The sequence below is a fragment of the Mobula birostris genome, chromosome 18 (genome assembly GCF_030028105.1).
Source record: "Mobula birostris isolate sMobBir1 chromosome 18, sMobBir1.hap1, whole genome shotgun sequence".
Classification (NCBI taxonomy): Eukaryota; Metazoa; Chordata; class Chondrichthyes; order Myliobatiformes; family Myliobatidae; genus Mobula; species Mobula birostris.
This window is the reverse complement of record NC_092387.1, coordinates 20,113,739-20,235,033: the sequence shown is the minus strand read 5'-3', so window position 1 is coordinate 20,235,033 and position 121,295 is coordinate 20,113,739. Positions and strand designations below refer to the sequence as shown.

The 121,295-nt window shown below is 43.3% G+C and overlaps 1 protein-coding gene across 3 annotated transcripts; it reads right to left on the bottom strand.

Moving 5' to 3' along the window:
• Positions 1 to 41,037: 41,037 nt before the first annotated feature.
• On the bottom strand, positions 41,038 to 120,850 carry alpk3a (alpha-kinase 3a). Of its 3 annotated transcripts, none has more exons than XM_072282341.1 (14): positions 120,516 to 120,850; positions 119,932 to 120,212; positions 98,445 to 98,566; positions 85,883 to 86,000; positions 82,331 to 83,936; positions 60,758 to 62,891; positions 54,867 to 55,014; positions 54,482 to 54,609; positions 52,787 to 52,822; positions 52,411 to 52,685; positions 50,631 to 50,719; positions 50,318 to 50,535; positions 48,447 to 48,495; positions 41,038 to 44,758 (listed from the first exon to the last, which is right to left on the bottom strand). In XM_072282341.1, exons 2-14 carry the CDS (start codon positions 120,066 to 120,068, stop codon positions 44,293 to 44,295), a joined length of 5,526 nt encoding a protein of 1,841 aa, XP_072138442.1. In that variant the 5' UTR covers positions 120,069 to 120,212; positions 120,516 to 120,850; the 3' UTR covers positions 41,038 to 44,292. The 3 variants fall into 3 exon arrangements, with proteins under 3 accessions (XP_072138442.1, XP_072138444.1, XP_072138443.1); XM_072282343.1 differs by having other exon boundaries at positions 120,614 to 120,850; XM_072282342.1 differs by lacking the exon at positions 120,516 to 120,850 and adding an exon at positions 120,403 to 120,494.
• Between the last annotated feature and the right edge of the window lie 445 nt (positions 120,851 to 121,295).

Here is a 121,295-nt window from a genome sequence, read left to right as displayed (position 1 = left end):
TTGCCCACAGTACTGCCACTCACTGGATGTTTCTTCCTGTTTTTTGCACCATTCTCCATAAACTCTGGAGACTGTTGAGCGTGAAAATCTCAGCAGGTCAGCAGTTTCTGAGATACTCAAACCACCCTGTCTGGTACCAACAATCATTCCACAATCAAAGTCACTTAGATCGCATTTCCTTCCCATTGATATGTTTGGTCCAAACAACAACTGAACCTCTTGACCATGCCTGCATGCTTTTGTGAATTCAGTTGCTGCCACATGATTGGCTGATTAGATGTTTGCATTAACAAGCAGGTGTACAGGTGTACCTAATAAAGTGGCCACTGAGTGGATTTCTCAACTTTGGATTGGAACCGTCTACCTACAACTTCCTATTCTTCCACTCTGTAAGAATGTTTTATTATCCGGACGGTTGTTTGCCCTTATCATTATAAGTCTAATGAAAAGGCTTAAAGTACTGCACTTTTTGAACAGTGATCATTGTTTTGATGCAAAGAAATCGTGATGTGTTATGGTAAATATTCACAAAAATCTACAGGAGAAAATTGAAGTGCCTTATGCCAGCAAGGGATAGAGGAAGTAAATACTGTACAGGCTGTCGGCTGAACTGGTTAATTATTGTCCCATCTATTGAGAATAATTGTTTTGTATGCTACCTGTACAGATCGTTTCATTGTATCAGTGCAGATAGTAAATGGAAAATGATAACAGCATGCAAAATATAAAGTTACAGTCACAGGAGAAGTGCAGTGCAGGCAGACAATAATGTGCAAGACCATATCAAGGAAGCTTGTGAGGTCAGGAGACCATTTTATACTATGAGATTGTTCTTACAGCAGTCTTTTCACAGTGGGATTGAAACTGTCTTTCAGCCTCGTAGCATGTGTTTTCAGGCTTTTGTATCTTCTGCCTGATGGGGGGAGGGTGAGAAGACAGAATATTCAGAGCCGGGGGGGGGGGGTCTTGTTGGCGCTTTACTGAGGCAGTGGAGAAGTGTAGGCAGCATCCGTGGAGGGGAGAGGCTGGTTTCTGTGATGTGCCGAGCTACGTCCACAACTCTCTGCAGTTTCTTGTAGTCACAGACAGACTAAGCCGAGATGCATCCAGACAGGTCCCTCGATAAGAGTCAGTGAGGGTCAAACGAGAGATGTCAAGATTGTTTTCAGCCAGGGTGGAATGTCCCTGTGTCTTTTATTCAGGTTGAATATTCTACATTTATTATTCAGAGCAGCAGTAATACTTCTGGTTTTAACTCATCAGTTGGAAACTAGAGCTTTATTCCCTGTAACTGAGCTCATGCAGTGAACATGTAGAAGCTCAAAGCTGGTGGTTAGGATTCACACAACACTGGTTGTACCTTTGTCATTAATTTCCATGTCATCCTCTTTCAGGGCTCCATGGTTATCATTCCAATTTTAGTTCATGTGCTGATGAGCCTGCTCCTCAGAAAGCTCTAGAAGGCTCAGCAGGACTGAAAGCCTGACCAAGTATCAAGGTGTGATATCAGTTATTAAATACTGAGTCCATAAGAACATTTATAACTCATGCAAAGCAGGGATATCCCCATATCATTCAAAAAGTTGCATCCATTGTCATGTTAAGTTTATCCTGTTATGAACCAGCAGCAATGGATATGAAACTGTCAGGTTTTTATAAATAAACAACGAAATTTATTAACCTCTACTCAAAACATCGAAAAATAAACGAACGACTAACTTAAATGGAAGTTAACAGTTAGGCGGCTATATCAAACAAACAGTCAACCTTATAAACTGTTCTTAATGAGTTCTCATCCGAGCACAGACTTAGTGGTAAATTCAAAAGCCCAAGTGACTTATACAGTCATTAAGGAGAGACTTCCTCGGAACAACAATTCCTTCAAGGTAATGATGAATCTGCCGATCACAGCCAAGAGATGTCTTGTCCAAAGAAATCACGAAGAAATACAGTGTCCTAAAGGAACTGACCTTTTGGCTGGAGGGTGGTCACCACACAAACTTTCCTGACCTTGCAGGGGTTTAACTCAAATGTGCATGCCACAATTCCCCAATGAAAATTCAAAAAGGTCAATCATTCCCAAGACGCCGAACGACGTTAACTTTACCCAATCCTTTGGGTTCGGATAATGCTGGTGATGTCTTCACTCTCTGATACTGGACTGTAAGGGGAAAATAAACGTGCAACAAACAAATCCGGTGGCGTCCCCAAGACATCCGACCGGCAACAACAACACTGCACTAAAAATAAAAATGAGAACTGCGTCACAGTGGCGGGCTTTTCTTTTATGCTACACCATCACGTGACATCACATCACCCGTCATCATGAGACAATTACATCATGCCCATCACGAGATAATGACAATGCTCACAAGATAATTACATCATGCTCACGGGATATGTAACAATCCTTCCAAACGGTAGGTCACTGTGAGTCTTCGGAATTCTCCACCCAGATAGCTACTCATGCATTCAACATACTTAAGCTTGAGATGTGGAAAGTTTAAAAAACAGGATGTGTGAATAGGGAAGGAAAGCTGGTTGGTGTGAATATTCAGAATCAGGTGTATTATCACTGACAGATGTTGTGAAATATGGTGTCTTGTGCTTAAAAAACTACTATGTTATAATAAAAAAATAAATAACGTATAAATAAATAAGAGGAATTGTGAGGTAATGTTCATGGGTTCAAGGACTGTTCGGAAATCTGATGGCAGGGGTCAAGAACCTGTTCCTAAAACACTCAGCATGTGTCTCCATACCCTTGTATCTCCTCTCTGAAGGAGAGTCATGTCAATAAGGCAGGTCATGTTTGGTGAGGGTCTTTATTGATGGATGCTGTCTTGAGGCACCACTTTTTGAAGACCCCCTCCCCCCGAGGGTGGGGTATGTGCCCGTGATGGAGCTGTCTGAGTCTACAACGCTCTACTGTTCACACATTCAATGGTTGAAGTGTGTGGCCAACACCTACTCCTATTTTTTTACATCCTGCTTTCTGCCAATTTCTTTGTCCTTCCTTCAAAATCTAAACTTCAAGCCTCCAATAGCACTGATCCCAGCATTTTATCAATTCTTTTTCTCCCAGACAGCAGCCATGGTATTATACCTTTATAGGATTGTTCCTTAGGACTGTCTGCTGCTCAAACCCATCAATTAATCTGCATGTTGAGGTCTAACAGATTTAATTCTGGACAAATTCACTCATTATTCTAGCTATTGACTCTGCCGAATAATCTGACCATGGTTCAGGCTTAAATATTGTCTGAGAATCCTTGATTTGTGCAGGTGGGGTTTCAGAAGAACATAAACACAGGGTTTTGCAGGTGCTGGAAATCCAGAACAAAACACACAAAATGCTGGAGGAACTCAGTAGGCCAGGCGGCACCTATGGAGGGGAATAAACAGTCGATGTTTTGCGCCGAGACCCTTCATCAGGACAGGAAAGGAAGGAGGTACAAACCAGAATAAGATTGAGGGAAGGGAATAACAGCTTAGGGTGCTCTGTCAAGGGAGTGCTCTCTTACTAATATCCTGCAGTCAGTCTAGATTATGTGCTCAAAACCTAGGAGTGACACTTGAACCACAACATTCAGACTCTGAGTCAGATCTGTTATCCACTGAGCCACACCTAGCTATGTTTGTAAGTAATACAGCCCATGTGAAGTATGTTCAAAATAGTACAAGAAGCAGCCATAAAGTTTATGTGAACCAATAGAACTCTTCCAACTTTGGTGACAAGTTCTGCTTGCAAACAGAACAAATAATCAGAACTGAAATATCCTTCCATAAAAGAGGGATTATTTCTCCAGGCACAAGCAGTGAGGGGAAAGATGGTTCCATAATACAAATGATGAGCTCATAGTTAATTCCAATTACTTTATTCCGTCCAGTCTCCAAACCTGACTGGTGAGGGAACTTTCTGGCAGATGTCAGCCAAACCTAAATTAGAAAACATCTCCTATACAATGATGACATTCCGGTGTTATTCTCCGTCAGTCTGCCACTGATGCCTTACCTGCTGAAATCTGGGTGCATCTAATGTCCTCAGCAAAACTGTAAATGGGGGCAATTGGATATTGTTGTAGCAGTGATGACTGATGCATTCGAAGAGAAATGTGGAATTTTAGCTTCATTGTGACATTCACCAAAACAGCTGGTGTCCCATTGATCAAGAAGTATTTAAAAAGATTTGGAACAAACCATCTCCTGTGTGGCCAGACTCCAGCACCTGCAGTAGCTTGGGTCTCCATCTTAATGATTCGAGGTGTGTGTTCACTTGTGCCCCAGAAGTGTCAAGCTGTCATTTCAAGATGCATCAATTTCTGGATATTTTATTACATCACATGCCCCTCTACACCTATTTTTGCCTAAAAAGCTCACCGCGCCCAGGGGCAACTTTACCAACTGATCAGTTTCTCAACTTCAATTCAACCATCCTTTTCCCCATCAGAATTTGCTTATACAATAAGTGAAAAGCATTAAATGAACCGATTAACAAAGAATCCTTAAATCTGCTGGAGCGATTCTTTCTCACAAGAGACTCCAGAACAGTGAACACAAAATACTCTGCAGATGCTGGGGTCAAAGCAACACTCACAACACACTGGAGGAACTCAGCAGGTTGGGCAGCATCCGTGGAAACGATCAGTCAACATTTCGGGCCGGAACCCTTCGTCAGGACTGAAGCGGGAAGGGGCAGAGACCCTATAAAGAAGGTGGGGGGAGGGTGGGAAGGAGAAGGCTGGTAGGTTCCAGGTGAAGAACCAGTAAGGGGAAAGGTAAAGGAGTGGGGGAGGAGAAGCAGGGAGGTGATAGGCAGGAAAGGTGAAGAAGGAATAGGGGAAAACACAATGGGTAGTAGAAGGAGGCGGAACCATGAGGGAGGTGATAGACAGCTGGAGGAGGGGGCAGAGTGAAATAGGGATAGGGGAAGGGAGGGGGAGGGAATTACCGGAAGCTGGAGAATTCTATATTCATACTAAGGAGCTGGAACAAGGGACTTCAGAACAGTCCTGGAGGTCCAGCAACCCAGCAATGTGCATTACACAACCATCAGTTTCTCACAGAAACTGCTTTTAGTTTTTAACTGCAAAATAACCAACAAGGATTTTCCAGGAATGTGTTGCATGAAATCTTTGAACAGCTGTCAAAAGGGAGGAAAACTGATTGGGGAAGTTGGAGGCAGTACTCTCCAATGTTAGCACAACTCGCAAGTGATTCCAGTTCCTGGTTAACACTCCGCTACACAAATGTGAGCTGAAATAAGCCTCTTCAGCACTGAATGCTCCACCTGAGGTTTCACTGACCATTCTCCCTTGGCTGATGACTCAGTGTTCCAGCTATGAACAGGAGACGGGCAAGGTCCTCAATGTCTACTTCTCCTCTGCTTTTTCTGCTGGGAAACACATGAAGACTTCAGAACTTGAGGTAGTTAGTGGAGATGTCTTGGGTGCAGTCCATATTGCAGCAGGGAAAGTACTGGATGTCATGAAGATATAAAAAACTATAGGACCCAAGAAAATTGTGAGAAGCTGGAAAAGAAATTGTGGGAGACCTGGTTGAGATGTATCCATCATTGTTAGTGATGGGTGTGGTGCTGGAAAACTGGAGAATGGCTAATGTTGGGTCTTTACTTAAGGAGGGCTGTAAAGGTAAACCTGGGAACTCCAGACCAAAAGCCAAACATCTGTGGTGGGTAACCTACCAGAGGAAATTCTGACAGATAAGATATACATTAATTTGGAAAGGTAGGGATGGAATAGCAAAAGTCAGCATGGTTTTGTCCATGAAAGGCCATGTATCACAAATTCAACTGAGTTTATTGAATATGTAACCAAGAAGGTCGATGGGGGCAGAGTAGTAGATGTAGTCTATGCGGACTTCATTAAGAGCTTTGATAAGGATCCTCATAGCAGGCTGCTTTGGAAAGTTAGATCACATGGGATTCAGGGAGAACTAGTTGGATACACAATTGGCTTAATGTTAGGAAGCAGAAGGCAATGGTGGAAGGCTGAATTTGGACTGGAAGCCTGTGACTAGTTATGTGTTAAATTTGCACATTGCTATTTGGTACATCAATGATTTGGATGAGAATATAAAAGGCATAATTAATAAGCTTGCAGATGGTATTACAATAGGTGGTGATAAAGATGGTTATCATGAATAGCCATGGGATCTTGATCAGCAGGTAAGTGGGCCAAGGAATGGCAAATGGAGTTTAATTTAGATAAATGTGAGGTGTTGTATTTTGGGAATACTAATGAGGAAAAGACTTTCATTAATGGGGAGTGTTGTGTAACAGAAAGACCCAAGAGGATAAGTGCATGATTCCTCAAAAGTGGCATCTAGTTACACAGGATGGTGAAGAATGCTTTTGGCATGCAGGCCTACATCAGTCAGGATTCTGAATATAGAAGCTGGGGTGATGTGTTGCAGTTGTGCAAGATGATGGCGAGGTCACATTTGGAATGTAGTGTTCAGGTTGGGGTCACCCTGCTATAGGAAAGATGTCACTCAGTGGAAAGAGTGCACATGAGATTTACAAAGTTGTTGCCTGAACTCGAGGAACTGAGTTATGGGGAGAGGTGATCAGGTTGGAACTTCATTCACTGGAGGGTGATGGTTGATCGTATGGAGGTATGAAAAATCATGAAGTGAATAGATGGGGTGAATGCAGAGTCTTTTACCCAGGGTTGGGAATAAAGAATGCATGACGTGTGTTTAGGGTGATTTAATAAGAGCCTGAGGGGCAACTTTTTCACACAGAGGGTGGTATGTATATGGATACAGTTGTCAGAGGAAGTGGCTGAAGCAGACACATTAACAACATTTAAAAGGTACTTGGACAAGTGCATGGAGAGGAATGTTTTAGATCTGGACACGTGGGGCTTAGAAGGAATCGTAATTGGCATGGGCTAGTTGTGCCAAAGGTCCTGTTTCCATGCAGTAAGACTCTATAACTGAATCAAGCGAGCACAGAACCATTTATCAGGTTCTGCATACCTAGTGGTACCTGCTCAGGAATGATGGTAGACAATTACAAAGCTACCTGAAGTATCTCCAGGAACAATTCCGTTTCTCAATCATAGCAAAAATCCAGCCAAAGGCAGAGCAGGAGCATTTGCACAATTGCCAAGAGAACATGTCATCCCAGCTTCTTTCTGAGGTCCCTTTAACTTCAACTGATCTTCAACCTAGTTTGACTCACTCTAGGTGATACCAATGAAGAGCACTGAACCAGTCAGGATGCTATTTGTAGTGTTAAAGTTGTTATGGTCTGTAGTTTTTTAAGCCTCGAGCAGATAGAGATATAACATTAGCAGGCAAATAAACAATGTGGAAGATGCCACTTGTCAGCATCTCCAAGCTATAATAATAATAAGTACTTTATTGATCCCGAGTCAGCTACAACCACCATGATCAATGATTGTGAAAGCAATGAAACATATCATCAACACTGCCATAAACTAGTCCACACACCCAAGATCTATTCACCAATGTTCTGTTCAGTTTACCAGGAACCCTTAACTCCAGCTTCAATAGAACTGCCGTCCAAATGTGGAAAAAAGAATCCGAATCAGGTTTATTATCACTGGCATCTGACATGAAATTTGTTAACTTAGTAGCAGCAGTTCAATGCAATACCTAATCTAGCAGAGAAATAAAAATAATAATAAATAAAATTTTAAAAGATAATAAATAAACAAGTAAATCAATTACATATATTGAATAGATTTTTAAAAATGCAAAACCAGAAATCCTGTATATTAAAAAAAAAGTGAGGTAGTGTCCAAAGCTTCAATATCCATTTAGGAATCAGACGGCAGAGGGGAAGAAGCTGTTCCTGAATTGCCGAGTGTGTGCCTTCAGGCTTCTGTTCCTCCTACCTGATGGTAGCAGTGAGAAAAGGGCATGCCCTGGGTGCTGGAAGTCCTTAATAATGAATGATGCCTTTTTGAGACACTGCTCCCTAGCGATGTCCTGGGTACTTTGTAGACTAGTACCCAAGATGGAGCTGACTAGATTTACAACCTTCTGCAGCTTCTTTTGGTCCTGTGCAGTAGACCCTCCATACCAGACAGTGATGCAGCCTGTCAGAATGCTCTCCATGGTACATCTATAGAAGTTTTTGAGTGTATTTGTTGACATGCCAAATCTCCTCAAACTCCTAATAAAGTATAGCTGCTGTCTTGCCTTCTTTATAACTACATCGATATGTTGGGACCAGGTTAGATCCTCAGAGATTTTGACACCAAGGAACTTGAAGCTGCTCACTCTCTCCACTTCTGATCCAGCTATGAGGATTGGTATGTGTTCCTTCGTCTTACCCTTCCTGAAGTCCACAATCAGCTCTTTCGTCTTACTGACGTTGAGTGCCAGGTTGTTGCTGCAGCACCACTCCACTAGTTGGCATATCTCACTCCTGTACACCCTTTCGTCACCACCTGAGATTCTACGAAAAATGGTTGTATCATCAGCAAATTTATAGATGGCATTTGAGCTATGCCTAGCCACACAGTCATATGTATATAGAGAGTAGAGCAGTGGGTTTAGCACACACCCCTGAGGTGCGCCAGTGTTGATCATCAGCGAGGAGGATATGTTATCACCAATCTGCACAGACTGTGGTCTTCCGGTTAGGAAGCTGAGGATCTAATTGCAGAGGGAGGTACAGAGGCCCAGGTTCTGCAACTTCTCAATCAAGATTGTGAGAATGATGGTATTAAATGCTGAGCTACAGTCGATGAACAGCAGGTACCTAATGTAGGTATTTGTGTTGTCCAGGTGGTCTAAAGCCGTGTGGAGAGCCACTGAGATTATGTCTGCAGTTGACCTACTGTGACAAAAGGCAAATTGCAATGGGTCCAGGTCCTTGCTGAGGCAGGAGTTCAGTCTAGTCATGACCAACCTCTCAAAGCATTTCATCACTGTTGATGTGAGTGCTACCAGGTGACAGTTATTAAGGCAGCCCACATTATTCTTCTTAGGCACTGGTATAATTGTTGCCTTTTTGAAGCAAGTGGGAACTCCGCCCGTAGCAGTGAGAGGTTGAAAATGTCCTTGAACAATCCTGCTAGTTGGTTGGCACAGGTTTTCAGAGCCTTACCAGATACTCCATCAGCTTTGCGAGGTCCCGATGGAGTACCTGGAGTACTCGCTTTGAAATCAGTCTAACATCGGCCTCTGAGATGGAGATCACAGGGTTGTCAGATGCAGCAGGAATCTTCACAGCTGTAGTTGTGTTCTCCCTTTCAAAGCGTGCGTAGAAGGCGTTGAGTTCATCTGGTAGTGAAGCATCACTGTCATTCATGCTGTTGGGTTTCGCTTTGTAGGAAGTAATGTCTTGCAAACCCTGCCAGAGTTGCCGTGTATCCAATGTCGCCTCCAACCTCGTTCGAAATTGTCTCTTCACCCTTGAAATAGCCCTCCGCAAATCATACCTGGTTTTCTGGTACAGGCCTGGGTTGCCCAACTCGAACACCACAGATCTAGCCTTCAGCAGACGACATAGCTCCTGGTTCATCCACGGCTTTTGATTTGGGAATGTAGAGTAAGTCTTTGTAGGCACACACTCATCCACACAGGTTTTAATGAAGTTGGTAACAACTGTAGCATACTCATCCAGGTTCGAAGATGAATCCCTGAATACAGTCCAGTTCACCGATTCAAAGCAGTCCTGTAGGCGCTCTCGTGCGTCCCTTGTCCATACCTTCTTTGACCTCAACTGCTAGTGCTGCAGTCTTCAGTCTCTGCCTATACTCAGGGTGTAGAAGTACAGCCAGGTGATCAGGCTTCCTGAAGTGAGGGCGTGGAATAGCACAGTAGGCATTCTTGATAGTGGTGTAGCAATGGTCCAGTGTGTTGCTTCCTCTGGTGTTGCAAGTGATCTGTTGATGATAGTTGCTTAGTGATTTTTTTCAGACTGGCCTGGTTAAAATCTCCCAAAACGATGGTGAAGGCATTAGGGTGCACTGTTCTGTGCACGTCGATCCCATTACTCAGATCATCTAAAGCCTGACTGACGTTGGCCTGAGGTGGAATGTATACTGTTACCAAAATGACCCCGGAGAACTCCCATGGTAGGTTAAAAAAAAAAGACGGCACTTTACTGCTAGATATTCCAGGTCTGGTGAGCAGAATTGGGACAGCACTGATAAATTTGTGCACCAGGAAGGGTTGATCATGATAGCTCAATTTCCAGGAGTGAAGCAGGAGTAAAAGCACAGAAACATTTGATTGAGCTTTGCACCAGGGTGAGACTGATGCATTTGCAACTACCTTCAGCCACAACTGCCAAGAGAACATTCCATCTCAGCCTCTTTCTGAGGTCCCCTTGACATCAACCAGTCTTCAATGTAGTTTGACTCACTCCTTGTGATACCAATGAAGACTATGGGAAAAGCCCTCCAGCAGATAGATTCATTCCAACAGCAGTAGAAGGTGGCTGTGGTTATTGAAGTTAATCAGCTCAAGCTCCAGGATGCTCCTGCAGGAGCTTCTCAAGGCAATACCTTGGCTCCTGTGAGACAAGGGGCCAAGAGCAGAGTTACTCACTGATGACATCACAATATTTTACAACAGCTCCAACACATTATTATTTTTATTTATTGAGATACAGTACGGAATAGCTCTTTCTAGCCCTTGGAGCTATGCTGCTCAGCAATTCTGCCCCCCCCCCCATTTTAATCCTAGCCCAATCGCAGGACAATTTGCAATGACCAATTAACCTCCCAACCAGTATGCCTGTGGACTGTGGGAGGAAATTGGAGCACCCGGAGGAAACCCACACAGTCACCGGGAGAATGTACAAACTCATTACAGGCAGCAGTGAGAATATTTAACTCCAGTTCTGACACATCAGATAATGAAACACTCCGTGCGTCTAAGTCGGAAAACTTGGACAACACTCGGGCACAGACTGACAAGTGACCAGAAACATTTGCACTGTGAAATCTCCAGCTCCTACAAGACAGTCTTATTATCTGCCTTTGCTATTCAACACAATTATAGTCACTAATTATCCCAGGTTCAGGTGATGAGGAGGAAAAGGAAACGACCAGAAACTGAACCTGAACTTGACTGGACTTTTCACAAACACTGTGGCTACAAGAACAAGGCAAATACTGGGTCTACTTCGTCAAGTGGCTTGCCTCCTTGTTTTCCAAATCTTAGCCAAGTTCTACAAGTCACGAGATCAGAGCATGTTAGCTCATGCTACAATTTCTTGGACATGTACAGCACCAAAAAATATTCATCATCCAGGGCAAAGCTGGCTGCTTGAGGTACCAGAACATTTGCTCCCTCACCATTGGCCAATTACTTCTGCAATGTGTACCACTGCTCGCAGTTCCAGGTGGCACGGGATACCCCATTCAGTGGCAATTTTGGATATGCAATATACGCTTGCAGCTTTGGCCATATCCCCATAAATAATTCACAAAAACTCTTAATCCAAGGTACAAGCTATCAAATGAAATCAGACAAGATCCCCAGAGCTCTAGATTAGTGAAACCCAAAGCTATATTTCACTAGACTTTTCAGTCAATAAAAGATTATATTGACAATTAATTTTTTTTAAATTAATCACGATATGTAGTTAATCATTAATGGATTTTAAAGCAAGTTATTTTGGTTGCCTTGAACAATCAATAGAATAGTTAATGTTTCCTCAACTATGGCATACAGCTGATAAATATCTTTAATTATCTTAATTAAAGATATTTTAATTATCTTTAGCCTCAAGTGCAATGAAAGCTTCCATCTGTAGTCTTATTGATTGATTGAAATACAGCACAGTATAGTGTTACGTACTGTAACGTTTTAGAAATAAACCAGCAGCAAGAGATTTCACACTGAGTCAGGTTTTAATGTTAAAACCACTATCTTTATTCGTATCTACTTAGTAACTTAGCCAAGATAAACAAATGTTAACAGTGTTATGTGTATATATGTGTGTAATATAGCTCCCAAACTAAGTTAAGCTTGGGGAAACAAAGATTAGGGTCTTGAGATGGTAAAGTAGGAAAGTTCAGTTCATCCACGGAAGGACTGATGGGAGAGAGATACTTGTAATCCAGGGTGAAACGTAGAGAGAAGGCAATTACGTTGAATTCCACAGGTTCCACGATGGTAATTAATAAATATCAGTTGTTGAAGATCCTCTGTCGAGCCGGTCCAAATCCACATACGAATTACCACCAGCGTGATCTGTCACAGGGTTGTTGTCTTCAAGGGGTTACCACATAACATACCCAGGCGGGGGTTAACTTCAAGTTGTCACTGATTGATCCTTCTCTCTCTCTCTCTCTCTCCCTCCCTCTCCCTCTCCCTCTCCCTCCCTCTCCTTCTCTCTCCCTCTCTCCCACTTCCCCACTCCCTCTCCCTCCATCTCCCTCCCTCTCCCACTCCCTCTCCCTCTCTCTCCCTCCCCCCTCTCCCCTCCCCTCCCCCTGCCCCCCCCGACTTCTGACTGTGACTGTCTGTGTCCTTGTTTTAAAGATAAACAAGCTGCGAGTCAGTCAGTGAACAACATCATAGTCCTGCCTCACTGAAGCGCTCTTTTAAAGTGACAGTCCACAGTAAACGAAACCTGTGGGTTTGTAACAATGGCCCTTCCTGCCCGTTGAGCCACACCACATAGCAACCCACCAATTTCACACCAGCCTAATCATAGGGCAACTTACAATGATCAGTTAACCTACCAACAGGTACGTCTTTGGACTGTGGGAAGAAACCGGAGCACCAGAGAAAACCCCCACAGTCACAGAGAGAACGTACAAACTCCTTACAGTCAGTGTCAGGAAGTGAACACGGGTTGCTTACACAGTAAAGTATTGTGCCTGCCATGATGATACCATGCTGCCCCGTAGTCTCTCATTTCATAAGCTAAAATTTGATTCACTTCACAAATAGTTGAGAGGCTGCTGAAAGGACTGGATGCAACAAAGACTGTGGGACCAAACGACATCCCCGTTGTAATGCTGAAGGGTTGTGCTCAGAACTAACATCTCTCCCCAAGTGTTCCACCATGGTACAAAGTAGTCAACTGACTGGCATTACCTGCTGTGTGGAAGATTGTCCAGGTATGTGCTGCCAACAAGAAAAAGGGCAAATCCAATCCAACTAACAACAACCCTACAAGTCCATTCTCAACATCAGTCAAATAATAGGTTTGCATAATGCTCCCGATTTGAACATACTCGTTAATAACTTGCATGGGAATGTTCAGGTTAGTTTTTGCCATGACCACTTGGCTCCAGATCCTTTGACTTTAACTCCTTGGGTAAGGTTCATGTAGTTGCCTTTGGAATATTTGACCAAGAATGATGTCAAGAATTCCTTGAAGGAAACCTGGTCAATGGGAATCAAATTGTGCACTGTACCTCACAAAAGGAAAATTGTTGGACTTCATTTTTTTCCAAGGATGTTACTGGGACAGGAGGTCTTGAGTTACTGTATAAAGAATGACTGGATAGGCCCAAGGCTTTTTTCCTGGAGTGTTGGAGGCTGAGTGGTGACCTCTATATAACAAACACAAGGGGCATTAATAAGGAGGATGGCCACAGTCTTCCTCCCGGTGTAGAGGAGTTTAAAACGAAGGCATAGGTTTAAGGCAAGAGGGGAAAATGTTAAAGGGGACCCAAGAGGCAATTCTTTCCCCAAAGAGGAAAATGTGTATGTAGAGCGAACAGACAGATGAAGCAGTAGAGGCTGTTAAGGTTACAACATTGATGAGCCCAACCTATTGGTGCAGCTACAAAGAAGACAAGACAGTGGTCATATCCATTGGGAGTTTGAGGAGATTTGGCTTGTCACCTAAACAATCACGAATTTCTACAGTTGTACCACGGAGAGCATTCTGAGTGGCTGCATCACTGTCTGGTATGGGGAGGAGAGGGCTACTGCACAGGATCAAAGTAAGCTTCAGAGAGTTGTAAAATTAGTCATCTCCATCGTGGGTACCAGCCTCCGTAGAATCCAAGACATCTTCAAGGAGCAGTGCCTCAAGAAGGCGGCATCCGTGATTAAGGACCCCCACCACTCCGGATGTGTCCTCTTCTCATTGTTACCATCAGGATGGAGGAACAGAAGCCTGAAGGCACACACTCGATGATTCAGGAACAGCTTCTTCCCTCTGTCATCCGATTTCTAAACGGACATTGAACCCATGAACACTACCTACTTTTTTTGCACTATTTAATATATACGTATACATTATCATGCATTGCATTATACTGCTGCTGCTAAGTCAACAAATTTCACAACCAGTGCCAGTGATATTAGACTTGATTCTGAAATATGGACAGTAATTTGAATAGGAAAGGTTTAGAACAATATGGGACAAACATAGGCAGGAGAGACAACTCAGGTAAGATAATTGGTTGACATTGTCAAGCTGGGCCAAAAGACCTGTTTTATATATACATCAGACATCCCACCTCTTCCGGAAGTTCCGGGAGTCTCCCGCATATTAATAGTGGCTCCCTGATGCCCGCAAATTATATACAATATCACGGAAATCAACTTTTTTGAGAGCGAGCGAATGAGAGAGCACGAGAGTGACCACGAGAGAGAGCGAGAGCAAGCAAGCGAGAGAGAGAGAGAGAGAGAGCGAGCGAGAGAGAGAGAGAAAGCAAAAGAGAAAGCGTGAGAGTGACCACGAGAAAGAGCGAGAGAAAGCAAAACAGAAAGTGCGGGAGCGAGCAGGAGAGAGAGAGAGAGAAAGCAAGCGAGAGCAAGAGCGCGCCATGGCAGAGTGTTCCAAAAAAAAAGAAAATATAAAACGTACGTCACCCCAGACTACACTAAAGTGTACCCCTGCCTAATAGGGGTCAAAATAATGACAGTGTTGCTCGCTGCACTGTTTGCAACAGTGACTTTTCTATTGCCCATGGTGGGTTAAGACTGTAAAAGACATGTTGAGGTGAGTTTAACAGGTGTCATTCGTTCATTAGCGTAGCTAACGTTATTTAAACCAGCTGGCTAGCTGCTAAGGAGCTACTCTATTGCAGACATCCCACATCTCCCAGAAGTCTCCCACAAATTGATGCTGCTACCTCCCTGAAATGAGTTTTTGCAGGGTGGGATGTCTGATACATATATAAAATACTATGACACCAGATGCAGAAATAAATAAGGACCTTAAATATCAGATCAAATATTAAACATTAAACAAGGAGGTTTTCGTTAATTTATTTTCTTCTTTTCTTAGTTCCTGCAGGGCCTCGCTCACCTGCCCAACTCCTCGAATTGTCTCCACCAGGTAGGAGGTAGGGTTGTTGTGGAATGGTCGGCATTCGCCTGGAGGAGTACCCTTCAACAACATCAACAGGAAGGCAGCCGACCTGGTCAACACTCCCCCTGTCATCCTGAGCACCCACTCCCTCCTCTACCACCAGTGAAATGAGCCTGCAGTGTGCACTGTCTACAAAATGCTTTGCTGTCACTTAACTGCCCACTTCCCAAACCCATGATCTCTTGCAGCAGAATTAACAAGAGCAGCAGGTGGGTGGGAACACCACTGCCTATTGCTTCCCTTCTGAGTCGCGTGTCATCCTGACCTAGAAGTTTATCACTGGTCCTTTAGCATTACTGGGCTCAAATCCTGCGCCCCACTGGCCAAGAGCATTCTGGGATTGTATACGCAGAGGGATTGCCCCAAACCCCACTTCCAGCTGTGGCATGCAGCAACCCCTGATAACCTCAATTTAACCCTAACCTAATCACGGGACAATTTACAATCACCAATTTGCCTACTGGGTACACCTTTGGACTGTGAGAGGAAGCCAGTGCAGCTGGAGAAAACACATGCGTTCCATGGGGAGGGCATACAGAGGATGGTCCTTACAGCAGCCATACCTCTGGCACCGAGTCTGGCCCTGTGGCTCAGGAGGGTAGGGAACTGAAGAGGATGGCAGCAGTAATAGGGGGCTCTATCATCAGAGGGACAGATAGGTGGTTCTGTGGACACAAGAAAAAGAAACATGGATGGTAGCTTGCCTCCCAGGTGCCAGGGTCTGCGATGTTTCTGAACATGTCCTCAATATCCTGAAAAGGGAGGGTGAGCAGCCAGAAGTCATGGTACATATTGGTACCAACGACATGGGTAGAAAAGGGGAGGAGGTCCTGAAAGCGGAATGCAGGGAGTTAGGAAGGAAGTTTGGAAGGTCATGTTTGACAAATTTTATTGAATTTTTTGATGCGATTACTGGGAAAGCTGACAAGGCTAAAGCGGTGGATGTTGTCTATAAGGACTTCAGTAAGGCCTTTGACAAGGTTCCACACGGAAGGTTAGTTAGGAAGGTTCAATCTTTAGGCATTAATATCGAAGTAGTTAAATGGATTCAGCAGTGGCTGGATGGGAGATGCCAGAGAGTAGTGGTGGATAACTGTGTGTCAGATTGGAGGATGGTGTGTAGCGGTGTGCCTCAGGAATCTGTACTGGGTCCAATGCTGTTTGTCATATATATTAATGATCTGGATGATGGGGTGGTAAATTGGATTAGTAAGTATGCAGATGATACTAAGATAGGTGGCGTTGTGGATAATGAAGTAGGTTTTCAAAGCTTGCAGAAAGATTTAGGCCAGTTAGAAGAGTGGGCTGAAAGATGGCAGATGGAGGTTAATGCTGAAAAATGTGAGGTGCTACATTTTGGTAGGACTAATCAAAATAGGACATACATGGTAAATGGTAGGGCATTGAAGAATGCTGTAGAACAGAGGGACCTAGGAATAATGGTGCATAGTTCCCTGAAGGTGGAATCTCATGTGGATAGGGTGGTGAAGAAAGCTTTTGGTTTGCTGGCCTTTATTAATCACAGCATTGAGTATAGGAGTTGGGATGTAATGTCGAAATTGTACAAGGCATTGGTGAGACCAGATTTGGAGTATTGTGTACAGTTTTGGTCACCGAGTTATAGGAAAGATGTTAATAAAATTGAGAGAGTACAGATGAGATTTACTAAAATGTTGCCTGGGTTTCATCTCCTAAGTTACAGAGAAAGGTTGAACAAGTTAGGTCTTTATTCTTTGGAGCGTAGAAGGTTGTGGGGGGACTTGATAGAAGTATTTAAAATTATGAGGGGGATAGATAGAGTTGACATTGATAGGCTTTTTCCATTGAGAATGGGGGAGATTCAAACAAGAGGGCATGAGTTGAGAATTAAAGGGCTAAAGTTTAGGGGTAACATGAGGGGGAACTTCTTTGCTCAGAGAGTGGTAGCTGTGTGGAACGAGTTTCCAGCAGAAGTGGTTGAGGCAGGTTCAATGTTGTCATTTAAAGTTAAATTGGATAGATATATGGACAGGAAAGGAATGGAGGGTTATGGGCTGAGTGCAGGTTGGTGGGACTAGGTGAGAGTAAGACTCCGGCACGGAATAGAAAGGCCGAGATGGCCTGTTTCCGTGCTGTAATTGTTATATGGTTATATGTTTATAAACTGAGAAGTAGGAACTCAAGGGTAGTAATCTCAGGATTGCTGACTGTGCCATGCAACAGTGAGGATAGGAATAGAATGAAGTGGCAGATAAATGTGTGTCTGAAGAATTGGAGCAGGGGGCAGGGATTCAGATTTCTGGACAATTGTGACCTCTTCTGGGGCAGGTGTGACCTGCACAAAAGGGACGGTTTGCACTTGAATCTAAGCAGACCAATATTCTTAAGGGCCTGTTTGCTAGAGCTGTTGGGAGTGGTTTACATTAATACGGCAGGGGGATGGGATGGGAGCCAATATGATAGAGCTGAAGACAAGCCAGCAGGTTTACAAGTAGATGATGGATGGGTGTAAGATGAATGTAAGGAAGGGCAAGCCAATGACTGGGTACAAATGCAAACAGAGCTAAGAGTTAAATTGTACCACAAGGCAAAATTCAAAAGGGTGAAGAATGTAGGGCTGAAGGTGCCATATTTAAATACACGTAACATTCAGAATAAGATGGATGAACTCGTGGCGCAATTACAGATAGACCGGTATGATGTTATGAATATCACAGAGTCATGGCTGAAAGAAAGCCATTGTCAGGAGCTTAACATCAAAGGATATACTTTGTATCAAAAGGACAGGCAGGAAGCATAGGCAGTGGTGTGGCTCTGTTGGTAAGAGATGGAATTACATCTTTAGAAAGAGCTGACATAGGGTCAGAGAATGTTGAATCTTTGTGGGTGGAGTCAAGAAACAGAAAGGGTAAAAAAGAAATAATTATGGGAATCATATATAGGCCTCCAAATAGTAGCCAAAATGTGGGGTTGAGATTGCAAAGGGAGCTGAAAAAGACATGTAATAAGGGTAATGACACAATTGTAATGGAGGACTTCAACATGCAAGGGGATTGGAAAAATCAGGTTGGTGTTGGATTGCAAGTGAAGAAATTTGTTTAATGCCTATGAGATTTTTTTTAGAACAGCTTGTGCTTGAGCCTACTCAGGGAAAAGTTATCTTTGATTGGGTGTTGTGTAATAACACCCAAATCTTATTAGGAAGCTTAATGTAAAGGAATCCTTAGGAGGCAGTGATCATAACATGATTGAATTCATACTGCAATTTGAGAGGGAGAAGCATAAGTTACATGCATCAGTATTACAATGGAATAAAGGGAATTAGAGGCTTGAGAGAAGAATTAGAGGTTTAAGAGGCCTGCATGGGTGGATTGGAGGAGGATACTGGCAGGGATGATGACAGAGCAGAGATGGCTGAAGTTTCTGGGAATAGTTCACAAGGTGCAGTATAGATAACAAACCACAGAAGTTGTTCTCAAATGGCAGGGGTAGGCAATCATGGCTGACAAGGGAAGTTAAGGCCTATATAAAAGCCAAAGAAAAGGACATATAAGGTTGCAAAACTGAGTGGGAAGTTGAATGATTGGGAAGCTTTTAAAATCCAACAAAAGACAACTAAAAAAGCTATTAAAAAAAAGGATATGATGAATTACGAGGGCAAACTAGCCAATAACATAAAGCAGAATACTAAAAGTTTTTTTTCAGTTATATAAAGAGTGAAAGGGAGGTGAGAGTTGATATTGGACGACTGGAAAATGATGCTGGTGAGGTGGTAATGGGGGACAGAGAAATGACACATGAACTTAATTAAGTATTTTGCATCAGTCTTCACTGTGGAAGACACTGGCAGTGCGCTAGGTGTCCATGACTGTCAGGAAGCAGGAGTGATACCTTTAGTATTACAAAGTGTACAAAGGGAAAAGTACTAGGCAAACTCAAATGCTTAAGGTGATTAAGTCACTTAGACCAGATGGACTACATCCTAGTGTCCTGAGAGAGGATGATGAAGAGAAAACAGATGCATTGGTCATGATTCTTCAAGAATCACTTGATCCTGGCATAGTCCCAAATGACGGGAAGATTGAAAATGTCACTCCGCTCTTCAAGAAGGTGGGAAAGCAAAAGAAAGGAAATTATAGGCCAGCTAGCCTAACCTCAGTGGTTGGGAAAGTGTTGGAGTCCATTATTAAGGATGAGGTTTCGGGGTACTTGCAGACTAATAAAGTAAGTCAAAGTCACCATGGTTTCTGTGAAGGGAAATCTTACCTGACAAATCTGTTAGAATTCTTCTGGAAAGTAATAAGCATGGTGGACAAAGGAGAGGCAGTGGATGTCACTTACTTAGATTTTCAGAAGGCACTTGATAATGTGTCTCTCATTAGTCTACTTAACAAGATAAAGTCCTATAGAGTTACCAGAAAGATACTGGCATGGATAGTGGAATGGCTGACAGGCAGGAGGCAGCTAGTGGGAATAATGAAGGCCTATTCTGGTTGGTCCAGTGATTAGTGGTGTTCCTCAGGGGTCAGTATTGGGACCAATACTTTTCACATTGTTTGTCAATAATTTGGATAATGGAATTGATGGCCTTGTGGCAAAGTTTATGGATGATACATAGATAAGTGGAGGGGTAGGTAGTGCTGAGGAAGCAATGCGATTGCAGCAGGACTTAGACAAATTGGAAGAATTGGCAAAAAAGTGGCAGGTGGAATACAGAGTTGGGAAATGTATGATAATACAGTTCAGTAAGAGGAACAATAGTGCAGTCTATTATCTAAATGGGGAGAAGGTTCAAACATCAGAGGTGCAAAGGGACTTAGCAGTCCTCGTTCAAGACTCCAGAAGGTTAATATATAGTTAAGTCAGTGGCAAAGAAGGCAAATGCAATTTTGGCATTTATTTCAAGAGGAATAGAATATGAAAGCAAAGAGATAATGCTGAGACATTATAAGACACTAGTCAGGCTGAACTTGGAGTATTGTCAACACTTTTGGGCCCCATGTCTCAGAAAGGATGTGTTGTCATTGGAGACGGCCCAGAGGAGGTTCACGAGGATGATTCTGGGAATGAAGGGGTTAACATATGAGGAGCATTTGGCAGCTTTGGGCCTGTACTCACTGGAATTTAGAAGAATGCAGGGGATCTCATTGAAACTTACCGAATGTTGAAAGGACTAGAGTGGGTAGATGTGCCGAGCATGTATCCAGAACTAGAGGGCACAGCCTCAAAATTGCCGGGGGGGGAGCAGCCTTTTAGAACAGAGGCAAGGAGGAATTTTTCTAGCCAGAGAGTAGTAAATCTGTGGAATGTTCTGCCACAGACTGCAGTGAGGCCAGGTCCATGCGTATATTTAAAGTGGAAATTGATTGTTTCCTGATCGGTCAGGACATCAAAGGTATGTCGAGAAGGCAGGTGAATGGCGTTGAGTGGGATCCGGGATCAGCCATGATGGAATGTTCAGACTCAATGGGCTGAATGGCCTAATTCTGCTCCTATGTCTTAAGGTCTTCTGGACGCTGGGATTGAACTCCAAGCTCTGACGCCCTGAGCTATAATATCACGCTAACCACTACTTTACAGTGGCGCCTTGATTCAGAAATCTCAGAGCTCTGGCTCAGGAAGATTACTCACCACCAGCTTCCCAACGGCAATTAGGAATGGACGCTAAATGCTGGCCTTGCCTGCATCAGCCACAAGATCAATCAGAATCAGATCTTTCTATCTAGTGATTTATTGATTGATTGAGATACAGCGCAGTGTAGAGGCCCTTCTGATATTTCAAACCGCACTGCCCAGCAATCCCCTGATTTAACCTTAGCCTAATCATGGGACAATTTACTATGACCAATTAACCTACCAAATGGTGGCACTTTGGACTGTGGGAGGAAACCGGAGCACCCAGAGGAAACCCACATGGTCACAGGGCGAACGCACAAACTCCTTACACGCAGTGCCAAATAATTCGGGAAGACAAAGTTACTACAGCTTACAAAAATAAAAAAGATAGTGCAATATAAAAGAATAATATGGTAGTGTTCTTAGACCATTCAGAAATCCGATGACGCATGGGAAGTTATCAGTGATTTATTGAGTGTGGGTCTTCAGACTCCTGTATCTCCTTCTTGTAGGTGGTAATGAGAAGAGGGCATGTTCTGGATGTATGCCATCTTCTTGAGGCCCTGCCTTTTGAATGTGTCCTTAATGATAGGAAGAATTGCACGCATAGTGTCTACAATCCTCTGAAGCATCCTGTCATCCTTTGCATTGGAGGCTCCATACCGGGCTGTGATGCAATTAGTCAAAATGATCTCCATTGTCCTTATATGGAAATGTGTAAGTCTACAGTGATGCCATTTAAGTTACTTTCTTTCTGCCCTCTCCACACCTACAGCCTCTCACTATGAGTGACTTCTACTCAACAATTGGCTAATCTACCACATCTCCCCCACCCACCGATCAACAAAGTCCAGCTCCACCCTATCCCCACTTCAATTGGCGATTACCTCCCAAGTCTGGAACCCACCACTGTCAGTCACCACCCTGACTCACCAACAGAGCCCACCACCAATCACCGACCTATTGCTGACCTCAGACCACATCGCTGTGGCTCACTGGCTGGCAACCGTCCCTTTGGAAATGGCCAGTGGCACATTTCACTCCAGAGTAAATTCTCATTTGGTTATGTAAAGCTGAAAAATACAGCACTGTGCATTTTAACTTCTAGGAAAACGACTCATTATCACAAGCGGGCATTTCACTGGAGCTTGCTTCACCTGTAATGGTAAGTGTATTCAGCACAGTGAAACTACTTTACACTCCAAACTAATTTGTTAACTGCTCTCAGCCACTCCACTGTCCAATTGTTGACCTCTACCATCACAACAGGGCAATTACTGCAAATTGGCAGATTGCTGTTCACCTTTAAATTGTTATCACAATTATATCCATCTTGAGGGCTCTGAAGTCCAATGTTATACTCTTCACAGAGCTATCTGGATGTGCCATATGGAGCAAAGTATCTAACTGAAGGGCAAAGAGCATTGGGCATGCAATAAACAAGTGTTATTGGGAAATTAACTGGAGAAATCTGAAGCTTGAATCCCCACCCACACACAGTATAATGTCAAAGATTGCTGAACGAGGCAAGAATCATCCCATACCTGTGTATGTGTGATTAGTCAGGCTCACCTTATTATCTAAATAGGCCATTACTGAAAGATCAAGTTGCAATAAGGCAAGTGTGAGAACAAGGTATCAAGGTGAAGAATTCCTCTCCAGTGTGTCACTGCTATTGAATTATGGCTTTGGTGTAATAACTAGCATTAATACTGTGTTAGAGAATCGTACTGTTTAGAAGAACCTTCGTGTGCTGGATCAGCAGCAATCACTCACTGGTCCCACTCTCCTGCTCCTCCATCAGAGACTTACAAATATCACAATTGAAAGTTCCCATTCAATTTGCCTGCACAATCTTTTCAGAAAATGCCCTTCTGATCATATCTAAATTACTCCGCATCCTCAGAATCTATTGATTTATGATTCCTTCAAGCTACTTATTTTTCAAGTGCATCATAGTCAAGTTAAGCTGGCTTCAACTTGTTTCTATTTAACTGAAAGAAAAACCCAATTCCAGTTGGACAAAATTTTATTTCTTTCCTCTTGATGTGATACACAGTGATGTGATTTGAAAAGACTTGAGTTTGAGGGATGAGCATATTAACCTCAGTACCACAATTATTAACATAGCCAATACACTGAAAACCAAACTTTTTATAATGAAACCATAACAATGAAACACCCTTTATTATGAAGCGTGCTATATAATGAAATCTTACAATGAAATTCATTTTTGAGTGAAATTTGTTTCATAACAAAACTCCCCTTGATAATTAAACTCCCAAATAGTGAAGTGTTTCAAAAAACCCTTGTGGAATTTGTAAATTATTTAATTATTGAAATAATGAACAGTTCTCACAATGATATTACTGTTTTATGCTTGTATAAAGGGGGTTCCACTGTATATCAATTATATGAGCAGGAACAGTTTAAACAATATTAATATAACATACAATTCATTTGATCAGATGGCAGCCAATGCTTACGTTATACAAACGTGAAATGTTTTTTCTTCACCCCACATCATGTCTGGTTTTTAAATATTCCCAAACACCCTGAATGTACAGTTCTGTACTTCTTTGTCACTATTCTAAGTGCAACATTATGCACAGCTAGGTAGGACAGGAAGGAACTGAGTCCTTTTGGCGCTCTGAGCCTGGGATGGAATTTTCATGTGGAATCGGGCTAGTTTGGGATGAGTTTTATAGACTTTAAAACAACAATGGCCAAAGGTTTCTACAGGTAGGTCACTGCAACTAAAGGAAAAGGGTCAGTCCTCATCTACTTGAAGGAAGGCTGAAGTTCAAAATCTTCTAGAATTAGAGAGAAGCTGTTCAAGGACCAGAAGGACAGTTTGAACTTGAGTCAAAAGTAACCACGGGAAAGACTAGCCTTTGTCTGTCTTTGGCATGCCATAACAAGTTAGCAGTTGGTGCAACTGGGATCAATAAGGCTCTTAATGGTCTAAAAAGGAGACCACTGTTGAATCACAAAGCAAGACTTCAGATGAGATCAGGAAAATTGCTTTCCATGATAAAATGCAGCTGTTCGAATATGGTCACATTGATTTTATACTCAAGACCAGGACCTCCCAATCTTGTTTATGTCATGGACCAATACCGTTAAGCAAAAGGCCCATGGACACCAGGTTGGAAACACCCCACTCAAGACTGACCCAATTAGACTACAAAACATCAATAACTGGAGGCTGAAAACTATCAGTTCAATTTTACTCTGGCTGGTTACACAGACTTTACCTGGAAGACTGGCCAATGCAGTGATTGTGCAATGCTGCCGATTCTGAGATTTTGTACCTGTACATACCTGTGCATATGACAATAACCTCAACTTCGATGTTGAGTGGCCGACAGGCGGATACTTGGTACAAATCCTGATTATCGTTATGACAAATAATTTAAAACAGGGACCAGGAGAAATTGGAATGACATTGCCACTACTTTTACATTGGTCAAGACTATATATTTGCCATCCACCCCCTCCCCCCACCGCCAGCCCCAGCCCTGACCTATAAACTTATTAGGAAGGCACTACACGGGTGCAGACCGACAAGTTATTCACCTCACTGCCTACTTATATTTTAATCTGATCACGACTGAAGATTACCAAGTGAAACAGAGGGTACCACTGGAAAGAAGAGTGGAGCTGGTGTGCTACTTCCTCCAACTTTATTCATGATGAGCACTGTCATCAGGGAATTTTATTATTTTTATTAGATACAACGAGTTTGGTTTTTAACCAGGAAGAGCAACGTACAAGCTATCCCACCTGAGCTTTCAGTGATGGTATGGCTCCTTGTGGGTGATTCTCAATGGTATACTGTATCTAAAAGTCTTAAAATGTTGCTTTAATGTGGGTCTTGTGATTAACACTGGCATAACTTTGTGTGATGTTGAGGAATAAGATCTTTACTTTTAATACCGTCAAGAAATGAACAGTCAATAGTATTGAGATGGATGTTATTGCCTCTGGCCTCTATGTGTGGCAGTTCTGCAAAAAATGCACAATTCAGTTACACACCCCAGCCTCTGCCCTTTTCCAATTCAAGCCCTCCACATGCACTTACAACTGATTTATTTTGGAAATTCTCATAGAATCATCTACCGCTATATCCAGGTAACAATATTTTTTTCTTAACTTTTGCAAATAATTTTATCATGTTATCCCTGGTTACAAATCTACTCACTAGATATATCTCACACCTCACTGACATACAACCTTGAATACGATCCCTCTCCTTAATCTTCTCTGTAATAAGAATAATCCCAGCTACGAGTCTCTCCAAATGCAAGTACCATCTTGGTAAACCTCGCGTACATAAATGGTAAACACTTTGGGCTAAAGTTGGACTTCATGAACCTGGGCATCAGATTGGCTGGAGGCAGTGAACACTGTAAAGCTGGGACTTTGGGGTTCAACTCCAGGCGTGCAATTCTGACCACCAGATCTTCTCATTTAAATTGGGAAGATTGCTGGTACAGGTTCCTGCCAGTGCTGAGCAGATTACAGACCATCTATGACAACCAGCTTCCATTTTTACTTTATGCCCATCAGTGAATTTTGTCCATAAGTTGCAACATACACAAAAATCACTCACCATAGTAACCACACCTCCATACTACTGTGCTGAGTTGCATCAAAAGCACATGAGACTGATGTTCCCACTTGGGCCTCCATCTTGCCCTTCTATCCCTCAACCTTCTTCCTATAACCCTCAACCCACGAACTCTCCTCCACAGTTTCCCTTTCTCATTTACTCCTGTCACTCTCCTCCCACACCAAATACAATTTCTTACTGACCCCACACTCTCCTTTCCTCCTCTCTACTTACACACCCCCAAAGCTCGTCATTCTTTTCAACCAGTCAGGTCTAGTGTCTGAAATGGCCATGCAATATAATGGTCAACATACATCGCACTGAGACACAGATCACAGCACAGACCTGCCATCTTACGGAACTGAATTTTCTACCTACATCTTCACTGATCCAACAGTTACCACTCAGAAAATTCACTGCTTCCTACCTCTGCCTCACAGTTCCAATAACCCAATTTCGATCCTAGTCTCTGGTGCTACTTGTATGGTGTTTGTATACTCTCCTCAACTATATGGGTTTCCCTCTGTTCTGGTTACCTCCTATATCTCAACAATAGTACAACTGGTAGGTTAACTAGTCCCTACCTGTGTATTTAAATCCTTTTGCAATAATGGTCAAAATACCAAACATACGGCCAATCACCACCACAAATGCATTGTAACTTTCAGTGGTTTATATACAAGGACACCAAGGTTGTTCTAAGCACCTTTCCTGCCTTTCCATTTTTTTTTTGTGAAAATCAATTCCCTCACGTTTTATATTAACTTCCATCTGTCACTTCCTTGCCCATTCACTTAACCTGTCTCTAGCTCCCTGAAGCCTCTCTTGTATTGTTAGCAAACTTGGATGTATTGCACCTGATCCTCTTACCCAATCATTGGGATAGATTATGAAAAGCAAATTCCTCACCGTTGCAGTGTCCCTACACAAAAATGATCCCATTATTCCTGCTGTTTTCTGTTCATTAACCCATTCTCAGCCTATCTCAGAATAGCACTCCAATCCTATGTGCTATTATGTCTAATAATCTCTTGTGTGGCACCTTGTTAAAGGCCCACTAGAGGTCCAACTACATCATATCAAATACAGGTTGCAATTCTCTAGTGCAAGGGACGTGACCAGTGCTGAACCACAGGTTGCAGAAATTGCCTCCAATCATCTTTCTCTGAGCAAAAGAACTTCTTTTTAAATATAAGCACTCCCTAGGTCACGCAAGGGTTCCAAGGCTGTTCCTTACCCAGTTCCTGTACGTTAAAATCTGTTGGATGAGATCGAAAAAGCTGCACTAGTAGGTTAATTAGCTACAGATTAATACAAGTATACCACTTATACCACATAGAAGTGGTATGTTGGTAGTTAACTTTAAATCTTAGTTAAGAATAGTAAATTAATACAGATCTGTTCTACAGGCTGAGGATTGGTTAATGACCATGGGAATAGCTGGACCACATAATGCCACATTAGAGAGTTTCAACCTCTTTATTGCCCTTATCTATTCTGCTGCCTATAGCCTAAAACCTCGACAGATTTGTCAAACTTGATTTCCCCTTCATAAATCTACTGCGTTAATTCAGTCCATCTCTATTGTCAAACAGCAAGGAGAGTTACAGCACAGAATTAGGCCTTTTCCATTGTACTCCACTTTCCTCCCTCATCCCAAACAAGTGCTGATTGATCGATAGATGAAACATCCATTATAAATAACTCCCAGTGTGAGGTTGAAGAAATTAATGGGTCAGTGGGATTATTGTGAGTGCTGTAGGCTCAATAGGCTGAATAGCCTCATATGTTGTGGGAAGTACAAACAACGTTCACACTGATCCTTTTGCTCATCTATACCAATCCCGTTTGTCCATGCAAGGCTGGTATCCCTCCGTGCCCTGCCTATTTAAAACCCTTAGATATACTGGTTCTACCTGACTCAACCAATTTCTCTTTCAGCCACTCTGTAAAAAAAAATCATTCTTGCCAGATCCCCTTCAGGGCTCCACATTCTCACCTTAAACGTATCCCCTCTTGTTTTTCCAGAGTAATTTCTATATGCCCTTACTGATGTCCAGTTAAATGATCTATAATCATTTTCTCTCTCCCTCCTTAAGTATTGAGGGTTACATCTGCTACTTCTGGAATCTTTGGAATTTTGGAAGGTAGCAACTCAGGCCTCCACTATCACTACTACCACCTTTTTTCAAAGCCGAGGGTGCATGTCATCAGTCCCATTCATTTCTCCTATAGTAATACTTTACTGTGAACTCATTCACATTAGACTTGTTGTTCTCTACCATTTCTGGTATGTCTGAAAATAGATAAAATATTTCATCAGCTTCTCTGCTGGTATACATTTCCTTGTCCGTAGTAACAGCATAATTTGCTTTCACATTGTTTGTACTTCCCACAACATATGAGGCTATTCAGCCTACTGAGCCTACAGCACTCACAGTAGTCCCACTGACCCGCAAATTTCTTCAACCTCACACTGGGAGTTATTGATAATGGATGTTTCATCTATCGATCAATCAGCACATCTTTGGGATGAGGGAGGAAACTGGAGTACAATGGAAAAATTCATGTGGTCACAAGGGAAGCATTCAAAATCCACACAGGCAATGCCAAGTGCCAAAATGAACCCAGGCGTACACTAATACTGGAGAGGAGCAAGGAAGGATCCGAACCTGAATGCCAAAAGTGAAAGAGAGGTGACTTCAGTGGAACAACAGGAGATCCAGACATGGTACAGCAGAACCAGAGAGTGTTAAGTAAAGCTGTAAATGAAAAATGAAAAATATTTGCAACATTACTTAGTTACGGACTAGGAGAACTCCCTGAAGAGGGACCTAGTCTCATGTTACTTGGATTTCAAGGGATGTAAAGAATATGACGAATTGAAAAAAAAACTGTTCTACTTATGTCAGAGTGAATTCAGGCCAAATACGAGGCCAAGAAGAATAGGAGAATAAACCCAACTAAGAAAAAAGGGTTGGCAGTCACCCTAGAATCCACATCTAGAGGGTCAGGATAAAGTTAGAGGGTGTGAGCACATGTTTCAGTGGTTACTAGGATGGAAGATGCTGCTAAAATATCAACGGAAGTGAAATAATGGAGGGAATGAGTGGTTTGAAAATACGTGATGGAAAGGCGTGCCTAAGACCAGGTTGCTATGGGAACAGGTGGTAAAGACAGAAGAACAAGTTGCCGTAATATTCCAGTATTCCCAGAGGTGCTTTGAGATTGGAAAGTAACATACCTGCAAGGAAAGTTACAAGGGCATTTCAATTACTCTCTGATAATTTATACTTGTTCTAGAAGCAACAGTCAAGGTAAAGGTAAACAGGCGCTTTGTGGGGTTTCCTTTAGTAAAGGAGAGCCAGCACAAATGTGAAAAAGATCATGTTTAGTTGACATAATTGAGTTTATTGATAATGGAAGGAAGTTTGATAAAGGAAATTCTCTTAAAATTCCAAGTTAGCAAAATACCACCTACAGGGCATGTTTACAAAATTGAGGAACTCACAACAGGAAGATGACTGCCAGTCTAGAGATGCTCAATAGAGGTATGGGAAGCCACACCAATGGCATCATTCACTGTGGTGGGGAATAAAATTGGCAAACTATCGGTAGATGGAGATGTTGAAGAGTAGGAGGTGAGGTATTTTGGTGGGATGGATGGGAAGAGCCTGATGGAACAGTTCTGGAGCACATAGGGAAAATTGAATAAAAGGTTAATGAGATAATGGAAGCTTCAGGTAAAATAGACATGGAAAAAAACAGCTCACAGTACCAGATTGTGTAGGGACTGGGTGACCGAGATTTATAGTTTTAGACAAGAAATGCAATAAAATGCCAGGAAGATTTTTTTTCTATTCCAATCAATAAATCCTGGAACTGTCTGACAATAGGAAAGGTGGAGTAGAGAAGTAAATGATTTCAAAAAGATATTTTCAGTAATAAGAGTCTAGGACAAGATAGCACAGCCTCAGAACAGAAAGCCATCCTTTCAGACAGATGAGGAGGAAATTATTTAGCCAGAGGGTGGTGAATCTGTGAAAGTTATTGCCACAGACACCATGGAGGCCAAGTCATTGGGTATATTTAAAGCAGAGTTTGACCGGTTCTTAATTAGTAAGGGCATCAAAGATTAGAGAGAGAGAGCAGGAGAATGGGGTTGAGAAGGAAAATAAATCAGCCATGCTGGAATGGCAGAGCAGATATGATGGGCTGAATGGCCTAATTCTGCTCCTGTGCTTTTTAGTCTTATGGTATGAGGGAAATGTACTTTCAAATCTACAGAAAGAACAAGAGAACAGGCATGACTTCACTGCTCAGCAGAGAGCCAGCATTGATTTAATGACCATATCCTCTGAAATAATGAAATGTCATGAATTTGGACCACACGGTGCATGACACGATTCAATTTCATTGAAAAACTGTTCAAAAACAGGACGTTCATGAAATCTGTACGCATTCGAAACATGCAGCTGATTCATGGAGAACCCAGCACACAGAGTAATATCTGTTCATATCCAAGCCAAGACTGGAGGAGAGCTCCATCATTTTCAATGTGTGACCCATGCCACGCGAAGACCACTCATGCAACATCACCAACAATGTCTGCTTCTACGTGAATTAAGTTTAGATTATGAGAACACTCAGTCCTCTTTTATTGTCATTTAGAAATGCATACATGCATTAAGAAATGATACAATGTTTCTCCGGAGTGATATCACAGAAAACAGGACAGACCAAAGACACTGACAGAACCACATAATTATAACATATAGTTACAGCAGTGCAAAGCAATACCATAATTTGATAAAGAACAGACCATAGGCACAGTAAAAAAAGTTCTCAAAGTCCCGAGTCCCCGATAGCAGGCGGCAAAAGGGAGAAACTCCCTGCCATAAACCTCCAGGCACCGTCAATTTGCCGATACCTTGGAAGCAGCCGACCCCAGCTGACCCTGAGTCCATCCGTCCGAAAACTCCGAGCTTCCAAGCAGCCTCTCTGATACAGCCTCCCAAGCGCCATCCTCTGCCGAGCGCCTTCGACCTCACCCCGGATGCTGAAACATGCAAAGCCAAGGATTTTGAGGCCTTCAGCTCCGAAGATTCCGGTTACCACACAGTAACAGCGGTAGCAAAGCAGTCATTTCAGAAGTTTTCCAGATGTTCCGCTGTGCTCTCACGTCCGTCTCCATCAAATCAGGATTGTGCACGGTCCCCTACTTGACAAATAACAGATATTCATTACCGAAGTGGCCGTGCACACTGTCGTCGCGCCACCATCTTCTCTCCCCTCCCAGGAGTCCTTGAATTAGAAGGTAGGTTCTTGGCAATGTCAATGCTGGATCTGGTCTCAGCCAACTACATCTACAACAAAGACTGCATGGTTTCCTCCAGGGGAAATCTTGCCTGACAAATCGGTTGGAATACTTTGAGGAAATAACAAGCAGGATAGACAAATGAGAGTCAGAGCATGTTTTTTGGATTTTCAGAAGCCCTCTGACAAGGTGCAACACATGAGGCTGCTTAGCAAGAGTCCATGGTATCACAGGAAGGATACTAGTATGGATAGAAAATTGGCTGACTGGCGGGAGGCAAAGAGTGGGAATAAAGGGCCTTTTATAGTTGGCTACCAGTGACTAGTGCTGTTATAGCGGTGTTATAACTTTTTTTCCACATTATATGTCAATGATTTGGATGCTGGAATTGATGACTTTGTGGCCAAATTTGTGGACAATATGAAGATAGGTGGGGGAGCAAGTAGTATTGAGGAACCAGGGGATCTGCAGAAGGACTTAGACAGATTATGAGAATGGGGAAAGAAGTGACAGATGAATATAGTTCAGGGAAGTACAGGGTCATGCACTTTGGTAGAGGGAACAAAGGTGTAGACTATTTTCTCAAGAGGGAGAAAATAAAAAAATCAGAGGTGCAAAAGGACCCAATTTTCCTCATACAGAATTCCCAAAAGGTTAACTTGCAGGTTGAGTCAATGGTAAGGAAGGAATATTCAATGTTAGCATTTATATTGAAAAGACTAGAATATAAATGCAAAAATGTAATGCTGAGGCTTTGTAATACATTGGTGAGACAGCACTTGGAGAATTGCGAGTTTTGGGCCCCTTATCTTAGGAAAAAACGTGCTGGCATTAGAGAAGGTCCAGAGGAAGGTTGACAAGAATAATTCTGGAAAAGAATGTATGAGGAGAGTTTGATGGTTCTGGGCCTGTACTCGCTGAGTTTAGAAGGAGGGAGGATCTCATTGAAACCTATTGAATATTGAAAGGTCTAGATAGAGTGGATATAGAGAGGATGTTTCCTATAGTGAGTGAGTCTCAACCCAGACAGCACAGCCTCAGAATAGAAGGATGTCCCTTTAGAACAGATATAAGGAGGAATTTCAAAGCCAGAGGGTGGTGAATCTGTGGAATTCATTGCGACAAGCCACTGTGGAGGCCAAGTCATTAGGTATATTTAAAGTGGAAGTGAATAGGTTCTTGATTAGCCAGGGTGTCAAAGGTTATGGAGAGAAGGCAGGAGAATGGGTTTGAGGGGAATAATATATCAGCCATGATGGAATTGTGGAGCAGAATCAATGGGCTGTATGGCCTAATTCTGCTCCTACATCTTATGATCTTAAGATCTTACACCTTATCACAACACCCCACCCAACAGCAATCAACACCCCAACCCATCCACGTAATTTTCAGATCCTCCTGCTTCCACCAACTCGGAGATCTCCTAACCCAATATGTTCCTTCACAACTGTAATGTATTGTGTGAGTATTCGTAGTGTCAGAGTGCATATGACGTCAGGACGTAGAGAGATAAAAATGGAGGTCTGTTGAATAAACGTGGTTGTTCAATCTACAGCAGTGTCCGAGTCACATCAATACTACACGGTGTCAGAAGAAATCGCGAAGAAAAAAAAGGAAGAGAAGACAGGTAAAAGATGTCACAGTTACTGCCACCGTCAATTTTAAGCCTACAAGGTAATCTGTAATCTTGCTGAGAACTGGAAAACATGGATCCAGAAGTTTGAGCTGCTTTGCACCGTTAGCGGTGTAGCTGAAAAGACGGAGAAAGTGCAATGTGCTACGTTTCTGCATGTGGCGGGAGAAGAGGCAATAAAAGTTTGCAACGCGTTTGTCTTCCAAGATGATGAGCAAGATAAAATTGAAGTGTTGAAAAAAAAAGTTTCAAGATTACTGCGAACCGAGAAAAAACCTACCGTACATCCAACATATGTTTTCACGAGGGCTCAAGGACCAATAGAGACCATAGATGCCTATGTAACAGATTTGAAGAATAAGGCAAAAGACTGTGAGTTTGGACAACTGCATGACTCTGTAGTATGTGACAGGATTGTATGCGGCATACGAGATGATCAAGTGAGAGGCAGGCTATTGAGGGAGGCAGATTTTACATTAGAAAAGGCAACTGATGTTTGCTGTGCCAGCGAGATCACGTCAAGTCAGGTTAAAGTGCTCAATGAAGAGATTGAAGTGCACAAAATAAAAACTGTGAAAACTGACAAGAGTAGGACAAAGCCAGCTCCACAGGATGATCAATAGGAAGTTAACTGCAACAGATGTGGTTATAAACATGGATACAGAAATTGTCCAGCCTTTGGTCAGACATGCAAGTTATGCCAGAAAAGAAATCACTTTGCAAAGATGTGCAAATCGAAGGAGCACGCAAGGAAAATGCATGCTGTGGAACAGAGTGCGGGCAACAGTGACATGTTCATTGGCACAGTTGAAGTGGAACAGGAGGTATGCATCAAGAATATTGACAATGCAGAGATGGAGGATGAAGATGATTGGACATGATCTGATAATAAACAGGAAGAATGTGACATTTAAGCTTGACACTGGGGCAAAGTGCAATGTAATGTCGGCAGAAACATTCAACTCACTGGACATCAGAGGAAGACTGGAAAAATCCACCTGCAAGCCTGTTGCTTATTTCGGCCACAAGATGGCGCCATTGGGCAAAAAAAGCACTCACCTGTGTGTACAAAGGTCAAAAATACAAGATCGAGTTTGAAATAGTACAGCACCATGTTCCAGCAATACTGGGCAAAACAACATGCACAAAGCTAGGCCTGGTGAAGCGAATCTATGGTGTTGAAAAAGAAAATGACATTCTCAAAGACTTTGATGACTTGTTTTCTGCATTAGGATGTTTACCAGGGAAACACCATATCCAGATTGATCCAACTATTGCACCAGTCGTGCATGCCCCGAGAAAGATTCCAGTAGCTCTCAGGGATCGAGTAGTGGAGGAGCTACACAGAATGGAACAGATGGGAGTCATAACAAGACAAATAGAACCGACCGACTGGGTGAATAGTATGGTGACAGTGGTCACAGAAAAAAAACGAGGATTTGCATGGATCCACAAGATCTCAACCAAGCCATCAAAAGAGAGCACTATCCGCTGCTCACGGTTGAAGAGGTTGTCTCCCGCATGCCTAATGCGAAATACTTTTCAGTATTAGACGCAAATCAAGGTTTCTGGCAGATCAAGCTGGATGAATAAAGTTCCAAATTATGCACTTTCAATACGCCCACAGGGATATATTCTTTCCTGTGTCTACCCTTTGGGATTTCTTCTGCATCAGAGGTATTCCAGAGGTCCGTGGCACAAATGATTGAAGGCCTGGACGGGGTGGTCAGCATCATTGATGATTTGCTGATATGGGGTGATACAATTGAGGAACATGATCAGAGACTGAGGAAGCTCCTGGAGAGAGCACGTGAGTACAACCTAAAACCGAACAAAAGTAAATGTAAGATCAGAACTACAGAGATCACATACATAGGTCATGTGCTCAGTGCTGATGGGCTAAAATCAGATGATGAAAAGGTCAGAGCTGTGGTACAGCTACCACCACCCGAAGACAAGCAAGAACTATTGAGGTTCATGGGCATGATACAGTATCTTGCCAAATTCATTCCCAACTGATCAGAGGTCAGCGCTCCACTCCGAAAGCTACTGGAGAGCAACACTGAATGGCATTGGGAAGACGAACAAAAGAAAAGTTTTGACACATTGAAGCAGTTGGTTACCAATGCACCAGCACTCAAGCTCTATGATGTCAATAAACCAGTGGCGATGTCTGTGGATGCCAGTTCGGAGGGAATAGGAGCTGTTATACTGCAGGATGGGAGGCCTGTGGCGTATGGATCACGAGCACTTACGGACCTTCAACGCCGATATGCTCAAATCGAGAAGGAATTACTCGCCATAGTTTATAGGTGTGAGAAGTTCCACCAGTATGTATATGGCAAAGAAATCCAGGTTGAGAGTGATCACAAACCACTTGAGAGCATCTTCAAAAAACCACTCCAAGCTCCTATGAGGCTGCAAAGGATGCTTCTCAGGCTACAGAGGTACACTCTCACAGTCACCTATAAGCCAGGAAAAGAACTGCACATCGCTGATGCTTTGAGCCGTGCTTACCTCAAAGAGCAAAAGGAAGAGTTGCTAGGAAGAGAGCTGGAGGTCACCTGGGTTACACCTCAGCTACCCATCTCTGAGGAGAAGTTGAACATGTTCAGGAAAGCGACTGCAGATGATCCTGAAATGCAAATGCTAAGGGACATTACAATGAATGGATGGCTAACAGAAAGAAAAGATGTTCCAAAGGAAATGCAGAAATACTGGTCATTTAAAGAGGAAATCAGCTATGCATCAGGACTAATGTTCAAAACAGCAAAACTCATTGTAACAAACCAAGTGAGACAGAAAATGCTCAACAGAATTCATGAGTCACACCTGGGGATAGTGAAATGTAAAGAAAAAGCAAGGGACATTCTCTATTGGCCAGGCATGTCAACTCAGATAGAAGACATTGTGTCTCAGTGTGCTGTCTATAATGAAAACAAAAACAGCAATCCAAGAGAACTTCTGCTTCCCCACCCACTACCTGGAAGACCATGGAAGAAGATTGGCACAGATCTCTTTCACTACAATGGTGCAGCATATCTGCTTTGTAAGGACTACTATTCAAAATATCCGGAGATCACCAAGTTAAGTGACACGTCCAGTCGAGGTGTCATTACCGCAATGAAGTCGACATTCGCAAGACATGGTATTCCAGATTTTGTCATTAGTGACAATGGTCCACAATATGCCGGTGGTGAGTTCAGAGGGCTCTCGGAAAGCTGGGAATTTCAACATGTTACTTCCAGTCCAGGGCACACTCAGTCTAATGGACAAACAGAGAGAACTGTACAAACTGTCAAGAACATGCTCAAGAAGGCACATAGCAGCAACGGTGACCCTTACATTGCTCTGCTTGAATACCGCAACACACCGATTGAGGTTGTGGAGTTCTCTCCTGCGCAGCTGTTGATGGGACGTCGTCTGAAGTCCAAACTGCCAACATCCACAACTCTACTGACTCCTGAAGGTAATGCTCAAGTACATGACAAGCAAAATTACAAGCAAATAAAGCAAAAGAGTTACTATGACAGACATAAAAGACAGTTGCCAGATCTGCATACAGGTGAAAATGTCAGAATACAGAGAGGAGACACTTGGCAACCAGCTGTGGTTGTGAACAGACATCAGCAACCAAGATCCTTCATAGTTCGCATGCCGGATGGAAGAGTCTACAGGAGGAACAGGAAGCATCTGCTGAAGACAGGCGAGAGGGAGTTTCCACGGACAGATGCACAGGACATTTCCACAGATACAGACATGGAAACAAACGACACCAAGAGTGATGCAGACTGCAAAGACACAGAGGCCACTCGAGAGACTGACACTGATGAAGAACAAGCACAGTCAGTTGTATCACACACGGTCTGAGAGACAAGTCAAACTTCCAGCTAGATACAGAGACTGGACATACATACAGTCTCACACACAGTTTGAGGCAAAGTCACACAGGTTATAAGTTCCAAGGTGTGAAATAAAAGGTTTATTAGTCTATGTTAGTAAAAGAAAATACACTGAAGTTAGTATTGTAAGATACAATGCAGAATACAGTACAAGAAGCTAAGATGTTTTCTTTTAGCTTATGTTATGGTTGTTGCACTGTAAGAAGGCCATACCTAGAGGCATTCTTTTGGTAATTCACAGTGTTGTGAAAAAAAATCTTGAGAAGGGGGATGTAATGTATTGTGTGAGTATTCGTAGTATGACGTCAGGACGTAGAGAGGTAAAAAATGGGAGTCTGTTGTTCAATCTACAGCGGTGTCTGAGTCACATCAATATTACAACAACCACTAACTACAGCCTCTGACTACTCTTTACCCCCTCTTAGGATTAATTCCTCACCTACAACCAGAGACTCACTGTTACCACTGACTGCAAACCTGTCCAGCAAGCCTCCTCTCAACTTCCAATCCTGACCCCTGAAAAGCAATCCAACCCTCAGCTTTGACTGACTCTCCATCTGACTACTTCAATTGGTTATAGCTCTTCCTTCTGATCCCCCAATCTCTTCCCTCTGCTCCAGGTTCTCTTCCTATGGGACATAACAGGGATGGAATAAGCATCACACCACAAATGCCACTAATTATAATTCATGCAAATTCCTCAGTCATAATTGTACTTGACAGCACCTATCTATAAACACAATCACAATTACATAGTTCCAGAATTTTCCAATCAAGAGCAAGGAGGACTATCCATCAGTAGCCAGCAGACAGCATTATTGAGGATAAATTAACCTCTTCTAAATCCTTTCTGATTATTCCTTCAGCCAGAGTGATGGGCTCTCCTTAAGTTGAGAATAAAGTTTGTTAAGTAATATTACATATTATCAAACTGGATTTACTCTTACAAGGATCTGTTAGCTAATGTTTTCATCCAGAAGCTGAGAGTTCAGAGGTTTTATTCTGCCCAGATTTAAAAAAAGGCAGCCAGCTTCTAACAACTCTTCAAATTCATTTCAGAACTAACAAATTCACCACATACCTCCATTTTGGCACTACTAAAAAGTTTATCTGAGGCAGGGTATTAAAATTAAAGGCTTTACAATATTTTCAATACCCATTATTATTTTAAGGATTGAGCACATTAGGACAACCCGTCTACATCTGAACTCACAGATGACTTCATATGATTGACAGTAAGGTTGGCCAATAATATAGAAGTGCAGAGAACCAAAGGAAATTACTTTAAAGAGTAACAAAAGGCAGGAAAGTTGTTTCCTCTGGTAGGTGAGACTAGAACTAGGAGACATAGCTTCAAGATTAAGGGGAGTACATTTAGGACGGAGATGAGGAGGAACTGCTTTTCCCAGAGAGTGGTGAATCTGTGGAATTCTCTGCCCAATGAAGCAGTGGAGGCTACCTCAGTAAATATATTTAGGACAAGATTGGATAGATTTTTGCATAGTAGGGGAATTAAGGGTTATGGAGAAAAGGCAGGTAGGTGGAGATAAGTCCATGGCCAGATCAACCTTGATCTTATTGAATGGTGGAGCAGCCTTGACGGGCCAGATGGCCTACTCCTGCTCCTATTTTTTATGTTCTTATAATATTATCTGGAACTTATTCACATAGTAAAGGTCAAATAAATGTAAAGTATGACCTTTTGAAATTTACCCAAGATATCTTTAAAGGTAAAACAACTGAATAAAGCAAATTACTGTATTAAATGAATCGCATATTCTCTACTTCCCAGCCTAAAACCTGCCCCTTGAACCAACCATTTGCTCATTTGTCCTAATATCTCCTATTTTGACACTAACGATTATATTCTTGTGTTCTACAATCTTTGAAAGGTATAATCAAATTACAAGCGGAGATGTGGCAGGGACAGCCACATCTCTTTTACTTATGTGTATCTTTGAGTGAATAACGACTGACAGGAAATGTGACCACGACAAATAGCATTCTCTGCCAGCACTCTGTCAATAAACAAGCCTAAAAGGGAATTTGGAATAGAAGTTCTGCGCTCATTTAAATATAACCTTTTAATAAAAGAACCAACGCAGAAGGTACTTAGAACTGAAAAAGCAAGTTTTTCTCTTGCATTTTGTATTTCTTAATCTGCGTTATAAAGGCTAACACCTGAATTAGACTAATATGTTCAAAGTAAGAAAAGTTGGTACATTCAATCCTTCAGAAAGATGTTTAGTAGGAAATAAAATTTGTGCTTGGAGTGAGGCTGTGTGTGTGTGTGTGTGTGTGTGTGTGTGTGTGTGTGTGTCTGTGTGTTGGTACAATATGGCTGGGGTTCAAATCTCCAGGAGGTTTGTCAGTTGTTCACCATTACGTGAGAGGCTCAGTCTCATTTCAGATGAAGCACCAGATCTGAAGGGAGCAGAATGCCTGCACACAATCACAGCCTACACTGTCACCTTAAACACTTGCTTCATATATAATAGCTGACGTATGTGGTGTCCTAATTCTGCTGATTCTAAAGTCCGACTGAAATGGTCTTGATTCAACAACAAGGAACAACATGCATCGGGATTAACTGGCGACATCATTCTGAACTGTCAATTCTTTAGCAAAGCAGCAGAGGGCACTCTGATGACATGAAATGAAAGTGTATCATCCTTTTCAAGCGAATAAAAGTATCTCATGAAATTAAAGCAGAGCTAGCCTTCACCAGTCATTAATGTTAGGCCTGCATTGGCTATTAGGAAGCAATTCCTCTGTTGGATAACATCTTGATAAACAGAAACAAGACTAATTATGATCTATCTGTCAGTGAAATCAGAAGTATTTCTTCATCAAAAGGAGATAGGACCTTTGAAACAGCCAAAATCTATGATCAACAATATCTTGTTAGCAGATTATCAAGAAATATGGGCCGAATGCAGTTGAATGAGATAAGGTACGGTCAAACGGTAATCTAACTGGGCAGCAGAAATGGAACAGACTCAGTGGGGTCAGGTAAACTACCTGCAGCTATTCCTGCAAACTGTGCAAATATTTATTTTTCCAATGATTCCCTACATCTTTTCCAGTAAGATAGTGACACCTGCGAACACAGCAACCTCTCGGGGTCCAGCCAGAGGTACTTGTGCTTTGTAAAATCTGTTTTTTACGATCCAAAGACAATTCTACTCTAAGAACATCGGGTACTGCGGGGCTACTCCGTCAGTGAGCCACTCCTTGATCAGAGTAGATGGACTAGTGACAGCAGTGGAGCCCAACGAAGTGTAGAAGGGGTCGGCCAAAGGTTCAAAGGGGTCGGCCGAAAGTTCAAAGGACTGGTGTGTCAGAGCAGCAAGTCTGGGTTTGAAGGAGCTGACCTGGCTGCAAACCGTGTTGCTGCCTGCTAATTGGAAGCATCAGAGTTGGTGCAGTATAACCATGTCTTGGACATTTCACTTGTGATCGCAAGGCTCTGTTGGACACTGATAATGTAAGTTGCTGCAGGCCTGTTACCCTTGTCTGGTGCAGGGACAGTCAACATGGGAGCTGTGTAGACTCAGCTGTAGTAAGGACTAGGCCTCGAAGCCTCAGGCTTGCCTGCTGCTGCAGACCAGGTGGAAGACATGGAAGCACTACAACATGGTTGAGCTCGACTGAGGCCTGGCCTCTCCCAGCGGTGCTGCTCTCTGTGTTCCAGCAGTGGAATGACAGGCTGGATTGCATGCATCTGTAAACTGCCAGGAGACTGTACCATCAATTGATGTACATTATTGTTCAGGCTCTTGGACTACATATTTCTTTTCAGCCAAATATCCTTCTCTGCTCGATATTTTAAATTATGTTACTTGCTATTTTTGAATGTTTGCTTGCTATTTTGAACGTTTTGCACCTTGACCCCAGAGGAACTGTCTCATTCAGCTGTATCTACGTATAGTGTGAATGATAATTAAAAGTTGATTTGATCATCCTCAAATCCCTGCACTTACACCTTAAGATCAATACAAAAGTTTAAATATGAATATTTAAAGCTGTGACTAAAATTGACAGATGTAATCTCTGATTGTACCACAAGAAGCTGTGATGGAATACATTCACAACTGGTGTACTGCAAATATTTAATTCCAGGTTAGAAGCCACTTCATGCAATGTTTAGTGTGTGGGGGGAAGTTCCAAACTTTGCAATGGCACACCAAAAAAAAGGTAATCCAACAGAACCAATAATATCCAGAATGTGTTCCTTATTACACGGTAATGTTCTTGGTATGTTTGTCAGTGCAATCAAAGGGTGAGAGGAGGAAAGAAAAACATTACCAAGCTGACACGATTTTTTAAATGTAAACAGCATACCAGATTTCAAGAAAAATCGCATTGTTCTATTTTCTACTATTCCATTCTACTTTGGCACTGCTCAAACAATACAGAGCTGGCGCAATTCGAACCACAATTCACTACCCCAGCTGTATCAATCATCACTAGTCTGAAAGCTGAAGTGAAAGAGTCACTAGTGACTGTACCAAACATTTTTTGGCTGCATGAAAACAAATCTCAGTCAATCACCATTGGGGCAATTCTGGTCGGTGTTGCTATATAAATCAGAGGCAGTAAAATATGCAAATCACACCACCCCACATGCTACATCCCCCCTCCCCTACACCCCAAGTCTACTAGCCCCCTGTGGTCTGTGCCATGATCATTCCGTAACTTTAAAGGTCGTACTTTGTCTGTGATTATTTCCTTCTGTATAGCTCATCAGCACTGCCCATGGATTAGAGTCTTCAATGCTGATGGATGTGCCATGTCTTAGGAGACAGCAGCACCAAAATCCAATGCATGATCATCTATTCTCCCAGGTTCACCTACTTCTGAAATCCAACTGCAATTCCATAAAACCGTCAAGTCAGGCATTTCAACATCACTTCATAAAAAGCCAACAGCCCAATGGCAGCTGTCTACTTTGGGGGATTCCTATAACTGAGTCAAGAACCCAAATACCTGTGTGCATCTGGGAAGGGCTCCTCTTCCCTAAGATCACCTTCAAGCCGTGGGCTTGTACACTGTCTATGATCAGACACGCTGGTTAAATATACTGCTCCCGGAGAACGTCAGGGCAAATTGCCACGACACCATGGGGTTGCAATTCCAATTAGCACTTTTAATGTGTTCATATTAAATTTCTGTATGCGCAGTTTAGGTAACCTAAGAACTTCCACAGTCAGTCTTCCAACCCTCCTATGGTTCTACCAGATCTCAGCTCTGAGAGTAACGTAGACCTCAAAAGCTGGGAGTGTTGGTCTGAGAGAGAGCAATGACATTACTTCACTTACACTTCCAATGAACTTGGAGCATTTGAGATTGGTGGTATTCTCCTAGAGTCTTGAGATGTATGCTTCAGACAGTCCAGTCCTTGGAAGCATGGAAGAGGGCAGAGATTACTACTGTCCAGTAGACGCTAAGTTCTGTGCCAGATCTAAAGTCTTGATGTTCAAATGCCCGGTTCCTCAATCAACTAAAGACTGTGCAGAAGGATTGAAGCTGATCCTGAATTTCTACCTTCATGGTGAGATATGGGAAGTGGTCTATGTTCTTAGAGGTCTTTACTGCTTGAGAGCAGGGCGGCGCAGCCATGGGGAGGTGATCACAGTGTTCCTATGCACAACACTAGACTTTCAGAACAAACACATTTCTCTAAACTCTGGGATGGGAAGGGATTAGCAGAGGAAAAATTTCAAGGATGTTCTCAATACTCCCCTGAAGAAACCCAACAGCTCCTGGGAATCTCTGATCCATGGCTGCTCGAAGCAGAGAGGCAGCGCTCAGGGTGGTGCTGAGAACCTCAAGGCTCTGCACTGATTGCACACAGAGGGCCTAAACAAGGAACAGAAGGAGTACACCACCTCACAAATTACCCATCTTCCTGTCCCGTTGACTACCTCCTTGCTGTGCCATCTGTAGAAGTCTGCAGTTCCTAAATTGGCTTCATCAACCACCTCAAAACCCAAGTGGGAGTAAGCTAATCTGGAACCAGAGGGCGCACCTCAGAAGATGGCCCAATATGAGCGACGGTGTTTGCATTTTTGGTTTAGAGGATCCATTCTGGCTGAACACTTGCACTCCGTCAAGATCTGACAGTGGTGATGGATTTGCTACCCATTTTTTCTTCCCCTTGATGCTGGAAGACACCACTCCAAGGTCAATGAAGTTGGGAGATGCTAGAATCCAACTTTGTTGAACATTCCTAAAATTTGACGTAAGAGGGACATCCATAGCTGTGTCCTGGCACTGTGATATCTCCATATGCTACACCAGGAATTCCAGGAGGTTACAACTGGAATTTCACCTGCTCTCTGAAACAAGAGAGGCTGTAAAGACACATAGCAACAATATCTGTGGCATTTCCCCAACTTTATCCATGGGTCTGGCACTATTGTCTTACTGAATTGAGGTGAGGGGTAACATTGGGCTCTCACCAATGGAGGAATCATGTCGGTTACGCAACATACCCTCTGAGTGTCTTTACTTCCACAAAGCTTGTGCTTCAGCGATCAACAGCACTATTGACTGTGGAATGTAGGAATCTGTCTCTGGTTCTCTAAATCAGTGAGCGCTAAATGGTTTTCTCATTGGCGTCTATTTTGGGGCCTGTTGCATTTCAGTATAAAAGCATCTTATGACTGGGCCACCAGTTGTACCATAAGCACCTGGATTCAAACTATCCAGGGTAATCAGTTCATTAGCAGTTACAAACTAAATAAGTATTCAAGAAAGCTCAGCTAGTCTCAGGGAGAAGAACGCGATGGAGTAACCTTCCCCATTATTGTCCTTCCCTCGCATTGATCCGCTGACTATAGTGCAGAAGAGAAATCAGGATTACGTCCTGGTTAAGAATTCCACCAAATTTTCCATCCCACTTTAACAGGAGAGGAATATTAGGAGGGATCCATTATTTATTTGGCATTCTCCCAATCAAATGTAAGCAGATAGTGAAAGTCACAAGAATTTAAGAATGGTGCGTTTACATTGCAGGGCGAGTACAGAGTATGCCGACACTATGTGATCTAGAAAGAGAAGCACTCGGAGAAGAGGCAAGGCGATCCGTGCATGTGACGTCATTCTGCAACGGAGTTCCAGCTTTCGAGTGACCCTAATGTGAGGGCAAAGACAGACCTGTGGATGACTGTCAACAATGCAGGCCAACTGCACTTCACCGCCGGCTGAGAGACAGTCGCCAGCACAATCAAGTCCTCCAGTCATTGCAAAAACTCAAAACACAAACCAGGTCAGTAACGGCATTTAGAAATGTTGTCCTTAAAACAATACAAAATGTGTCAATCTCCCAATAATGGTCCCAGGTAATCCCCCATCCAACTAGTCATAATGTATATCAAATACTTCACTTACCCGTAATCTGTTACCAAAATAAACACTCGGAATACTAAAGTACTCATCAGTATGGAGTACTTTTAGGATCTTAGTCGCAGTCATTATTAACGCCCTTTCTTCTGTATCTTCCCACCTCAGCATGCCTGCAGCAGAGGTTTTATCCCTGCCATAAACTTAGAAGCCAATTAATAAAAAATAATAGAACTTACACTATAAATTATAAAGAACAGTTAATGCATTTGGATATTTCAATCTCAAGATTATACTGTTGCTCATAAAACATGTAAACTTTGTTCTCCTGATTTATGATTTCAGAACCTCCCAAATGGAACTAATTGTATTCAATGTCACCCACCAATGATCATACTTGTAAGTTTGAACTTATGGGACCTTTTATGGATGTTAAGTACCCAGGGACATTATTGTTGATGACACTTAACTTTCATTGGTTTCTTGTATCCCTCATTTGACTCAAATCTTTCCAGATTAAGCAACGGTTTGCCAAAAATAAAAGTGCTTGATATGCCCTTTCACCATCTGAAGGCTGCTCCAACATGTCTACCGAAGTCTGACAGACTTAGGGATCTCCACAGTTTCGTGCTTCACTGTCTCCTGAGAGTTGTCTGCATTGTCTGCTTTGCGAACAATGCTGGGGCTTGTTGCATTTTTTCGAGAAGCTTGTGGGCTCGTCAGGCCTTTCCGCGGAACCAGTGGACTGGTCTGCCCTTTCCGTTGGACCAGTGGGCTGGTCTGACCCTTTCTCTGGGTCTGTGGGCTTAACTGACCCTTTCTCTGGGTCTGTGGGCTTGACTGACCCTTTCTCTGTGTCTGAGGGCTGGACTGCGTTGACTGAGCCCTCCTTGTCATCGATGGACTTTTGGATCCCTTGGGTTTATGTGGCTGGAGGCTATCGACGCTCTTCAATGACTTCAACCCCAGCACCTCGCAAAAGTGGTTACAATGATGGGTGTCAGGAAATTCATCAATAACTGAGGAAGAGCAATTTCCTGTCAGTCCCTGATACCTGCAGAAAGAAATCGAATTATACTCTCAGCATTACGCGCAGGGCAAGACAGGGAAAAGAGGTTTTACAGAAGAAATTATTTGAAATGCCAGACACAAGACAGACTGCAGATGCTAGAAATCTGGAGCAACACACACATCAGGGAAATGAACAGCTGACATTTTGGGCAGAGATCCTTCATCAGGATTGGAACGAAAGAGGGCAGAAGAACCAGAATAAAAGGGTGGGTGCAGGGGAGGAGTACAAACTGGTAGGTGATAGATGAATCCTGGTGCGAAGGGAAGACAAGTGGGTGGGGAAGGGGAAAATTGGGTAGGACGTGAGAAGTTGGAAGGTGATAGGTAGAAGAGGAAAATGGCTGAAGAAGATGGAATCTGATAGTAGGGGACAATAGGCCATGGAATAAAGGGAAAGAGGTGGAGAACCAGAGGGAGATAGGATGGTTCGAGCTTCTAAAAGCAAGGAGCATAAAGAAGATAATGACTAATAACTCCAACAGGAATTCCGAGCGAACATACGTATCCAACATGCTACCATAAAGAGTAGTTGAAGTCAATAGTACAGATGCATTTAAGAGGATAAATATATGGGGGAAATGACTAAAGGTTATGCTAATCAAAGGTTAATAAAGGGCAAAAGGGAATTCATGTGGAACATAAATTCTAGCAGGGAGCAGTTGGACTGAATGGCTGGATTGTGTGCATCCTGCTACAGATATACGGTAGATCATTGCACTCTCTGGCCTAAGTTCATCTTCCTGCACTAGGTCTGTGGCTCTGAAGGTCACAACACTTTAATTACACATTGGAGTACTTTTCAGATGTGAGGAGGCTTTCTTTCTTCACTACATCTCCTGCAGAGAGTTCCAGACCCCTGTCACCCCCCTGCGGACTTTACTTTCCCCCATCTCCCCTCTGATCTTCCTACCAACAACTCAGGAGTGCATGTGAAATGCCTTCATACATCTCCTACACACCCTCTCCAATACAATCATGCATTTTCTCTGCAGCCAAGGTCTAATTCATGCTGTATCTTACTCTAAAATGAAATCCTTGCTCTCCTATTCTCTGGAAAGGAAAGTAGTCCATATGCCTTATTAACCACCCATCTGATCCACCCGACCACCTTTAGGGATTCCTGTAAATGCACTTCAAGGTCCCTCTTTTTCTATTTACCAAACATTTTTTCTTTGTTGCACCCAGCAGCCACCTTCCTCACACTTATATAGATTATAGACCATCTCTATCTTCCTGCATTCTAAAACTTTCCTCTTCAGTGGTTAGTTTTGGTGACCTTTAAGAACTTCTTCATTATTTACTTCTATGTATCAATATAATGAGATAAAGCGCGGAATAGGCTCTTCTGCCCCTTTGAGCCTTGCTTCCCACCAACCCGATTTAACTCTAGCCTAACCATAGAACAACTTACAATGACCAACTAACCTACCAACCGGTACATCTTTGGACCGCGAGAGGAAACCAGAACACCTGCAGGAAACGCACGCCGTCACGGGGAGAACGTACAAACTCCTTACAGGCAGCGGCGGGAGTTGAACCCGGGTCGCTGGTACTGTAAACCATTGCGCTAACCTCTTCGCCACTGTTAGCTTTTACATATGAATTTGTTAACAGCAAGGGACCAAGTACTGAGCTAGTGGAACCCACTGCTAACAGCCTTCAAATCAACAAAATGCTTAGCAACCATTAACCACTGCCTTCTGCCACTAAAACAATTCTGGATCCCTTTTGTCACTCTTCCAAGGGCTTTGAGTTTTTACCAAGCTGCAATGGAAGACACTGACTAAAATCAATGTATTACCACACCAAATGCAGCCCCTCAACAATACTTCAATCCTTTGTGTTACCTCCTCAAAGAAACCAAGTTGTTAGTCAGATATGATATCCCCTTAATCAATCCATGTTGACTATTCCTGAATAATCTATACAGTACTTTGCTAAATGAAAATTTACATTTAGAATTAATTCTGATTATTTTCTCACTGCAGAAATTAATCGCTTGTAATTATCCAGTTTATTTCCAAGCTCACTTTTTAAGCAAAAGTACATTAGCTGTAGTCCACTCCTCAAACACTCGTCCTTTATCTAGAGAATTGGAAAATTGTAGGCAGAGTGTTCACATTCATGTTTCTAATAACAACACAAAGATTTACTAGAGTCTACTTCACCCTTGCTTGCCTCACTATACTCTGATCATTTTTCTGTTTTATGTGTTAATAAAATCCATACTAATTATAATTTGTTTCCATTTTAAATGCTTTGAAAATTCAAGGCATGCATGGCAAAATGTTTTAATCCATCTGCCTTCAGTTCCAAAACCTGTTAAGTGTGGAACTGTCTCTCTAAACATCTCCACCACAGTACAAATTTTCCTCACCCAAACTAATATCAATGTGGTTCAGTGATAAATTTCATTTGAAGCCCCACACTGTGGTTTCCGGTAAATTAGACCATCGACTAATCGGGGCAGCCACTTATTTTGGACAATCTTAAAGAATGAAACCTAATCAAGAAAATAGCTGGCATTCACTTCGCTTACTTGGGACACTATGTGGCTTAAATGGGACAGGAGACTGTGCCAAACTGTTTCTAACTAGTGTCAGTCACGTGCACTTACATAGCTTTTAGACACTACACTGTGCTTAGAGCAAACAGTTTTTAAATAGTGTCAGTTGTGTGTGTTTGTATTATGTACAAACAAGAGAAAATCTGCAGGTGCTGGAAATCCAAAGCAACACACACAAAATGCTGGAGGAACTCAACAGTCAAGGCAGCATCTAGGGAAAGGGCCAAAACCTTTTGTATTATGTTATCCATTTGGGCAGACGGATGCTGATTCAAAAGCAGTGATTTACGATAATTCTGTTTATTTAAATTTCAGACCCGTGCCAAGATGCCACAAGAAGATATGACAGTAACTGAAAAAGATTACCCTACTGGACCAAATTAACAGCCATCCACCTAACACCACTTATAATCGGCTGGCAGGGATAACTGGAGTGCCGAGATCTACAACTGCAGGCTTGACACACCAGCAACCATCATCAGCTTGAGCTAGCGACCACACAGGATGGCAGGAAATTTACTGTTGGATTGCAGGAAGGCATTGGAAGCAGATAATTATCTGCACTAAGGGTCTGCACTGATTTTGTTCATTTACAGTCAATCAAAAGAAAACAGCAGCATACACTGGATGAATTCCTCTGTCGATAATTATTAAGAACTGGTACCTAGTACTATAGTACTATTGGTAGTGTTCTAATTTGTTCTGTATTTGATTTAAATACATGATTTGTTACTCAGTTAAATAGTAGTTTGCCTTTTTTTAATATACCTTTTAACTATTTCCATGAAACTTTGGCTAATTAGGACCTGCTTGTTTGGGCCAAAATGATGTGTCCCAATTAACCAGAAACTACAGTATCTGTTGCAATGCATCTTTGGTGCTGCAGATGGCTTACCAGTTCTACTCTCAAAATTGAAATTCCATCAACTTGATAATCAGAAGTGTTTGCAATGGAAGCAAATTATAATTAATATGCAAATTAATATAATTATAAGTGGAAGAATGCATGCATAAAGTCACACATGGACTGAACCAGATTGAACTTCTGGAAAAGAAGCCTTTTATGGTGTTTGTCTGTGCTGGATGAATTATAACCTGGACTTACCCTTTGGAATTAGTTGCAATCTGCACACCTGTAATCTTCAGTCCCACTCCTGTGTAGATAAGCAAACAGGTGGAAAAGTTCAATGAGAAAATAATAATAGCTTAATGCTATCAAAATGACTTGGGTCTCACTCGAGGCACGATGGGCCCTCGGACAGGACTGCTGCCTAGTGATGAGGCCTCACTCCAGATCTCCAGTGCTCCCTATGTGGAATTAACAGTCTCCCTGTGAATATATTTTCCATCCTTCAGGTGCTCCAGTTTCCTGCCACCCCCAAAGACCTGCAGTTTTGTACGTTAATTGGAGAATAGAATGTGATTGGTGTATGTCTAATGTCAATGGGGATTTGATGGATGGCAGGGTCTCAATGGGCCAAAGGGCACGTTACCAGAACATGCAACTCCTTGGCTTTGAGCAGAAGGAATACCCAGTCCCCAACTCTGCACTTCCCATCCACCATTTTACCTTCACAGTAATGAATCTTTACAAACTTTGGAGTTGAGCAACCTGTGAAGAATTCTGTCCCTTAAGGTGCCTCATTTCCAGGGCACAGACACTTAGGAATTAGTCAGGGTGTCACAGAGTAACACACCACAGGACCAGGTCCACTAGACACTCAAGTACGCTCATCCCACTCCAGCCCGTTTTATTCTCTCCTCCATTCCATCCTTTGCCTATATACAGTGGCAGTTTAGTGATCCTTTGCCCAACCAAGTGCAGAACTTCACTTAGCTCAATGTTACTGCTTTTCCTCGAGTACAAAGAGGGGTGTGCTTTATTAAGTAGATTTTCTAGCTGGTGGGATGACTTGGACTACTGAGGAATGGGCTAGCAAATGATGTTAAATCTAACAGGGATTTACACAGCCAGAATCTCACCAGGAACTGCATGGGCAGAGGAACCATTTCATCAGCTTCTCCTAACCACTGCAAGAGCTTCCGACTGCCAGTGACCTCAGACATGGTAATACAGCTACTTTATCACGAGGGTGCTCAGTTGCAGGAAAAGTCTCCAAGAAGGATCAAGCACACAAGAACGTATGCAGCACAATGTAAGAGAGCTCAGAAATACGTTGATACCCTGCATCCACAAAACTGAGGCACACCCACAGCCTTGCACCAACGCAGCAAGGTAACCTCCACAGCTACTTTTATCTCCTGGTAACAGTCACACAGCCCTTTATTTTATTTGGCGATTTATCATCATCTTCATTGAAAAGGGAAGGTTGCTGGTGAACCTCGGGTAGCAGTAATGTACAGTTCAGGCTGCATGATTGATTGCTGTGTGCTTTCAGTGCAGTGAAGGAGTGCAGTCTTAATATACAGATATACAAGACCATAAGACATTGGAGCAGATATTGGCCCATTGAGTCTGCTCCACCATTTGATCACGGCTGATATATTATTCCCTCTCAACCCCATTCTCCTACATTCGCCCCATAGCCTTTGACACCCTAATTAAGAACCTATCAACCCCTCATTAAATATACCCAATCACTTGGCCTCCACAGCCATCTATAGTAATGAATTCTATAGATCCAATACCCTCTCTCACTACTGGAAACATTTCTGTCACATCCATTTTATTCAACCCTATCCATATACCGTAGATGCATTAACAATGGGGCTTGACTCATGTTGGCAAATGGTACAAATTCCCAGCCGTGGGTACCTCCCTTTCTGGCTCTGCTTCACGGCCAATATTTTACCTTTATAAAGTAACTACAGAGGGGCAAAAATGGAGTGTAACACCCTCTGAGGAATTCCATCTCTGGAAGTACCTTCTTCATTACAGAGCTAGTCTTTCTCAAGTCTACAGAGGTACTTCATGCAAAATCCCTTCAGTCCTACAAGGTGTAACTGTTATCCTACCTTGCAAGTCAGTCACTAGCAAGTTGCTGTTTGTCCATTGGTAAATCCAGTGTTGAAAGGTGAGGCACTTCTGTTCAATTTCAGAGGCAGACTCATCTACCACGTTCTTACTCTTGTCTTCCATAGAATACTTCATGAATTGCCCAGCCAAGTCCCTCTCAATGGTTGCATAAGGTATGTTGTTGGCAGGCCGATAGAGCAAGTGCAATGGAATTACCCTAGGAACACAAATCCAGGTGAGGCATAAAGAACCATCTTCTGAAAAGACCAGACTATAGTAATGAGAGGATTAGATATGAGGCAAAACACTTACTCTGGCACTGAACCAAACCCATCGACTGCCCGAGTTTCAGCTGCAAATATTTTACTGTATTCTCTTGCTGTATTTTGAAGTTTACATTCCTGTAAATTAAAAAAAAGTTGCTTATAAATTCAGATGTTATCATAATCTCCTACATTGAGAGCCCCAGGAATATTGCCATTATTATTGGAATGACAACCAGAACTACTGGCATTACTCTCACCCAAACATCCTCAATCAGTAACACTCGTTCTTCTTCAGCAATCACTTAAGATCAAGGGTGAATGGCTTTCTCTGTCGTTCTCAGGTGGCTGAAGTGATAGATATGGGAACTGCAAACTCTTCTGTGGACGGGGCAGGAGGTGGTGGGTGGGAGGTTACCAGGTGGATGGGCCATTTGTGAGGAACATTCCTTCCTCAACTTGTGCAGAGCCTCTACATACTCCCAGTGGATGGCCCCCGAGTCCCTAACACAAAACCAAAGCTTTTCCTCTTCTCCACTGGTCAGAGGTTCCCTGGAGTCAGTGGAGGTACTGTAATTCATCAAGGAAACTTTGATCATATCCTTCAGTCTTTTCCTCTGTCTGCCAGGTAATCTTTTCCCATAACAGATCTCAGATAGAGGTTCTGGTTCAGGAGTTTGGTATCAAAATCTAACAGCATACTTTCACCAGGACAGCTCAGATACTGTGAGGAAGGTCACAAGATCCTACAATAACTTCCAAGGAGGAAGGCAAGACCTACAGTAATTGAGTTACTTTCACTCTGCATTATTTTGATTCACTAGGGCAAGGTGTACTCCTCAGGAAGTCACTGACGGAAGCAGTGATCCCCTTGAATAGTAACTACCAGTCTGAGACTACCATATCCTCCCGACATTTAAATATTATTAATTTGTTTATATTAGCCACTTCATTCACTCAAATGAGATTTCTACTTAGTGAGTGCAAATGTCACATGGAAAAGATGGTGGTGGGGAGTAGAACATGAAGGAGCTAATTAACTTGGGTTAGTAATTGCTATGAACATAGGACATTAGGAGCGAGGTTAGGGCACCAAGTCCTTCCGAATCTAACCAGCTTTTCACTATAACCATTTCCTTTTCAGTACCAATTTCCTGTAGCTCTCAATCCCCTGCTGTTTCAAAAGCGCAATCTTATGGGAGAACATGACCAACGACCTAGCCTCCACAGCCAAGCAGGGTAGAGAATTTCAGCATTTCACCATCCTGAGAAGAGGAATAGCTGGCCTTGCCAACCATCTCCCCAACTAGTCAATGAAGAATTTCTTGAATACTGCCCCACGAAACTCACAAATGCCACCAGATGAAGGCTTGGATAGAACGGATGTAGAGAAGATATTTCCATAAGTAGGAGAATCTAGGCACATCCTCAGAATAAAGAGATATCCTTTTAAAACAGCGATGAGGAGGAATTTATTCAGCCAGAGATGGTAAAGCTGAGGAATTTGCTGCTATAGAGGGCCATGCAGGCCAAGTCACTGAGTGTACTTAAGGCAGAGATTGATATATTCTTGACTGGTGAGTGTGGGTTAAGGGTTATGGTGGGAGAATTGAGTTGAAAAGAAATCAGCCACAATTGAATGGCAGGGCAGACTTAGTGGGTTTCTGCTTCTATATATTATTGTCCTTCAACTTCCTGACCCCTCAGTTTCCAGAAAGCCAATACCAACCCATCAAGGTTGATGAGGAAGTAAAGAAAACCATCCATAGACATTGCAACAGAATCATTTCTGATATAACTAACAAACTCAATCAAAGTGCATGACTTACTTGCATAGTGAGATTGTGGTTGCTTTCAATAAGGCCACTCTCATGCTTGGTCCCATAAGAAATGTAGTTTCGCACTTTGACAATACAAGTAGCACCAGATTCGAATATCGGCTCTAATCCATAGATAACCTTCACCCGGCTCGCTTTACGCCGAAATCCGTTGCCAACGTAAAGGTCCTTTGTCATAATTCTGCCAAAGAGTTTGTTGCCCCAGAAACCTGTGTCAGTTAAACCTTTGGTGATTGGCATGGGGGTCATCTCAATTTCCTCACCCACTGAAACACAGACCCAAGGCAACGCAGGCACATTAGATTATAAGCAACAGTGAGGAGGAGATAAAGAAACTCAGTGAGGTAAATCGAAGCATGAATCTTACCTTCAATTTCTTCTCTTGAAATAAATCCACTCAATGCTGCAGCAACGATAAGAGATTTTAATATGCATACAAAAACAAAACAAACAACAGCAGCATATCTTACCAGGGTAGTTTTGAGGATGGACATAAAGTCCTAGAACAATTTAAACTAGCTCAGAGGAAATCAAGATCTAATCAAGTTATTTTTTTTCATTAATTCTGCACTATTTTGATACAATAGGTTAAGGTGCAGTCCTCAGGAAGTCACTGATGGGAGCAAAGGTCTTCACTATTCACAGCAGCACTCTGAGGAAGAAGTGTCATTATCAAACACTCAGTGGCCACTTTATTAGGTTCACCTATACACTTGGCTGTTAATGCAAATATCTAACAGCCTATTACGTGGCAGCAGCTCAATGCATGAAAGCATGCAGACATGGTCAGGCGGTTCAGTTAAGCATACAAGGTTGAAAAAGGTCAAATGGAGGCTTCACTAATATTTTGGGGAGTTGATAGTTTTCATTTTAAAACTTTATTGAGTTATCGGAGTGACTTTTATTCACAGTAACACACACAAAATGCTGGAGGAACTCAGCAGGCCAGGCAACATCTGTGGAAAAGAGTAAACAGTTGACATTTCTGGCTGAGACCCTTCAACGGGACAGTACTCTTCTCCATAGATGCTGCCTGGCCTGCTGAGCTCCTCTAGCATTTTGTGTGTGTTACGTGGATTTCCAGCATCTGTTGATTTTCTCTTGTTTGTGATTTATGAGTTACAATCCGTAGTGCCTTTTGGGATAATCTAGTTTTCATTTAATAAAGAACCAGTAGGGGTTTTATTGCCCAACTCTCTACACCACACTCCAGTCCAGCTGGTGGCAGTAATGCACCTTCAAGTTGGGCTGCCAAACACCATTAAAAGTCAGAAGAAGAAGAAATTCATTTGTTGTTCAGACTAAACATCAGAAAGAGGGAGAAATGTGATCTACGTGACTGACCATGGAATGATTGTTGGTGCCAGATGGGATGGTGTAATTATCTCAGAAACTGCTGATCTCCTGGGATTTTTACATAGAATAGTCTCTAGAGAGTTTGCAGAGAATGGTGCGAAAAGCAAAACATCCAGTGAGCAGCAGTTCTAAGGGCCTGATAGAAGAGGGGAGAAGAGAGAATGACGGGAGTGGGAGGGGCCTTTGATTCTGTTGGCTGTTTTACCGAGGCAGTGAGAAGTACAGGCAGAGTCCACGAAGGGAAGGCTGGTTTCTGCGACGTGCTGAGCCTAGTCCGCAACTCTCTTGCAGTCTCAGCCATACCAAGCCATGATGCAGCAGGAAAGGTTGTTTTCTAAGATGCACCCAAAAAAATCAGTGAGGGTCAAAGGGAATGTGCCCAGTTTCATTAACCTTCTGAGGAAATAAAGGCCGGTGATCTTCATTAGTGTCATCAGTCTATCAGACTTTTGGTTCACCAATAATGGTGCTGTACCCTAATAACAGATTTTTATAAAATCGCTGTAATGTCCAAGACAGAGAAGATGATAAACATACTATCACAGGTCAAAAGAATCTTTTATCTGCCCCTTTGTGCCTTAATCCGCTCTCTGAAAGAATACAGCAATTCTTATTACATTTAGGTTCTTAACTATGACAAACCCATCCCCAGTCCCTCCAAAAAACCATTGGAAGCTTTACAAATCAATCTAACATCTCCACTTACTTTCATTGCTCAAGAGGAAATCGGTAGCATCCGAACCATATTCGTTTTCCATGACACACCTGTAAACACCACAGTCCTTCGCTGAAGCCTCAGCAATTGCCAATGACACCTGACTCTCATCACCAGCGCTGGAAAAAATCCACCAAGAAAGGAAAATAAATATTAGCCAAATCCAAGCAGTTCCAAGCATTACCACCAGTGGAACTAGGCTTTTTCACCGCACCTTGCAAGAGTCCACTGCCAAACACGAGACATTGCCCCAAAATCTTTAAAGAGTTGCCTACAGTATTTCCCAGATGAAACTACAATAAGGAACCAATCCACTTGAAACAAATAAATCTATCACTGGGTCCCAGTGCACAGGAGCAAAGCTGGTGATGGCTACCTTCGCTTCAGCTTGTTCAAGTGAAGTCCATCTTTGTCCCATCTGATGGTGGAGTCACTCAGCACATTAAAGAACTGGCACCAAAGCTTCAGGTTCCCAGAAGCATCTGAAAATTGCTCAGCTCTGATCTTTCGAATCACCTGTGGAGCTAAAGATGGTAAAATAAGAGAGTTGGTCACGGTGGTACAGAGAAGCACCAGTAAATGGTGGTCACTGATACAGTAGCAGCTCAAGCAGAATATGCTGTAAGTTACTTTTCAAGGATGGATATACTGTGCTGTACACTGGGAGTGAGAAAGAGAGAAAGCCATGATTTACAAGAAGTCCCTCTTTCTGACTGGATTGTCAAACCTTTCTTAGGTCACCACAGTGTACTTCTTTCACATAGTCCAGCTGGCTTCTTTAAAAATAAACCATAGCTTTAACATCAAGTTACTTTACAATTCATTAACAATGATTATTACAGAAATGGAATATGTCTTAAGGGACACAAGAATTAGTGGCTCAATTATTCACCTTAGCTTATCTATGTGCAAAAATAATACATTATCATCTTCATCCAAGTTACTGTACCCTCTGTGTGGGCTTTTATTCACTAAACATGACAATGATAGTTTACTTCCCTAGTACTGTGACCTACCTAATCCCCATAACATATAACCATATTAGATGCTACCTGACCAGCTGAGTATTTTCATCATTTTTGTTTCGATTTCAGCAACCTCAGTTTTAATTTTTTTTAATTTTCACTATTAATATCTTATTTTTCTAGAAATAGCTACCCACCATTCTGAATATTCTGTTTATTTCCATTTTTTTTATTGTATCTTCAACATAACAAAACATCTCAAGCAATTCTTTGGAGTGTCAAAGTGCAAGACAGAGTCATATGCATTCAGTAGCCACGTTATCAGGCAACTTCCACACCTAACAAAGTGGTCACTGAGTGTATGGTCGTGGAGTTCTGCTGCTGTAAACTCAACCACTTCAAGGTTCAATGTTTTGTGCATTCAGAAATGTCCTTCTGCACACGGCTGTTGTAAAGTGTGCTTATTTGAGTTACTGTCACCTTCCTGTCAGCTTGAACCAGTCTGGCCATTCTCCTCTGATCTGTCTCACTAACAAGACATTTTCACCCACAGAACTGCCACTCGCTGGGTGTTCTTTTGCTTATCGCATCATTCTCCGTAAACTCTACACACTGTTGCACATGAAAATCCCAGGATATCAGCAGTTTCTGAGGTACTCAAACTAATCTGTCTGACACCAACGACCATTTGGCAGTCAAAGTAATTAAATCACATTTCTTCCCCATTCTGATGGGTCAGTCTGAAAGTGCAACTGAACCGATGCATACTTTCCTACATTGTGTTGCTGCCGCATGATCGGCTGATTAGACATTTGTGATAACGAGTAGGTGTACGAGTGTTTGATAATGACACTTCCTCCTCAGAGTGCTGCTGTGAAGAATGAGCACCTCTGCTCCCATCAGGAACTTCCTGAGGAAGACAATGACCAAAAGCTTGATAAGTAACATCTTTGAAAGAGAATGGAGATGGTTATGAGTGACGTCCACACATTGTCACCCATCTGATTAGAGCTATTCCTACAAATATATTACAGGGAGTTAAGCCGGATATAATTCACTCAGTAGGTGATGCAGGAACCAGCATTATCTAGATTTTGAGAGACCTATCGGAGGTGTTATGAAGTGGGGACTCTGAACATGTTAGGTTAAGAGTCATTGAGAGCGACAGCACAGAAACAGGCCCTGCAGCACACAGAGTCCATGCGCACTGTCAACCATCCTTTACACTAACCCTACGTCAGTCCTGTTTTTAATCTCCCCTTCATTTTCAGCACCTCCCCCCCATCTCCCAGATTCTACCCCTTACCTCCATACTAGGAGAAATTTACAGCAGCAAATTAACCCTCCAACCTGCACGTCTTTAGGATATGGGGGGAAAGGGGAGCACCCGAGGGAACCACACATGGTCGATGGAAGAGAGAACAAAAGTGGCACACAAGGTCGAGACTGAACCACGTCTCTGGCCCTGTGAAGCAGCAGCTCTGATAACTGCACCACTGTTCTTTCTGAAATGAATACTGCGAGCCGACGTGGGTCAGGGAGCTACACAGCCAATAAACATCATTCTAGCTCAAAAGAGTGATGAGTTATTACTTGGGCACCAATATGGTTGGTGGATAACGAGTGGGCAGACGGTTGAACGTTGGCCCCAATACAAAAGGTTTCATTTTGTACTTCCCAGAAAAGCAGGAACATATTTCAAAGGGCAGGGATAAAATATCACTCCTTTACAGAATTAATGAAAGACCTACCTAGGTTCTATACCTCAACCCCAAACTTCACAGGGAATGTAGTTAAACAGATGTACAGTATGTATTATTTACAGAAATAAAAGCACATTGGATAAGCAGCTTTAGCCAATTCATTGGTCCACACAACCTTTTGGGTCTTTGAGTCATACAGCACTACAGCACAGAAGCAGGCTCTTCCGCCCATCGAGTCTATGCTGAACCATTAATCTACCTAGTCCTATCAATGTGCACACGCACCACAGCCCTTCATAACCTCCCATCCATGTACCTATCCAGGTTTTCTCTTAATGTTGAAATCGAGCTCTTGCGCTGGCTGCTTGTTCCACACTCTCACCACCCTCTAAGTGAAGAAGCTCCCCTTCATGTTCCCCCTAAACATTTCACCTTTCACTCTAAACCCATGAGCTCTAGTTCTAGTCGCACCCAACCTCAATGGAAAAAGCCTGTTTGCACCTATCCTATCTATACCCCTCATAATTTTGTACACCGCTCTCAAATCTCCCACCATTTTATTTTTATTTACTTATTTAGAGTAGGTCCTTCCAGCCCTTCAAATCGCACCACCTAGCAACATCCAACCACCTCAATTTAACCCCAATGTAATCACGGGACAATGACCAATTAACCTACCCGTAATGTGTTTGAACAGTGGGAACAAACCATAGGACCGGGGGAAAATCCACGCACTCCACAGGGAGGACATACAGAGACTCCTTATAGAGGACGCCAGAGTTGAACTCTGAACTCTGGTTCCCGAAGCTGTCATAGCGCCGTATGAACCACAATGCTGCCATGGTGCCCATTTTCCTGTGCTCCAAGGAATAAATTCCTAACCTATTCAACTTTTCCTTATCCTCAGATCCTCAAGTCCTGGCAACATCCTTATAAATTTTCTCTGCACTCTTTCAATCTTATTGATACCTTTCCTGTAGGTGGGCGACCACAACTGAACATAATACTCAAAACTAGGCCTCACTAACATCTTATACAACTTCAACAGAACATCCCAATTCCTGTACTCAGTACTTTATTTATGAAGGCTCGCTTTCCGAACTTATCTACCTATGACACCGCTTTTAAGGAATTTTATGGGTCTGTATTCTAGGATCAATCTATTCTACCACATTCCTCAGTGCCCTGCTGCTTACAATGTAAGCTCTACTCTGGTTTGTCTTCCTAAAGTGCAACACTTCACACTTGTCTACATTAAATTCCATCTGCTATTTTTCAGCTCATTTTTCCAGGCTGATCCAGATCCAGTTGCAATCTTTGATAACTTTCCTCATTGTCCATTATAGCCCCAATCTCGGTGTCATCCACAGATCTGCTGATCCACTTTACTACATTATCACCCATATAGCTGACAAACGCATTTTAAAATACCCATCTAAAATCCAACAATTTGAACAGAAAAATCCGTTAATTTCCTGTGATTAGTGTGGTCAAACATCACTGTGAGGCACAGTAAGTATTTTCCCGTCTCCCAGCCTCCAAATGACCCCAAATGATGCAAAAGGTCCAGACGATATTTTTAAATTGAGTCGAAGGATTGTACAGCACAAAATTGAGTCTTGTACATACCAACTGTGATTCCTACCTCCACTAGTCCTATTAGCCTGCAGTTTGCCTTTAAACCTTTCCAAGTACTTGTTCAAATACTTGTTGAACATTGTAATTATACCTGTTGCCACCATCTCCTCTGGCAACTTGTTCCAAATACCCACCATTCTCTGTATGTAAACTGTAACCTCTCAGATCTCACTTAAGCTTCTCCCTTCTCACTTCAGTTCTAGATCTCTTGTTTCAATAGGTTTCAATAGGTACATTTAATGTCAGAGAAATGTATACAATATACATCCCGAAATTCTTTTTCTTTTCAAACATCCACGAAAACAGAGGAATGCACCAAAGAATGAATGACAGTTAATGTTAGAACCACAAGTCCTTCCCAGCTCCCCCCTCCCACACATAAGCAGCAACAAGCGACAACACCCCCACCAGCAAAAAAGCATCTGCGCCCTCCACCGAGCACTCAAGCCTGCAGCAAAGCATCAATAAAGACACAGACTTGCAGTACCCCAAAGACTACTCGTTCACCCAATAATTCAACATACCACAGGCTCTCTCTCTCTCTCCCCCAATAAGAGAAAAAGGGATGTCCCCATTTCACAGCGAAAGGGGAGACAAAATAACTCACCAATTTATGTCTGTTGTGTCGCTTTTTCCAAGCTCTGTGCCCAAAGAACTCGGGTCTCTGAGCACACAGCCAGCTCGCTGCTTTCGATCTTCCAAGTATTCCGACACATCGGACGGCAACACCAACCTCCAGAGCCACGAAAATCTTGTGTCATGAGAAGGAATAGTCTGACTCTCTAACCTGCCTAACCACTCACAATTTTATAAATTCCTATTAGGCCATCCTCTCTGCCTCCTATATTGCAGTGAAAATAAATCCAGTTTATCTAATAATCTTCTTATAACTGCATTCCAGACAACATCTTGGTGAATCTCCTCTGCACACTTTTCTAACACATCCTTCATGTTGTGTGATGACTAGAATTATTCACAGTATCTCACGTGTAGTCAAACCAATGTTTTATACAACTACATCATGATGTCCTAACTCTGACATTCAATACTTCACTTTATGAAGACAAACATACCAAATGACTTCCTTACTACCTTATAACCTGTGTCACCATTTTCAGGGAGCTATGGACTTCCACCCCAAGGTCTCTCCGTACATCAGTACTTCCAAGGTCCTTACCACTTACTCCACACGTCCTACCAGAATTTTACTTCCAAAGTATACGACCTCACAGTTGTCTGGATTAAATTCCACCTGTTACATTTCCACCCAATTTTCCAGCTGACATATGACCTGTTAATCAGACCACATACATTCTCATCCAAGTCATTTCTATATCATGGAGCTAATCAATGAGGCACACCATTTCTTACAGACATTGGCAGAAAAACCCCAATCTGTCACTAATTTCTGCCTCTTATCCCAAAGCCACTTTTGGATCTGATTAGCCAGCGTTCCTCAAATCCCTCGTTCCTTAACCTTCTGGACCAGTTTACCATGTTGTACCCTATCAAAAGCCTTGCGAAAGCCCATGTAAACTACACCTACCATAGCCTTCACCAGTTTTCTTAGTTATGTGATCAAAAATAATCAGATTTGTGAAATATGATCTCCACCGTATAAAACCATACGGACTCCCCCTAATCAGTCTCTGTCTTTCCAAGTAACATAAATCCTGTCCGTTGGAAATTTCTCTATCAATTTCCCTACCACTAAGGTAAGGCTTGCTAGCCTATAGTTTCCTGTCTTATTTCTAATGTTCTATTTGAACAAGGCAGCAAAAGCAGCCACCCCCACCCCCCCAGTCTTCTGGTATCTCCACCAAGGCTAACAAAGATGCAAAAATGTCCATCAGAGCCCCTGCAATCTCGGCTCTTGTTTCCCTTAGCAACTTGGGCTGCCACGGGAATGGATCTTTGCAGCCCAGGCTAAATTTCCAGTAAAAGTTAGCTTGACCTCTTACCTTTCAAGAAGTTCTTTGTTGATTTGGTATCCTCTGTTTTCCCTCCACTTTTAGCAGAGTCCATGGCTGTCTCTGCTTTCTCTCCAGGGTCTTCGTAAAGCTTTGGTACCTCCAGTGTTGACATCTTCCGAGTTGTCGTTGGGGAATACCTCTCCAGCGGCGTGGTTTGCAGCACTGCTGGAGCCTGCAATAGCGCCACACTCCTTTTGGGAGTTAATGGGAACCGACTCTGTTCCTCCTCCTCCGAGTGGCTGATGCTCCCCTCAGCATGGACCTTCCGCCCTGCTGCTTCTTCTTTCTTTGGGTGCGTTGGCAAGCCCAGCACTTCTGAAGCGAGTCCTTCCAGTTCGTCCACTTGTTTGGACCTGGGCAGGAAGATCTTGCGGCGGGCTCCTGAGGCGAGCTCCTCTGGAGTGGCAGACGGGATGACAGGCAGCGCATCGCTGAGCTTCGCCTTGGCGCCCGAGCCTTGCACGATTTGTGCTGTGGGTGTGTCTTTCTTCACTGCCTTGTTATCCTCTATTCTCTCCTGCACTCCACTCTTCGCTGTTACACTGTCCACCACAATGGACGGCACTTGGCTTGGTTCTGCCACCGGCACAACTGGTATTATCTTTGCTGTCTGTAGAGCACTGCCGGGGGTTACATCTTCAGAACTTGGTGTTACAGTTTCCAGAGTGGGAACCGTTCCATTGCTGGGGGCAGATGACACTTCCAACAGCTTATTTCCATCTCCTACAATTTCCTCTACCCTGCTGCTTTCTTCTGCAGTGTCTACAGCACACTCGTGCGCAGTAACATCAGTTTTACTTTTTTCCAAAGCACCATGCTCTTCCTCTGGACTTGCAGGACTCTTAACTTCCAAGGTGACTGGAAGGGAAGATGAAGATGCCACCCCCAAGCTTGGATACTTTAATGCCTCAGTTTTACTTGGCTTGGTAGACTTTCCGGATGGTATCTCTGGGGCAGCTGGTTGAAGAGTTAACTTTGAATCACCAGCGTCGACCACAGTGACAGTGCTATCGTCTTCAGGGGCACGTGGGTGTACAACAGCAGAGACAGGGGCATCGACACTTAACTCTGACGGCGGTGTCACAATGATCACAGAGTCCATGTTAGGTTCTTCCGCGGTAGACAATAATGACCTAATGTTGAGTTCAACAGGATCAACGACTGTCTCTCCTGATGATGCATCCAATGCACTGTCTCCACCAGTAAGCTGGAGGTCTTCAGTGCTGGCCGGAAGCACACTTGCTGAAACGCGGGCAGCCTCTGTCTCCAACAGCAACTCCACACCAGTAGCTGGGGATTCAGAAACATCTGTACACTCTTTAATTGTGTCATCACTGCGCAAGTGCAAGGCAGGGATGGGTGGAATATCAGTACTTGCCTCTGGTTTCCCAGTGCTGGTGGCAGATATTTCACCCAATAGAAAACCAGGTATTTTCAAATAAGATAGGAATTTTTCCACCAAGTTAGAGCCAAAACCATCTGGCGATACTTCTCTTTGCCCCTCCTCCTTAGGTCCTGCATGCTCCACTTGATCGTCTTTCAACAATTTACCTTCAATCTCAGCAACCTCTTCCTCCTCAAACCCACAACTTGCATCGTCAGAAACCTCTTCAACAACGGGAACTGCCAAGCCAGTGGATGTGCTTTCAGGCTGCGAACCTGCAGCAACCTGTTGACCCACTGCCTCCTTTGATTTTGGGGGCACTTGATCTACAAGTACCGGCCCCTCTGGACAGGTTGGGGGGACAAGAATACTTTGGGAGTTATCAACAACAGGTGCAGCAGTGAGCTCCATTGCTTTAATATCAGTTGTGAGGTCCAAACTTTCCTGCTGGACAGTCTGTGTAGCAGCATCTATCCTCCGGACGGCTGGCTTTACCTCTTCATCACTCTGAGGTAGTGATATGTCTTCACCGTAACAGTCCCTTAGGTATGGCTCTGTCACCTTCAAGGTCAAGATCACTGGAGTAGGTTGCACGTCTGAGATGTCAGTTTGCTCAGGGCTGCTCGGGATATCCAATTTCTCCCACTCATCACTGAAGGCACCAACACTGGACTCACTGTCCACCCTCTCAGAGGCAGGCGAAGCATCGTGTTCTACCTGCTTCTCCAAGTCCAGCGTCTGAAAAACAGAGGAGATGAACCTTTAAATCAGCATCAAAAACTATGCCGCAAGATTTGTTAGGGAGTTCTGCTAGGGAAGAGTTGGTGAAGTTTTAACCAAGTTTTTTTAATTAAGAGTGGTTCAAATCTAACAAGGTTTTCTCTTCTGACTGTGGTCGGTACATTACAGCATCTGCAAAGCAAAAGCAATGGCATTGGGGTTGGTTTTACACTGAAGCAAAAGTGAGAAGGCTGAAAATTATAAATGTAAACTTGTGCACCCTCGCGTCAGTTAACTTCCAACAAATGACCCACCCGAGTGTCACTCACCTGCAGAATACAAAACTAACAGAATTTTAAGAAATTTAAGGAAGAAAGAAATCCTGCATTTCCTGCTTGTACCAAGCACAGTCCAAAACTCTTTACAGCTGATGAAGTATTTCTTTAGTCACAGCTGTAATACAGGCAACTAGAATATGTACAAGCAACTAGAAAATATGTTTTAATTATAGTGATTGATGGATTAACAAAGGCCAGGAGCTCGGGGATAGTCTTTCACAATTTGTGGATGTTTTAAGTCTACCTGAGGTGGGTCCATGTTAAGATGCTCAGTAAAAGACAGCGGTGCTGAGGAAATAAGGTTCTACACTAATCTTTGTGCCCAGTCCTCTGGCACAAAATGAAAGTCAACATATGCGTGTAATGTGCGTAATGAAAAACAGGAGTGGTGGGTTGAAAGAAGAGCGCTTACATTAGTTTTGGGATCGTGTGGTTGACTCAGAAGCCCGATGAAATGGCCTGCCAACTTCAGTGGTTCTTCCTTTACATTGAAAAAAAAGTGTTTAAAGCCCAGAGTCTAAGGCCTCAACTATGGTAACTATAGACACCCTGCTCTCACTTTCACAAAGCCCATCTCTGACAAATCTCCTCCATTTCCTGACCTCTGTATCTTCACCTGAGGGAACCATTAGGCCACTGACCCTTACAGGTTGACCAACCGCACCTTCTCCCATTCCACTTCCATTGAAGACTTCTTTCCTTGCTCCCAGAGTTTTCTCTCACATCTCTGTTGCTTAGTTTTTCATTGTGCCACTGGGGCTGCAACACACCTTCCCTCTGGTTCCCCCCCCCCCCTCCACCGCATCATTAACAGGACTCCCTGCATGGTAATTCCATTTCCTCACACCCACTCTAACCTCCTCTTCTCCCAACTAAACCAGGGATTGGGTCTCCCATGTCCCCACTTTTCATACCCACCAGGAACTTTGACATGTTTACCCAGTATTTTACTCCTTGTAATGGGAGCACAAAAATACTTGAAGCCTACAATAGGACCCTCCACTCCCAAGTGTTCGAATACATTTCCTACAAACATTTCTTGCATGTTCTAATAACACATCATAAGCCTAAAACACTAACTATCCACAGACCCTGCCTGATCAGCTGAGATTTTCCTAACAATGTTTTTTAATTACTTCCCTCTTCTAGGCTTACTGTTTTTTTTCCATTATGCAAACAAGTTATCCAAGAAACCTAACAAAATGTTCAAATTGCAGAAATACGTGGTGTCTGGCAAACAAATAAAACCAGATACCGGGATCTGAAAGCAAAACGGAAAATGCTGAAAGAACTCAGCTAGTCTGCCAGCATCTGTGGAAAGAGGGAACATTTAATGTTTCAGGTCATCAGAACCTGAAACCCAAGTTCAATTAAGTAGCAGAGGGGAATGGGGAGGGTGAAAGGGCAGAGCAAGGGGAATGCCTGTAATGAAATTAAATGACAGAGAGCTGTTGAAAGGGCAGTTGTCTGTCTGATGTGTTGCTAATATTATGAAGTTGAGGTGATATTGTATAGTCTGGCCCACTGAGACATGCTGAGCTGGCCAGTTCATACAAATGAAAGAACATGAAGAAAGGGAATAGAAACCAAAGTGCAAATGGCCAGTCCTGATAAAACAGGAACTCATTGCCGAGTCCTGAAGTGTGCAACGTGTCCACGTGGAAGTTGGTCTAATGATTCTCAAGCTTGTGTTAGAAACAAAGAAAACCTACAGCACAATACAGGCCCTTCAGCCCCAAAGCCGTGCCCAACATGTCCTTACCTTAGAACTACCTAGGCTTACCCATAGCCCTCTACTTGTGTTGTGTCGGTACAGGAGGCCGCATGCAACGGGGTCGCAGTGTGGTCAGTTAAAATGGCAGGCAACCGGAAGCTCGGGGTCACCCATGAACTGAACACTGGCTCTCCACAAAGCAAGCACCCAATCTGTGCTTGGTTTCCCTAATGTCGGGGATTCCACATGGTGAATGGCAAATACGGTGACTAGATTGGAACAAGAGCACGTGAATTGTTGCTTTGGCTGGTAAAATTGTTGTGTCAGGATGGTCAGAGGGAAAAGGTGAAAGGATTGATGTTTCATCTCCTCTACTTGCATGGGACAGGTGGGTGGGACAGAAGAGCAGACCAGAGAGTCACAAAATGAGCATCCCTGCAAAACGCAGGAGCTAAACATGTGACTAGTGGTGGGATCACGTTGGATGGAGTATCTGTCTCAATGTATCATCCATCTGAACTATCACACAGTGCTGTTAGCTGATTACACTTCATAATGACATATTAATTTACACAATAGTGAATCATAAGCCAAGTGTAAAAGAAAATGATCTATGGTAACAAACAAGACACAACCTTGGGCACATAAAATTGAGGAAGAATTTCCTTTATCTTACACTGGCTGTTATTAGCTGTTAATCCTTTACACAACACTTTCTTCCTTCGTGATGAATCCAGAAAGGTTAATCACATTTAACTTACCCCTGGAACAGGGGTCCCCAACCTTTTTTGCACTGCAGACCGGTTTAATATTGACAATATTCTTGCGGACCGGCCGACCGCTGGGGGTGGGGGTGTTCAAGTAGGGTTTCCAACTTTCTCACTCCCAAATAAGGGACAAAAGTAGCAGTCAAATACGGGACACTTGTGTTTACCCCGAGAAAGACTACCATGACCATGGAGCCTTGCACGGGCACCTGAGTGCGCATGCGTGTACGTGCCGATTTTTTTTCTACAAATCGGTTTGGGCTTAATCTTCCCGATTCTGTTAAGTGAAACTACACTGTACATACATTATTTCTACTTTATATAGGCTGTGCATTTATCATATCAGTCCTGATTTTACTTTATGTTAGCGTTATTTTAGGTTTCATGTGTTATTTGGTATAATTTGGTAGGTTATTTCAAGTTCAACAGTGTGTGACAGGGAATGAGGAAAGGTGCAGCTGACTCATATCGCCAAATCATATCGTTTCTTCACGGCCCAGTAGCACATGCTACGTGGCTCAGTACTGGTCCGCGGCCTGGTGGTTGGGGACCGCTGCCCTAGAAGGAAGGCATTTAGCCAACTATGTCAGACTCTCCAGTTAGTTACAATCTCCACTCTTTCCACAGAACTGGAAGGTTTTTAAGTATTTGCTCAGTGGTGAAGTATTTAGACTGTGAGAACACTCTACGTAACAAAATACGTTTCTTCGTGGCTGTTTTGGCAATTCCTTTACATCTGCTTCCTCACCCCCCACCATGAGAAACAGTTCCTTCCAATTTAATCTATTAAAAAGAGAGTGAGAATAAGTTGCAAGGCCAAAGAGAAATTCGGAGAATGGGAATGATGGGAGTTGGTACAGACTCTTTGGGCTGAATTGTTCCTTACTGAGTTACAGTAAGTAAGGACAAGCTTTTTAAGTTTCTCCAGCTCCATAACATCCTGTCAGTGAAATAGTCTCATTTTATCACAGAAGTCTCTTATTTGTCATATTTCCTTATAACATAGATAAAACCATTAATCTCCTCATCTATTATCATTTCCTAATGCAATCCGATCAACTTCCTTCATAACCCATAACCTAGTCTACCATGCTTATCAACTCTCCCCATTTACCCACCACCCATTTATTTACAGCAGCCAAATGATCTGCCAGCATCTCATGACGTGTGATGGAACTGGAGCATCCAAGAGGAATCCTCCGAGACACGGGGTAAACATACAAACTCCACACTGGCAGCATCGGAGGTCAGGGACAAACAAAGCTCAGCCCAGCTGTGTGGCAGTAGCTCCACCACTTGCTGTGTCTTCCTCATTTCTTGCACCATCCTGAAATCCTTTCCACTTTCACTCCAAGTCCATCATAACTTGGTTTAAAATTGTTGGACAGTGTAGATCACGATCGATATTAATCTGGCGGGTGGTTGCCATCTCAGAACTTCTCCCAAATTCCTTTCACTTAAAGATTAGGGAAAGCCCCACACTATCACACTACCCGGGAATCACAAATATTGGTTCATTAAGCCTCCATTTGCAGATTCTAATTATGTACACGGCAAACTCCCACAAAACAGAGTGATGTAGCAACTTTAAATGATGGATAAAGGCTGGTAAGTTCTAAAGGAAGCTCCCTTGTTCTTTTTACAGCAGCAGTAGTATGGGATCATTTATATCCCAATATCATTATGTGCTGGGATGTATGACGTGGGCAATCATGGTCTTTGACCACGTTTGTTCTTGGCAAGTTTTTCTACAGAACTGGTTTGCCATTACCTTCTTCTGGGCAGTGTCTTTACAAGATGGGTGATCCCAGCCCTCGCTGGTACTCTTCAGAGATTGACTGCCCAGTGTCAGTGGTTGCATAACCAGGACGTGATATGCACCAGCTGCTCATACAAGCGTCCACCACTTGCTCCCATGGCTTCATGTGACACTGATCGGGGGGGGGGGCGGGGGGGGGGTGCCAAGCAGGAGCTAAACCCTGCCCAAGGGTGACCTGCAGGCTAGCAGAGGGAAGGTGCACCTTACACCTCCTTTGGTAGAGGCATATCTCCATCCCAGTAGTAGGGCAGATAAATCCTCCAACCGAGAACAATGGTGTTTGACAAGACAGACTGAGAGTTTGAAGTCCAAAGTTTGTAGTTGCTTGATCAGGGTGTTGGGATTACATCTTGCCAAGAATTACGTCAGTTCTAATGTAGAGATCAGGGGTTTTGTGCCTCTTTGTTTAAAAGCGGGTTTGTGTCGCTTTCTTAAAAATCAACACATATCTGAGTAGGTCTCCCTTGACTGTTTAAGATGGGCCCATAGCACACTTGTCCCCAGCATGAGGAATAGCTATATACTGTCATGTACACTCAGTGGCAACTTTACTAGATACACCTATACACCTGCTCGTTAATACAAATATCTAATTAGCCAATCACGTGGGAGCAACTCAATGCATAAAATCATGCAGACGTGGTTTAGAGGTTCGGTTGTTGTTCAGACCAAACATCAAAATGGGGAAGAAATGTGATCTAAGTGACGACGACCATGGAATGATTGCTGGTGCCAGAAGGCGTGGTTTGAGTATCTCAGAAACCGCTGTTCACCTGGAATTTTCATGCACGACTGTCTCTAGAAGTTTACAGAGAATGGTGTGGGAAAACAAAAAAAAAATCCAGTGAGGGGCAGTTCTGTGGGCGAAAATGTCTTGTTAATGAGAGAGGTCAGAGGAGAATGCCCGCACTGGTTCAAACTGACAGGAGGCAACATATAACATCCCAATAGTCTGATAAATATACTAATACCACTCCATCAAAGTCACAAGCATGCTGGATTACTGGAGTTAAGTGAATCTTAACACTCGAGGATTAGAAGCCCATTCACAATCCGTCAATGTGACCACTGCATCATTCAACCTGAAGACAACGCAAGGTACAAAATATAAACAGCTTTGTAACAGGCAACTATGCTCTGAGCAACTTACAGTGCCCTTCCTTCCTTCCAGCAATAACCACTGATCTAATTTCATAAAATTACGAAGCATAAGATGAAATATTAATGCAAACTGGAAAAAAACTGCAGCTCAGATGCATACCTCATTTAAGTGCAAAAAGCCCATAAGTCAATACATTGTTGTTACAGCAAACGGATAAAATTCAGGTGTGTAAAATGGTTTGAAAATATTTCATAAAGACCAAGATGATCTCTTCCCATCCACTGCTCCATTTTTTGGGGGTCTTAACATGAGTCCTATCCTTTCATGCGTTAGATACGTCCTCTTCATTCCCTGCTCTCCCGAGCAATGGGATTGCAAGTTAACTTTTAACTTGGATACAGTACTTAGCACTTTTTTTTTAAATCACCAGTTGGCTCTCAAACTCTCAGCTGTGTTCAGAAAAATCTTTGCAGGAAATGGAAATCTAAATTTAAAAATGAACTTGTCTTTTACTGGTACATTTCATATCCTCAGTAAATTTGAGAGCACATTATTGCTATTGAAGTCATTTTCAAAGTACTGACACTGCTGTAGGGTAGAAAAGACAGTAAACAGTCTCACAAAGCAGACACTATTCCAGGCTTGATCACAGACAGAGATTACAGGTTCAAACCCTCTAGCCCAGCACAGTGCTAAACCACAGAAATTGCCCCCAATCATCTTCCTTTGAGCAGGAGAACTGTTCTTTTTAAGTACAGAAACTCACTGTGTTATGTAAGGCCTTCAAGAACTGTGACCAAAACTTTCCGTAAATTGCAAACACTGTGAGCTACCACTGAAAAAAGTTGCATTTGTCGATTAATTCGGCGGGGGGAGAAGATGGCGCGACGCAGCTCGCAGCAGCCATTCCGGTGGTGATGTCTGTCATCTGTCAAGTAGGGTGCCGTGCACAATCCTGATTTGATGGAGACAGATATGGGAGCACGGAGGCACATCTGGTGAAACTTCTGAAATGCCTGCTTCGCTGCTGCTGCTACTGTGTGATCCAGAATCTCCGGAGGGGAAGGCCCCGAGTCCTCGGCTCCGCTTGTTGCTCGGCAGCCGGGGCGGGGTCGAAGTGCTCGGCAGAGGATGGTGCCTGGTGCTCGGTGTTCAAGGGCTGGTCAGAGGGTCAAATTTTTCGGACGGACTCAGAGTCCGCTGCGGTCGGGTGCTTCCAATGGTGCTGCATCGGCAAGTTTGCGGCACTTGGAGGTTCATGGCAGGGAGAGTTTCTCCCTTCTACCGTCTGTGTGAGATGATGAGGCTATCGGAACTTTGAGAATTTTTTTACCGTGCCCATGGTCTGCTCTTTATCAAATTACGTTATTGCTTTGCACCGTTGTAACTATATGTTATAATTATGTGGTTTTTGTCAGTTTTAGTCTTGGTTTGTCCTGTGTTTCTTGTGATATCATTCTAGAGGAACAATGTATCATTTTTTAATGCATCCATTTCTAAATGACAATAAACGAGGACTGATGTCCTCAAAATCTAATTAAAGACAGATTAGTACAGATCTTAATTAGTTTTTGATCTTAGTTGGAATTAATTCTTTAGTATGGATCTGCAGTACAGATTCAAAACATACTGGGCAATGGAAACAGCTGGAAAACCAAATGCAGAGCTGAAGACTTTTGACCTGTATCAGGCAGACAGAAGAAACGATTCAACACTGTCTTCAACAAAGCCTCCTTGAAAAAATGCAGCAACCCCGCTGATTCCTGGGATTAACCTTCTCAAAGTAGAGAAGGAATGTTCAGAATAGAGTTGAGAACTTTTGAGTCCATGCATGAGGACACAGAGGTCCTGTGTAAGCAACAGAAGGAATTTAGCACCTCACAATCTACCCAGCTGCCTGTCCTGTCAGCCAGCGCCAGCCCCAGCCATGGAACAGTCTGTGGTTCCCCACTGGCCTTTTAGCCACCTCAAAACTAACCCAACTAGAGTGGAATTAAGCCATCCTGAATCCTGTGGGCCAGTCTAAGGAGAAGTCAGCAGAAACGAGACACTGGGGTCCCACAAACAACAATGGAATGAAAATCCAATCATCACTTTTGGTGATGTTCGTTACTGGCAATAACATCAGGGAGAATTGCAATGTGTTTCTTTCAAATGGAATTGGGTCTTATATCCCCTGCTTGCCAGCACAAAAGACCTCAGTTTCGCATTGCAGCTGTACCTGAACACTGTGGCACTCCTTCAATACTACACTTGATTGCTGAAAAACACACACAAGATGCTGGAGGAACACAGCTGGTCAGGCAGCATCTATGGAGGGGCATAAACAGTCAATATTTTGGCCCAAACCCTTCATCAGGACTTCAACAGGACCCCAGCCCTGGTGAACTATCTTGGCCCGAATTATCAACTGTATATTCTCCTCCTTAGATGCTGTCTTGCTTGCTGAGTTCCTCTGGCATTTTGTGTTTGTTACTAAAGATTGCCAGCATCTGCAGAAATTCTTGCAAAGGTCTTAGGCACATGTATAGAGCTGGATGCCTAAGGTTTTTGCACAGTACTGTACTTGCCAATGTGGAGCGGACAGCGAATTTGTAATCGGGTAAGAGCAAAGGATGTTGGGAAAGGCGAGAGTGGAGCGCTGTGGGAGGGGTGTGAGACAGGTGGCAGAGGAGTGCCGGGGGGTGGGGTGGTGGCATGGGTGCAGACGTGCACACACACCCAGCCCTGAGACACCAAGCAAGGTCATTTGATTCCAAACAACTGGTTTATTGATCAGCACAGAATGTCTCTCTGGTGCTTCCCACTTTCCCACTTTCTCCCCTCTCCCTTCCCCTTTTCCCAATCATGTCTCCCCTCTTCCTGCCCCCTTTCCCTCTCAGTCCACAATAGAGACTCATATGAAAATCATGTTTATCATAACTCACGTACATCATGAAATTTGTTTTTTGTGGCCGTTGTACAGTGCAATACATAAAATTACTACAGTACTGTGCAAGTGTCTTAGGCACCCTAGCTATATATACCGTAGTGCCTAAGACTTTTGCACAGGACTATATGTCTGTACTTCACTGCTGGCTTAGATCCGCTCTTTCATTGGGAACTTGAGCCCAGAACCTTCTGACTCAGAGTTGAGTGTTGAAGTTGACACTGTAAGTAATCAGCTCTTGTATGCTTTATTCACCTTTACAGACTTGCCAGAATGAAGCAGTTTGCTCTGAATCCCTGGCATTATATCAACTAGATATTCAGATTTCACCTTAGTCTAGCATCTAATTCAGTACATCCAGTATTGCAGCTTTCCCTCAGACCTGTATTATCCTGAGATATCTCAGCACTGAGAACGTTATATACTGACCCTGGCAGAACAAGCAGCACTCCACTCCATTTCCTTCTTTGCTGAGAAATAGTAAATCACTGTTTGCCTTTGCAGATTTAAATCCAGTTGTCAGTGTCAACTGAATGAAATTTTCTACTAGCAAACTGCCAATCTCAGTATGTTTATAATAAAATCACTGTGCATCCCCCCCCCCACCAGCTGATACAAATGGTCTGATACAAAGGGTACATTTCCTGAACGAGTGGGCTTCACTTAAATGGAAAGAATATTGGAAAATGGCTTGCTCAGTCACTAATCACTGTCCTGAAATGGACAAGTAATCATCACATTTGGAGTCCATCTGAAATCTTTCTCTGCCTAAAGTCTCGAAACTCTCATTAACGGAGCCAAAATTTCTGGTGCCCTTATGCACTGGATCACTAAGAAACTCCCAGCACGTCCTCTTGGCCCTGGGGAAGAGCAGGATCAGGAATGTTTATGCACCTGATCTATCTCCACTAACTTAACATTTCCAAAAGTGCATTGGAAATCTCAATGATGCACCAAAAGAGTGCCAAGGAAATTAACAACCATCATCTTTCTCTCATGGACCAATGACCAAGCTGGAATCAGGGCAGGTAACTCCTTAAAGGCTAGGGGTAATAGTTAAAACATCCCACTTTGAGACTAGTCTTTCCATATATAAACTGGTTCAAGTACTAATGAGACAACGAGTCTGTCCGCAGAGAGAGAAGAGAGGGTGGAGGTGGCAGAATTGGGTGGAGGTGGAAAGGGGGAGAGAAGGGAGGAGAGAGAGAGAGACATTGGTGATATCACAAAGATGTTCAAAACCAAAATTATTGATGATCAGAAGTAGGAACACACAAGGAATGGTTTTGAATTGACTCCTCAGGACGTGGTCAATGGAGAAATCAGCATTACTGACTAATCCAATACATGACAGGCAACTTCCTTGTGGGTAGAGTTAAGAAACTGCAAAGGTAAAAATATCCTTTTGGGAGTTATACACATGCTTCCGACCAGTAGCCAGGATGTGGGATATAAATTACAACAAGAGGTAGAAAAGGCATGTAATAAGGGCAATGTTACAATAGTCATGGGAGATTTCAAATGCAGGTAGATTTAGAAAATCAGGTTGGTGCTGAATCCCAAGAGGGAACTTGTGTAATACTTACAATATAGCTTTTTAGAGCAGCTTGTGGTTGAGCCTGCAAGGGGAAAGGCAATTCTGCCTTTCTTCTGTTCCCACCCCCGCTCTCTTCTCTCTGTTGTGCAATGAACCAGATTTGATTAGGGAGCTTAAGATAAAGGAACACTGAGAAAGCAGTGATCATAATATGATAGACTTCACCCTGCAGTTTGAGAGGGAAAGCAGAAAGTCAGATGCATCAGTTTTACAGCAGAGTAAAGGGAATTACAGAGGCATGAGAAAGGAACTGGCCAAAGTTGATTGGAAGGGAACACTAGCAGGGATCATGGGAAATCTGCACTGGCTGGAGTTTCTGGGGGCAATTCAAAAGATGTAGGATTGATACATCACAAAGATGAAGAGGTGCTGCCAGAGACAAACAACAACAACTGCACACTGAGGATGTCACCTTAACTGGTGATGAAATGTCTGCAAGCTCAGCGAACACTGCCAGAAGCCCACTAGTCCCCTATCAGCCAACCAGAAAAGGCATGGGTCTGTATTGGGACCATTCCTTTTCACGTTACACATCAGCAGTTTGGAAGACAGTGTTAATAGAAACATAGAAAACCTACAACACAATGCAGGTCCTTCAGCCCACAATGCTGTGCTGAACATGTATTTACTTTAGAAATTACATAGGGTTACCTATAGCCCTCTATTCTTCTGAGCTCCATGTACCTATCCAGAGTCTCTTAAAAGGCCCTAGCGTATCCGCCTCCACCACCGTCGCCGGCAGCCCATTCCACACACTCACCACTCTCTCTGTGTAAAAAACTTAGCCCTGACATCTCCTCTGTACTTACTTCCAAGCACCTTAAAACGGTGCCTTCTCGCGTTAGTCATTTCAGACATGGGAAAAACCCTCTGACTATCTGCATGATCAATGCCTCTCACCACCTTATACACCTCTATCAGGTCACCTCTCACCCTCTGCCGCTCCAAGGAGAAAAGGCCGGGTTCACTCAACCACTTCTCATAAGGCATGCTCCTCAATCCAGGCAACATCCTTGTAAATCTCCTCTGCACCCTTTGTCTGCTTTCCACATCCTTCCTGTAGTGAGGCAACCAGAACTGAACACAGTACTCCGCATGGGAACTGATCAGGGTCCTATACAGCTGTAACATTACCTCTCGGCTCTTAAGCTCAATCCCACTGTTGATGAAAGCCAATCACCATATGCCTTCTTAATCACAAAGTCAACCTGCGCAACAGCTTTGAGTGTCCTATGGACTTGGACCTCAAGATCTCTCTGATCCTCCACACGGCCAAGAGTCTTACCATTAATACTATATGCTGCCATCATATTTGACCTCACACTTATCTATGTTGAACTCCATCTGCCACTTCTCAGCCCAGTTATCAATGTCCTACTATAACCTCTGACAGCCCTCCACACTATCCACAACACCTCCAACCTTTGTGTCATCAGCAAATTTACTAACACATCCTTCCACTTCCTCATCCCGATCATTTATAAAATTCACGAAGAGAAGTGGTCCCAGAATAGATCCCTGAGGCACACCACTGGTCACCGGCCTCCATGCAGAATATAACCCTTATCTACATATATCTACAACCATTCTTTGCCTTCTGTGGGCAAGCCAGTTCTGGATCAACAAAGCAAGGTCCCGTTGGATCCCATGCCTCCTTACTTACTCAATAAGCCTTGCATGGGGTACCTTATCAAATGCCTTGCTGGCATCCATACGCCCTGCATCTACTGCTCTACCTTCATCAATATGTTTAGTTACATCCTCAAAAAAGTCAATCAGGCTCGTAAGGCATAACTTGACTTTGAGAAAGCCATGCTGACTATTCCTAATCATATTATGCCTCTCCAAATGTTCGTAAATCCTGCCTCTCAGGATCTTTTCCATCAACTTATCAACCACTGAAGTAAGACTCACTGGTCTGTAATTTCCTGGGATATCTCTGCTCCCTTTCTTGAATAAGGGAACAACATCTGCAACCCTCCAATCCTCAGGAACCTCTCCCATCCCCATTGATGATGCAAAGATCATTGCCAGAGGCTCAGCAATCTCCTCCCTTGCCTCCCACAGTAGCCTGGGGCACATCTCGTTCAAACCCAGAGATTTATCCAACTTGATGCTTTCCAAAAATTCCAGCGCATCCTCTTTCTTAATGTCTATATGCTAAAGCTTTTCAGTCTGCTGTTAAGTAATCCCTATAATCGCCAAGATCCTTTTCCGTTGTGAATTCTGAAGCAAAGTATTCATTAAGTGCCTCTGCTATCGCCTCCGGTTCCATACACACTTTTCCACTGTCACACTTGATTGGTCCTATTCTCTCATGTCTTATTCTCTTGCTCTTCACATACTTGTGGAATGCCTCGGGGTTTTACTTAATCCTGCTCACCAAGGCCTTCTCATGGCCCCTTCTGGCTCTCCTAATTTCCTTCTTAAGCTCCTTCCTGCTAGCCTTATAATCTTCTAGATCTCTATCATTAACTAGTTTTGAATCTATCATAAGCTATTTTTTTCTTCTTGACTAGATATTCAACAGCCTTTATACACCACGGTTCCTGTACCCTACCATCCTTTCCATCTCATTGGAACGTACCCATGCAGAACTTCACGCAAATATCCCCTGAACATTTACCACACTTCTGCTGTATGTTCCTCTGAGAACATCTGTTCCCGATCTATGCTTCCAAATTCCTGCCTGATAGCTTCATATTTCCCTTTACTCCAATTAAATGTTTCTCTAACTTGTCTGTTCCTATCCCTCTCCAATGCTACAGTAAAGGAGATAGAATTGCGATCACTATCTCCAAAATACTTTCCCACTGAGAGACCTAACACCTGACCAGGTTCATTTTCCAATACCAGATCAAGTACAGCTTCTCCTCTTGTAGGTTTATCTACATATTGTGTCAGGAAACCTTCCTGAACACACCTAACAAACTCCACCCCATCTAAACCCCTTGCCCTAGGAAGATGCCAATCAATGTTTGGGAAATTAAAATCTCCCACCAAGACAACCCTGTTATTATTAAACCTTTTCAGAATCTGTCTCCCTATCTGCTCCTCGGTCAGGGTTACTATTGGATGGTGTATAAAAAACACCCAGTAGAGTTATTGACCCCCTCCTGTTACTAACTTCCACCAACAGAGACTCACTAGACAATCCCTCCATGACTTCCTCCTTTTCTGCAGCCGTGACACTATCTCTGATCAGCAGTGCCATGCCCCCACCTCTTTTGCCTCCCTCCCTGTCCTTTCTGAAACATCTTAACCCTGGCACTCGAAGTAACCATTCCTGCACCTGAGTCATCTAAGTCTCCGTAATGGCCACAACATCATAGCTCCAAGTACTGAGCGCATCCCTTCTTTATCACCTGCCTATCCTCCCTCTCGCACTGTCTACAATCTTTCCCTATTTGTGAGCCAACCACCTCTTCCTCCATCTCTTCAGTTCGGTTCCCACCCCCCAGCAATTCTAGTTTAAACTCTCCCCAGTAGCCTTAGCAAACCTCCCTGCCAGAATATTGGTCCCCCTCGGATTCAAGTGCAACCCGTCCTTTTTGTACAGGTCACACCTGCCCAAAAAGAGGTCCCAATGATCCAGAAATCTGAATCCCTGCCCCCTGCTCCAATGCCTCAGCCACACACTTATCCTCCACCTCACTCTATTCCTATACTCACTGTCACGTGGCACAGGCAGTAATCCCGAGATTACTACCTTTGAGGTCCTGCTTCTCAACTTCCTTCCTAACTCCCTGTAGTCTGTTTGCAGGACATCCTCCCTTTTCCTACCTATGTCGTTGGTACCAATATGTACCACAACCTCTGGCTGTTCTCCCTCCCACTGCAGGATATCATGGACATGATCAGAAACATCCCAGACCCTGGCACCTGGGAGGCAAACTACCATCCGCATTTCTTTCCTGCATCCAGAGTCACCTATCTGACCCCCTAACTATAGAGTCCCCTATTACTGCTTCCTTCTTCCTTTCCTTACTCTTCTGAGTCACAGGGCCAGGTTAACGGCCAAGTTTACAGACAATACGAAGACAGGAGGAGGGTCAAGTAGTATTGAGAAAGCAGACAGACTGGGAGAATGGGCAAAAAGGTGACAGGCCGAATATAGTGTAGGGAGGTGGATGGTCATGCAATTTGGCGGAAGGAATAAAGGTGTAGAAACAGGGAGAAAATTCAAAAATCAGAGGTAGAAAAGGATTAACTTGAATTGGCGGTAAGGAAGGCAAATGCAATGTTAGCATTCATTTTGAGAAGACCGGACGATAAGAATAAGGATGTGATGCTGTGGGGCTAATAAGGAATTGGTCAAACCTCCTCGGACTATTATGAGTTGGTTTGGCCCCTAATCTAAGAAGGTGACATGTTGGCACTGGAAAGGATTCTAAGAAGGTTCATCCAAATTATTCCAGGAATGAAAGGGTTAACATATGAGGAGCATTTGATGGCTCTGGACCTGTACTCGCTGGAGTTTAGAAGCACAAGGGTGGGTCACATTTAAACCAATCAAATATTGAAAGACCCAGTTAGAATGCATGTGGAGAGGATATTTCTGATAGTGGAGGAATTTAGGATCAGCCATGATCGAATAGTGGCGCAGACTCGATGGACCAAACAGCCTAATTCTGCTCCTATGTCTTATGGCCTTCCACACTATCCACATGAGGCATAGCCTCGAGAAGGCAACATCTGTCAAAGATCTCCAGTAGTTGGGCCATGCCATCTTCTCACAGCTACCACCTAGTAGGAGGTACAGGGGCCAGAAGTCCCACAGCACTAGGTTCAAAAACTTTTAATTCCTTCAACCATTCATTTCTTGAACCAACATGCACAACCATGGTCGCTACCTTAGTGTAGCAGCATTATGACTACTTTCACCACTTTGCATTTTTGTGTGTTCTATTTATGTTTTCTTGTAAAAATTGTGTGTAACTGAAGCTTAATTTATATTTTTTCTTGCACACATGCACTTGTGCAAATGACAATAAACTCGACTTTAACAAATCCTATTTGTCTTCAAGGGGTGAAGGCAGAGCACGCTCTGAGCAGCAGGGGTGGTGGTCCATATGGTGAAGGTGATCCCATCGCAGTCAAGCAGCACATAAGACAAGGTCAAAGAAGCAGACCCTTTAGCCCACTGAGCCAGACTGACTACGAAGCAACATTTACGCTCATCCTATCCTGACCAATTTTTAAATCACCCATCTTCTCACACACTCGAGGCAGTTTACAGAAACTCATTAACCTACCAACCAGCATGTCTTTGGGATGTGGGAACAAACGGGAACACCCGGAGGAAACCCTTGTGGTAACAGGGAGAAGGTCGGCAGAGATCCGGATTGAGTTCATGGTTCCAGGATTCTGACATAGTGATGTGGGAGATGATGACATCCTTTGACCTCTCGGAGATGGCCATAAAGGAGTTAAAAACAGACTGCAACCACAAGAAACTGAGGACTGTTGACGCAGCTCAGCACATCACGGAAACCAAATTCTCTCCATAGACCCTGTACGTCTCACTACCTTGATAAAGCAAGCAGTACCATCAAAGACCCCATCCACTCTGGGTACTTCCTCTTCTCCCCCTCACATTGGCAGAAGATACAAAAGACTGAGAGCACATACCACCAAATTCATGGACAACTTCTACCCCACTGTTATCAAACTCTTGAACTGTTCCCTAGTATGATAAGACGGACTCCTGACCTCACAATCTACCTCGTTATGGCTTTGCTCCTTATTGAGTAACACACACAAAATGCAGGAGGAGTTCAGGTCAGGCAGCACCTATGAAGAGGAATGTAGTGATTTAATGTGATTTAATTTCACCAAGCACAAATAAGAGCAACAGAAATATGGAAAATAAATTTCTTTACCAAAATGCCTCCATTCATCTGTAGTTATAGTTTGACAGTAAAATATTGCTTGAAACAGAATAATATGAAATTGAAAATATTAGTTGATTTAATGCTAAAAAGTGAAGCAGTTTCAGAGAAACAAGTGGAGGGATGGGAATACCCTGAAAGTCAGCAACTCAATGGGCCAAATAGCCTCCTTCTCAGCCAAGAGAAAACAAATGTTAATTGGGGAATTTTTGGCCATCTGTCCTTAGATTTTTTTGGGCCCTGCCCCAGATATTTATGTCTGTAGACCAAGAAATACAGTACATTCCAAAGTGCTTACAAATACCTATTCATAGCTGCAGTTCGTTTGTGACCCTCTCTTACAGATATATTCTTGTTTGGATAATTGTTCATCAAAGATGCATGTCAGGTGGCTGGAAGTAGAACTATGTGTCAAATTGTAGATCTGCTTCAGAAACACTGAGATGCCGCTCATCAAAATCTATGATCCCATTTACCCCTGAGGCAGAATTATTTCTATCTGTGGGGCTGGCAGAGTTAGCTATCTCTGTAACACTGGATGAATGACTCACTATTTTATCTTGATGCTTGAAACCTCGGGATTTATAACTTCCAAAGAATTACCTTGGCGACAGGCAAAGATTAGGATTCCAACATTTTCCTGGCCAACTCTCCACCTACATTTTCCATAGGCGTGACATGATCCAAAACTCTTTCCCACTTGCATCACTTCATTCAGCCAAGTTTACTGACAACCGACACCCTGATGCAGCCAGTTAAAAAGTATCATCCTTTCAAATACCTTAGAGACTCCAACTCCATCTTTGGAATTTCCCTCAGGAATATTCCTTTCTTTCTTAGGCAGATGGGAAGAGGATAATTTGCCCACCTGCAACTGCGAGAGTTCCAAAGCAACACACACAAAATGCTTGAGGAACTCCGCAGATTGGGAGGCAGCCATGGAAATAAATGAAAGGTTGATGTTTCAGACTGAGACCCTTCTTCAGGACTGGAAAGGATTGGGGAAGACGCCAGAATAAAAAGGTGGGGGAGGAGGGGAAGGAGGACAGCTATAAGGTGATAGGTGAAACTTGCTGGGTAGGAAAGATAAAGGGCTGGAGAGGAAGGAATCTGATAGGAGAGGAGAGTGGATCATAGGAGAAATAGAAAGAGAAGGGGACCTAGGAGGTGAGAGGAGGTAAGAAGCCAGAATGGAGAACTGAATAAGAGGGGAGGGGGGAATTTTTTTTGGAAGAAGGAGGAATCGATTTTCACATCATCAGATTGGAGGCTACCCAGACGGAATACAAGGTGTTGCTCCTCCACCCTGAGGGTGGCCTCATCATGGCACGAGAGGAGACCATGGACTCACATGTTGGAATGGGAATGATAATTGGAATTAAAATGTTTGGCCACTGGGAAGTTCCGCTTTTGGCGGACGGAGTGGAGGTGCTCGACGAAGCGGCCCCACAATTTACGATGGCTCTCACCAATGTAGAGCACGCCACATCGGGAGCACCAGAAGTTAAACTTCCCAGCACTGAGGCAGAAGATCAATCATGGGCTAGACGAATGAATTACGCTTAAAGGACCAAGATGGTCCATCCATATCCTAGTTCTTATGTTCTCAGAAAGAACAATGTTGACTAGGAAACTGTATACACCTTGCTAACTAATTTTTCCTCACAACAAATTTTATTCCACACTTTGCATTTACAATAGAAAGTTAATGTTCGGACTTTACTATCTACCTACAGACACATAAAGTTGAAGCTTCTACTCTCTTGTTCAAATAAGTCTTACATTGTACATAAGCAAAGGCAGAAATGTGTTGAAAGTTATCTACTATAAATAATGATTGCCCAAGGATTAATGCATTAAAAAGGGTGTGAGCAGTGTTTCCCAGATTATTAAGGCAAGCTTCTCATGGAGCGCAGTTGCAGAGCTAGAAAGGCTGCGATCTGACACCTCTAATGCTGACCATGGTTGCTATCCATGCAGACTCTGCATGCTCTGCCTGTGACCACGTGGGTTTCTTCCAGTTGCTCTGGTCTCCTAGCACATCCCAAAGATGTGCAGGTTGGTAGATGAAATGGCCACTGTAAATTGCCCCTAGTTAGGAATGGGACTGCTCTGCGAGTCAGGTCAAAATCTCATAAGGAGAAATAGAGGTCACTACCTACTAACCTCAAAGTGGAAGGCACTGTACAGAGCGAAAATAAAAATGTGTAGCTGGATAAACTGAAAGGGTCAGGCAGCATCTGTGGACGGAAATGAACAGTCAACATTTTGAGCCGAGATCATTCATCTGGACAGTCTAGACTTTCTTGAGCAATTATTTTCCCTGTAGGTTAATCCGCAGGTTCTTGTATCCCCGGGTATTGTATGGCTCCTTACTGACAACCTGGACTTTCCTTGAGAAGGTAAGTCCACTTGAAGAATAAAAAGGAAACACACCTCTCTGTAACTGAGAAACTAAAAAAACTCATCCACTAGGCTACCCCCTCCGTAAATAACATCTTCTTGCATGGTTTCCAAAAGAAAGTGTTAAAGAGAAGCTCAACTTCATTTCTAATTAGATGGTATTTTCCTGGCACTAGAGCTCCTTTACATGTTGTGGTATCATATGCACCCTGTATAGATGACTGTGTGATTTTGCCTCCCATTCTGGAGGTCACCCATCATTGCTATCAAAAACACCAGCCAGAGCAGATGTCATTATATTCAACTCCTGTCAAACAGTGCATGTTTAATGCTTCTATAAATAGGCCTGAAGTGCCAGCTCATCCAGAATGCAATCTTGTATGAGGTCATCCAAGAACAGACAGCATTAGAGGCATAGATAGAGTGGATAGCTGGAGACTTCTTTTTCCTCCAGGGCATAAATGGCTAATTCAAGAGGGTGTAACTTTTAAGTTGTTTGGAGGGGGGGAATGTCAGAGGAAGTTACATTTAACAGAGTGATAGGTGCATGGAACATGTTGCCAGGGGTAGTGGTAGAGACAAATACATTAGGGACATTTAAGGGGTTCTTAGATAGTTACATAGATGAAAGCAATAGGAAGGCTATGTGAGTTGGAAGGGTTAGACCTAGTTAGGTGGTCATTCATTAATTCTGTTATGGTTATTATTCTATAGATTTATTGAGTATGACCACAAGAAAATGAATCACAGGGTTGTATATGGTGACATATATGTACTTTTATAATAAATTTCCCTCAGACTTTGAGATTGACCTTGAAGTAGGCTACAGGGTTGGCACAACGTCATGGGCCAAAGGGCCTGTAATGTACTGTGTTCTGCGTCCTATGTTCTGTTTACCTCAGGAACGATTTCATGAGCCTGCTGCTGTGCTGCCAAGGCTATACATGGATGTTCTGCAGGGTCATCTTGCCCATGAGGAGGTGAAGCTTTTGGTTCATTCTCGGCTTGAGCAGCTACCAACGAGCATGAGTTCTGGAAAGTGGGCTGCAGTATTGTATCCATGGGAACGAGAGGAAAACTAAAGTAGTCTTCGGCCTCTATCCCAGATCTATCCTCGGACCTGATGCTGTCCTTTACAGGTTCACTTGTGCCGGCATCCTCTTTTATTTCTAAAGACTGCTGCACATTGTCACCTGTGTTTTTTTCCTGCACTTCTACACTGACACAAGGCATTGTAACATTCAGTTCACTCCCCGATATTTCCATACTCTGTAGTTCCTCACTTGTCTTCATTGAGTTAGTGGCATTTTCCAACTTCACATCCGCCAGATCTGGCACATCAGGGTATTCACTTGCAGGTATCTTCTGGCCAACGGTGTGATCCTGGAGGTGGGAGTCAGCTTCATTACTCTTCTCCAGAACTTGAGGTAAGTGTTGCTTCCCATGTACCCCTGGTCCCAAAATCGTTTCAAAGTACATATCCTTCATAGAGAAGTACAGGTCTCTGGCAGGAGCCTGGGGACTGGATTCTGCTGGCTCTTGATTTGTAAACTTTGTCAGTCCAGACTCTGCGTCTTTGGGTGGCTGACAACTTAAGTCTTTTTCTTGCCCGGTTTGCTCACTTTTTGGACTAGAAGGCTCCGCAGTGTGCTGCCTCTGTCCTAACGTCACTGATGATACCTGATCATCAATCTCCATATAATCCCCAGATACAAAGGACTGGGGACCCCTGTGTGGCTTGCTTCTCTTCAAAGTGTCTCGGAGGTAACGTGATAAAATGCCAGAGCTCTTGCTTTGATCGGTGCCGTTTCGCGTAGCTTCGTCACGTGTGCTCTGAGGGACGCTCTCCGCTCTTCTCAGTGAGAATTTAACCTCTTCTCCTGAAAGCTTCCTTTTTTTCTTCCTCGCTGCAAACTCCTTATCTACAGGTTTAGCCAAAATGAGCGGCTCCATTTCACGGATGCCGCTGTTGAATAAGATGTCATTTTCCAAGTCCTCCAGCGAATTCTTCCCGCCTTTAACTGCAACAAGATCAGTCCCTTGAGGACCAGTCACGTAGCCATTCTGAACCTCGGGTGATGAAGCGGTGGGCTTCTCCGTCTTGTCAATACTCCAAGCGGCCTCTACATTCCTGTGCAAAGCAGCATCTGCATCAGCGATGTGAACTTTCAGCCAATCCTCTTTGCTCTTCAAAGAGTCAAGAGAACCTGCCCTGGCCTCAGCCTGTGACTTCCGCTTCCTCTGGGCTCTCTCTGGACTCAGTGTCCTCTGGAGATTGCTGTCTCCAACGTTGGCCATATGGGCGATGTTCTCCTTATCCTTGATCCTGGTCTCCTCCAGCTCACGCCTTCTGGCATCTGCTTTCTGCTTAAGCCTGGCGAACCATCGCTGATGGATCTTATACTCATTCATGGTGCCGACCTCCAGAACACCAGAACAGGACACGATCCCTTTGCTGTTTCTAGCTGAAGCTTGGTAAATGGCTGCATCATCTTCTGTACATCTGTTGACACAAACATTGCTTGATTATAACCAATGCTATTGTAGCTGAAGCTAGTCAACCCAGTCAACAGGTATGCTATGTGCAAAATTCAGTCCTGTTGACAACATGGTTGAAAAGGTAAGATGCTCTCAGCTGTACGGTAAGGAAATCAGACTGAATAACCCAATGTAACTGGCACTAGCTGAAATATTGAAACTATCATTAAGTCTCCAACTTAAAACACTAAATTTTCTCAAATACTGTTCAGATATTAACTAAGAACAGAAAAGGCAGGGAGGCTGTCAGCAGGTCAGTCAGCATCTGAGGAGAAAGAAACAGTGGTTCATGTTTCACATTAAAGACCCTTCAGCAAAGGGTTTGAAAGGTCTCACATGCAAAACATTAACTTTGTTTCCCTTTCCACAGATGCTGCATTTTCCTTCAGATTTCCAGCATAGGCAGCTTTTTTAAAACAGTTCTTTGGATATAACCATTCACATCAAAAAACACTGGAGAAAGAGCTATATACTGGTGAACTAGAAAACGGTCACACCGGTAGATAGTGGTAGAGAAGGCACCCCTTGTCTTCATGAACAGAAGCACAGGATACTAGTGCAGAGGATTATGGTACAGCTTACAGGGCCTCTGCTGCTGAACTATCTGCCATTCCAGTCACTGTGCTGTTGGAAGGACATAACTACACTGGAGGGGCTACATAGCAGATTCACGAGCATGTTGCCTGGGATGGAGTGCTTCAGTAATGAAGAGTGACTGGGTAGGATAGGTTTGATTTCCTTGGAGTGGAGGTGGCTGAAGGAGGTCCTGGTAGGAGTGCACATTGCAAGCACGGTAGTGTTGCAGCAACAGGCAATCTACAGGAGGAATTCAGCAGCTCAAGATGCATCAGTGGAAAGGAATTGTCGATGTTTCAGGATGAAACCTTGCATCAGGTCATTGCATGAATTCTGATGCAAGGCTTTGACCCAAAATATTAACAATTCTTTCTCTCCCACAGTTGCTGCTCGACCCGCTGAGATCCCCCAGATCATCTGCTACTCCAGATCACAGCATCAGCAATCTCCTGTGCATCCACAAATTATGAATCATACGTCCTCCATCAATGGCACTGTGACTTCTAAAAAGAACAATGATTTTTTTTTTAATTTTGTTTTGAGCCAGAGGATGGTATTATATCCACCTTCTACTGTTACAACATAATATACATTCTTTGTGCAGTAAGTAGGTGCGGTATGCCTGGTGATTAATCACAATCCTCGAGGTGACACCACCACATTTTGGGTTTCAGCAGGAGCTCCCAACCTTTATTATGGCATGGACCCCTACCATTAACCAAGGGATCTATGCATCCCAGGTTGGATTAGAGGAATTCTAAAAATCAGAGAACTGCAGATGCTGGAAACATGAAATAAAATTAGAAAAACACTCAGCAGATCAAGCAGCATCTGGAAAGAGAAGGGGGGGGGTAGCATTTCAAATCAAAGATCCTTCATCTTCTATCTGTAATGACAAATGATCTTGGACTTGAACCATTAACTCTGCTTCTCTCTCTCTCTGCAGTATCTGACAGCTGGACTCTTCCAGCATTTCCCAATGTTTTAGAAGAAATCTGGCCCATTTCCTAGCACTGCCCTTGGGGCTATGATTACCAGATGAGTACTAATGAAATTATAAAATCTGGAGAAATATTCCTCCCCAAAAGACTGTGATAAAGGAGAACTTGCGAACAAAAGGAGAAGTTGTGGAGAATAGATAAGAAACACTTAGAGAATGTTACAGAATAAACATCAGAATAAAAGCCTGCAATACTGAGGTGAAATGAGCCAGAGTGGAAGGAAGTGAGGTGGTAAAGAATAGCAGAACCAAAAAAAGCGGTTCTACATTATTATGCAATTCCACATCAGTGTTCTGTTACCACTTTAAGGATTTTGGGGCCCTCCCCAACTTACTTATACAGCTGAAGTGAGTGCTTCTTTCCATAGTGGAATATTTGATATTTGGGAAGGCCGCAGTATCGGTCCATCTCCTTGTCATCTTTGTACCATGTGATCTCTGGGGCAGGGTGGCCTAGGATAGAAAAGATTCTGGTCAGATAGTGTTGTTTGCATTCAAAAAGGTAAGATTTACCTCAACCTGGATACATGACTCAACACAGTTAGTCAAAAGCACAAAGGTTTCAGGACAGATTGGTATTTGAATTGGTTGATTTCTGAGGTAAAGTGAAAAGTTTGTCTTCCTTACTGTTCATACAGATCAAATTATTACACAGTGCACTGAGGCAGAACAATAACAAGACAGAATAAAGAATCCTATCTGTCAGTATTAACCTGAAGGACATACTGCATATTGACTCAGTGACAATTGAGGTTCTACTCCAGCAGCACTACAGGGGATTCATAACGGCCAATTAACCTATCAAGCCACATGCCTCATTCAGGGTCCTCATGTGTCCTCATTGGCGAGTCTTGGGCTGATACCAAACATCGAAGCCTCAAGGTTGACTGTAAGTGCTGAAATGCGGAAGTCGAGGCCTGGTGGTCGGAGATCCGAGTCTGCGAATCTCTGCAAGTCCACTGGGAAGTCAAAGGCCCACTGTCTGCCTCAGTGGAGCTGAAGGCCGAAGACAGCCTGTCCTGGGGGTAGGAGAACTGTGCATGTGCTTTAGGGAGGGAAGGGCCTGGTTTTGCTACTGCCTGTTTTGTGTTGTTCTGCCAAGCATTGTGGGTATGCTAGGTTGGTGCCAGGGTGTGTGGCGACACTCGTGGGCTGTCCCAACCCAGCATATCCTAATGCAAGTTAGTTGCTAACGCAAATGATGGATTTTACTGCAAGTTTCGACATACACGTGATAAATAAATCTGAATCTTTGGCAAGTGAGTGGAAAAGGGAACATCCAGAAGACCCCAACCCTAACCCGATGATGGGGAAAACACGGAAATTAACTCAGAGAGTGCCAGAGGTGAAGATTGAATCTGTGTGTCTGAAGTCACCAACTCTAACAGCTGTACCACTGCGCCAACTCATTCCCTGCATCGGCATTGTGGCCACAATACTCTAACAGCACAGGTGGCTTGGAAAGTCCTTAAAACTATAAGTGGATGCACTAGGAGCAAGATAAAGGCACTAGGAGCAAAGAACTGCCAGGCTCTTCATATGGATCAAAGTGCTGTGCTGCATCCTGCTGTGAATCAGGATTCCTCTGAGGCTGCCTTCCAACGCTAGCTGATGACGGGCCAACAACTCGGGCAGAGATGAAAGCTGGCTTAGAAGTGCCAACTGCGTCACCCAGCCCCAAATTGTCCCTGGTCAGCTTTGAGCTGAAAGTTTGAGCTCCAAACCAAGGCCTGTTCAGAAGTAGGAAAGGTCAGTATCAGAATCAGGTTTATTATCACCGGCATGTGACATGAAATTTGTTAACTTAGCAGCAGCAGTTCAATGCAATACATAATAGTGAAGAGAAGAAATAATAAAATAAAAATAATAAGTAAATCAATTACAGTATACGTATATTGCATACATTTTAAAACGTGCAAAAACAGAAATATTGTATATTTAAAAAAAGTGAGGTAGTGTCCAAAGATTCATTGTCTATTTTGGAATCAGATGGCAGAGGGGAAGAAGCTGTTCCTGAATCGCTGAGTGTGTGCCTTCAGGCTTCTGTACCTCCAACCTGATGGTAACAGTGAGAAAAGGGCATGCCCTGGGTGCTGGAGGTCCTTAATAATAGACACTGCCTTTCTGATACATCGCTTCCTGAAGATGTCCTGGGCTTTTTGTAGGCTAGTACCCAAGATGGAGCTGACTAGACTTACAACCCTCTGCAGCTTCTTTCGGTCCTGTGCAGTAGCCTCTCCATACCAGACAGTGATGCAGCCTGTCAGAATGCTCTCCACAGCACAACTATAGAAGTTTTTGAGTGTATTTGTTGACATGCCAAATCTCTTCAAACTCCTAATGAAGTATAGCCACTGTCTTGCTTTCTTTATAACTACATTGATATGTTGGGATCAGGTTAGATCCTCAGAGATCTTGACACCCAGGGACTTGAAAGTGCTCACTCTCTCCACTTCTGATCCCTCTATGAGGATTGGTATGTGTTCCTTCATCTTACCCTTCCTGAAGTCCACAATCAGCTCTTTCGTCTTACTGACGTTGAGTGCCAGGTTGTTGCTGTGGCACCATTCCACTAGTTGGCATAGTTGTCTATGTTACCTATGTTATCTAATTACAAGGTCTAGGTAGAAGGATGTTAGGGTGAGAGAAATCAAGTTAAAAGACACAACTCTTGCACAATGGAATGCACAGACTCCTGCTGTATTGCATGGAGATAAAGGCAGGAAATGTACGGCTAAAGCTAATGATCATATCTGGGGTTCCCAACCAGGGGTCCACAGACTCCCTGCTTAACAGTATTGGTCCATAAGGAAGGTTGGGAACCCCTGCTCTACTCTCACTTTCACTGTTTGGAATGGTGACTGATGACTTCTTCACATTCACATGGTCCTAAGGTCAGAGCAATATGAGGTCCAGTATCTAAGGAAGTATGTAGTGGTTCTGAGGAGATTCACAAGAATGACACCAGGAATGAAAGGCTTAATGCATGAAGAGCGTATGAAGTCTCTGGACCTGTACTTGATGCTGATCAGAAGAATGAGGGGGGATTTCACTGAAACATATCTTATACTGAAAGTCTTAGATAGAGGGGACATGGAGAGGATGTCTTCATTAGCAGGTGAGTCTTGGAACCAAGGGCACAGCCGAAGAATGAAGGGACATCCCTTTAAAACTGAGATGAGGAGGAATTTCTTCAGCCACAGGCGGTGAATCTGTGGAATTTGTTGCCACAGAGAGCTGTGAAGACCAAGTCAAGGCAAGGATTAACAGGCTCTTGATAAGTAGAGAGGTAAAGGATTATAGGGGAAGGTGGGGTCAATACTGAAGAATGAAGCCCAAAGATTGAAAACCAAAATTAGAGAGTGCGGAAGTTGAGGCCCACTAGATCCGCACATCTACAGGTCCACTGGCGAAGTCAGAGGCCCAGTGTCTGGGACGCCATGATTCCACTGGGGTGGGAGGCTTGACTGTGCCTGCGAGTGAGTGGGTGGGAGGGAGGAGAGGAGTTTGTTTTCCTGTTGTTGCTGCTTGTGTTTTTTTGCTCTATAGTACGAACATACAATTTTGGTGCTAGAATGTGTGGCGACACCTGCAGGCTGCTCCCAGCACATCCATAGGTTGTGTTGGGTATTAATGCAAACAACACATTTCAAAGTAAGTCTCAATGCGTGAACGTGTGGTACATAAATTAATCTGAAGGCAGGAGAATGAAGTTGGGAAAGAAATCAAACATGACGGAATGATGGGGCAGACTTGTTGGGCTGAACACCTTACTTCTTCTTCCATACCTTGCGCTCTGTGGTCTGACAGACTGTGTGACCTGAGCTCCCTACACAACTTTGACAACAACCAGATTCAAAGCACTTCAGCGTGCAAAATGTCCATGTGATCTTATCTCACATGTCTCTGCATGCTTCTTCCTTGTGCAAGTCATGAGGTAGGAGACGAAAATAAATTTCAATCGAAGTGTAACGTCATTTTTATTATTGTATAGCGTGCAAGCTGAGAATGGAAACATTACACAGTCCCAAAAGATAGCCAGCTGTTTAGCAGAGTTGGCTCTTTGCTCTGATTGATTTTTTTTTGTTTGTTTTCATTACTGTTGTTGCACTTTAGGGATTATAGTCCATTTTCTTTTCCATTCCAGAACTTGATTGCATTCTGCATTAAAACATGACCATGCACAGAATAACGTCTTTACATGCGACAGAATTACTGTAGATTCAAATTGCACTGTTAGTTACATTATCCTACCAGTATAAACTCAGTGGTGACTTTATTAAGTACCCCTGAACACCTGCTCAAATATATAATCAGCCAATCTCGTGGCAGCAACTAAATGCATAAAAGAACGCAGACATGGTCAAGAGGTTCAGTTGTTACTGAGGCCAAACATCAGAATGTGAACGAAATGTGGCCTAAAATGACTTGGACCATGGAATGATTATTGGTGCCAGATGAGGTGGTTTGAGTATCTCAGAAAGTGCTAATTTCCTGGAATTTTCACACCCAAGTCTTTAGAACTTACAAAGAAAAACAAAAACATATTCAGTGAGTGGCAATTCTGTGGGCAAAAAATGCCTTATTAACCAGAGAGCGTCTGAGGAGAATGGCCAGACTAGTTCAAGCTGACAGAAAGGTGACAGTATATCAAATAACCACACATTACTTTTGATTATCTATTGGTAGGGCACCATGGTAACGTACCGTTAGCATAATGCTGTAGCGGCTCATGCCAAGTTCAGAGTTCAGTCCCAATGTTCTCTGTAAGGAGTTTGTATGTCCTCCCATGAAATGCGCGAGTCTCCTCTGAGTGCTCTGGTTTCCTCCCACAGTTCAAAAATGTCCCAATTAGTAGGTTAATTCACTGGTTCCCAATCTCCGGGTCGTGTAGCATGCAGAGGTGCAGCGGTAGCCGGAAGCACCCAGCAGATCTTTAAGAAAAAAGCCGAAATAAACAAGCTAATTAATTAGGTGCCGCCCGGCACATAAACGTCGGCCCAGATCAGAGGTGATTGCCGATTTCACTTTCTCTACACGATGTTCACTCCTCTTTCCAGGGCGCTGGAGCCTTTAGCTGTTCCATTGTTTGGTCAATTTAAATGCCAGCCCAGTTAGGCTGAAAAGACGGGGCTGTCAGGATCGAGGTGACATGTTGAATCTACACAAACTTCTAATAAAGTCTTGGCGTTGCCGTGCTTTCTTTGTAATGACAGTTACGTGCTGGTCCCAGGACAGATCCTCTGACACTTTTCAGAGAAACGTCGATCCTTAATGCTGAAGAATTTAAAGTTATTGACCCTCTCCACCTCAGTTCCTTTAATGAAGACTGGCTTCTGGGCAGCACCTAATTAATTCGCTTGTTTATTTTGGCTTTTTTCTTAAAGATGTGCTGGGTGTGCTTCAACTACTGCTGCACCCCTGCATGCTTCGCAGCCCGGTATCAGTCTGCGGCCCGGAGGTTGGGGACCACTGGGTTACTTGGTCAATGTTTATTGACCCATGATTAGTCTAGGGTTAAATAAGGGGTTGTTGGGCAGCACGGCTCAAAGAGCCAGAAGGGCCTATTCCACGCTTTATCTCTAAAGTAAAACAAAAAATAATCAATTACAGCAGTCATGTGCGGAAGAGCATCTCTGAATGTACAACACGTCAAACCCTGAAGTGGATGGGCTACAGCAGCAGAAGACCATGAACATACAGTCAGTGGCCATTTTATTAGGCATAGAAAGAACCTAATAAAGTGGACACTGAGTATCTTCTTAAGAGAGTCATCTTATTTTCCAGGTTAGGGCACTCAGAGTTATGGCCCCCACGCCCCCAAAAGAACGGCAATGTTGCTCTGACATGCCCCTACGATGGAAACATTTCCACTGTGTGCAGCAAGCTGGCTCCTTCAGACCAGGCCTCACAGAGACCTGGGGCAACTCACACCACGCAGACCTGTGTGAGAGTAAGAGTCTATCATCACAGAACCGTGTCCCATCTCTCCACGCGAGCTGTCGTCCTTCATCACCACAGAAACCCTTACAGCCACTGTACAGAGGCTGCCATGGAGGTCGTCCATTCAAAGCCTTCAAACGCCCTCGCGGCAAGCAGAGTCAGGATGCAGCAGCGGCAACCGCTGATGACAGAAACCGTGTAACTGATGCTTCACCTAAGGATTTAAAGTGAAGCAGCCCTTACCACCTGTTCAACTGATATTTTTCCTGCCAATTTCCCATTTTTGTTTAGCATCACCTGACTGACAACCAGCACTACACAGAGCACCCGCACGCACACATCTTTTGCTACTTGCGCACAAAGGAATTTAAACTGTGCACTAAAGGTTGTCACCCTGTACCTCGTTAGCATGTTAAGTATATTTCACGAGTGTACACAATCACATTTCCTTTTCCAGAAAATCCTTCATTAACTGCTGCAGGCCTGCTACATGTTTTCTTAGAGCACTGATGAGCAAGAGCGAAAATGATCGAACTCAGAGGAGATCAAAGTTCTTACTGACAGTGGTTTGCTAGCAGTTAAAATGAATATGTCTATATATAAAATTCAGTGCGCACATGTTATTGTCACTGGGCAAAAAACTGCACAGCACAAGACTTTTGCGCATATTGCTCATAACAAATTATAGGGAACACTGTACGCAGTATAGTTAATTCAGAAATTAGCGAACATATTTAAACCAAAATTCAGTCACCTCTTTCACATCCCCTTCCTGTTGGTTCTGCCACATTCTCAGACTGCTAATCTTCAGGAGCTCTTTCAGGTATTCCAGAATTGGCACTTCAGCATTTCTTAACATTATTTCAGACTGCACTACAATCTTTACACCATTCTTTTGCTTTGTTTATTGCTGTGTTTATTGTTGCATTTTCTGTTTACCATTTACACTGTTTACTCTGTGAGATTGTAAGGGGAAAGTTAATTGTGATTCCTCCTTGGTATATGCCAAAATAAAATGGAAGCCTGTAAGACAAAGCGTTGTTAGCTTGGAGTGGGATTGCTTTGGAAAGAACAAGGAGACCAGACCACAGCAATGTTTTGAGAAAGTTAAGGGAGTACAAGTCCATAGTGAAAAACATGTTTTTCATGGGAAGGCAAGGTCATTGTGTGGGTGCACTTACCAAATGCACGGAAAAGTACCAGTGTGAGGGGTTTTGGAGGGTGTTAAAAAAGGGCCGCCACCTTTTGTGCAGTGGGGAAGAGAGTTTTGTCTTAGGTTGGACCACAGCTAGTGCTGAGATACATCGAAAGAGTCAGAATACATCACGTCAGATCTAGACTTAAGAGGGAAAGAGAAAACACAGAGTACATCTGAGATTGTCGGATCTGTGGCCCCTTCAGATCAGCTTGCTTAGTGAACGATAAGTATGATTTTGATTTCTGTACCCCTACAGCTGCAGAAGTTTATTTATTTTCTTTCTGTTTTGTATTTGTGCTAGTTCTAATGAAGTGTTTTCTTGTGGCCTTGAACACGTGCGCCATCTCCCTTGTTTGCAAATACATATGTTGATAACCTGAGCTGAACCAGGAAAGAACACGTAATGAATTTTAAGATAATTTTTCATTTTCAGAACTTCACATCAGCAATGAATTTCATAGTTTATACGTGACAATAAACTAAACTGAAATTCTAAGCTGGATCGAGATTTCCTTCTGCTACTGCATAGAAATAATCCAAAAGGGAGATTACGTAAAGAGAGAAACAAGAGCAGGAGGAGGCCACACTGTAGTACAACCAGGGCCGGATTTAGTGGGGCCAGGGCCCCTGGGCCGGAGGCCCTAATGGGCCCCTGCCGACACCATTAAATGCTGCTGTACCAAGCAAAAACAGGGAAGAGCAAGAGCAAAGGTCGTACTGGTCTAAATATCAAAGCTGTGGACCAAGACATTGGTTTAGTACTGTAGGCTATAAGCCTATAAGCTTACAGGCCTTAAGAGGGAGGACAGAAAGTAATGCAGATTCTTAGTTTGAAGGACAGCATCTAAAGCACTCAAAAATTGACCTAAGCTTAGTTGGCTTAGTAAAGCTATGAGGGAGACAAAGTATGATGTAACCAATCTTAAATCTTTATTTAGCTATTGCTGCACATACCATAGGCCTTATTTCTCAAACAATGCCAAAGCATTTTTATCCGGGTATTTTTCTCAACCGTGTGTTCTGAGAAAGTAAAATGGAAATGAGAGACAAAAAGGCTGAGAGAGATGGCACTATGGCAAACTAGGAAACTTGACAATACTCCAACAATCTTTTTGAAAAATGAGATCTAGCACATACTAACCTATTGCTGTACTGTGTGGCTTGCAGAGTAAAGACCACTTATTACTTACTAAGTTTGTAAACAGTCAACTATTAGCTTATTGCCACAAAAACAGGAACAGCACTGACACACAAGCCTAGATATTTACAAAGTCAGATACTTGTTTTTCAAAATTAAAGCCTAGTTCTTCTGGATTTCTTCACAGCAAGGTCCTTGATCAGATCACTGAAATCCAGTTTCTGAACAAGATCACTTTCAAGTGATATCAGAGTAAGATGACTCAGCCTGTCCTGAGCCTATGTAGTTGCCGTTATCATGCCTGCCAAATATGTCACTGGAGCCTCGGATAGCCAGCCCCTCTCGACCAAAAACTTCACAACCAGAAACACTCTTCTCGATATGTCGGTCCAGTAGACACACTGTTTTTGCAGTTCTGTATCTATTCTTCCTCTGTCAGACACTAATGTAACGTAGGTCAGTATTGTTTTCCTGTGGTGTTCGCTATTTTCATGCTCTCCTATGCGCTCAGCGGCATGTTTCCAGTCGCTAAAGCCAGTTTCGAAGATGGACTGACAGTTACCATCACTGAGGATGCAGCAAAACAAAACACACAGCCCGTGGAAGGGGAGTATAAGAGCCATCACCTTGATATGTACTCACCGTTTACCAGCTTGCGTTTGAAGTGAAATTTGGAGAAAAATCATCTCTGCTGTTTGTATACTCCTTCCAAAGCTTTGATATCCACATCCTTATTCTGGCAGGACTCTGGCCCTTTCTTAGCCCGGTAAGCCCGCTAGCGCTAGCCACTGAACAAGTCTCCGTTTGTCCACCGGTCTCAGACTGTGACAAGAGCGATGGTACTGCTGCATCATCGAGAACAGGTTTAAAAAATTCTGTCAATTTCAATGTCTTTTTTAAAGCTTCTTTCTCATGGTCCTCTTTTTCTTTTCTGTGCTCCACTCTCGTATTTTTTTTGTCCGCCATGATGATAGCTACCTATTTTGGGCCCCTCTGCAGCTCGGGCCCCTGGGCTGCAGCCCAGCCTAGCCCTGCCTAAAGTCGGGCCTTGAGTACAACCCGCTCCACCATTCATCAAGATACGTTGTGAGGCTTGCGTCTCACAAACTTGCTTTTGGTTCATTTTTCACCACAGGACGCACCCCAAATCCCAACCATCCATATTATTTCTGTATGTTCACAGGAACTGTGAGCCCTTCTGCTCTCCGTCTCAATTTTCATCAGCTGCCAATTTACCATAGATATCAAGTTAAGTGGAAGTGGAGCCTGCTGTATTTAAGACTCAGTAGTTATACCAATGGAGGACTTCATTTGGGCCCTTCTGATTCTCCCTCTGCTGATCCTTCCTCACCATTTGCCTTCAATTAAAATCACAGGTCCCATTTCCACAACGCCGCAGACAAGGCAGCAGCCTGTAACTAGGCCCAGGTCAGCAGCCCAGTGGGATAGCCTGCAATTCGATATCTCTCACATGTTCTGTCTTGCCTTAAGCGCAGGCCAGAGTACTAGATGGTTAGAATAGCTTTAACAACATAAAAATGGATCATGTGACAGAAACAGTAAATCTGGACACCAACTGAGCATATTGGAGAAATAATAAACCCTGGACAAGTCCCTTGCAACATCGGCTGCATGGTTTTCCTCAAATCAGCACCTACATTTGGTTCTGTCCTTCTCCCTAGCAACATGGCTAATTTCTGTGCAGAAATGTGGAATCATTTTAGACGCTTTAGCTCTCGGCAACAAGCACCTCAAGCTCAGTCTGAAGGGGGTGGGGGAAATCTGAAGATTAAGACCTTAAATTATCCCCAGCAGTCTTAACCCGCAGCTTCACTTCCAGAGATGCTTCTCCAAGAGAGACTTGCCATTGGAACGGGGATCATGTCAAATCACGGGGCTGGATAGTGACTGCCCGGACTCAGGGGGGAGAGGGAGGGGGGGAGAGGAGGGGGGGAGAGGAGGGAGGGAGAGGGGGGGAGGGGGGGAGAGAGGGGAGAGAGAGAGAGAGAGAGAGAGAGAGAGAGAGAGAGAAAGAGAGAGAGAGAGAGAGAGAAAGAGAGAGAGAGAGAGGAGAGAGAGACAGAGACAGAGAGAGAGATTGATTGATTGATTTTACACCTCAGCATCCTGAGGTTACTGATACATCAGAAAAAAATCCTTACCAGATCCCCCCATAGTCAGGCAACCCTAAACTCGGTTAGAGATGGAAGATAGATGGTACGACTTGAAGTAATCCTGCATCACTGAGCTTCTCATAATCAAGATCTTCTATACAGTTCCAGGCTGTGGACTCAGTGTAAATGAGCACTCAGATATTGCCAGGTCTTTGGCCTGTGCTGATGACACAATGAGTGTTCCCAGCATTCCTTTTGCTTTTATTACAAATGAGACCGTAAGACCATGTGACATAGGAGTAGAATTAGGCCATTTGACCCATTGGGTCTGCTCTGCCACTCAACCATGGCTGATCCTTTTTTCCCTCCCATAAGATCATCTCCCTCCCTCTACACCCTCCCTTCCCTTTGTCGGTTGGGATGTTGAGTATAACGATCAGGAAGTCACACTACAGCTGAATAAAAGCATTGCTTCAGCCACATGACATGCAGTTCTGATTGCCCCGTTACAGCAAGGATGTGGAGGGATTGCAGAAGATGGTCAGCTGGATTACAAACTATTAGCTACAAGAAGAGGTTGGTCGAACTTGCATTATCTTCTCTGAAGTGTCGGGGGCTGAGGGGAGACCTGATAGAAGTTTATACAGTTATGAGGGGCATGGGCAGGGAAGATGGCCAGTGTCTTTTTTTCACAGGGTAGAAATATGAAATACTAGAGAGCATAGTTTTAAGGCAGGGGTTCCTCCACAGATCCCTTGCTTCATGGCGTTGGTCCATGACATAAAAAATGTTTGGGAACCCCTGCTTTAAGGGGGGGGATGAGAACTGTTTAAAGGAGATTTTCAAGACTTTTTTCTTTGCACAGTGAGAGGCAAATGTCTGGAACGGACTGTTGGGAGAAGTGGAGCAAACAGATATGGAGAGTCAGTAAAGAGCCTTTTAGACAGGCAGGGAATGAAGGAATACTTACCATGTACGGGCAGGTGGGAGCAGCTTAAGTTGGTCAACACCGACATAGGTGCACTGAATGACCTGTCCCTGCACTGCATTCTCAATGCTCTTTACTCTCCCATATCCACAACACCTATCCCTACCCTGCAACTTTACCGACTTTCAACAGGGACTACTTGCAATTAAGATCGAGTAACATTTTTGAAAATGATAGGGAGCTTCCAAGCAGGATGCGTGATCTCGAATATTAATCTCAGCCTCTGGGCAGGAGCTCAGCCTGGCTGCTTATAAGTTCCTGATGGTTCCCACGGTAAATACATATAACAATAAAATCTCTGAGCTTGTTTTGTATCAGCTGATCTTTTGTTTGCAAAAGGCTGCTAACAGCAGTGGGAATACTCAAAAACTCCCAAACTAGCTGCAAGTTACAATTCAGTATCAATGAAATGTGTGCAAAGCAAAGCAGAAGATTTATTTTCATATTTAGAAGTCCAGTGAAATTTTACCTACTTCTTAAAGCCAAATTATTTGTTGACCTTAAATGCATACCCTCAGGATTTGAGCTTGCTTTAATAATAGTGAAACAAGAAACAAAGCCTGGATTTCCCAGTATATAGTATTACTCCAGCCTGGTGTCCCCCGAGGATTCAATCTTGCATTGTCTTGTTAAGCATTGCACTCAAGACCAACATCAAGACCCCTGTTGGGTCTCCAATATTATAGGTGCATAATGGTTTGCCTCCAAGAGAACCACAACCTTGTCTGGGTTTGGAGGCTTGCATGACTCAATGACCCTGAGAGCTACATTGGCTGGAGTCAGGGCTTTGTGCTTTGGCTCTTGGTAGGGTCATCCATGCCAAACAGGTTGGAGGACAGACTAAAAGTGGTCCACACCAGTCCTCCGGGTCTCAGCACTTACAACCCTTACTGATAGAACAAAATTGTTATGGAAACAGCGGTGAAGAATCCCTCTACATCGGAGTGCGACCGTATTCCTGAATCTCCACGGAGCACTTGCAAGACTGACAGTAGTGAAAACCAAGAGGAAGCTACTGACACAAAGAAAGAAGCCCTGAACACCACCAGAGATAGAGGACCTTCATTGCTGCCCTAAACACCAGCGGTGTAGAAGGCAATAAGACGAAGAAGATAATGGTTTGGATGCAGTAAACATACAGGCCACCTGGGTTAAGAACACCCGACTTACTTGCACCCCCTACATATGAACAAACTCCCAGAATATTATTAAGTTCTAAAGTCCAACATCGATACTTACGTTCATTCCTAGTTTGCAGAACTAGTTTGCTCTCTTTCTCCACTTTTAGAAATTGTTCTTTCTTATCAGTCTCAATGTACTTTTGATTCTATTTATGACAATACAATGGAGGTCTGGTGACCATATTGAGTGATTTTTGTGTAATTTCTGACCAAAATCAAGTTGGAGACATCTATAAAAACAGAACTCATTTGTTACCAGAAGGAGGCTTGTTTATCAGCAAGAAGACCAACAAAGGCATCAAATCCCCATAAGAGGAACAGTTAAGTTCCCATACCTGTAACGATGCAGGTAAACTTGACATCAGAATTTTCAGACACTGAATGGGATTTCAGTGCGGTTTCAAAACCCGGCTGGGTCTCTTCAGTGATCTGAGCGATAATAGTACAAAATGTTTGCCTGAAAAAGAATAAATGACACGTTCAAGTTATTTGTTACAAACATCAGGATAAAAATTTCACCAAGCCCAATTCTGAGTAGTGCATGCAGTGAACCAGGAATAGCTGAGTATAACCAATTTTGATTCTACATGTCTAAGAAATAATTAATTTTAGCACTACCAGTCCTCAAGAGATCCACATGTTGCAAGATTAAAAGTCGTGCACCGGTTACACCGCGTACATTCGCAACCCTCACGGTTCACAAGTTGGAGATGCAGCCTGTGGCGTTCCCATCCAGCGGAAGGTGCTTGCAGCCCTACCTCCCCCAATACATGGCAAACCCCTCCCACTGGTCTCCCAAACACTTGTTCGTATTATTGGATCTCAGCCCGAAGGTTCTTCGGAAATCAAGAACGAGGTATAAAACTTGCTGCTTTGAATTGTTCTGACTGTGTTACAAGGGCAAAGAGAAGAACAGAGAGAGAGAAAAGGTAATGGAAAGAAAATCTAAAAATAATGCGGTCTTCTCATACCAGACTACTGATAACAGGAAATTCCATTGATAACATTAACCAATCAGAAAGCCAGATTCAGGTAATATGACACTGACACTGAAACCAAGAAGACACCAGAAAAATACTAAGGCAAATGCAGGCCACTACTAAGAAAATTTACTGAACAACCACATTGATAAAGGTGATCCTATAAAAATACAAGGAAGCATAAGAAAGTTAAACAATGAGAAAAGTAACATTCTACGCCCCAATCCAACAGTACATAATGTATAATCTGTATATACAGTAAGTCATGTATTTGTAAGCTGGGGAGGACATGTTAGTCATGTTATGAAAAAAAGATTAAATCTAGTCATAAAGATATTGATTTATCTCCCATTGTAGGTGGAATCCAGAGCAGATAAGTGTTATGTTTTGTAACTCCAGAAACTAACTGAAAGAAAAACACGAGAACCAGGATACTTGTCTACTTAGTTTCCCTGTCCTTTTGTTTAGTGAGGCTCTCACATATGACGTGCCGGCGTGATAACGTATGCCATTGACATACTTCATACATATAACCCATAATGAATTATTTAAACAAAGAATGCCTAATCGAACAATGTATTTACAATATTACTCAAATATTACTGAAATATTAAATACACTACAATAACCTCATTGTAAATTACAGCAATTCAGAAGCAGTCCACAGGTTGCAGTCTAACCAGGCAGCACAGTTACACAGTAATTACACTGTGCTACCCTCCGTCTCCTGGTTCGATCCTGATGCAGGCTGCAGTCTATATGGAGTCGCACGTTCTTCCTATAATTGCAAGAATTTTCTTCCAAGTGTTCCAATATGCTCCAACATTCCAAAGAAGTGCTAGCGACTAAGTTACTCATTGGCGTAGGTCAGGGGCAAACTGAGAAATCAAAGAGGAGATGATGGACACGTATAACAGACAAATTCTACAGAACTGTCCTGCTGGGAACCTCCATGGACTCAACAGGCTGAATGGCCTCCTGGTGAGGTAATAAATAACAGAATGCAAACAGATTCATATCAACGTAAAATGAGTTGATGGAAATAATCACTTCAATTAAAGCAATAGCAAACAGATTAACAGATACTGGGGACCCAGCTCGTGGCTGTCATCTTGCCGGCAGGTTAAAACTGATTCTGTGCAGAGCAATAATACCTGAGTATGCTAAAAACTGTACTGTAATCGAAAACAAAACTCGAACCATAAAAAAAATTACAGATGGGGTATTAAAATGAGCAGCGCATATGTGTGACGTTCCTTGCTATATTAGGATGCAACACTATTTTCACTGGGTGGAGGTACACCGCTACCGAAGGAGATGTAAGATGCTCCTGCCCTCCACCAGCCTGCAGGTTACCTTTGGGCAAGGTGTAGCACCTGCTTAGCACCCTCGGTCAGGGTCACCTTGAAGCCATGGGAGCAGGTGGTGGATGGTCGTATGAGCAGATGCTGCAGATCTCAAGCCCTGGTTATGCGACCACTGACTCCAGGCAGACAATCCCTGAAGAGTACTAATAATGGCTGGGGTCACCAGTCTTGTAAAGACACTGCCCAAGAGAAGGCAATGGCAAACCACTTCTGTAGAAAAATTTGCCAGGAGTAATAAATACATCCGCTCCTGATCACCACACAGTGACTGAAAGGACAAAATCCCATCTTCATACGAGGGTAGCGACAATCACTCCACTTGGGATAGAACAGGGCTGGAGCTTAAAACTGGGCATCTACGGAGACTTCTGCACCAATAGCAGCATCAGGAATGTCCACCACCACAAACTCCAACCTTGATAGCCCGGCATTTCCCTCACTCTGCCATTATTTTCAACTCAATTCAAAGTTGGAACAAGACTTGATGCTGCTACAACAGCCATAGACAAGAGGTGTGAAATACAGCAACCAACAGCTCAAAGCTCTGCAGCCCCAACATATCTAGTTATAAATGGCAGTGGATAGTTAAACAGGTGATGAAAGGATGACTGCAGCACAAATGTTAAAGACAAAGTTGAAGCACTTACAATAGGCTGACATAGCCATGATAGACGACCTTAAGGCACAGGAGCAGAATTAGGCCATTCGGTCCATCAAGTCTGCTCCACCATTTCATCATGGCTGATCCATTTCCCTCTCAACCCCAATCTCCTGCCTTCTCCCCATAACCTTTCATGCCCTGACTAACCAAGAACCTATCAGCCTCCACCTTAAGTGCACCCAATGACCTGGCTTCCACAGCCACCTGTGGCAACAAATTCCACAGAACTCATCACCTTCCAGCTAAAGAAATTCCTCCTCAGCTCTGTTCTAAGTGGACATCCTTCTATTTTGTGCCTGCGCCCTCTGGTCCTAGACTCCACCACAGGAAACATCCTCTTCATATCCACTCAATCTAGGCCTTTCATCATCTGATAGGTTTCAATGAGATCTCCCACCCCCCATTCTTCTAAATTCCAGCAAGTACAGTCCCAGAGCCTTCAACTGCCGCTCACGTTAACCCTTTCATTCCTGGAATCATTCTCCTGAACCTCCTCTGAAACCTCTCCAATGCCAGCACATCCTTTGTTAAATAAGATACCCAAAACTGCTCACAATTCAGATATCAAGAAGCAACTGGGAGCACAAGATCAGCAGAAGCCATAGCGCCATAGCACCATAGAATCTCCTGACTGCAATGCTAAAAACCCACGTACCAGAATTAGCCATGTGTATACTTATCCCGTTACTGTGATGAGAGTCCTTGATGAGGATGGCTTGGACCCAAATGCTGGAGAATCTGAGGCTGGGATTGAAACACAGTTTCATACTGGATCAAGAATCAGAGCACCAAACAAACACTAGACAGATTCACACGTAGGCTTATGATTGAGCACTGTACTTCAGTTCAGGCGCTCCTTAAATGCTCAATCCTTGGCGCCCAAAACATGAATGCCAATTAGCGGGACCGTCCTGAATCTTTAAAGGGGCAGAGCCAGCTATCCACACTCCGGGGAGATAGAGTGTCTGAACCCCAGAAGCTGGCAGGGACGGGTGCATGTCGTAACAGTTCCAGTATAGTTAGAACACTAGCATTTGTCAATAATGTGGAATATTGCCCAAACATATACTGTATACCAAAAACAGGGTAAATCCAATACAACTAATTACCAACCAGTCAGTGTGCCTCCTATCATCACAGAGTGTTGGAAGTGGTTGACAAGAATGCCATAGATCAGAACTTACTCACCAATAACCCATTTTGGATTTCACCACAGTTATTGGTGAGTAAGATCAGATAGCTGAATTCCAGAGGCACAGTGCTGTACCTCACTTTGACCTAATGGCAGCATTTGACCAAGTGTGGGGCCAAGAATCCGAAGCCAAAGAGTATTCAACAAAAGGAACACTCCAATGATTAGAGTCATGCCCAGGAAATGAGAAAATGGTTGTAGTTGTTGGAAGTCAATCAGCCCCAGGATAGCACTGCAGGACTTCTTTAGGAGAGTGTAAAAGACACCAACCATCTCTAGCTGCTTCATCAATGGGCTTCCTTCTACCAAAGGCCAAAAGTGTAGATATTCGCTAATGATGGTGCAACACTCCACTTTGCTCGACTCCTTTAGCAAGTGAAGTAGACCACATTTCATGCTGCGAATCCTGGGCAATCTGCAGGCCTGGCCTGATCATCAAGAAGTAACGTTAGTATCACAAAAGTTCCAGGCCATGGCCATCACCAGCAACAGAATCTAACCCATAAATCTCAGGACTCACCAGCATTACTACTACAAGTCACCTACCACCAACCTGGGGGTTACTGCTGACCAGAAACTCAACTGGACCCACCACATAAATCCTGTGGGTTTATAAACTGCGTCCCTGGTAGAGAGTAACTCACCTTCTGAACTCCAAAGCCTTTCCACCACTTACACAAGGGGACTGGGTGTTACAAAGTGTGGTCGAACTTCAACTGTCGGAGGCAGAACGCTCTGTCCTCAGTAAGGGCCTCACCTTTGTCCCCCTTCGCCCACACCTCAGCGAGTTCCGCGTTCGCCATGATGCGGAACTTTTCCTCCGCCGTCTCCGTCTCCGAGCCTACTTCTTCGGCAAGGACTCTTCCACCCCGACCGATGACCCCTTCTCCCGTCTTCAACCCTCCTCTTCTTCATGGACACCCCGCTCTGGTCTTCTGCCTGCTCTGGATCTCTTTATTGCTAATTGCCAACGGGACATCAACCGTCTCGACTTCACCGCATCTTGTCCCCATTCCAACCTCACTCCTTCCGAACGCTCTGCTCTCCACTCCCTCCGCACTAATCCTAACCTTATTATTAAACCCGCCGATAAGGGGGGTGCTGTTGTAGTCTGGCGTACTGACCTCTACCTTGCCGAGGCACAGCGACAACTCGCGGATACCTCCTCTTATTTACCCCTCGATCGTGACCCCACCAAGGAGCACCAGGCCATTGTCTCCCACACCATCACCGACTTTATCCGCTCAGGGGATCTCCCATCCACTGCTACCAACCTTATAGTTCCCACACCTCGCACTTCCCATTGCTACCTCCTACCCAAGATCCACAAACCTGCCTGTCCTGGCCGACCTATTGTCTCAGCTTGCTCCTGCCCCACCGAACTCATTTCTGCATACCTCGACACGGTTTTATCCCCCCTTGTTCAATCCCTTCCAACCAATGTTCATGACACTTCTCACGCTCTTAAACTTTTCGATGATTTTAAGTTCCCTGGCCCCCACCGCTTTATTTTCACCATGGATGTCCAGTCCCTATATACTTCCATTCCCCATCAGGAAGGTCTCAAAGCTCTACGCTTCTTTTTGGATTCCAGACCTAATCAGTTCCCCTCTACCACCACTCTGCTCCGTCTAGCGGAATTAGTCCTTACTCTTAATAATTTCTCCTTTGGCTCCTCCCACTTCCTTCAAACTAAAGGTGTAGCTATGGGCACCCATATGGGTCCTAACTATGCCTGCCTTTTTGTTGGCTTTGTGGAACAATCTATGTTCCATGCCTATTCTGGTATCTGTCCCCCACTTTTCCTTCGCTACATCGATGACTGCATTGGCGCTGCTTCCTGCACGCATGCAGAACTCGTTGACTTTATTAACTTTGCCTCCAACTTTCACTCTGCCCTCAAGTTTACCTGGTCCATTTCCGACACCTCCCTCCCCTTTCTAGATCTTTCTGTCTCTGTCTCTGGAGACAGCTTATCCACTGATGTCTACTATAAGCCTACTGACTCTCACAGCTATCTGGACTATTCCTCTTCTCACCCTGTCTCTTGCAAAAACGCCATCCCCTTCTCGCAATTCCTCCGTCTCCACCGCATCTGCTCTCAGGATGAGGCTTTTCATTCTAGGACGAGGGAGATGTCTTCCTTTTTTAAAGAAAGGGGCTTCCCTTCCTCCACTATCAACTCTGCTCTTAAACGCATCTCCCCCATTTCACATACATCTGCTCTCACTCCATCCTCCCGCCACACCACTAGGAATAGGGTTCCCCTGGTCCTCACCTACCACCCCACCAGCCTCCGGGTCCAACATATTATTCTTCGTAACTTCCGCCACCTCCAACGGGATCCCACCACTAAGCACATCTTTCCCTCCCCCCCTCTCTGCATTCCGCAGGGATCGCTCCCTACGCAACTCCCTTGTCCATTCGTCCCCCCCATCCCTCCCCAATGATCTCCCTCCTGGCACTTATCTGTGTAAGCGGAACAAGTGCTACACATGCCCTTACACTTCCTCCCTTACCACCATTCAGGGCCCCAAACAGTCCTTCCAGGTGAGGCGACACTTCACCTGTGAGTCAACTGGGGTGATATACTGCGTCCGGTGCTCCCGATGTGGCCTTTTATATATTGGCGAGACCCGACGCAGACTGGGAGACCGCTTTGCTGAACATCTACGCTCTGTCCGCCAGAGAAAGCAGGATCTCCCAGTGGCCACACATTTTAATTCCACATCCCATTCCCATTCTGACATGTCTATCCACGGCCTCCTCTACTGTAAAGATGAAACCACACTCAGGTTGGAGCAACAACACCTTATATTCCGTCTGGGTAGCCTCCAACCTGATGGCATGAACATCGACTTCTCTAACTTCCGCTGATGCCCCACCTCCCCCTCGTACCCCATCTGTTACTTATTTTTATACACACATTCTTTCCCTCACTCTCCTTTTTCTCCCTCTGTCCCTCTGAATATACCTCTTGCCCATCCTCTGGGTTCCCCCCCCCAGTCTTTCTTCCCGGACCTCCTGTCCCATGATCCTGTCGTATCCCTTTTGCCTATCACCTGTCCAGCTCTTGGCTCCATCCCTCCCCCTCCTGTCTTCTCCTATCATTTTGGATCTCCCCCTCCCCCTCCAACTTTCAAATCCCTTACTCACTCTTCCTTCAGTTAGTCCTGACGAAGGGTCTCGGCCTGAAACGTCGACTGCACCTCTTCCTAGAGATGCTGCCTGGCCCACTGCATTCACCAGCAACTTTGATGTGTGTTACAAAGTGTGTTGCTTTAATAATTGATACTAAGTATGCTTCTAGTAAAACAACCCTCTCTTGATTAAGTGTTGTTGATATGGCTTCTTCCTGAAAAATGCTGTTACAAGTCGACCTTCAATTCGTTCTTGAATACATTATCTGTATTTTCCATGAGGAATCATGATCCCTTCTTGCTTTCAGCTCCTTAGACCAGCCATTATTGGATCTAGGAGAACATTCCTGACGTGGAAATACTGTCTAGGTACTCAATTCAGTCTTAAACTCAACTGAGGTTAGTTCAGTCTTCATATCTGTAGCATTTGGTAGGGATTGGGGGCTTCTCAATTAGTAGTAAACCATTGCTGGAGACATACTGACCGATCTGTTGATAGGACAAGCAGCCACAGCACTGCCACTGATATTGAGCTGAGTCCACTCGTCAACATGGGTCTTTCCTAATTGGCACATTTCAGAGCCACCTCATATAGCGTGGTCACCTTATGAGTAGTTATACACTACATCTCAAAGAACTACATTTGCCAAATAGTACCCCTTCAAAATTACATCACACAGTATCTGATATATCAGGTTTTTAACCGTCAGACAGCACAACGACTTCCCCCTACTGAGTGACCTGATGTTTTATCCAACCAGTTACTCTAGATTTGTTTCATCCCGCTAAATCTCAGTTCCAATCCATTTAACCTTATTTTCAGTTTAACCCACTTGAATTGCAGTCACATCACAAGCAAGAGAAAATCTGCAGATGTTGGAAATCCCAGCAGCACACACAAGATGCTGGAGCAACTCAGCAGGCCAGGCAGCATCTACAGAAGAGTAAACAGTCGATGTTTCAGACCGAGACCCTTCATCAGGACTGGAGAAAAAAAGATGAGAAATCAGAGTAAGAAAGTGGGGGGGAGGGGAAGAAGAAACACAAGGCGATAGGTGAAACTGGGGGTGGGGAGGTGTGAAGAGCTGGGAAGTTGATTGGTAAAAGAGATACAGGCCTGGAGAAGGGGGAATCTGATAGAAGAGGACGGAAGACTATGGAAGAAAGAAAAGGGGGGAGGAGCACCAGAGGGAAGTGATGGGCAGGTGAGGAGATAAAGTGAGAGAGAGAAATGGGATTGGGGAATGGTGAAGGGGAAGGGGTGCATTTCCAGAAGTTTGAGAAGTCAATGTTCATGCCATCAGGTTGGAGGCTACCCATTCAGAATACAAGGTGTTGCTCTTCCAACCTGAGTGTGGCCTCATGGCGACAGCAGAGGAAGCCATGGACTGACATGTTGGAATAGGAAGTGGAATTACAATGGGTAACCACTGGGAGATCCCGCTTTTACTGGTGGATGGAGCGTGGGTAAAATTTGTCCAATAGTTGTGTCTGCATCTTTCAGGTGCTTCCTTTCATTCCAGAATATATTGCAGATGGAAACATTCTGCTTGCCCTTGCTAAGCCCTATCATTCTAATCAGTTCATCTACTTCCTGGATGCTATCTCTAATAGCAGATTAATTAATCAAACGCTGCAGAATCTGTAATGCAGAGTACCACCTGTTTCATTGGGAACACAGACAGAGATTATTTATATAGTAAATACAAAACAAGGTCACACTTGAATTTTCACCTTCAGTGCCAAAGGGTATCCCTTACCCACAGATAATAATTTCCAATCACCTGCCAACTGGTAGACTTCCTTGAGCTATTTACAATTATTTTTCCTGATTGGGAGATCACTGTCAGTGCACATCCTCCTCGATGGAAAGGTGATAAAGGGTCTCAGCCCGAAACATCAACTGCTTATTCCTTTCCTTAGAGGCTGCTTGATCTGCTAAGTTCTTCCAGCATTTTGTATGTGTTACTGGGGATTTCCAACATCTGCGGAATCTCTTGTGTTTAACATCTCACTGACAATCAACACGCCTCAAGGATGCGTGCTTAGCCAACTGCTCTGCTCTCTCTACACTTATGACTGGGTGGCTAGGCACGACCCAAATGACATCAATAAATCTGCTGCTGTTGATGATAGAAAATCTTAGGTAGCGACGAGAAGGTGAACCGAGGGAGGCAGATCCAGTGGTCAAGTGATGTCACAGCCTTGCACTCACTGTGACCAAGGCCAAGGATGTGACAGTGGACTGCAGGAAGGGAAAGTCAGAAGAGCATGCATCAACTCTCACTGAGTGATCGGCAGTGGATAGGGTGAGCAGCTTCCAGTTGCTGGGTGTCAACATCTCAGAGGATCTAACTGGGCCCAACATATTGATGCAATCCTGAAGAAGGCACACCAGTGGCTATACTTCATTAGGAGTCGGTGAAAATTTAGTCACCAAAGATTCTAGCAAATGTATACAGAAATACAGTGGCATTTGATAGGTTGCAGTACTGCCTGGGATGGAAGCTCCAATGCTCAGGATCAAAAGAGGCTGCAGGAGTTTGTAGATTCAGCCAGCTCCAGCATGGACACACGTCTCCCCACCATCGAGGACATCTTCAAAAGGTAATGCCTACAGAAGGCAGCATCCATCATTCCAGACCCTCAACATTCGGAATATGCCTCCTTCTCATTACTCCCATTGCGAAGGAGGTACAGCAGCCTGAAGATCCACACTCAGCGTTTTAGGCCATCAGATTTCTGAATGGTCTATGAACACGGCCTCACCATTCCTCTTTCATATTTGATTATTATTTGATTATTTTTACTGTGATTATATCACTTGGTGGCAGGGTGGAGATACATCTCTACCAAAGGAACTGTAAGGTGCTCCTTCTTTCTGCTCGCCTGCAGGTCACCCTTGGGCAAGGTGTAATAACACCTGCTTAGCCCCACCCCGATCAGTGTCACGTGAAACCACGGGAGCAGGTGGTGGATGGTCGTATGAGCAGCTGGTGCACATCACAAGTCCTGGTTATGCAACTACTGCAGCCAGGCAGACAATATTGATAATGGCTGAGGTCACCTGTCTTATAAGACACTTCCCAGAAGAAGACAATGGCAAATCACTTCTGTAGAAAAATTTGCCAAGAACAATCATGGTCATAGACTATGATCGCCCACGTCATATGACACAGCACATAATGAATAAATGTGTTATACTGTTGTCACAAAACAACAAGCTTCACCGCATTTGCCAGGATAATCAAGGACACAACCCATCCAGCCAACACACTTTTTGTCCCTCTCCCTCCGGGAGAAGGCTCAGGAGCTTGAAGACTCGTACGGCCAGACTTGGGAACAGCTTCTTTCCAACTGTGATAAGACTGCTGAACGGATCCCGACCCGGATCTGGGCCGTACCCTCCAAATATCCGGACCTGCCTCTCGGTTTTTTTGCACTACCTTACTTTCCAATTTTCTATTTTCTATTTATGATTTATAATTTAATTTTTTAATATTTACCAATTTTTACTATTTAATATTTGTAATCCAGGGAGCAGGAAGCACAGAAACAAATATCGCTGTGATGATTGTACGTTCTAGTATCAATTGTTTGGCAACAATAAAGTATAAAGTATAAATTCTAAGTATCTGTCAGTGATAGTAAACTGATCCTGAATCTGCTTTACTTGTTTAAGGAATACACACGATACACACAGCTGCACATCAGAACAGAGTAATACACCACATATTGTTTGTACATCAATGAATATGAATCATTCAATTACATGGCCACGTGAATCTAACAGCATGGATCCACTTGCAGGACTGCTCAACTATGGTGGGGAGGGAATAGGACATTATGCTGATGAGGTTTGAGAAGGTAAGATGGTTGGATCTCATGCAGACTCTTTAATAAAAAATTTGATACTATTGGGCCGAGTGACTTGTTTCAGCACTGTAATGGAATCATGGGAAAATCAATTTCCTATTTCACACCAGATAATTCATAGCCAGGAGATCTTACAAAGACGTTACACCATTGCACAAGACGTGCCAAAGGCGAAATAGAAAACTAAAGCTTCAACTTAATGATCTTTACCCGCACACTGGGGTTTGGTCTGTTTTTAAATTGGGTTATTGGGATTTCTTGCTTTCTGCCTGGCTGTAAGCAACCAATGACAGTTTAAAAATTTAGTCAGTGAGAACTTGTAAAAGCTGAATATATTAGTTAATACTCCGGAAGAAATAAATGGAATACTCTGATATAAATAAATGAATAAAACAGAGACAGATTTTTAGAAAGAGTTACTAAAAAGCAATTTGTGAAACACCACATAAAATTGCAATCATACTTGTAGTAAACTTTCAGGAAATATAAATAGTACCAGGTTTTTAATTACTATCAGGTATCAAAAGGCAAAAGAAAAATACAATTAGTTTAGAAAGGTAAATTGGAGGAAATATTTTCACACATAATGTTATTAAACTATAAAATGGGGACACCTTTTTTTCCATTATTAGGGAGAGGGAGAGACAGTCTGTGTTATGTCAAACTACTGAGTAGTCTTTGGGGTACTGCAAGTCTGTGTCTTTGTGTTACTTTAATGCACGCTTGAGTGCTCGGTGGAGGGCACCGATGCTTCTTTTGCTGGTGAGGGAGGGGGGAATCAATGCTTTGCCGCTGCTTATGCGTGGGAGGGGGGAGCTGGGGTGGGCTTTGGGGTTCTCACATTTAACTGTCATTCATTCTTTGGGGCATTCCGTTTTCCTGGATGTTTGCAAAGGAAAAGAACTTTGTATATTGTATACATTTCTCTGACATTAAATGTGCCTTTGAAAACTTTGAATTGTTTTGTAATAGGTGTCTTTTGGTGAATTTGTTATAACTGTAAAGGTAAGTAGGAGCATATAAAAGGGTGTGGATCAAAGAGAAGGATCAAGTATCAGTATAAGTAGAGTTAAAACAGCAGCTACAACAATAGACACCAAAGGACATTCTGTATTGAGAATCCAATGAGGCTACTAGGGCAATATTTCCTTTAAAGGTTCCAAATTCTTCTTATTGCTCATTCAACTCAGTTCTGCATTTAACAGCCATGTTTATATATTACAACATGCTTGTAATGTTGCAGATAACCATACAGAATCACCTTTCATCTATTATACTTGGACTGGTCTACAATGTTTGACCACGATAAACTTTTCACTGTTTTACTTGAATACAGAAACTATGAAAGTACTGTACTTATCAGCATAGTAAATATCAGAGAGGAAACATAATTTTTTTCATTATCAGTATTTGTGGTTAAGATTCACATAAAGAGTAATGGGATTCTATCTCTATCACTCCCTGTGCAGAGATAAGCAGAGATAAAATTGGTAAGATGAGAGAACGAGAGAGTTTTGCTAAGATTGGTAAGAATCGGATGATGTGAAATTGTAAGGAAATACACAGAGTTTATATTTTATGATGTTACATCTACAAACGTTTGTAGATTTCATACAGAATATTTCAGCAAAACTCTCATATTTTGCCTTGAGCTAAAGTAGACAAATTGGATAGGGACCGTAGTTTCTCCCTGCACACTCTAGACCACTAGTCAGATTGTAACACACATTATTTACACCCTCTTACACCCTTTGGGCTTCAGCAGGTCAACAAGATCAGTCAGATATCAGCCACAAAATCTTGGTTGACTGTCAGACACCAGTCAACTGCAGTATGTCAAGGCCAAGAATAATGTGGAGAAGGCACTTACCATAATGAAGAGTTTAGAGAGACTGTGATTTTTCTCCTTATGAGGAAGTTTAAGAGATGAAGCCAAAATTATTAAGAGATTCTGGAGATTAAAAAATGCATCCATTTGTCCATGGGCAGGGGTTAGTAAGTGGAGAATACAGATTTTGGATGCCAAGATGAATAGGCAGAGAAATACAAAGAAAGAGCACAAACAAACCTTTCAGCCCACAAAGTTTGCCAACATCAACCACTCATTTACAATAGTCCTACGTTAATTCCCTTTTTAGTTCTTCCCACACCCTCATCAGCTCCACCCAGATTCTACCATGCACGTGCACTAGGGGCAATTAGTTGTCAAATTAGATTACTAACCTGCACGTTTTTGGGATATGGGAGGAAACTGCAGCACAAGGGGAAATCCTATTAGCAGAATATGCAAACTCCAGACAGACGGTACCCGAGATCGGGTCAGACCTGGGTCTTTGGTGCTATCAGCCTGCAGCTCTTGAGCTGTTATAATCTGAAATGTACTTTCAAGAGATTCTTATAAAGTGCTGCTGGCTGCATCCTGCCCTGTCATCTCCCTGTTGCCTCTCTGAACCCTAGGGGTAAATTTTAACATCTGATGTCCCCACTACGCAAACAGGTATCTGATCAATTAGCCAATTAGACCATCTGCTATTGGTGGTGGAGATGGCAGTTGGGATGTGGGGCGGGTGTACAAAGAGTTGTAATTAACAGACTACAAAACTTCAAATGAATTCCTATAAAAATGATGATTAAAGGGACTAATCTAAGATTAGTGTGGACCCAACAGGGTGAGAGACCTGTTTCTGTGCTGCATATCTCCAGGACTCTATTGTTAAGCTCGGAAGATCACCTTTTAATCAACTGCTGACTCCCTCTCTGCAACCTTCACCCCAATGAACACGTGACAAGTTCGGTGGATTCACTCCAATCATTGCTGCTCAGGAAACGCAATCCTTCAGACCCATCGCATGGGAATGTCCAATAAAAGTGTGTGCCCTCAGACTGAGTCAGCATCGAATACTACGACCATAAGATATAGGAGCAGAATTAGGCCATTTGGCCCATCGAGTTCTCTCTGCCATTTCATCATGGCTGATCCAATTCCCTCTCAGCCCCAATCCCCTGCCTTCTCACTGTATCCTGTCATGCCCTGAGACTAATCAAGAATCTATTAACCTCTGTCTTAAATATACCCAATGGCATGGCCTCCATAGCCGCCTGTGGCAACGAATTCCACTGATTACCTCTCTCCGACTAAAGAAATTCCTCCTCATCTCCATTCTAAATGGATATCTCTCTACTCTGAGGCTGTGTTCTCTGGTCTTAAGACTCCCCCCACCATAGGAAATACCTTCTCCACATCCACTCTATTGAGGCCTTTCAACATTCAATAGGTTTCAATGAGACCGCCCTCATTCTTCTGAATTCCAGCAAGTACAGGCCCAGAGCCATCAAACACTCCTCCTATGATATGCCGTTCAAACCTGGAATCATTTTTGGGAACCTCCTTTGAACCCTTCCAATGTCAGCACATTGTTTCTTAGACAAGGAGCCCAAAACTGCTCACAGTACTCCAAGTGAGGCCTCATGCATACCTTATAAAGCCTCAACATTACATACTTGCTTTTATATTTCAGTCCTCTTGAAATGAATGCTAACATCACATTTGTCTTCCTCACCACAGACTCAACCTGCAAATCCTGCACAACGACTCCCAAGTCCTTTTGCACCTCAGATTTTTTAACTTTCTCACTACTTAGAAAATAGTCTATGCTTCTATTTCTTCTACAAAGTACATTAACATACACCTCTTGACACTGCATTCCATCTGCCACTTCTTTACCCATTCACCTAATCTAAGTCCTTCTGTATCCTTTCTGATTCCTCAACACCACCTGCCCCTCTGCTATCTTCGTATCATCCACAAACTTCGCCACAAAGCGAACAATTTCATCATTTAAATCACTGACATATAACACTGAAAGAAGCAGTCCCAACACAGACCCCTGTGGAATACCACTACTTACCAGCAGCTAACCAAAAAAGGCTCTCTTTATTCCCACTCTTTGCTTCCTGCCAGTCAACCACTGCTTGAACTCCATGCTCGATCTTTCCTATAACGACACAGGCTCTTAACTCATTAAGCAGCCTCATTTGTGGCACCTTGTCCGAGGCCTTCTAAAGATCCAAGTACACAACATCCACCGATTCTCTCTTGTCTGTCCTGTTTGTTATTTTTTCAAGGAGTTCCAACAGATTTTGTCAGACAAGATTTTCCCTTAAGAAAACCATTCTGACTTTGGCCTATTTTATCATGTGCCTCCAAGTACCCTGAAACCACATCCTTAGCAACTGACTCCCATATTTTCCCAACCACTGAGGTCAGCGTAACTCATCTATAAATTCCTTTCTTCTGCCTCTCTCCCTTCCTGAAGAGTGGAGTGACATTTGCAATTTTCCATTCCTCCAGAATCCATTGATTCTTGAAAAATACACTGGACAGCAAATATTTTTAAAAGTGTTGCTTCCTCAGAATTCATTTGTGATTATAATAGACCACCTGAAGCTGAGTACAAATATAAGTCCAAACTAATTGCATCACATAGAAATTTGGAAAAACAAGAAAGTAACTTTTATTCAATAAAGTGCATTTAATTACATAACAGTGTAGACACTTTGCAATAGTTCAATTGAACTAAAAATGTTTTTTACTCAGTGGCTGAGGCTTCTCGCTTAAGTATCCAACAATAATCAGCCCGCATTGATGGATTCCAGTTACCCTGGTATCGTTTCTCCATGATGGCAATGTTCTGGTGAAATCTCTCAGCATGCTTATTACTGACAGTGACAAGATTTGCAGGGAAGAAGTCTAAATGGGAATGCAGAAAATGTATCTTTAGTGACATGTTGCACTTCATGGTTTTGTATGCTTGAAGCATGTTGTCAACCAGCTGCACATAGTTTGATGCTCTGTTGTTGCCAAGAAAAGTTTAAATAACATCCTTGAATGCCTTCCATGTGATTTTCTCCAGTCCCACTAGAAATTTTTCGAACTGCCTCTCATTGATGACCTCCTTGATTTGTGGACCAACAAAAATGTCTTCCTGAATCTTGGCAGCAGTTAATTCTGGGACACATCTGTCACAAATATGTAAATCCTTCATCTTTCTTCTTCATCACATTCACAAAACCCTTCAAAAGCCCCAGTTTTACATGAAGAGGAGAGAAAAATATCTTTGTTGGGTCCACAAATAGCTTATCTGCCACACTTTTCCACCCTGGAACCAATTGTTTACGGAGTGGCCAACCATTTTTAATGTAATGAGATCCTGTCCCATTCACAAATGTAACAACAGCCCTCGGTGAATCTGAGCTGCATTCCTCGTAGCAGCACCACCACTTTCAGATCACCACAGATGTTCCAGTTGTAGTTGCTGTACTGGATGTATTTCAACAAGACTGCCAAATTTCGGTAGTTCTCTTTCATATGCCTGGACAAGATAGAAAACCTTTTAACTTACATTGTGGGCAATATTTCAATTGACTTGTATTACAAATTGATATAACAAATATAGGCAATTCCAAAAAAAAAAGTGGTGTGTGATGGGGACTTTTCATGGTGATTTTCATGATTAGCAGTCCAAAATCCTTAAGATATACCCAAAAATATACAGCAGCAAATTCTTTGTTGTCCAATGCCATTATTAATGTTCCACAATCTCTTCAGCCACTTCTTTCAGAACCCTGGGGTAGATAACACAGCTGACTAAACGACCTTCAGACCTTACACAAGGAATTCTGCAGATGCTGGAAATTCAAGCAACACACATCAAAGTTGCTGGTGAACACAGCAGGCCAGGCAGCATCTCTAGGAAGAGGTACAGTCGACGTTTCGGGCCAACTCTTCCTAGAGATGCTGCCTGGCCTGCTGCGTTCACCAGCAACTTTGATGTGTGTAGCTTGGACCTTCAGACCTTTCTGTTTCCAAAGCACCTTCTCCCGAGTAATGGAAGCTTCACTCACTTCCACCCCGACACTCTTAAACTAGTGTTTTCCACAGTGAAGATTGATGCAAAATACATATTCAGTTCGTCTGCCATTTCCTTGTCCTCTATCACGACCTCTCCAGCATCATTTTCCAGTGGTCTGACATCTACTCTCACCTTTCTTTTACACTTAATATATGTGAAGAAATATTTTTGGTGTCCTCCTTAATATCTTCGGCTAGCTTACTTTTGTATTCCATTTTTTCCTTCTTTATTACTTTTTTCATTGTCTTCTGTTGGTTTTTAAAAGCTTTTCAACCCTGGAACTTTCCAATAAATTTTGCTTTATTTTTGCTCTCCTTGGCTTATACGTTGGCTTTGACTTCCCTTGTCAGCCACAGTTACATCATCCTGCCTTCAGAATATTCGTCTTCCTTGGGATGTATCTATCATGCACCTCCCAAATTGCTCCCAGAAACTCCAGCCATTGCTGCTCTCTTGTCATCATTGCTAGTGTTTCTTTCCAATCAATTTTGGCCAGTTCCTCTCTCATGCTTCTGTGATTCACTTTACTCCACTGTAATACTGATACATCTGACTAGCTTGTCCTTCTCAAATTGCAGGGTGAATTCTATCATATTATTCATATGGTTTCTGAAGGGTTCCTTTTACTTAAGCTCTCTAATCAATTCCAGTTCATTGCACAACACTCAATCTAGAATTGCTGATCCCCTGGTGTGCTCTATCACCAGCTGCTCTAAAAAGCCATAGACATTTTATAAATTCCTCTCTTGTGATCCAGCACCAACCTGAATTTCCCAATCTACAATACTGACGATCGTAACATTGCCTTTTTGACATGCATTTCCTAACTCCCATTGTAATTTGTAGACCATATCTTTGCTACTGTTCAGTGTCTGTAAATAACTCCCATCGAGGTCTTGTTACCCCAGAAGCTTCTTTGCTCTACCCACAATGATTCTACACCTTCCAACCCTATATCATCTTTTTCTAATGCTTTTGATTTCATTTTTTTAAATCACCCTTTCCACAAACCTGTCTGTTCTTTCGATACAGTGTGTATCTTTGGATATTAAGCTCCCAGCTATAATCTTTTGAGGGAAGCTGTTATGTTTGCTTTCTCAAGATATTTGAGAATATGTTTCCTGTGACAGGAAACAAAGTGACGTAGATGGAGTCAAGATAATGTTTCACTGAATGGAAAAATTTCATCCCATCTCGCAACTCCAATAAATCTGTTTCTTTTTAAGGCCACAAAGTCTATGCAAACCCGGATCTAGGTTTACTCATTATTTGTTTTGGAAGTTTTGTAATTGGAACAGGCTTGTCAATTTCAAAGATGCTAAATCAGTCAGCAGATACACTCAGTGGCCATTTTATTAAGCACATGTGTACACTGCTCGCTAATTAAATATCATGTGGCAACAACTCAATGCGTGAAAGCATGCAGACATGGTCAAGCAGTTCACAGAAACACAGAAAGTAGCTGGAGGAGTAGGCCATTCAGCCCTTCGAGCCTGCACCACCATTCAGTATGATCATAGCTGATCATCCAACTCAGAACCCTGTACCTGCTTTCTCTCTATATCCCCGATCCCGTTAGCCACAAGGGCCATACCTAACTCCCTCTTAAATATAGCCAATGAACTGGCCTCAACTGTTTCCTGTGGCAGAGAATTCCACAGATTCACCACTCTCTGTGTGAAGAAGTTTTTTCCTCATCTCGGTCCTAAAAGGCTTCCCCTATATCCTTAAACTGTGACCCCTCATTCTGGACTTCCACAACATCGGGAACAATCTTCCTGCATCTAGCCTGTCCAATCCCTTTAGAATTTTATACGTTTCAATAAGATCCCCCCATCAATCTTCTAAATTCCAGCGAGTATAAGCCTAGTTGATCCTGTCTTTCTTCATATGAAAGTTCAGATGTTGTTCAGATCAATGGGGAAGAAATGTGATCTTTTAAGATAATTTAGACAACCATTGATAATTGTTGGTACTAGCTGGGGAGATTGAGTATCTCATAAAATGCTGATCTGGGATTTTCACGCACAAGTCTCTAGAAGTTACAGAGAATGGTGTGAAAAACAAAAAAACATCAAGGAAGCGGTGGTTCTGTGGGTGATAGCACCTTGTTAATGAGAAGGTCCATGGCCAGACCGGTTCAAGACAGGAAGGTGGCAGTAACTCAAATAACCACACATTACAGCAGTGGTGTGCAGAACAGCATCTCTGAATGCACAACGTGTCCAACCTTGAAGTGGATGGGCCACAGCAGCAGAGGATCACAAACACAGAGTGGCCACTGCGTGTAGAATGAGAAGCAGGGGCAGTCATTCTGCCGCTCGTTCTGAGCTTGTTCTACTGGTTAGTGGAACCATGGCTGATCTGGTTCTCATTTCAGTTCCACATCCAATCTTCTCACTGAGACATTTCACCACTTTGCTCATCAAAAATCTTATCACATTACAACTCAGTTCCATTGGCCTTAGTACCAAAACACGTTCACCATCTCTTGAGAAGAAAAGTTTTGCAATCTGTCTTAAGGGTGACCCCTTTACTTTTAATTAGTTATCTCCAACTGTACATTGCACCACCTTCTCAAGACCCTTCAAGCATTTATGCATTTCCATTGAGTCACCTCTCATATTTTGAAATGCCAACAGATGCAAGCTTACCTGACCAACGTTTCCTCAGAAAGCAACCAGGGATTACTCCAGAGCAGGGTGTTCCCAACCTGGGGACCATGGACCCTTTTGTTAATAGTAGGGGTCCATGGCATAAAAAAGGCTGGAAACCGATTCTCTAGACCGGTGCAGCATTGGAAACAGAATCTTCAGCTCATCAGGTCCATGCTGATCATCAACCACTCACTTACACTAATTCCATTTCATTCTCTGCACATTCCCATCAACTCCCTCCAGATCCTACCCCACACCCACACACAAGGGAGCAATTTACAACGGCCAATTAACCCATCAAAATGCACATCACAGCGATATGGTAAGAAACCAGACTACCCTGAGGAAACCCATATAGTAACAAGGAGATCTTGCATATTCCACACAAACAGGCAGCTCTTAAGGTCAAGATCGACAGAAGCTCTACCACCATGCCACAATGCCATACTTTAAAAGTATATGGCTAGAAAAGGCTTAAAGGGGTTTGGGCCAAATACAGGCAAATGGGACTAGCTTAGACAGGAACCTTGGTTAGCATGGACCAGTTGTGTCAAAGGGACCATTTCTGTGTTGTGTTGCACTAGTAAATCATTCCTTAGCCAACTCCAATACTTCACCTCTTTCCTTACACATAGTACTCCAGATATGGCCTCACCAATATCCTTTTAACACTGAAGCAGAATATTGTTCCTTTGTATTCAGCGCCATTAACAAAAAATATTAATCTGTTAGCCTTCAAATCTCTTGCTGCACCAGCATCCTAGTCTTTTGTAAACTGAGCACCAGCGTGCCCAAATCTTTCTACATCTCAGATCTCTACTCTTCCACCATTGAGATATTATGCTTAATTTTTTTATACTTCTGCCAAAGTGAACAATTCCACATTTTCCTATTTTCTACCCCATCCACCTGATCTTTGCCTGCTCACTCAATATATCTGCAGCACTGTGTGCACAAGAGTAAGGCACCAAACTCTCACAGTTGCTCTGCCATTCAGTAAGATCATGGCTGTTCAAATCCTGACTCAGCGTCACTTTTCCACTCTCCCCCATCCCCGACTCCCCTGTAGTTTCAAAGTCAGTCAAACTTGCCCTTTAATGTTTTCAATGAGCCCACCTATACTCTTGAGGTAGAGAATTCCAAAGCCTCGCAGGCCTCTTACCATGCTGTATCTCGAACAGAAGTAAACTGAATTGTAAAAAATCTCAGCACAACATGTCATACTTTGCCACCCAGACAAAGACCACTTGTTCCCTATATTTTGGGTTAGCCAGCCAGTCTTCTATCAACACCAAAATGTCACCTCCTGAGCCGTGAACTTTAATTATTGGCATGACTCTATACTGATGTTTCTAAATGTTCCCACAGCACGTGTTTCTTTATCAACGAACTCTAATAAATGTGCTAAATATGATTTTCCATACATAAAAGTATATCAAGTTTGTCAAATATTCTATTTTTAAGTACTTGCTACAACATCATTAACAAAAACTTACAACATTTTCTCTATGACGGATATTAAGCTGTCTCCTTCCTTCTCTGATTAATGCATCTATAACAGAATCTGGCCCTTCATGTGCTAAACTAGGCAGCAAGGTTGAAGCATGCTTGGTACACTAGAATATATATAAGTTACAATATTATAGTCTTAGAGCTATACAACATGAAGAAAGACACTTCAGCCCAACTCATGAGTGCTGGCCAAGTTGCCTATTTGAGCTAGTGCCATTTCCCTGTATTTGGCTCATATCCCTCACTAAATCCTTCCTATCAGTGGAACTGCCCCAAAGCCTTTTAAATGTTGTAATTGTACCCAGCTCTACAACCTCCATATAACCCACCACCACCCTGTGTGGAAAAAGTGGCCTCCAACTCCCCTTTCCCTTAGCACTTTAAACATATTCCTGTATTAAATTAGCAAAACAAATGGCAATGGCCTGGTAATGTGAAATATATATGGGGCACAAGGGGGCTAAATAGCCCTACACCTGTTCCCAAATTCCTGAAGCCAAATGGAAGCCATTGCTTGCATCTCACCTGTTCTCGGGCCGCACATTCAGAAAGTAATTGCGGCTGGACTCTCCGCGGACGGGCGGTACATCTTCCTCGTTGTTGTCGAACGAAGGGTAACGACCGTTCGCTGAATAAGATCGGACAACCCGTTTCGAACTCATCCTTTGCAAATGGTGCTCTCAGAATAACGTAGACCCGCTCAAAAGCTCCGCCGCCAAAGATCCCTGATTCCAGACTCCTTGGAATTTTAATCCAACGAATAAAATCAACCTCAAATCCTCTCGGTTTTATGTGAAGCTCAGCAGCTATTGGGAAATTTTACAGCAGTTTAATGTTAATGCACTTGAAAACTTTTTTTAAAGTTTTCTAATGTACAATGTTTGTTGTGCATTCGCCTAACACTGGTAATGTAATCTTTTTTCTTACATTTCTCATATTTCGTACAATGCAATTACAATAAAGATTTTAAAACTTACAAATTGAAATGAAACATACCGACAGTATAGAAGTTTTAACAGTGCTGATGTCCGAGTTTAAAAATAGACCAGAACAGCTTCATGCAATAGCTTGCAATGAATTCATTCAGCTCCAGAAGAGACGCAACTTACCGGCACTAAATTGGTGTTTTACAACGGATCCGCGGCCAAAATGTGTCTAATATCGGAAATAATGACTCTTATAAAATGGAAACTACTTCTGTACTTACTACTCTGCCTCCTCGGAGATTTGTCTTGAAGCCCTGTCCAAGAGATTGCACCTGTCAATCAACTCCCCTCCCTTCCCCAGGACTATTTAAGGAACGGTGTAGTCTGCAAATTCGAATGGCACTTTCCAAAAGTTTGTTTTCTGTTTTCAAAAACTTCGTCAAAACAATCAACACGCGCAATGCGAAAATAATATTAGATAGAGATTGCTGGACAAGTAACTTTGGGGGGGGGGGAAGTGTTGCTAACTGCTGTTTAGTCTTTGCATAGTATTTGCTATTATGTTAGCATTGAGCCGTGCCCCGTGTTGTGCGTTGAGCCTGGGTGTCTGAGTCACCAGACCAGGCTGGGCAAGTTTGACCATGAGTGCAAGAGGCGATAAACTCAGCCGGAGCCGTCAATCAACAGATTCGGGCTAATCCTGCTGGTGGGCTGGAAAGAAACAAGCAAAGACAGTAAACACGCTTCACCGGACAGTAGTAGGCGGTTTAACTGGAGAATGCGAGTGAGATTGGTACAATACGGAAAACGTTTAATGGTAATAGAATGAGTTGGCCATTTGGTCCATCTAGCTGTTCTGTCATTCATCAGGATTGTGGTTAATCTCTTACCTCAGCAATATTCCACATTCCTGGATTCCCTATGCAGAAACACATAGATCTCCCTTTCACTGAAGTTCCTCAG

Excerpts from the sequence above, each read along its gene's own strand:
- alpk3a (XM_072282341.1), bottom strand. The coding sequence starts at position 120,068 with ATGAGTTCGAAACGGGTTGTCCGATCTTATTCAGCGAACGGTCGTTAC. Across the intron at positions 54,610-54,866 it reads TTGAACAAGCTGAAGCGAAG|CGCTGGTGATGAGAGTCAGG; the intron begins GTAGCCATCACC and ends GATTTTTTCCAG. Across the intron at positions 52,823-54,481 it reads TTTCCTCTTGAGCAATGAAA|CATTGAGTGGATTTATTTCA; the intron begins GTAAGTGGAGAT and ends TCGTTGCTGCAG.